The 144,179-nt window shown below is 48.2% G+C and overlaps 1 long non-coding RNA gene across 1 annotated transcript; it reads right to left on the bottom strand.

Moving 5' to 3' along the window:
- Positions 1 to 80,279: 80,279 nt before the first annotated feature.
- LOC144137737 (uncharacterized) lies at positions 80,280 to 143,331 on the bottom strand. The gene is made up of 4 exons (XR_013315722.1): positions 143,240 to 143,331; positions 114,597 to 114,629; positions 97,714 to 97,746; positions 80,280 to 80,324 (listed from the first exon to the last, which is right to left on the bottom strand). It is a non-coding gene; the product is annotated as an uncharacterized LOC144137737 (long non-coding RNA).
- Between the last annotated feature and the right edge of the window lie 848 nt (positions 143,332 to 144,179).

Genomic DNA, 144,179 nt, shown 5'->3' with positions numbered 1-144,179 from the left:
AAAATGCGTTTTATAATATCTCGCTCAAGTCATTTTTTTAAATCTCATCTCGTACCACTTGTAACTTTTGGATCCCTCAGCATTAAGGAAGCTACTCAGGGTTATGCACCTATCACGGTCCCCTTCATCCGCCACTATGACCATCTTCATATTTTAAAAATGAGGGCCCCTTATTAAGCTGTTTTGGTAATAGTATCATACTCATACCATACGCCTTTTGGACACTAAAACGACAGCAATGCACCTCTAAATCCATCTTGGCGCTCTTTGGCCTTCGCTGCCCTTGCGCCATCAACACCCACATACTACTACAATCTCTCCTACTCACTTTCCATATCTGACGACGAATCCCACCTAGCCGGCCCTTCTACATACACAATGCCACGCCGACTCCTCCGTTGTTGTTGCAACGTGGTTTCACCGGCTCCTCCTCTGAAGTCATGCCAGATGGTGCGGCGAGTGGCGCTGCCACCTGCGGCGTCGCTAGGCGACCGCTCAGCTCCCGGCAAGGCCACTGGCCACACCGAAACGGCAAAAATACGGTCATTGTAGCTATCGCTACAAAATATGTCAAGTGCTATTCTGTGGTCATTTCTTCCTGGTATGGAGAGTCCCACTGGGCGTTTATATGTTCCATAGAAATATGACTGTCTCAAGATGCGCATCACTCCCACAAGTACTTATGAGCTGCTGCAATGCTTTTATAAAGGCGATAGTCTTTGTTGGGCTACATAAACCCAGAAATTTTGGTCTGCCTGTCTGTCTGTCTGTGACTCGATTCAGCCAACCGGCCAAAGTAAAATGGATACTGCGCAATAGTCTTATATACTTACAGCCGAATGTAAGCGTCTAAGCCCGGTTTAAATGTTCATACTTGTCAACTTTGTTGAACAAGAACAAGACATTACGCAAATTTAAGACAGAAATTAGTACAAAAGGGCTATTTATGGTGTTTCTTTATTTACAAATTTATGCATGTTTGGTTTTTCGATGATATTCTACATCTAATGCAGAAAACCGGTGCCTGCTGTTTCCCGCTCCACCTCATGGCGGCATATGAAAAATCACACGGCAACAGCATCGAAAGGTTCCACTAGCTAGGTTCCACGTTGTGCTGGGAACGCACGTGGAGCACGGGAACGCAGTTTTATAAACCTTAAAGTTGGCCGCCTCAACTCACGCGCGTCTCCGCCGTACTGCAGCGCTGGCATCGAGAAACCCAGCCTGTAGCAGTGGAATGCGGTAAATTCAAAACGGCTTGAGCAAACCTTTAGTGTGTTTACCTTGGCATGAGCGCGACGGAACAGGAACAGCATGAGTTGTGAGCGGGAAAGCAAAGGAAGGCGTTTCTTTGGCAAATATCTACAAAGACTGTCGTCTTTTGACGACATTTGCAACGAAAGAAGCAGATACGCGGTCAATTTTGTTTTCACTGCAAAGCAGTATACCGCTAACAAGCGAAGGACATTTTTGTTTCCGCGTCAGCAGAAAACTCCCAGGCTACTACTGGCTACACAAGCATACATGCCAGGCTACTACGGGCTACTGGCTACATCCTGGCTACACAAATAAACTGCTGGCACCCCCAGGGATCGAACCTTTGCCCGCGTAGACAGGAGGAGCGAAAGCTCATCGCGTTGCCGACTGAGCTGCGCCCAGACGAGTAAAAGAAGACGGATGGCTGCTTGGATTCAGTGTCTAGGGAGGGAGAGGGCGCTCTTTGGCGGCGGTGCATGAAACAATAGTGAGGGGAAGCAGTGAGAGATATGACGCCAAAGACCCGGTGTCGCCCTTTTCTTCACCCTTCGAAAGACGCTAAAAGTGGCCGCTAGAAACGCTGCTGAACAATCTGCGTAGTAAAGTGCCGGCAAGTGCGACATGAAGGGTAGCAAAAAACAGAACACAACTCCAGCTCTAGCGGTTCAAGCAGTGTGCGCGCGAGCACTGCGAAGTCGATAAATAGTGATTACATTTGGCAAATATCCCTTCAATTCATCAAGAGGAGGGAGACAGGAAGGCGAAGTGCGTGATGGGTGGTAGCAGTGAGCAGGTGCCACATGTTGAATTCAAGTGACGCCGCATGGGTAATAGTTGTGGGTGTTGTTTACAGCTTCGCAGTCCAACCACGTTCTCAGCGTGCATTTGAGAGAATTGTTGTCTGTTATTTTATTATGTAGGCATAAGAAATATTCCACTTCCTTTTCTACCCAATGGCCACCGCCCGGCTCTATAAGGAATAAACATGTCAAGCAAAAATAATAGCAGCTGCACTTTATTCTGGCACAGAAGGATGTGAAAAGGCATGTAGTTATTGTGTGAACTTCATGCTAGCAATAAAGCAGCTATCAAATGGAACCAGATGCCCCACTACAATCATGCAATCACATTTGCTGGTGGTAACTTTTGTTGGTGGCTCGCAACTTCACCTAGTCACTGTGGTGTTCCGAACAGAGAACGAAAGAGTAGCTGGCAAGCCTCCTCTCTTTAATCTAAATTATTATCTAGTTTCATAAAAGACTTTTTTTTTGAACATGACGATTCTCTTTAAAGACCTTAAAACATCATCTTGGGGAGCCGCGTAGCTATACTTCAGTCGCAACACATACCTGATCGTGCAACGTGGATGCCACACAACCTCATAGCATGATGTTATTCCATTGACGACTTAAACGCATATCCTTCGATTAGTTAATGTAGCCATCTTCGATGAGTACAGAATTGGCAATGTTCCATGGTAGCAGTGTTTGACATTGAGTTCGAGAGCCTTTTGTTGTAACGAGTCTTTTGCAAGGCTCTCCATGAAATGACCTGCCATAAGATACAATAAATGCACGACCACGTATGCTAATAATTGCACAGGAGCATTTCTAGTCAAAATGCTTGAATCTGCAGTGCAACCTCAGACCTATTCTTTGTCGCCATTAGTTTTTAACGCTAAAACGCTGAGTAGTCAACACCCTCCTTCATGTGTCGTGTTTTCATTCCTTTTGGCACCTTGCCAAGCACCGTGCCCCAACAAGGGCAGATTCATCTTATCTTGGACACTATCAAAAGGCCAACTTTGCAAATTTACTGGCTCCACATTGCAAATGCTATAAGCAGTTATTGCTTGGCATCAACGGAAAATTTTTGCGGTATCACAAATTGGACTCCTTAAACATTCATGGTTCAGCACTGTCTGCTGTTGGATGGTACTTTTAACAAAGCTGATGTTGATGAATACTGAAACACAATGCTCCCGTTCTGCAGTAATAATGGAGCAAGTAAAATTACTTTTGGGTGTTACAGAATGCCCACGCATACATGTCTTCTCCCTGACAGTGCAGTCGGCTTTCAGAAATTTGTTGTCGCCTAACTGGAATTTTTGGTTAATTGGAAGTGTTGTGCTGGTCCCGTCAATATTATGTGCAATTCAACAGACGAAACTGCTTGATAATTTGGGTCTGAGTCCTCAGGATGACTGCCATAGAATTCAACATGTAACAACTGGCTCAGATTCTCCCTATTTCATGTTGACAAGGGCATCTCACTCATTGAATGCTAAATCATTGGTGTTAAATATCCTGCTCTTTATTATGTTCCAAACGTTAACGAGGAACAGCATGACATACGAGTCTTAGACCAATTAAAGATGTCGTTTCTTACCTTCCTACCTTGTTTTATAATTTGTATATTACAATTTTGTATGTTTACTACTTAGCTGTTCATGGAAATGTTAAGGTCGAAGACATGGGGCTTCATATAATTGAGTGGTTGCAGTTGTGAAAACATGTATCATTCACAAAAAAAAAACTATGACGAAAGTGGAGTAAGTTTAATGGAACGATCAAGGTGCACAAATGCTGTTTAATTGTGTATTGTATAAGTGCTGGAAGCTTTCGTCCAACTGTGTGCAGCTGAGCTGCCGTGAAGCATAACAAAAGCCAAATACATAAAAGGTTTACAGTCATGCAGCAGCAGCTCGAAGCAGTATATGTACGCATATATTCCAGGATACCGATCTGTTTGAACTCAAACCAACTGCCACTTTCTAATCTGACTCTTTGGAATCGCTTCTATTGAACATAGGAAATAAAAAAAAATGTAAATTTGCTTCATTAAGATATATAAATTACTGGGGTAACTAAATTAGCCAGCTTTGTGTGAGCCGGGCAATTTCTGAAGCTCACATGCACAAAATTAAGGAGCCAGACATCATCACGTATTCCCAAGAAAAATTCATCTGCTGGGACCACTTAAAACTAAACTATAGTTCCAATTTAGCCCCACGTCGTTTGGAGTCTTGTTTCGATGACGTAGTGCCTGGAATCACAGTTGGCGTCACTTTTAGATTATGGGAGTGCCGGTGACTTCTAAATAGTTTCGACATCGAAATAACCGAGGACAGGGACAGAGTTGGTAGCATAGAAAAACCAATTGCTCCCATTGATTTCCATAAAGTCGGCTTTACGTCTAAACACCAACGCACTGCGCGGAAGACATTCCTTTTTCGCCATGGGCAACATAATTCTTGCGTGAACAATATTGGACACAGAAAGGAAACAACACAAGTGGTGACCAACAATGGCATTTTTTTATTACACAGTGGAAACGTACATAAAAAGGGTTCCCACTTAGCTGCCATGACGTATACATCATATTTGCACAAAACAATCACAGGCTCAAAAATTCTACAGATAACTGTAAACTTGCAAAGTGGTTTATATAAGCCACTTCGCAATCCAGTAACTAACACAGTCGTCAGAATTCTTTTAGCTAAAAAGGTTTAAAAAAATTCTTTCGCCCGCGTGTCCCTAATTGTGTGACATAAGGTATTAAACTTTATAACGAGCTGCAGTGTTTGCCAAACCACGAGAGATAGAATACAGGGCAATAAATTACACGAGTATAGATGTGATGGGCTGTGGGAAGCAATCGATCCAATAAACTGTGAAAGAATGCCGCAACGCGCATGAAATAACAATGACACTGGAGCCGCCCCCCTCCACCCCTCCCTTGACTGAACGTCATGCAATGCAAGCTTTTCGGATGATCGAGTTTTTCCAGTATCATGCAGCCGCAAAGTTCATTACTTTGTTCAGTTTAAACTTCCCTGACTTAGTTTGGAGCCCATGATAACAATTCCGTACCTTTACTTGTAAGCGCACCTCAATGTAGAGAGATGTGAACGGCGTACAGAATACCGCCTTCATTCCTGGCTCTTAGGGGACGGCGTAAACTATCGCTTCATATATTTCGTCAGGTACGGGAGGCGCTAAATAAACACACGGGCTTTAAGCCTAACGCATAAATGAGTAATACCATGGTCGTTTCTGCAAACAGCCCACCTCAAGGGAGCGTCAAGCGTGCTCTGCACATCGTGTTCTAAGTTTTGAAGCTCCCTATGAGCTGACCCGGTGCTTTTCATCGGCATTTCTGACTTTGCTAACAAGCACGCCAACACGTTGTTGCTAGCGCAACAACGCTTTTCACCCGCATTTCCGACTTTGCGTTTGCTAACGCCAGCACGCTGTTTGGTAACAAGCACGGAGCATGCACGTGCTTTATTTGTAATTTTTTCGTTGCATTTATTCCATGGCCTCAGAAAAAGAACCCGCAGGTGTGCCTAATTCTTTTATTTTAGGGTTAAAGGTGAGCCTCTACTGCCGACCACTGTTAAAACGTGGTAAAGGGCCGGATAAGAAAACATCCGCATTTCAAAACATACGTGTGTTATCACATAACACGTATAGGCATGGTGGCGTATATATTCCTTAAAATCATGATGCTTTTATACCACAATGATGCACATAGTGCGACTTAAGTGCACCAAAAACAACTGCAGAACAACAAAGAACATTCCAAAATCTTCTACAGAGATAAAAAGAAAATGTGAATGCTAAAGCGTAAGACCCTAAAGATACCTAGCTTGCATTTAGTGGTATGTTCAAAGATGTATGGATTAATTAGGAAGCTACAACTTAAAAATCATGCCATATATGGTGGTCTCAAGACATTTCGCAAGAAGTTTCAGTTTCAGACAAAATCAATCTGCCTTGTGGATGTGGAAGTAATTGTCGTCTCATTCTGTTTATCCCACTGATGTCAGCAAAAGGTTATTCTATATACATACGATAAACAACGTAAACAATTTATGACAAGAACGTCTACATAAAAGTTTTTGTAGGAAAAGTTTTATTAGAAGCAGTAAGATGCAATTCACTGCTTCTAATGGACAAGGACAAGGGTAGCTACGTGCAAACGCTCTTGCAGCATCGGGGGAACCCCTACATCCTGGTTCTCTCCCCTTAGCAAATCGATCACTGTCACATTGGATGTGAAGTCACCTTGGATGTCACCTTGGACACTTTAGATGTGAGTGAAAACAAGTGTTAAGGGGAAGGCAGACCTAGAGGCACCAAACCCAGTGTGTTAAAACAAGTCATGTAATAACAAAAACCGCTTCACAGGGAAGTCATACAGGTGCTTTGGGCCACAAAAGCTGCCACCCTCACATTTAAACACTACTACAGTTATCGCAATATTATATTTTTATTTAGAGATTTATTTATTTGGACACAATGTAGTGCAGGTAAGACATGAATACTTGTTCACGAATGACATGAAGTATCGAGCAATATGTACAAAACTGTGATCGCAGTCTTGTGATCAAACTAAGGCAGTTTTCGCACTAACCCTGGGCACAGGCTGTGAGGTATGTTACAGTAAAGGGCTAGAGATATCGCTGTCTTGGATGACAACATTAATGTGAGCAATGATGCGTTGACTATGTCTTTGCTATACTGGGTCGCACTTTTTTGGCTGAGGTTTTAACGATTACTTTCAGTTAATCCAAAAACCGAGCAATAAATGGAACAAAAACTCAAGGGTTCACTGCCTTGAACGTTACGCCGCGAGCCATGCATTTTGTTTCTTTGTTTATGCTTTTTCCGACCAGCTGCGCCGGGGTGTGTTATCTCTGTTATGGGTGGGCCACCTGAAGTGCGCGTTTCATTCTTTATGCTGCAAGTGTTACCTACTTTGATAGGGAGAGTGTATCGAGCTAACGTCACTGGCCTAGAATAATCTTCTTTGATCTGGAATGTTGTGGATGTAAATGGACTGTTCCAGAAACACTCGCGCCGAAAGATAAAAGCCTGCAGAGCATACGCCATGGGATTCGACTCGCGGACGCTCGCCTACGCACGTCACTTTGTTGACTGCTGCTTCGCCGCCTGTGTATTCTTTGAGTTGTTAGGGGATCACAAGTTCGCTCCAATAAACTTGTTTTCCTTGAAGACAACTGCGTCGTCTTTTGCTTCGTGACATCGGGTAGAGGTGCGGGGTACGCACTTTTTATGCTCCCGTCGCCTTCCGGAAGCTGACAAGCCAGCCCAAGCCGAGCCAGCCGGAGACTGCAAGATTTACCGGCCGAGTTTGGTCTCCTACCAGAACGATCCAAAAGATAGACCGCTGCAACCGACAACATCGTGCAACAAGCCACTCCTCCCACCATCCTGCAACAGCACCGTGAACCACCATTGTTCCGCGAATCCCCCGGAGAAGACACTAAGGACTCGTTGGAGAAAGTGGAGCACGTCCGCATCTTAAACAGGTGGGATGACGAACAAATTTTCCGCCATGTTTTCATCTAGTTAGAAGATACGGCCCGAACGGGGTTTCAGAACCATGAAATCTCCCTAATCGACTGTACTCTCTTTAAGAGCGAGTTCCTAAAAACATTCGCCACCGTCGTCCGGTAAGAACGAGCCGCCCTTTTGTTGGAAACGCGCACTCAACACCCCAACGAAGGGTATTGGATCTTCGTTGAGGAGACGAAGCAACTATTTCGCCGCGCGGACGCCGAAATGATAGAAGACGCCGAACTGTTTGCTGGACGTGTCCGCAACCCACCCAAAACCGTCGCAAAATTTGTGACCGAAGCCAGCCCAATTGAGAAGGTCCTCAAAGTGCGTGCTAAGCAGTATGACCGCATTACTGCTGGCGCGGCTAATGCGAACTTTTATTTATTTATTTATTTAAAACTACTTACAGGCTCTATTACGGAGCATGGGGTAAGGAGGGTACATAGGAAACTAGGCTAGTGGGTGAAACTTCTGCCACATTACAAAGTAACACACTGGAACTAATAACAATGGTTCACAAATCACAAGGAGGGGTTTCCGGCAACAACAAAAATTTAACAGTCGCAAAAAAACACAATGAACAAAAACAGAACTGAAGGAGGTTATACAATGCTATCGAGATAGATGTATCAATAATTGCTCGCGAAAATTTTTATTAGTCATATTGAGAGAGAGAGAGAGAGAGAGAGAGAGAGAGAGAGAGAGAGAGAGAGAGAGAGAGAGAGAGACGTTTATTTGAGCTTTCTGAAATGGGAGTGGTTCCCTACTCCGGAAATACATGAGGTGAGCAGAGGGCCTTCGCTCTGGATGCCAGGAGTTGCTGTACATCCTGATGGCCGCTCGCAACCAGGTTCTCCCACAGCTCATGGGTGGGAAGAGGAGATCTGAGAGGTGGAAGTTTGGGATTGCGCCCACACTGTATTATAATATGAAGTAGAGTTCCGGGTTGTGACCAAAATTGGCAATCAGCTGAGTATCGATTTTGAAATATACGAGGCAGGCGAACTGGATGAGGAAAGGTATTACCCAGGCGGCACAGAAAGTGTGCCCCAAGACCGGCCCGTCTATGGCCGCTTTCTGGCATGTCCGGCCAGCATCCAGGTTCTGACAGCCACTGATCATGCGTTGAACGGCCAACATTCAGCAACCAGCGCTTCGGTATTTTTCCGTCCGCCCGTGTCCGGACGCACAACGGCAGCTAACCGGCTGCCAGATATTCAGTTCTCTTACGGCTGCCGATGTTGAGAAAGAGAACGGCCGAAGTACGGCCTCAGGGCATCCGTTTTTTCTTCGGAAAGCGGTAATCGGCCGAAGCACAGAATATGCGTATTCTTGCGGCAGTTGGTGTTCGAAAGGAGACCGGCTGGAGCGCGGCTGCCGTGCATTCGTTGTTTGAACGGTGAACCGCGCGTCCCGCGGTATAATATTCGTTTTATTCGGGCAACCAGTGTTATGAAGGATACCGGCCGACGTACAGCCCAAGAATATACGTTTTTCATTCAGTTAGCTGTCCTCGGCCGAATTACGGCAAGCGAATGGCCACAGAATATTTGGCAACCGGTGTTCAAGAGAAGACCGGCCTACGTAAGGTATCTGGTTATACGTCGTTTTTTCGGCAAACGGCATACAGCCGAACAACGGCACGCGCCTGGGCGCCGAGAATTCATGCACAGACGTGCTTGGAAGGAGACCGACCGGTTTATTCCTGGGGGAAGAAAAAGCCGTTAGGGAGCCGAACAACGGGGACGCGTTTTTCATCCGCTCCGTGTTTCTACGTTTTAAATGAACGAACATCGTTTTTCAAACAGTAATGAGTGTTCTCGGTGAACGGGCAAGGTGCAAGGACTCACTGGACATTAGCAGAGAACCTTTTAGGCCATCGAAATGTCATTTATTGCCACAGAAGACTGTGCCACACCGACGGGTGAGCTAAGCCTCGCCAGTCATCGCCGCTACCACGCCTCTGCCGCCGGCTTCGTCGACGCATCAGCTCCAGGCTATTCGCCCCCTCAAGAAATTGAGAGCACTGGAGACATCGACCCGCAAGAGATGTCCGATCCGGGATGGAGATGGTTCACCAAAATAACTGACCTTCAAGGGCGTCGAGCAAGCGGCCACCACGCAGGAGCTAAACCGCCACCATGTCAAGGACTCCCCACCAAAGAAAGGCAAGTGCGAGCAAAAGCGCAAGTTATTCTGCTTACAATTAATTTGCGACAAGCAATGTTGCACTATGTTGTTGGTGATATACGTGGAAGAGACTCGCTCGTGCATTGGTGGGATATACTTCATGCCTTGCACTATGTTACTTCATGGGATTTTACCACTGCCTATTTAGAAAAAAAAATATTTTAAATTTGCGATAACAACAGAGCCTTGTCACTGACGAAGCCTAGCTGTTAATTTAGTTCCGATGTTTGAAGGTGAGCTTAGCTACTCTTGGGATATGACTCATTTGGTTAAACATAATCGCCAGCATTCGATAGCAAACACGGATTTTGTCAGGATTTTCTTGCTCAATGCAGATTGTTCAGTTCACGCACGATTTGGCTCTTGCAATAGATTAGCTTAAAGTGGTTGACTGTATATTCTTGGACTGCAAAAAAGAAAATGATGGTGTTCCATATCACCTTCTGCGTAGTACATTTCATCCTATGAACTGAATGAATCGGTTTTTGCATTGTTATTACTATTGGCCCTATAGCTTTGTTCAAAAGTACTGTGTAGTTTACTGGACTATAGCGAATGAACGTGATTCCGTATACGTGCAGCTTTATTCGAATTTAATAATATCCTGGTGTGCTGATTTAGAAAAGTTTTTGGATGTTAAACAGTGTGTTAACGGCACCTTTACAAGAAAACCTTCATTCCAATTGAATACGTATACCGTAAATTATGCTGCTGTGACAACGGCCGAGGAATATAGATACCTAGGAGTTTATTTAGGAAGTGGTTAGAGGTTAAATAGGCAGGTTCACACCATAAAAGTTAGGCTGCATATGTTTTTTTCTTTCTGAGACGAAATTTCAGTGAACCTCCATCTAACTGAAAAGAACAAGCGTATTTCACTCATGTGCGCTAAGTCTTGGAGTACGCATGGGTTTTCATGGATCCCTACACAAAAGAGCTGGTTGATACGCTCGAAAACATACAAAATATGTCAGTGCGATTCGTATTAGGTAATTGGCACGCTCAACTTACCATGAGAGAAAGTAAAAGTAAACTGAAATGGCAGGACGTGAAAGATCACAGACGAAACCACAGGTTGAACGTTTTTCGTAATATCTATCATTCGAAAAGTGGAGTAGAAGGGGAGAAGTATGGCCAAGCGCCATTCTACATATCGCAAAGTGGGACCGCTAGCCTAAAGCAAATTAATAACTTTCCTTTAAAGGTGACGCCTTGCGCGATTCATTTTATTTCACATCAATACTGCAGTGTAATTATCTTCCACTTATGATTGCATTAACTGTTTATACTGAAGATTTTCAGCGCGCTTTGTAGAATTATTTTGTCATTTTGTCTCATATTTAATGCTTAGTGTTATGTATTTCCCTTCTGTATTGCATGCAAGGGCAAGCAGGCATCAAATAAATAAATAAATAAATAAATAAATAAATAAATAGATAGATAAATAAATAAATAAATAAATAAATAAATAAATAAATAAATAAATAAATAAATAAATAAATAAATAAATAAATAAAACAATGAATAAATAAATGAATAAAAATAAATAAGTAAACAAATAAATAAATAAATAATCTTCCAGAGGTGCAAGTTTGCCTCCGACGGGTTGAGAACCCTACGCATTCAACCTTGACCAATAAAATATTTATTGCCCTATTCGTTGCAGTATGCAAGGTTTCCTGTATGCATGCTACCATTGCTGGGTTATTGGTTTGAAACAAATTATGTAACTCTAATTTTACGCCTTTACAGAGGGATACAACTGCAGCCATCTGAAGCCGGGCGTCATTCGCAACGCGTCTAGAATTTTTTGAACGTAGTATGACATTAGAAGAAAATTAAGTTCTTTTGGACTATTAAGTGGTGTGGACGTATACTCATGAAAACAACATTAAAATAGATTGAAAATTAAAGTACCTGTTTGCTACTTCTTAGGATCAGCCCTGCGTAAGATCATCAGAAAAGTTGATCGAGTAGAAAATGTCTTTGCAAGAAAAATGGGCAAAAACTGGACATACTTTTTTGTGAAGGAGTTATATTAAATGCTCCTGAGTGTTTTGTTGAGAACCAAAACGCTTCGTAAAGGAATTCACGCCGGTTTTATATACATCAAAATTAGTCAAGCAACTGTTATAAAAATAGTTTATGTAGTCATAGCATGAAAGTGTTCCGGAATATTGCCCTAAAAGAAATTGGCTAAAAGCGGCGCAATTTATCTGTCTGAAATTCAACCCACTAAAGTATGCGCCCTCCGCCGCCCCCCCCCCCCCCCTCCTCTTTCCCCGTTCATTACAGGTAAGCCGTCCCACAGAGGATATTAGGACCTGGACAATACATCTATTCAAGCTCTACAAAGAACTGAATATTTTCTGTGTTGGGCAGTAAAAGAGGCACAGCAATTAAAGGAACCACAATTTGTGAGCATTGTTTAATAAATGAATTTTGCTGTCAACTGAGGCTGGTAATTAAGCAAGGCTGCGCTGAAAGCTTGACGGCTGGTGGTTGCGCGCGAGCTCACTTTGATGTGGCTGCATTGGACCCAAAATGCTTGGTTTGTGCTGCTTGTGCACTGCGCGAATGAGTCATCTGCTTGCGCGACATGCAGTGACCGGCCTCAGTACAGTTAACGTACTGTGGCTGAACTCCAATGCCCGTAGCACGGCCGTATTTCCGGTAGCTTTAGTCCGGCTAGAGTCAGACGACCTAAGGTCCCCAAAATTACTAAGGTAGCACCAACTGCTCCCTCCTTCTCCGCTGCCCTCCTCTTTTTTCTCTCCCCTCACCCGCGGCGCCGCGGTCCCTTTAACTCCGCGGCGGGGCCGCCATTTTTGTTGGCTTCCTCAGAGCAGACGCCCTCGCAACGCTTCGGGCCGCTCGCAGTTTTTCGTGCAGTTTACTCTTGTTTTCACGCCGCAATCGCTCTTTGGTAGCATTAATAGTATTTCTAGAGCCCCGTTTTACCAACACGCATGTGAGGCTGTTTTGTTGTATATTTTTGTATAGAAGGGGATATTTGCAGGGTGGATGCCGCGGGCGCATCCGGACAGCGCGCTGTTTACGTGTGCGGCATGCTCAGAATAGTTCGTGAACGCGAAAGGATCGAACGTGGACGTTTCAAACTGCTCTGTTACATAGTATTTCTAGGGCCCCGTAGTACCAACACGCCCTAAGTGAGGCTGTTTTGTTGTATATTTTTGTGTAGAAGGGGATATTTGCGGGATGGATGCCGCTGGCGCATACGGACAGCCCGGTGTTCGCTTACGTGTGCGGCAGGATCAGGATAGTTCGTGAACGCGAAAGGATCGAACGTGGACGTTTCAAATTGCTCTGTTACAGTAATTGCGTACTTGCATTTGCGTGATTAAGTTGTGGTCGTGCAAGCGCTGCACAGAGGGCTTGCGCATGGTTCGCGGTGACCTTGGTTCGCGGCAGTTCGAGCGCTGCGCTGGCTTTTTTGAGTTCGCGTTTTTTGCGTTAGTTGTAGATCATTAGGCAGCGCTCAGTATGCGTCCCGTATTAGCTACTGACATTCATGCCACCTTTATTCCGTGCACTTTCCGGTGCTTTGACGCTGTTGCAAAATATATGTCACCTTGACGTCGTTATAGGCTGCTGTCAAGGTCAAATTCTCGCGTCTCCTCGTTGGCCTCGCCCAAGACGGCTGTACTTTTGGCAGTGCGTCCGTGGCATAGCAATGTTCTTGCGATTGGCGTTCACAATTACTTCGAGTAAGGCCCTGTCGGGCATATCTGGAACAGGCTCGCACAAAGAACGCGCAGTTAAAGAATGCGCTCAGCTTACAATTAGCTGTAGTGCCCAGTTCTATATTAACTACCGCATCCCAAGGCCAGAAGCGCGCTAACAAGCGCAATTGTGAATCCTTTGTATGCTGTACAGCTAACATTGATTCATGTGTGGGCTTTGATAAGTTACAACTTGCTACAGCCGAGCTGGCCGCGACTGCACTGACCTTATTCGAGCAGCCGAAGGCACAACAACTCGGCATCGCGAAGCTACATAAAGTGACGCCGACGCAACACTTGTTTGAAACGAGCAGCTGACTCTTCGGTTGTTATACGCTGGCGGCTTCGATAAGGCCTGCTCCGAGGCAGCTGAGCCTAAAATGGCGAATTTAAATGGCCAGTGGCGGCGAAGAGAAGAAAAAAACAAACAACGCGGGGACGAGGTACTACGACACTGGCCGTTCCCCAATGGCGCGCGGCGTTCGCCGGAGAAAAAGAAAATGGCAAAAAACGAAGGAGGAAAGGAGCGCGGGCGAGGGCGAAAGGCGGCGAGATCTAAAGATGGCGCTACCTTAGTAATTTCAGGGACCTTACGACGACCGCATCTCGGCTGTCCTCCGGCGGCCGTACTTCGGCCGTACACGGGTGGCTTTGGAATGGCCGGAGCCCTACGGCTGGAATCTGGCCGTATGACCGTAAGCCGGTCGACTGGCTGACGGACACTGGCCGTTGGACAGCCATGGGAGTACGGCCGTATACGGCCAAAAGGCCCACATTTGGACATGGGCCGAACATGGCTGCCGGAAAACGGCCGGACAGAAAATCACCGGCCAAAGTACACCGGCCTGTTTTAGGCCGAACAGTCCTGTGCTGCCTGGAAGTCGGCGGAGCACCGATTCTTCTTCCTTGGAGAGTGCAGCGTGTGGGGGAGGCAAGTGTTGTCTTTCGGACCGGTAATATTGCGCTATATCTTGTTATGTTACAAGCGGGATTGACTATGTGGTCCCCTGGGAAGCCTGGAGAGAGAGGGCGCAGGCTTGCTGATGAGCAAAATTGTTGCCCGTCAGTGAGGAATGGCCAGGAATCCAGATGATAGTAACTTTACGGCGGGGTTGATGTGGCGAAAGTATCTTCAAGGTTGAAGACGCCATCCTCCCGGCCAAGGAGCTTCTGCAGGCAACTTGGGAATGCGTGATAATGAATGGGTACTTTGTATGTATCAGGGCTAGGGTGATAGCCAACTCTTTGGCAACCCATGTTGACGATGTCTTGATTGATGCACAAGTGATGAGGGCGTCCTTTGTGGTAACTGTGGCTACTTTGTCTTGACCATTAGGGTAGGTACTGGCATCCGTATATGCGACCTCTGTTCGTTTTCTATAAATATTGATTGATTTGATTGATTGTAGGGTTTAACGCGCCGACGCAGCGCGCCGTAGTGGAGGGCTCCGGATTAATTTTGACCACCTGGGGATCTTTAACGTGCGCCGACATCTCGTACACACGGGCGTTTTTGCTTTTCGCCTCCATCAGAAAAGCGGCCGCCGCGGCCGAGAATCGAACCCACGACCTCGTGCTCAGCAGCGCAACGCCTTAGCCACTGAGCCACCGCGGCGGGTTCTATAAATATTCTCGTGCGCTTGGCTTCGGGCTTGTCGGCGGCCGGGATGGAGGTCAGTGTGCATATTTAATGTAAAGGGCGAACCCAGATGTGACTTCTCCAATGGTCCGGGAGAGGCTGACAGACAGTAGATTGCGGGCATGCGATATGGAGACTGTTTAGGAGGGCTAGCCTTGCAGGTGTTTGTGCTAAACGGAGCCGTTGGCTTGATAGGTGGCCTTCGATAAGCTCGGATACCGTATTGTGCAGACCAAGTTGTAGGAGGCGGGCCGTTGTTGTATTCATAGGTAGATCTAATACTTGTTTAAAAGCTTTCCACATTAATCTATCAATGGTTTCCGTGTCACTTTTGGTTAGGAGGTAAGGTGTTACATACGTTACTCGTGGAATCAGGACAGCCTGCACCAGTTGGATGAGATCTTTTTCCTTCATGTCCCGGCAGCAGTTCGAAACGCATCGAACCATGTTGAAGACTTGGTGAAACGCCTTTGAGATTTTCGATAAAGTTTGGTCATTACGTGTGTCGGCTGGATGATAAGGCCTAAAATCTGAAGTGAGGAGCGGGGTCATATGCTATAGCCGTCGAAGTAGATACAGATAGGTTTCACTTGTGAAGCAGGGGGATGTTTACGAACGCGATAAGTTCCGATTTTTCAGGTGAGCATTCAAGCCCGACTGATGAGGCATATAGGTTAACGACATGCGCAGAATGTTGAAGTGAGTCTTGGATGTTTCCCATCGAGTCAGTATCTGTCCATATTGTGGTGTCATCCGCTTAAAGCGCGTGATGAGCGTGCGGGATGGCGTCGAGTTTATGGAATAAGTCCAGGAGGGCCAGATTGAAAAGTAGGGGAGAGAGGACGGAACCTTGAAGCGTGCGCCGATCACCGAGTACAATAGGCTGAGATTGAACATCTCCTACCGGGATAATAGCGTTAAATTGACAATGACGTTGGGCAGGTCATTCCAGAGTGCTATGTCACGAGGTAACACCGATGAAGAGTGAATTTGTTTTTCCAAAGATGCGTGTGATGCTTCGTTGATTGTGTAGTCGTTTAGACATGCACAAACAATGGTGCTGTTAGTGGGAAGGATGGCGGCCTGAATTCGTGAATATATTTTTGCAGCAGAGACAGGAGGGCAACTGTGCGCCATATATCTAGCTGCTGTAATGAAAGGTCGTGTTTTATTTGTGTGATGCGCGACGGGCGACTGTAAATGCGTGAGATGAACCGTGACGCTCCGTTTTGCACAGCTTCTAGCTGTGTAATGAGGTAGGCTTGGAAGGGGAACCGAATGGGTGATGCAAATTCCAGCTGCGGGCGAACAAAGGTAAGCTTGTTTGCGGGCGTTATCTGACGCGTTTCGTAGGTTTCAACGTAAGTATCCTAGTGTTCTTGATGTGTTTGCAGATAGGTAGGTTACATGTGCCGCCCAAGTAAGATTATAGGGGATATGGACGCCGAGAGAGAGAGAGAGAGAGAATAACCTTCATTTAATGAGAGGAGTCAAGCGGGTGGTTTCCTCAGTTCAGGACCCCATCGGAGCGCCCAGCTGCCTCAGCCCGCTGGATCAGCCGTAGCTGCTCTTCGAGGCTAGAGCTGGCCAGCACTTCCTCCCTCTGGTCAATCGAGTGGAACGTCCAGCCGCCTCAGCCGGGTGGATCAGCCGAAGCTGCTCTTCGAGGCCAGAGATGGCCAGCACGTCCTCCCACTGCTCAATCGAGGGATTGGATATCGGGGAAAGTGAGGGGTTAAGCTGACACTCCCACACCATGTGATACAGGGTGCAGGGCGCGTTGCAGAATTGGCACTGTGAGTAGTATATTGTTGGCCAGAATCAGTGGAGTTTGGTCGGGTGGGGGAACGTGTTGGTTTGGAGGAGACGCCAGGAGCGCTCCTCGGCCTTGCTGAGGGAGGGGTGGCCAGCGGGGAGGATAAGCCTGGTGAGCCTGTAGAATTGGGTCACCTCCTGGTATGAAGTTACGGGGATCGCTGTCTCTAGCCAACTTTCTCGCGGCGCTCGGCTGGTTAGACATCGAGCAGTCTCATGGGCATAGAAATTACTGCAGAAGGAAGCGTGAGCTGGTGTCCACACAATCGACACCCTTTTCTTCGGAGGGTTCCGGACGAGGATCTTCATGGCGATGCAAGAGAGGCGGCTTTGGAAGTAGCTCCTACACGTTTACTGTGAATCCGTGATTATCACTTCCGCTGGGGTCTGCGTTATTGCCAGCGCAATAGCTACCTCTTCGGCCTGTAGCGTCTAGACTTTGTTGAGAGTGAAGCTCGTGGCGTGGCTATCCTTCTTCGTCACAGTCGCTACCATGGCTCCTAGTCTTGCATAATCGGCGGAGTGAGTATAATAAACCATATCATTTGATCCGCAGTTTTCTTCAGGGCTCTAACTCGCGCCTCTCTCCGACCCTCGTGGAACTGCGGGTGCATGTTTCTGGGCAACGGGGCCACTCTGATGTTTCGGCGTAGTTCGTAGGGATGTCTGCTGTGGTTTCAAGAGGGCGATCAGGGATGTTTATGCCCAGTCTTAGGAGAAGGGCCCTGCCTGCATCCCTCCCTGCTAGCCGGTAGCGCTGACTGAGCAGGTGGCCCTCAATCAGCTCGTCCACAGTATTATGCACCCCAAGCTTCGGGAGACGATCCGTGGAGGTGTAGGGGGGCAGACTCAGGGCTTGTTTATACGCCTTTCGCAAGGGCGTATCTAACTTGTTCTTCTATGTCTTGTTTAGTAGTGCATAGGGCGTCTCATAGCAGATTCTCGACACGACGAACGCTTTATGAGCGTGACACGTTGGAATTATTTATGTAGTGAACAAATGCAACAGTTAATGTTTTTCGATTAAAGGATATTACTTTAATTTAGATAAATTTATAGTCCTTTGCCGTGCACCACACCAGTTCTTAATGAGATTAAGGTCTTTCTGAAGGGCAAGGTGGACATCGGTACTAGTTATAGAACAGTTTAGAATGCTATCATCAGCAAAAAGCCGTAAAGAAGAAGAAATATTAATTAGAAGATCATTAATGTAGATTAGAAAAAGTAGTGCCCCAAGACGCTACCCTGAGGCACTCCGGAGGTTACGTCGGAAATTGAAGAGAAAGAGCTATTAACCACAGTGACTTCCTGCCGAAAAGACAAACGGTTATGGATTCACGATAACATTAGCGAATCTAAATGAAATTTTGAAATCAGACGTGAATGAGGTACGCGGTCGAATGTTTTGAAAAGTCCAGAAAAATGCAGTCAGTTTGTAAATTATTATCCATATTGAAGTAAAGATCAGTGGTAAATTCGAATAACTGGGTGTCTCATGAAAAACCTCGTCTAAATCCATGCTGATTCTCAAAAAAAGTTATTGGTTTCTAAATGACAATAAATGTGCGAAGAAATTCTACGCTCAAGTTTTTTGCAGCAGGCATTTTAGTAATATGGGGCGATAATTTTCTGGTGAATATCTGTTGCCACTTCTAAATAAGGGAACTACTTTACCTATTTTCCAATCAGCCGGCAGTTGTCCTGTTGATAAAAATTGCATGAAGATACGGTACAGGATTTCACTTAAGAAGGATGACGTGTTTTGAGCACTTAAGAATTTATTTTATCAGTGTCTCAAGAAGTTGATAATTTCGGTTTGCGAATAAGATTCGCATCCCTTCAGCGCTGACGGCAATAGGTTGTATGAATGTATAATCAAATTCGGGAACTTCGGGCACTCTGGAATGATCCTCGCACGTGAACACACATGAAAAAATTGAGTTCAAAACTGCAGCGCTTTCTACATCTCATAGAGGCATATGGTTAGCACCTTGTATACTGACAGATTTGGTGGCATTGTGAGGGGAAATTACTTGCCAGATTTTTTCGGATTACTATTTAACATGGATGCCAAGTCGTGCGTAAAATATTTAGATTTCGCTTTGCTTATTTCGAAGCAGTACTCTTTCAAGGAATCCTGGTTTTTTGTTTCAATTTGAAGGGCTCGAAGTGCGCTTTGCATTTGTGTAGAGTCGCTTCTTCTTTGATCTATAGGACTTAAGTGTTTTGTTAAACCAGGGGTTTTAATTGTCCTTAGAGATAGAAATTAGGGGAATATATTTATCAACCAAAGTAATGAGTTTGTTTCTGAAGAAAACCCAGTTTTCGTTGACTGATCGGTGCGGGAAAGATGGAAGAAAAACCTGATCGTAAGAAACTTCCAATTCATCATTCATACCTTCGTAATTACCTTTGTTGCATTCCCGAATTTTTTAAACAGTACTGCGTAATCCGTGGGTTGGAACGCTAAGTGTTAGTTGAAGTAGCTAATGGTCACTGAAACCATCTAGGTGCAGAATATCACTAATAGTCTCAGAAGCGTTAGTTAAAATTAAGTTTAAAATGTTTCTACCCCAAGTTGGTTCCTTAAAACTTGAAATAGGTTATAATCCAGGGTTACATTTACAAATTCTATTGCTTTGTGGCAGGGGAAAGTTAAGAGGGACCAATTAATCCGGGGAAATTAAAGTCGCTGAGTAAGTATATATTATCATGAGAGCATTGGTGAATCGCTGAATCAACGCTTTTGCGCAGCTCTTCTACAAACAAGTTATCCGAGTCGGAAGGGCGATAGCATACTCCTACCAATATCTTTGTTTCTGATGTGATGCATGCGGTCCATAGGATTTCAATAGTGGAGTCAGTATTAACGCAAAAGGATGAGAGTGTTTTTTTAATAGCTAGTAGAACGCCACGACCTCTTTTATCATCGCGGTCATGTCTAAATATATTGTAGGTGTTGTTATCGGGGAGAAGTTCGTGATAGGGTACATCAGAATAAAGCCAAGTCTCTGTTATTAGCACACGCTACAACCCTCGGCCACCGGATTCGCGAACTTGGCGTCTGTAGCGCGAACTCACCTGAACTGGCGAGCAGAGCAGCACGCGAGAGATCAAGCCACGAGCTCTGGGCAGAGTGTTTTCGAAGGTCGAGCTGGCCGACACCGGGCGCTCCACAGGAAGCGCACGCTCACGTGCGCTCGGAATTTTTTTTTATTATTTTCGCGAGTTCTTCCCGTGGCGCAAGCCCACGCGCAAGCCTGTGCGACGCCCGGCGCTCCTCCCAATGTGTACGCTCACGAGCGCTCGGGTGGGCTAAGGTTTCTGGTAACGCTCGATGGAGGAAGTAATGGCTTATACAGCTCTGCTGTTAATAGCGATCATCGACAATCTTAGGAAAAACCCCTAACCAATATATTCGTATTAGACGTCCAGGGACTTTCGATAACGTATTCTACGATACCATACTCCGATGCCATACTGCAACTGCGACCCCGTGACGTACACCCTTTGTCAACATTTACTAGTCTAGTCTTAAGCCTCAAACATAATTCAACGAATAAGCTTTACCTACATATATGAGAAAAATATTGTATGACCGTAAGAAAAAAAATGTTTTCTCTAGCTTTTCGGGAAAAAAAAACGTTTCAGCCTCGCTCGGGACGTAAGCTTGTACGTTGAAGTTCTTGCGGCCTGAGCACTTTCGACTTGGCTTAGAAAATTTTTCAAGGACTTCCACCTTTGTTCGCGCTTCGCTCGAAATTCAACAAATTTCGGGTGTCCGTAACATGTAAAGACTCTCTGCTTAAAATGCCATGTCACAAACCTAAAACATTAACGGGTACGTCACCTCCCGATTCTTGACCCCGTACCGAGAATTAATCATGATGATGATTGTACGGTTTAACGCGCCTACGCAACGAAGGCGATGAGGCGCGCCGTAGTGGAGTGGTACGGTTTAATCTTGACCATCTTGACCACCTGGGGATGTTTAACGTGCACCGAAATCACCCAGAATGAATGAAGTCGAAAAAAATGGTGAGTCGCAGCACGACTTCTGGGAAGTGTTCGTACCATTGTTTAAAATTGCGTGTCGCTTTAGCTTCGGTGGCCACCCATCTTTACAGAGTAGCCTGGCGCATGATTTTTTTTTTTCTGAAGCGTTCGCTACTTTAAAAAATCAATAGGCATTATTAAAATGTTTCCTGGAGCGATATACAACGTATGAAACCTTGTTTGTAAGGGCGCACGACGTCACCAACAAGATTATACAAGGTTTTGCTACGATTCCAATAGCACCATTTCGATTCACAATGTAGCTTAGTGTGAATAATGTGACGCAAAGTTCAAACAGGCACTGAATTCACCCATGCTGTCAGCGTTGTTGTAGTCTTCATGATTCAATTCCAGTATTTTGACTAAGGGTATATGCGAATTCAAATATTTCACTTACATGAAGGTACAAAGATGTCGTCGATAGCGCTGTCATATTATGTTGTGACTGCCTCTCTTGTGTCTGTGTCACTTTGAAGACCTGCTTCAGGCGCTGTTGCTTCTGACTGTCAGCCTTCGCAGTATATCAGCTACGCCGTTCGGCTACACGACGTGGTTTAATTTTCAAGAGCTCACGACGCAGGCTTCGCTTTTTTTCGCCATGGAATATCGTTTTGCAATTATGTGCCGCAAGAGACTTCTTGAGTGGGCGCATTCTCTCCACTGAAAAAATCCCGAAGAGGACATACTACCGCATCTCCGGACCGCCACAGTTGCGCAGTGAAAAGGCGTTGCACTGATAATTCCAAGGGCGCGGGTTCGAACTCGCCCGCAGCAGCCGCATATCAGATAGAAGCGCAAAGCGAAAATACCTGTGTCTCGTGATTTCGCAGCAGGTTAAAATATCTCCACGTTGTAAAGGTAATCCGCAGCTGTCCGCTACAGCACGCATCGTAGTATAGGTGTAGCGTTGGCACGTTATAACGCCACATTTCGAATTTAAACCACCGATTTTCCGTGTGCACATCAGGCGTGTTTAGATAGATGTTAAGAGGCCAGACAGGTCGCCTTAGCGAAGAAATGCTTCGCATTGCAATTCGCATTGCATATATTAACCCAACAAACTTGTAAATTATGCGCCCTTGTTTATACACAAGTCTTAAAGGCATAAGAAACCATGCTGCGCTCTAAGCGTTATAGAAACACCGACGAGATAACGAACCAATAGAAAAAAGCTCTATTCTACTTTATCTTCGATAGTGAGAGTTCCAACAAATATTTAAGCCGTATACACCCATCATCAAAGAAAACTATTACTATAATACTAAATTAAAATTCGAAGGATCAACTAACGCGAAATCGTTATACAAGATTAAAAAAAAAAACAAATTTATTTTTGCGAAAAATTTCAGCTCTTGCATAGGACGTTCACAATACAGAGGTGTATCAAATGTCGGTGGAAAGTTTAATAACTTTCCTCACAAGACACACGAGAGGCATTTTGAGGTGTAATACCCCGCCTTTTAAAATTATCTCCCACAGGGTGTGGAAACAAATCAACTCTTCCGTTACCGAAATTTGAGATGAAGCTTTCCCAAGAATAGTTTCATGCGAACATGAAAAACGGCACTTTCGTTGTTCGTTAATTGTGCGCAGAGAACCGATACCTGCGTAAACATATTGCTGACTTTTTTTGTCCTTTTGTTCGTTCCACTAGAAAAGCACATTCGAAGCGTTCTCTTGAGCTTCGACTGAGCTTATTTTTAGGCGCCCTGTGTACGCGGTTACATTGTTTACTTTCCAAGAAATGTAATGACGAGTTTTCTCTGTCTTTCAAGAAAGCCGTATTGTTCGATTCGCTCTCAGGAAGAACGGCCTGGTAACGTTACTCAGGGGCTTGTCGGTGTTCTTAGAGAACTAATTAGTGCAGTGCTCAGAGAGAACTAAAATAAAAACTAGAAGGGAATCGGGAGGGCATATTACACTGATGTTCAAGAAATGTTTCGGAGTTGCAGACCATTAGGCTCCAAGTGGACAGCTACGAAATATGAGAGTTCGCTTTATATAGAGGCGCCATGTGTACAAAAAGCGCCGGTAGTTTGCAGAAAGTCATAAAGCAACTAAACGCGCCGTGGAATTCCTATTTCTAAAAATTCCTCAACTGCCATGGAAGGCAGGCGGAAAAGATGCATTACCTTTGTTCATTGCAGCTTTCGGAAAGACGAAGCACCTGCTCTCGAAAGCCTGACAACTACAGTATATAAGAAAACTATATACTGGGCAGAATAAAACTTTCGAGTCAATTAGGTGCTTCCACGATTGGCGCCCGGACAGATCCCCTGAGGGGTTAGTGATGCTTTTGAATAACTTTCTACATGCATGTTTACGGTCCTGTCGCGACGCGGTGGGGGAAGCACGAAAAATGCTTACTCACTCTCTTGAAAAAACTGCGATGGGGCAGTACAACAAATTAGCGTGAGCCGTAATTTTCGCGTGTTCCAACTTTAAGCATCGAACTGGGGGCATCATAATCAACAACGCGACGGCCCCTGTACACACCGGTGTTATTTTCGTGGTTCTGCAGCGGGGAGTGAAGCCGGCACAAATTACAGCTGGCGAAAGGCGAGGATGTGAGCTCCAGCTTTCCATCCTACGGGAGATTCGAACCTGGTTTTCCGGAGCAGGAGCCATGTGCCATATCATTGCGTTAACAGAAAACCGCTCTAGAATGAGAACAAAACCAAGCCTGGGGCGTCCGCGTGACCGTTGAACATGACGGCACGTCAGTAGAATAGATGTACTCGGATAAGAGCTCTTATTGGGGTAACTGCCATGTGAACCACGACAAGTTCCTTCCGCAGTAAAGCACGCCAAAAGACGAAGAAGTGAATGCGGCCAAGGACGAAAAGGAGATGTAGCAAAAAATAGGTCCTTGATAAGGACGCACAATGTCAAGTGGTTCCATCATTCCAGGGACTTTCCACTTCGCGCCTTCACTGTTTGACCGACGTGGCAGGATCGGCAATAGTGAAAAATGTCTCGCTTCGTGCCGGGCCAGAGTCATGGAGCGACTCACTTTACCAAAAAGTTTGGAGCCGCCTAAATGACCGGCCAATGGTTCGCCATGAGCGTCGCGCAGCAGCGCACGCCTCAGACTTTGGGGGTTACCACATTGAATGTGCCAGTTTCGTTATCTTCGGTGGTTACATACTTCAACATGAGTACTTCACCGTCCAGACAGAAATGAGTCCCCCGGAGCGTCGGCGACACACGCTGGCTGCAGGCCCCTGCGCCTGCTACAACACAAGTAGCAACACAAGTAGCATCTTGTCGCATGCCCTCCGCACTACAATCTACGTCTCGATGTCTAATAAATAAAACAAAATAAATTGTTCCTCAGAGACCGTCACAAACCCGGCGACAAAACAGGTCATTCTGCTGGATGGCTAATAGCTCTTTCAAGTGGAATGCGCCTGTCGTGAAGCGCGTCATCGTTTCCCCCTACTTTTACAACCGAAGCACGTCCGCTTTCCGGCGGCACATAGTTTGCGAGAACCTCCTGCCACCCTCCGCTGTGCGGGGTGTACTCACGGCTTTTCTCAACTCTGGGCCCACTCCCTCCACTCAACGGCTGTGTTGATTTCGCCTACTTCGCGGGCTTTTGCTTTGGTGTAGTTGGCTAAAGTCACACGTGGACGATGAAGCTCGGTTGGATGGAGGTCGGTGGGCAACGGGGCACGAGATAACGCGTCAGCTACCACGTTCGTGCTCTACCCTAAGAGGCCTACAAATAGCTCACATCTCGCGTACTCTGCTCCGCGTGGCGCATGTGGCCTTTCTCCTGGAATACGTCTACGGCCGCTCCATTAATGCACGATCGCACCGTCGTACTCCGCGGTGGGGTTGCGTTTAGGAATATGCACGTAGACTTCATTACGGAAGGGGCAGTCACTCCGTCACGCCAACTCATCACCGCCTTTGTTGGGCAAGTGGAGTAGGGGGCGAAAAAGGAATATACCCAAGGTACGGAAAGACGACGTTCATTCTACGCCAACCTCCCAGTTAAATCGGTAACATGTACGTACGTCCCTTTACATGGAAGGGACGACAGGGCGCACTACGCAGGTGTGCGCATCATCGCAGCGCTGACCCAGTGGCCTCAGTATTCGGGGCAAAATCAGGGGTGCGGCGCACCGTTGTGCGTGCCAATCGCAACGCTGGCCAGATCGGCTCGCAGCAGCGACACAGACGTGGTCTGTCCGCTCCCAGGGGCGTACCGTAGGGCGTGATGATCAGTTATTAGGTGCGGCTTATGTGTAAGCGTTGGGACAACAGGAGCAACCTAAGGCACGGTCCGGCAGCCGCAAGAGCTGGCGGACTTTCGCCGGCGCAACAGAGTTGCTGCCGGATGGTAGGGAAGGCGTCACATACCTTCGACGTTTTGGGAAGCGTGTCCCGAACCATCCCCCGCGCAGGGCGCGAGTTGTGCGTCCCGGCGACAAGGGGTTCGGACCGCGTTTCAAAATATGACATGAGGTGAGTTTGATTACCAACCGGGGAGGAGCGGCAGTCGCGTTAAGTGTTTTATCGCGCAACGGTCGTGGGTGCCTTCACCCCGGGCAAGAATTTGAAAGTTTTGGTTCGGTCCAACGCGGTGTCGTATGGGCGAGCTGGCCCAGAGAGAAGAGATGGAGAAAACGCCGTACAAACCGAGCAATCGCCCCATGACAGCGGCGCCAGGATCCCAATAACCTTCACGACCATCAGGATTACAGCCGATTTTTTAAATGCAGAGCATTTCAGTTACTCACGATGTCACCCGCGTTGACGTCCGTAGTCCACACCGCACCCCTCCCTACTATATAAAAAAGAAAATACTATCCCGCGCCTGGTTTCAATCCCTCGACCCTGCGGGCGGAACGCAATGTACATGGTGCTCTACCCACTGCGCCACAAAGCCAACACAGATTGGGAGGCTATGAACGCGCCTTATATCCTTGACTCATTCAAATTACTGCTGACGAGCGCTCTCTCGTCAGCAGTTGCCACAAGTGCAACAACATTAACGTAACGCAAACTACTTAACGTCGTGCGCCCCCGGAAATGCTCTGCATTTGATCGTGCCCCTCGCGAGGGGGATGTTTCACTGCGTCTTCTCTCGGTCGCGGGACCCGTGGCGCTATCTGGCGGAGGAGCGGCACAACTCGTAGCACTTTCTTTGAAAAATCGCCTCGAAAGCGCGGCAAATATGAAATAGGGATGACGCGCTTTCGAGGCAATCCGCCGACGCGGCTGCTCTTCGCTGCCGCATACAAATTTACTGCATCATTGAACGTCGCCTCAGAGTGGCGTACGCTTCGGCGTGTCTTTCTCGTACCGAGCAAGTGTTGCCACGATTACAGTGAACGCCGGAGTCTGTCTAGATCAGAGGAAGTGTTGCAACGTCTACGGCGAAGGCTAAAGTTTTTTGGACAATCTTGGTCAATCTCCCTAAGTGGGCATGCTTGGCTTGACAAACGTGCGCTAGGGACGCTGGGCGGTCGTCGGGGTACGCACAAACGAGCGCTTGGCATTTTCCATTGGTTTTGTTAACAGCCGGGCGGTCGCCGCAGTCTTGGCCAATCGGCCTAAGCGGGTGTTCTTGGCTTCACAAACGTGCGGAGGGAACGCTGCGGGTGGTCGCGAGGCATGCACAGACGCGCGCGCACTCGGCAATTTCTTCTTATTTTTAACTGCGGACACGAAAAAAATTACGATTCGCTAAACAGCTTCGCTGTAAAAAGAAATCTCCGTGGAAAAAAACACAACAAAAAACGCCGATAAGTTGGCATGCAAGATACTATAGGCAGTAGTACCCTTTCAAGGGAGTAGTACCCTTTCAGAAGTTCAGGTAGAACAAATTCTCCACAGTGGGCTTTAAGTACAAAAAAAAAGAAAAACGGTGGGAAATAAACAATCAGGAAAGTGTTCACAAAGATGCCATTTTAAACTATAGTTTTTGGGCCCACGAACGTGTTAAGATAAAGCCCAGTTATTGTGTGCACCACTACCAATTCTGCATAAATACGAAAATAAAGCAGCCTCTTTGAATTTTTTTTCCCGTGAGACACAGTTGCAGATTTCTTGGTCATACAAAGATCAATGTGGTTTGTCAAAGGTTTTTCTTTTCTTTTGGTTTTCTTTTCATTTTGGTTTTGACTTGTAGGTTCTGTATTTGCCCTTCCCACCTCCTTGTGAGGCTTCGTCGGGCTTCCCGTAGGGGGAGTAGTTTTAGGTCCCCATAAATTATGCTGTAAGAGGGAGCTAAGAGGTGTGCTGTAAGAGGTAGTCTGAGTGTGTGCTTGGGCATCTCGAAGCGCCGCTTCCCTCAGTTCTTCATAGAATAGTTCTTAATCTAGGTTTCGTGAGAGCATCTCCTCCGGAAACCTTCCCAATTGGGGGAGCGGGCTGAGAGAATACGGGCCTTGTAAGTTTTAAAGTGAAGTTTTAGTGTCCTCAATGAAGCCGTTATAAGCCAATATTACAGTTGTCTTGCCACGCAGGAGAGACAACTTTCTCTGAGGATGGCGATCAATGATCGTGGGTGAAGTGAAAAAAGAAACGCTTCCAGTAGCCCGAATTCAATCTGGGTCCCTCGCCTTATCAAGCCGACGTCGACCCCATTGCTCCATTTCGACATGGTAGAAGCGAACGCCAAGCAGGTCGTACCGGTTCGGGATGTATACCCCGAATCCAAACGTCTGGCCTAAGGGAGTGCACACCCGAGAGTTGCTGTGGGTATTCTTGAAAAGTGGTGTGTACCCCCATAGTAGTATGTACTCGAAGTGTGGGATTGGTCATCCAAAGATTCCATCACATGAAAGTTGCGCGGTCTACCATCGTCGTCATAGACGGAATGCTGCATGATTGTCCTTGGTTAACAAAGTGATTGTGTTATGTTAAGGTCTGTGGTTTTCTTGCGTATTAGTCCAGGTAATATCGAGATCTCCGGCTAACAAGGTAAGGGCGGGACTCGTATCTATCGATACGCTGGTGCCTTCTTGTGTAGGTGGGTCGGGGTCACTGAGCAGCGCTAGATATCTTGCTCGATGGATCATACCATAGCTTCCCTCTTTTGAGAGTTATAAGTGTACCCCGAAAATTGGTCTGGGGGGATAAAACCTCTCATGAATATGATGGGCGAGTTACCTGCTAATAATAGGGCTTGCAGGCCAAATTCCCGTGTTCATGGTTGTGTGTGCGATGTCCGACACTACATATTGAGCATAAAAAGGGTGGATTTCTCGTTACTTCTCTAGGATAAAATTTCGATGAGTGTTTCCGAGTAGTCTTTTCGTGGAGTAAGTTCTTGAGTCGCGGCAATGCTACATTTGACCAGAATCGCCGTAGACCTCCCTGTCGGATTGGGCTACGTGGTCTACACTGGCAGACAGGGGTTACGAGGTTTCCCCAGCTGCTCGCTTCAACGTCTTCACTTCCAATACAGTCAAATCTCGTTACAACAAATTTCAAGGGACCGCTAAAAATAGTTCGTTATTTTGAATAATCGTTTTAGCGAAAAAAAGGAAATGCACCGTAAAAATTGTGAACGTAAAAAAAGCATACACCTAGCTTCACTGGGAACACGTGCACAATCGCGTTAGCCTCTAACGCGGGTATGGATGCACGTTTTTTTTTTTGAAGAAATCGGTGATCTTTGCCCGAGGTGGGCCACTGAACTGCTGCAAGACGAATAATTCGAAGCTGGCCACGTTCTTGCGCACTGCCGCGGCTGCATTGGTGCACCTGCTGAGGAAAGTGCGCATTTTTACTACGCACTGCAAAAAATCGGCGTTAGACACGGCTTCTTCGCCTTGGCTTGCGAGCCCGGTATCGGAGTTGTCCCCACTCTCCGCGTCCTCGTCGCTGGTTCCGTCATCGCGAAGAACGGTGTTGACGATGTCTTGAGTCGTCAGTTCAGCAGACGTGCATGCTTCATCGTCGCACTGCACGTAACCTTCAAATGTGACTGCAGCGTCCACGGCGAACAAGAAGGTGACAGAGGCTAGCATGGCGGCGAGACCTCCCAAGCTCAGGCGATGGCTATTCGCCCCGAGCGCGAACAGAGTCGGCCCCTGGCGGCGGCGGGACGAACCGCTCCTAGTGTGGATGGCGCTCTCGCGTCGTCTGCTTTTTCACGTTGCGTGCGGCGCAAGACGCGTGCTGCACACGACAAAACAACCAATATGTGTGCTCGTTTGGCAGTAAGCAATGACATAGTTACCTCTGCTTGCGCATTTCCTCTAGAAACGCAATAATCAGCGGCCGTTGTGGGTTAATGCGCTGGTTTAATTCCACGAAACATCTTCGCCGTGGTCACCGCTTGAGTGTGAACATTGCTTCCACACATTGCACTTTTCCTATTGTTGAGTGCAGTCGTCTGCCGTTTCGGGAACGTCGAAGGGTGCTTTTTGAAGGTGGCGTGGTGATTATTTAAAGCATAAAAGTTTAGTACGCGAAACGGGTAAGAAGCGACAAGACCTGCGTACGCGTGCAAATTCCACACCCTTGTAAAACTGCGCTGTGTCCTTATAGAAAGAAGAAACAAACAAAAACATTTACACTGCACACGACCCCTGAGCTATCGCCCATACATTACCGGACACGTATTTTACACCAGCAAGCGCCTGTGTGATCGTGTCCTTCCCGTATATTTCTAAAATAAATACCATTTTTGGACAGTCGTTGTTTATACTCAGGAGGAGGAATAAACATTTATTCAGCTGTGTTGAGTTGCTAATTTTACGTATTATTTAAAATACGTTTCTATGGATGCGCAAGATTATTTAGGGGGGATTTTTCGGTAAAATTAAGCAGTTGTGAGTTTGCGTCTGTCATGTGGCATTTCGTGTGTCATTTTCATATATTTCAAATCCGACATGAATCACCTTGTCCAGAAACGTGTCTCACTCAGCATAACCAAATGCCTAATATGGTAACGTCTTAACCTCTTAAGGTGGACCTAAGTTTAAAGAAAGAGGAGAAAACGCGTAATATAATGCACGTTGTTGCCCACATGTGTGAGGGGCGTGTGTGCCTTCACTCGCTGATTTTTTTTTTAATTTTTTCCCACAATGCTTGCTTTCAATACATTTTTGAAAAAGGCGAGCCACAATTCCTGGACAATCTCGGATCAAAGGGGGGTTAATTAATTTTGAAAATACGTGTTAAAGTACTGCTTTTTCACCGCTACAGAACACAACGCCTAGTGTAGTTTCGATTGTAAGTAATACTGATAACCACAGTTTGGCTTTTCGCGTTGCGTGCGTTCTGTTCTCTCTGCTCTTGCACCGTTGGCAGGACCTCCCCCCTCTTCACGAAAAAAAAAAGGAAATGCACAGAATTTCATTTTTTAACCAATCCTCAAGAAATAAAAGACAAAGGCGATATTCAGTTTACAAAACAAAGTAGTTACCGGGAACCCGTTGCGCTGATTCGCAACGAGAAATAAAAAGGAAATGTTTTACTACATCTGCAACAGCGCAACTTCATTTATTGCCATCTTTAGGGTTCGTAAACGACCTTATACGCAAGAATGCAAACACATCTCAGTGTTGCAGGCACCTGTTAGATTTTAAAAGGAACGCAATTGGTCAACAGAGCAGCCGTAACAGAAAATTTGTGCTCACTGTGAGGTCCCAGAAGCTTGATTTGCACACTGTAAACCTGCTTGTCACTTTGCTAAAACCTAGCTAAACATGAGATGTTGATTGTACTGCGTGTGTTGACAATTCAATTCGCAAGTTCACTTGCGACGAAAGCCGTAAATAAGTGATCCGAAACCGTTATTCATCAAACCTTCCTTCAGAGTCGCTAAAATTTCATTTAAAAGACCCGTTAGAGCGGTTACATTTATATCTCTGCGCTGATCAAAATTCAGTAATTTTATGTTGCCTTTTGAACACACAAAAAATATCGTAAGCTCTTAGAAAGAATTTTGGTGCAGTTAAGTAGTGTTACCATTTCAGGGCATCCCACAAATGCAAGAATGCGTCATGCTACCAGTGAAAGCGATTGAGATTGCCGTTGTAAACTGAATTTCAAAGATCGAGGCTTCCTGATTTGTTTCTATTTATGCTGTTATTGAAGGCTCAAAGCCATAGTCGGGAAAGATCGAGCTTGCTACGAGCCACAGCGTACAAGTTCATTGTCACAATTACGGCCATTCTGAGATTCCCGATGAGCCGTCGCTTTTTTTCGCGTAGTAATAAAAACTGACTGCCGCTTCCATGCTATACATTGAACGTTGAGGAACCGAACTACAGCATACCACTCTTGTTTGTACCTTTCGTGCGCTCATACTGCGAGAAAAAAGCACGAAGCGCGCCCACAGTGTGCATTCCCACGGGCCGCTCTGCGGAGCATCCACACTAGCAGCGCGACGGTGTCGCCGCCTACATGTCGAGCTCGCGGCGAATAGAGCTAACGCGTATTTATAAATGATGATAGTGATAGTTGTATATGCCCACCATTATCGTCGTTCACACCAACACGAGCAATTTCGTACACTCGGAATTCGTTATTTTGAAGTGTTGTTTAATATGAGGATAATAAAATTCTACACGTTATTCTGAAATAATCGGTGTTTTTAAATTCGTAGAAGTGAAATATTTTTACATGGGAATTAATGGGGATTTGTAGGGGATTTTCAAAGTGTCGGTTAATCCGAAAAGAAATTGTTAATCTGAGGTTCGCAATGGCGGGATTTGACTCTATTGGGTGTGGTCCACTGAGTCTGTCTTTCGATGATGATAATAATGCCGTGGCATTACTTCCCGCCCCTCTCGGAAACGGCATCGGCCCGCTGCCGGATGGTTTCTCCGGGGGTATTACAGCAGAACCAGTGTTGAAAGCGTAGTAGCTGAAAAACGTCGTGTCAACGTGCAAATAACTGAAGGCAACCATATACGTTCACTCAGGCTGGGATTGGACAAAACAGGTGTAATAGGGCCCCATGCGTGCCACATGTACGATCTGGGGTAAGCCGGCGTCTTGATGAGCATGCTGCGGTGATCTGCTGTGCTTTTTTGATGCTCGCAGTTAGTTAGCCTAAGGACATTTTTCGTGAAGGAAGCAGTGAATGCGGTGCCCTGATCCCGAATGACAGCGGTAGGTGCGCCGTCCCGCAGAACAATGTTCTCTACGAAGAATTTGGCGAATTCTGCGGCGGTACCTTGAGAAAGAGCCTTCGCCTCTGAATGTCGCGTTAAGTAGTCAGTAGCTTCAATATTCCATTTGTTTCCCATAGACGATGTTGGGTATGGCCCACGAAGATCCATTCCAATCTGCCTGAATGGCATTTCCTAAGGATCAACTGGGTGAAGCAATGCGGGTGCATGTCTTCCTGCGCTGGCAATAGCGACTCGTCCTCACGCAATGTCTAACCGATTGAGGAAGGTTGGGACAAAAATACATCTGGTGGATTAGCGCAAAATGTGCGACTCACGCTGAGGTGGCCGTATGAAGGCTCATCGTGACAGGCTTGCAGCATTTCCGCCCGTAGCACAGTTGGTACGATAAGGAGCACTTTTTCCTGGCTATCATAGCTCCCGTTTATGCAGCACATTGTTGCGCAAGCAGTAAGCGGCTATATTTATAAGGAAGGGACGCGAAACGGTGGCTTTCCTACCGCGCAGGTGCTCGATGAGTGGCCGTAGCTCGGCAACCTGCAGCTGGAAATCAGTCATGTCAGTTCTGTAAAGCATTACGAGAAACGGGATATCCTCTTCCGATTAAGATGAGTCGGATGGAATCGGTGGCCGCGACAAACAGTCTGCGTCGGTATGTTTCCTTCCCGGCGTGAATATAACCGTAATGTCGTGCTCTTGCAGCCGTAGGCACAGACGCAGCCACCTATCCCGGGAAGAGAGCTATGACTGCTGTTGTGACTACAGCTCAAGCCCTCCTCACAAGTGTATCAATTCTTAGCACCCATGCCCAACAGGCAGAAGAAGTGGTCATAGCCCTAGCAATTGCTCAAACCCCTGCAAAGATCATCATTACGGACTGCCAACAAGCATGCAGAACTTTCTCCAGCGGCTTCGTCTCATCCCCCGCCACACAAATTCTGCTGCAGAATCCTCCACAACACCGCGTAAGGATTATTTGGGCTCCCGCCCATGCCGACGTGCCTGGAAACGAAGCTGCCCATCAGCATGCCCGCGATCTGACACACCGGGCTTGTCAGGAGTTCGGCGAGCAGCGGCGTGACTATCCCCTCTTGTCCTACAAGGAAATCACGCAGCACTACCGCCTGCAGCGAACCATGTACCCTCCTCCACACAAAAACCTAACAAAAGAACAAGAACGCCACCTTCTAGCTATCCAAACCAATACCTTTCCCCACCCAACTAGAGCTCACATTCTGGCTCCCACCCTGTACTCCTCGCAATGCCGCTTCTTTGAGGCTCCGGGCATGCTTTACCACATTGTGTGGGGCTGTGATAAAACCCCTAACCTACCCCCTCTGCCTTTCCCCTCCCCTGAGCACTGGGAGAGAGCACTGTCCAGCTCGGACCCTGATGACCAGCTTTGGCTGGTGAAGAGAGCCCAAGAAACTGGACGGTCTCAAGGGGTCCTGGAATAAGGACTCTTCCCCAAGGCGAACTTCTTCATAGGGACGTTTATTCCTCCTCCTCCTCCACCGAGAGAGTTGTACAGATGGTTCCTTGAGGTTCGCCAGCCAGCGTAAAGAGTGATGATCGCTTACCGCCCTGAAAGGGTGGCCGTACAGGTATGGGCAGAATTTGGTTATAGCCCAGATCACCGCCCGACATTCCTTTTCCGTAGCAGAGTACTTTGTTTCGGCTTTTGAAAGCGTGCGACTGCCGTATGCGATGACTTTTTCTGTCTGTTGCTGCCATTGAACCATACAGAATAGCGCCAATTCCAAGAGTACTGGCATCAGTTCAGATATCAGTCTCGCTAGAGTCATCTATGTGGTAAAAGATGCGCTCTGAAGGCTCCTGCGGAGCTCATCAAATGCCACATGCTGCTACTCTTGAATGGCAGATCGTTTTTAATGAGGCGCGTTAATGGTTCGGCAATCTTGGGGAATCTTTCCATGATCGTCTGTAATAAGCGCAAAGGCCTAAGAAGCATCGTATAGCCTTCTTGTCGGTGAGCAGTCACGCCACCCTGTAGGTTGCTGGCGTACTGGCATGACATTCATCCATGAAGACGCGATGCTTCACGATGGGTGTCTGACGCACTTTAGATGACGTGGCAAAGCATTGGGGAAATTCTTTCACGAGTGACCTTAAGGCCGCCTGCATTTTACCAGCGAAAAACACACCAGAACGAAGTAGTGTCCTCTAGCGAGTGTCCTGTGTATTTCTTCTTCGTCCGCGTCTGTTTTTCGCTAGCAAAATGCAGTCAGATAACCAACTAGCCCAACTTTCTGCCTTAGGCCTCCTTTTGAGCGGTCGATAGTTCAGGGTTGATCTCAACGTGTATGCATGCAGTCACTGCGGTGAATCAGATTGCATCGTTCCAGAGCGCTCACGTGCGTTACGTCAGCGATCTCGTCAATAAACCCGATGGCGGCGCCTTCGGTGAGGTTCCGACTCTCTTTGGTAAAATTAGTGAGCCAGACAGGCGTACCTCGGTCTTGTAGCCTCACAAGTCCCCTTGCTATGCAGATGCCTTTTCTCTATGAGCAACTGGATGTTACCTTGGGCAATAGCTGCGCAACCCTGAAATGCATCGCTTTTAACGTTCACGAGCACGCTAGTGCGAGCTGGTAGCGTGACATCGTCGTCAACGATGAGCAACGCCTTGTCACGCTTGTCTTCCACATGACTGGCAATGACTAGTTTGATAGGAAAGGTAATTTTATATTTCTCTAAGTCGATAACTTCCCAGTTGGTCAGCAGGACGTCTATGCCTAGAATTAGGTCTCTAGAACCCTCTGCGAGCACAATGAATGGATAGGTGAAGCCGTGAATCATAATTTGGCCAGTGCACCTACCAGCGGGAGTGATCAAGTGACCTCCAACTGTACGAAATTGCAGGCCAGTCCAGTTGGTCAGAACTTTGTTTACAATAGCGGGGAGAGTTTGACTTATAACAGAATGGTCTGAAGCAGGGTCAGCAAAGGCAGTCGTATCGCGGCCGTCTATGTCCACACGTACGTCACACGATACCGGTTCGCCGTAACAGCAGCTGGGACTAAGCTGACCATTTTCTTGGCGTCGCCGTGGTTATCGCAGTGGAGGATGTTGGCGGTGAGCGACGTCAGAGGCCTCAGTTTTTCCGGTTCTCGGGGCTACCAGAGCGGCGGTTGGTAGAACCTGGAACGACACGTAGACTCGGGGATCTGCATCGGGTGGGAAAATACGGTGACCGAGACTCAGAACGTATGGACGCAAACATGTTCTCGCATCCAGCGATGTACTCCTCGATCTTCCGTGTTTGCTCTCCATATTTTGGGTGCGTTGCGCAAGTTCGCCGCAAGTCCCCGTAAACCAGCCCGACGTTAAACACAGGCGCGGTAGACTGCCCCACAGTGGAAGCAGAGAGCCCTGCGGTCAGGGGTAGGCCATACGTCGTTCTTCCGGGTTGCTACCACAATCTGGTAGGGCACGTCACGGGGTCCCAAATTTGGCTTCGGCTGCGGCGAGACGGGGGGCAATTGCAAGCGGAGAGCAGTAGGCGGGTTCCTCAAAGCTGCAGGGAACGAAATTCTTGGCTCTTCTTGTCGCGCCATGTCTGCTCGCTCTGATGACCACACAGCTTGGCTGAGTTCTTCCCTGACGATTTCAGCGACGGACACCGAAGCAGCTGATACTTTCCCCAGATGAAGGCGTTGCAGCTCCTCCCCGACTATTGCCTCACGCTCTCGTGTAGCCCAGGAATTTCGAGCTGAGCCGCGTTTGACACGGTGGCTCCTTGGCGGTGGTACTGCCGGGCCCTTTGTTTTAGCGCCCTCTCGATCACCTTAGCCTTATTAATAAATTCGGAAACGGACATTGGGGGACTTCGTACTAGGCAGGCGAAGATTTCTTTCTTGACTCGTCGCATGAGGTGTCGCACCTTCTTCTCCTCATGGCGGGGTCTGCCGGCCTGAAAAAACAAGACATGTCTTCGGCGTACATACACTGTAAACGCAAACTAGCCGGAAATGGAGTTTTAATCAAGTAATGTGCCCTGAAAAGTACCTATAGCAAAAAATGTACTCCCTAGGCATGATCTAAAGAAGTGGACGAACCTCCATGGTAGTACCGTTGCCCATCCGGGTAGCAAAAGGGAGGATTTAGAACGACTTAACACCATTTGTGAGATGGCGTTCCGTTCCTTGTATACTACCACGTCCACAATAAACGCCCTATCTGAGGTAATCATCTCAAGCGGGCGGTCGCCATGTTAGTCTTCTGTTGTCTCCGTGCACCAGCACTTCAACCGTGGCCTAATGCTAATTAGAACGAGTAAGCAGGACGCGACGGTTGCACGCAGCTACAAAACCAATACCGTACGTATACCCGTATAGATGCTTCAACCAGCGCGATCACAGGCAGAGAGCGCGGTCGTGTTGTCTCAATCTGTTTATTTTGGCGATAGGTGTTGTCAAACTCTGCTGGTAACGAAGATACAGTTCTCGCCGTTGCAAACAATTGCAATGTTCATCTGCTTCGCTTGCTTGCGCATACATAGACGATTTAAATTCTCGTGCCAGCGCGCCAACGCACCCGACTGCAGCGACTCAACTTGCCCTGGCGGCACGACTGGCTGCCCGGATGTAAACAACTATCAACGCAGCGCGGCCGGTGACTCGGCGCGGCCGGAGCTTCAAGCCTCGCCTTGGGCCGTCGGTTTTTCTTATTTGTGAAGGACTAGTAGTGCCATTTGGTGGAAAGATTTTCATTTGCCCCTGTCACACGAGGAACGGCCGCAAACAGCATTTGGATACGGCGACAGGTGTGGACAGCTCGCTGGAAAGTGGTCTTTCATCAGTCGATGCGTTTGTCAAACGTTTGGATAGGGTTAACAGCGAAGTACCCGGGTACCCGTGCCGCTCACAGCTCGTACACGCACGGGCAAAGAAAAAAGCGCACACTCGTATTATTTTACTTGTTTGTGGGTTTTGGGGTATGTGTTCGCATTCTTTTGTAGGCCGGTTTGTAACCGGGCATTCGAGATAAAATCGTTTGTCGCGCGGCGTCGTTTCAAAGCAACGTGACGGTTACTTCGTGCTGGCGAAAATCAGCGCAGTCAGACGGAAGCGGGAAGGAAGGTAGAGAGATCGGGAAAGAGGGCGCTAATATATAAAAGAAAGCGTAATGCAAGACGATAAATATAACACAACCCGCCTGCATTTCTCCGAACTTCAGGACTGAGCCGCACACGGGTACGTTGTCACAAACTCGAGCGTACGACGTCTAAAAGTACCGTATTTTTTTTTTTTTTTCATTTTTCAACGTGACCTGAGCCACTTATCTTCTCATTGCCGCGCATGGAGACCTGATTGTGTCCCTGTGTTTGAGCGCACAGCCATCCTTTTGCGACATAAAAACCAGCGAACGCGAGAAATTGTAGAAGCCCGCCACATCAGAAAAGCTGGTTCCGTATGTATCAGTCATCCCTCTATCGCCCTGCTTAATCGAGAAGTCGCATATTTAGACGCACATTGAGCGCTATTTCGGTGCTTCTTCTGGGAATGCGTGTTGGGGGTGGGAGGGGGGTCTTAATCCATGTATGATGCGGTTATCTTTGCTGATTTTTCGCCTTTCCTGCGCCTCAAAGTTCGTTTTGTGGTTTTGTTGTTACGGTTTTTTAGTATTTTCAGCTGAGTGCGCCGAGAACTGTGACGCATTGGGGGCGCGGCAATTGGGCGCTTGGGCATATAAAGCTTTGAATTGTGCAATAATAAACTAGTTGCGAGTGTGCGCTTGTGCCGTCTTCATGTGTTCTTGTCCTCGTTAATTTGCGCGCAGTTTATTTTTCGCAATGCATAATTACCAACTCGCCCAACTCGCAACCCTTTTACAGATCCTATACTCCGTAAAAATGAGTTGCCTGTCCTTTTAGGTACGGCAAAATCTCGCGCAGCGCATCATTCTGCCAGGGGGCCATATCCTAATGTCAATGCACACACTATGAAAGCAGCTTGCACTTAATGCGTCACATTGTCTGCTGATAAGCATTTTAGATTCGCCCCTCTCATCATCATTCACTTCGTGGAGATGGCGGGATTTTCTTTCATAGCTTGTTGTCACTGCAGTAATTAATAGCAGAATCAGTCCTACAAATCACAGAAACGGTTCGTTTCACGTTGAAAATACTCACAGTAGCACACTTTGCACCACACGGAGGAACAATCGGTTGCAGTGATGAGGCATAAGGGTAACTTGTTGTTAAAGGGTCATTGAAGACAACCAGCAAGTTGATTTCAAACGGAAGTCGGACCTCCGCATAGCCATTTCAGCATTGATTTAGTGCCAAGATGCCTTAAGTGCTGAGAAATCGCTGTTCAACTGCTCATCAAACGTGACGCGAACACGACTGCAGTCGCTGTTTGCATCAGGATAAACCGGAAGCAAGTGAAGCAGCGGTGATTAATAGCAGTATTCAAGCAACTGAATACAACATTACCACGTACCAAGCAGTTTGGTCAGTTCCGGTCAAATCGCTCATGCTTCCCCAAACTCCCCTGTCATTTGCCGTTCGAGACCACTAAGCAAAATGTTTCTCCATTGGACCTGTGATCAGTATTTACGCTTCACTGAAGAAAAACATTGGCCTTTTGAGGCCCCGCAAGTTTTGGCGTCGAACGATTTTCTCATGCGTAGCTCGCATGCTCCCTTGGAAAGCGGTACTGCCACCCCAAGTATGGACGAGTAGCACCATCCAGCGGCAGCCAAGAAAGAAGTTGTGCGCGTCAGGCCACTTAAGCCCTTCCGGTGAAAACGTGTTTTTGCTAGTTTCAACCTTATTTAAAAAAAAAATACCAGGTGTAAGAGGGGTATCATAGTGTTCTCCGTGAGCTAATCTATCAACCTAGAGAGACTTGCATTTTAACCTCACTGTCATTTAAAGTTGTGCTCGAGTATATTGTGCGGAAGTAATATCTTTTTTATTGCTGCAAAAGCCACGATGGTTAATGTACTGGCACTTGGTTTTATGAAGCCTTTGCATTCCTAATTTAAGTACTGAATCTTCGCAGGGAACCTGGCATAACAATTTTATTACTGTACCGAATTATTAAGTTCATTTAACCATAGTGTCTGTTTTGAATTTTACATGTGGGTCATTTTTTTTTCTTTTTTGCTTTTTCAGGTAGATGTTCCTTTGACTCCCTGCCTGCATTCCGCGAACGGGGAAATTAGCCTCCGCATCGATGGCCAGAGTGTCTTGACTGCATCATCTTTACTGGGAAGACTGTGTAGTCTGTTTGCATCGTTCTGGGTTTTCAACATTCAATATCCCAAGAAGGCACACAGAGCTCTAACGTTTGTGGAACATGCCTTTTTGGACCTTGCCAGCACCAAACCACGTGTGAAGGATTTAGAACTAATTAACTTTTATCGCATCAATATCCCTCACCAATATTTTATTTGTTTTCAATCCTGTAATCATTGGATAGTAGTTTAAAGAATTTCGTATTATGTTTCTGACGTTTTCTTTTTTTTTTTTACTGAACAGGGGATATTTGATAGGTCCTTCTGTATGCTGATAATACAGCGATCTTTTAGTGAGCAATAATATTAGCCAACTATAACTTGAAACAATTATCTAAATAATGTTGGCAACTGGTGCCAAATGAATCAACTTAAAATTATCGGAAAAACACGAATTACATGGCTTTTTCTTCTCACTCTGAAGAAGCTGTCGCAAAACCACGCATTCTGTTCTATACCCTTGCAATTAACTCCTCAGACTGGGTCACTTTTCTTGGCGCATTTGTGTCTTTGTCAAAACGCACTGGTATTTTCCGCAGCATATTTCTCGTTCTTTATATTACTCATTTATCCGTAGCCATCTCATTGCTGTATGTCTCCTACATCATTTATCTCTTGTGCCTTTACCATCTACAAAATGCTCGTTACCTTTCAATATCAAATCGTTACACAGCTCTCGCTCATTTCACCACCAATTGAAAAAATTTTTTGTTGTTGTAAACCACTGCAACCATTTTTTTCACTTTGTCTACTGAGTACTGATGCGCACTGATAAGTACTCACGCGTTCTCAATCCTCTAGTATTATATAATGATGTCACTTTCCATGCCGTTGTGTTTGTGCCTATATGTTTTTCGCGTATTTCCAGTTCTTGTAGTAATATTGTTTCTACAGTTTGTTCAACTAGCACACAGATCGCTCATTTCACCATCAACTGAAATTTTTTTGTTGTTGTAAACCACTGCAACCATTTTTTTTCACTTTCTGTACTGAGTGCTGATGCGTTCTGATAAGTTCTGATAAGTACTGACGCGTTCCCGACCCGCTATTATTATATAATGATTTCACTTACGATGTGGTTGTGTTTGCGCCTATCTTTGTTTTTCTCGTATTTCCAGTTCTTGTAGTAATATTAATTCTACGGTTTGTTCAACTAGCATTCTATTGCTGTCTTCCATTCCTAACTGGCGTGTTTTTAGCAATTTACCATTTTTGCTTTCTTATAGGAGGTCGCCCAAAGTTTTTTATTTCGGAGCCTCCTTGTGTACACCATGTACCATGTGAACTTGTATGCGAAAGTTCGTTTGAAATAAACCTGAAACCGAGAAAAACCGTGTGAAATCAGTACTCCCGCAGGGAACTAGAAACTCTCCCTTGTGGCCTTGAAAAAACTCCTTTCGGAAGGCCTACAAAACCGCCCCAACTTTGCAAAACTCCATTCAAAAGAAATATATGCTTCCCTTGAACCTCCTAAAAACTCCCTCGCGAGGCCTACAAAACGTAAAACTCCATGCAAAAGAAGTAAATGCTTCCCTTGAACCTCCTCAAAACGCCCCTAAAATAACATAAGTACTTCCCAAGGGAGCCATAATAGGCTCCTATTCAACCGCCTAAAAAGTCCATAAACATCACTTAAAAACGCCTTGAGGAAGTAAAGAATACTCCATTTTGATCTCCTTAAATTCTCCCTAACATTTCTTAACACTCCCTAACTACCTCCTTTCTATCACCTAAAAACACCCTGTTTTGAGGAGGTAAACAAAACCTCCCTGTTCCATGTAGTAAAAAAACTCCTACAAGGAGGATCACTAGAGGACAGGCGAAAAAGAACCTCTAGGGAGTATATGGGTGGAAAAAAAGTTTAGAGTGTAGTGACGCTCTCGTTACGACGATGACTCCTGGCTTGAAGCGCAGCCTGCGGTCTATCTTTGCGGTCGCCGCTCACGTAAGTCGCGAGTAACCGTCGGCGAAACTGCTCCAAGGACGTGATCCTGTGATCACGTCCTTGGAGCAGGGGTTCTCGAACCTCGTCCGTGAGGCTTCCTCCAGAGCGAAGTACACATTAGCTTACGCTCCTCTTTTCATTCGTTGAATGCGGCGACGCGCATGAACTGGTCCCGCCGGCCTTCCACGTCTTTAAAGATCTCCCCACGAAAATCTTCGGAGTACGTGGCTGATGAGCCACGGGACGTCGTAGGAGCAGGAGGAGCGTCCACGACGCCGGTGTCTCGCCCTGTCATCTTCGGTTTCCGGTCAGACAAGGGCCGCACTCCGCAGGCAATCCGCGTAGGTGTCGGCTGCTCCGCTGGTGAACTGATGTAATTTCGATACCTGGCGGCGCTGTAGTCGGTGTTCTGGTAGGACCGGGTATCATGTACCCGCACCTCTAACACTTGTAACGGTGAAAGCAAGTGCTTGGGCTTGTAGCAACGGAAAAAACTGTTTATTTAGAGGGCAAACTTGTGCCGGCAATTCTGCTGTCAGCGCTATACTCGGTTACAACTCAAGAACGGCACCACCTCATGTAGTGTATCACTCCGCCAAAGCGCCGGACCCGTGACGTCATTGCGCGCGCGTTTTGAAAGGGGTTTGCTATGAATGCGTAATATCGTCTGCCTTGTCTCACGCAGTTTGTTTGTCGTCACTGGAGTCGTTTATAAGCAAAGTCCAAAAAATCACGAAAACGGCTCACGCCATGTTCAAAATATTCCCAGTAACGCCCTACTTGCGCCGCGCGGAAAAACATCCGGCTACGGTGATAAGGCACAGCGGCAACTTCTGGTGCCGTTCTTAAGTTGTCACCAAGTATAGATACATCATACACAAAACGGCTGCTTCATCTTGCTCTTCGTCTTGCCCCAGTTGCTCACTTCAACGTCTTCACTTTCAATATTGGGTGTGGAAGGCTGTGTCTGTGTGGCGATCATGATATAATGCCGTGGTAATATTTTATTTTAAAATAAGCCCAGCATTAACGTTGACGCCGTGCGCTAGCGGTAAACACTGTCCATTGCATAAAATGCATGCCCTGATATCTTGAAATATAGAGATACATAACTGCCGAAGTTTCCAGATGCACTTTAATAACAACGTGTTTAGTTCAGTCTAAAGCACCCTTTCAGGCCCACAAACACTACGTAATTTGTATGCAGTGGCACGTAAGTGTCTACCCGTGCCGCAAACAATGAAACGTATTTGCTGTAGTTAAACGTAGCAGTGAATGATGAAAAATGAAGTGTCATGGGCGGAGGAAGTTTAAGACTGCACGAGTGAGCAAGTTAGGCTGGGTATTTTTATTTTATTTTCCCTTCCGTTATGCGAGCGGAACAAAATGCAGTGAATAAAACATTGGCAATGCAAGAACGCAAGAGTGCGACGTAACACCGTGTCGATAGACGCCATAGAAATCTACCCTAAACATTCGCACAGACTTTTATGGTGGAAAGCCCGAGAAAGGAGGAGCACTTACTCGTGTCGGCCGGGTTCTGAACGTCTACAACTGAAGGCCTGCAGGCAATACGTTGACGAACTACCGGCGACTGGCTGGGAAAATAGACACCGAGATTTTCCCCATGAAATGCAGCTCGGTAAACCACTGTACTGCGTACGCTGGGGTGCGCCCTTAGGCAGCATAACTGCTCTTTGACAGCTGAGCTTTATTAACGCGATGAAACGTGATGGTGTCGGTTGACGCACTGCATGACACTCCTGCTTCCTATTCTGCTTCTGCTTCCTTTGGCTTCCTATTGCATATTGATTTCATTTTTCCTTAAAGGGCCTAAAACAGCGGTTTACGTGGATCGTGTTCGTTTCCACTGATCTTTGTGGCCAAGTGCACCGCTGTATCCAAGAGCCCAAGTTAATTAGAGCACTTGGCGCCGACAGTCCATTGGCGAGAGACTTCACGGTACGTGTGCAGCCTCTCAGAGAAACAGTCGTAAGAGCTGATGAGCGTAGAGCACTGCCGTTGTAGGCCCAAACTGGTGGGAAGTACCAGCAGCGACTACGTAACAGCGCCTTTGCAGAGAGCGAAATTCGTTATCAGCTTATCGCTGGGTGTCGGACTTGGCGTTGGTCACCATAAAGGGCGGTACACAAGCCGAAAAGGAGGCGTTTGCGCACTCATCTTACGCTCCTAGAACCGGTTTGACCACCAAAAGGCCCTAGCATCGGTTACTCCCGCGTGCGTCCAACCTGCCAGACATTTTGTCGCACTGCGTTCGAAACCGAAATCCTAGGTCGCAAGTCTGTCTGCCGCTTAATAAGTACTACCATCGCAAACGGCAGTAGACGTGCTCTTTGCAACCTGCCCGTTATGTGTTTACACATTTATTGCCCTTGATGTTTCTTAACGTAACATGACTTCAGTTGTGCAATAAAGAGCGTGACACCGAAATTATTAGTGAAATTTGTTGTTTATTAGAGAACACTTTCCATCTTTAATGAACTGATATGTTGTTGCTTGGTGCATCGACCTTAACGCAGACACCGATTCCAATATAATCTGGATTAAAATACGGTTTGCAGACGCACGATTCGGAACCATTTTTAAACGCCGGACATGAGTTATTGCGATTTACATCACACTGAAACGAAGGGAAGTGAAACTTTGAGTAAATAGATTAACACAATGACTATTAATCTAACATTGGGAAAAAAGGTCGTACTCGAATGTTTGGCGTTGCATTCATCGTACAGTGGCAGTATACATATACATGTGGGAATATTCATAGAGCCTTATTTGAATGTTATGGGTGCGGACATACTCAATTGAAGGTAAATGTACCCTCTGTTTTCCCAAATGTTTTAGCTTTTAAGTGCTGTTTCAGATTAGAAATGAGGAGTATGCTTTTTTTTAATACTTATTGCTCTAAAAAAATTTCCACTACCTGCTTCTGGTAACTGATTTCCAGTTTTGTTTCCTTCTTATTTAGTGTTACTATTCGTCAAAACCAGACGGAAAGGTGAGGCTCTACCGAAACCGGCAGATCCATGCATTAGAGACTAGGACTATCGATTCCGCTTCAACACCCAACACCTCAAGTCACGGACATTTCGCATGATATCAGGAGACACATTAAAGTATCTGTACTTTCGCGAAACAATGCACCCAGTGCGTCACGCCGACCGGAGAGGAGGAAGATCCCGTGCTATCTTAAAGCAGTACGAAAACCACCCTGCCGTGGGATACACGGACGCGGCCCAGTATCCCAGAAGGTGGGCCTCAGTAGCGACAGTTATCATTAGCCAAGAGCACCGCACCAGCGTATCACAAGACCGAGCCCACCCCCTACTCGTCGAGGAATCGCCCGTTGGCTTGGCGCGTACCCAAACTCAAGTTGAGACCGTAATTAGCGACTCTAAACAGGCCTGCCGCCACTCTTCCTGCGGCCGTATACACAAGCCTACACTTAAAATGTTGCAATAAAATCCACTAGCGAGACCCGTCAAGGTAATCTGGGTGCCTGAGCACATTGGAGTCGCCCATCTCACAGCTCGAGAGTTGACCGGCCGAGAACCTGAAGACGAAGATGTGCGTCCGCTTCCTCTAGTCTCGTATCAAGAGATTACAGTGCACTATAGGCTGCAAGAACAAGCGTACGCCCCACCGCACAAACAACTACCCACGGGCTATGACAGAATACTTCGCGCCCTGCAAACTAATACTTACCTCCATGAGCAGAAACCACTACATGTCCTCCACCCTGTATCCCCGTTTGTGCGGCTTCTGTGAGGAATACGGTATATGTTTTCATATGGTCGTCTGCTGTAGAGAAAGTCTTGACCAACCCAATCCCTTCCACACTTGTGAGCTTTGGAAGAGCGCCTTAGCCAGCTCTTCCCTCGACGTCCAGCGCAAGTTGGTGCAGAGGGAAGAAGACGCGGCCCGTGCCAATGGACTCCTGGATTGAAAAGGCCACCCTAGAAACTCTTTATTAGGAAACCGTAAGTATGTTTAGTCTCTCTCTGTATTTTTCTGGATGATTTTTCTTTTTCTCTCAACATTGCAATGTTGACAGAATCTTGGTACACGCCTTATTCTAGATTGAGCTTACGCCACGGCTACCACACTCTTTTCTTAATTCGAAGCAGCAATAGAGGTGGTCTTGTTCTTCTCACAAAATTAACACTGAGACTGTTGCGTACTCTCTGAGGTCTCCTTTATTTCCGCTCACACCGAGTTTTTGACTCTGACAACGAATGATTGGGTTTATTCAGTCATGCAGCGAGCACCTGACTCAACCTAAAGAATTTCATTCATCATTTCGACAGACTACTGAATTACGTTAATGACAGTAATCTAAAATTAATTTTTCGTGGTGAGTTCAATATCAACCTTGTAAGACATTGCCAAACTGAAACGGTGCTTGTTTCGACGATTGAATAAAATGGCCATGTTATCGTAGTTGAATCAGCCCCACGCGTGACACTGAACTGGGCAACGCTCATTGATGTGTTTGTCATCAATATAAACACAAACGGTCTATCAGCTGATGTGTTATGAAATGACAGTAGTAAGCTCTTGCCGATTCGGGTTGTTATTGTCGCCGCCATCAAAATATTCTGACCCGCAACACGACAGAATGTCACGCCCCTAACGTTGAGAGAATTCTATTCCAGCCTCTCGAACATGAACTGGAATGCCGTATACATTTCTAAAACTGCTGACGGAGCCTACAACACATTTATGGCTATACTCAAACGCGTTTACCTGGACCATTTCAAGGAAACCATTTTTGAAAGAGACCGCAATGGCCGCAAACAATCGAGTTACCGAGATTGCACAATAACGATCAAAAGAAAACAAAACTGTTTAACAGTTTTCAAGGATTAAAGACTCTTCTCATTTAGCTGCTTTCAAGCAGCATCGCAACAAATTAAATTATTTCCTAAAGTCTGAAGAACAAAGGCATCTGCACAATTAATTTAGCTGTCATCGCTGCCCGAGATGGCCTGAGTATGGACAACGCTTAAGTTTTTCCAGAATAGAGAGCATAGTGCACATGTGACCAATGAAATGAACATCGAAGGGCGCGTGATGAAGGCCTTTGAACACGAGAACTAATTTAAGCAATTCTCTAAAGAAACTGTGCAGATTTCACCCAATTCAAATTACACCGCACAAAAGGTCCCCTCGAAACATCACAACATATTTTAAGCAGCCTACCGATCAACATAAAGTTTGTTTAATTTTTTCGACTCTTAAACACAGTACGGTAAGTGATGTGGACAGCATTCAAATCGTACCTATTGAACAGCTTATCAGTTTTATAGCTCCCGTGCATGCATGCAAAGATAACTTGGCTTCAAGTGGACTCCTCCCAAAAATATCGCAAAATTCTATAGTGAAGGTATTGAACAAAAAAAAGGAATAAAAAGAAAATGAATAATTACCGACCCATTTTATTACCACCCTTGTTTTCAAAATGGTTAGAAAACGTAATCTACAAACGACTATCGAAGTTTTGTTCTAAATTTAATAATATAACTTAATAGAAGGATATAACTTATAGTAAGGAGGATATAACTTAATATCCTCCTTCCAGTATGGTTTCCTCCTAGGTAGATCCCCTGAGACAGCACTGCTCGCTCAAAAGGAAGTCGTTCTTCACTGCTTTGGAATACAGAATTGTGCATTGGTGTTTTCGTGGATTTCTCTAACCGCCTCAGCCACGACACGTTTTTTGAGAACCTTGACCTTGAACTATATGGAATTTGGGGCACCCCACTTCTTATCAAATCATAAGGTACATAAACGACATCATCATGATTAATGATAAGCCCATTTACATTATGCACGCTGATGACAGAAGCATATTTTTTTAGTGGTAGCAACCTACAGAGCCTAATTCCACTTGTGAACAGTACACTACGTGGCCTGAAAGCCCGCAGTGAAGTAAACTTTCTTCTTTAAAATACGAACAAGACAAATTTGGTTCTGTTTCATCCGTGGCAACTTGCGATTTCTTTCGACTGTCCGTTATATTTGGGCAACAATGCTTTTGCGCTTGCGGATTGTGTATAAACCCTTGGATTGTATTTCCATAAGAATATGACAAGGGATATTCATGTAGATTCTATTCTAAGCAACCTTTCTAAACGGGTCGGTGTGTTCCCCAAAATGCGCTTTTTCCTTGCAGTGTCGATCAAACTACTAATTTACAACGCACTGTTAGTGCCGCATCTGAATTATTGTTTTTTGGTGTGAGAAAGTACCCCAAATACCAACCTCTAAAAACTTTATATGTGTCAGAAAAAAGCAATTACTCTATTGCAAATGTTGATTACTTTGCGCCCACTGATTAACTGTTTGCTCGTTTTGAAATAGTACCACACTACACATTTTTCACCGTTACATGGCCCTCCTTTACAAACTAGCTGTTTATAAATACAATGAACGTTTTAGGGCATATTTCATCGAAAAAAAACTGTTTCTGTTCATAATATTCAGAAAGAAGAGAACTGGGCCACTCTTTTCTGCCGAAAAGATTTTGGTCGGTCGGCGAATACTTCGTTATACTGTCCCACATACACTTAATAAACTACGTGACAACCTAATTACCGTAAAGCACCATACTATAAACGCAATTCCCCAAGCCCTGCTATAGAACGTGAAATTTAGGAAGGGAAAGCTGCTTGCTGCTTTCGATGAATGACTTCTTTTTTTGTTTTTCTGAGGGTAAAACCATGTCACCTTTCTTCATCCAATGAACGTTCACGTGGTGCAGCTCTAAATATGTCTAAGATTGTATGAAGGCCTTCGCTGTGTATCCGTACTTCTTGTAGGGTTTCTTTATCTTTTTTTCCGGGAGATTTTTTTTTGTGAATGTGTCCCAAATGTTTATTCTATCCGATGTACCAAAGTTTGTCATCGAGGTCTTGCTGTTTGCAATCTAAGAGGAATGTTCAGGTTCCCTGATGTGCCAGGAAGTCACTTTTTAACGGGCCTACGCTCGTCTTTGGTGATGAAAACAAGTAACATAATTGAAACTCAATTGAAACTTAGGCCCCAGCACAATGAACGAGGATAAAAATAATTACTGCTCCTGGTGTGACCGCGTAACCTAGTTGTAATGGCGAAGTGCGCTGGTTGGCTTTACCGTATGGCACTACTCTGTAATATCGTTATTGCGGTGAGCTCAGTATGTATAAATCCAAGATTCCAAAATTGATGAATCCTCGAGAGCAAAAGAGGAGTTTTTCTCCGAAATGAGCCAAATCGAGACACCCAAACAAAATCACATAAGCCTGTAGTGACAAAAAAAAGTTCGGCAACTTTCCCGTAGGAATCAGGTTGCAACAAAATAGGTGAAATATCGTAAGGCCTACGTAGATCGCATTTCGTATCGAAAATGAGCCAGGTCCTATTGCGCCACAGATCCAAATGAGCCAAACCCGTTCTCCCGACGGCAACATGCTTTTAGTTTGATTTCATATAACCAGCATAGTAGCCTCCTTCACAGTTCCCGCCTGTCAGCTCAGACTACCAGGCGGGGTGAATTAATTATTTAGAATATTAATAAATTGCCAACTAAAATTATTAACTAATAATTCTTTGTTACTAATGTTTTATTACTTGCGACCGGAAATTTCCACTGGCTGACATGTAAAACAAAAAAATGTCAGCATTGCATTTAAGTCCCGTAGCAGAGTATCGCTGTTTTCTTAAATGCTGCTTCGGTGGATTTGACTCATGGCAAAAATAAATGCCTCAAAAGATAGCAGAGCCTGGAAGAGGCAGGAGAAATTCGACTTCATTACTATGCAACACCAAGGGGTGTTGGACGTGCGAAAAGTGGCTACGTTGCGCCAGCGGATGCGCAGCCCCCGCAGCCTGTTTTCCCTCTCCTTTCTTTTCTTCTCCTAATGCAACAGCCGTAAATGTCACACTTAGCGAGAGGGCCAGTGCCCGGCGTCTGTAGCAACCAAATGGTCTTAAATCCCAAGTAAATATGGCCAACAGCCCCAAGAGAATTGAAAAAGAAAGATTAAAGCCGTTCCACTTAATGTGACAGCTGTCGAAAGTGCGGAGCAGTGATCCGCTCCGTTATCCGCTCACTGCTACCCCCCCCCCCCCCCCATGCAATTCAAATTTCCCGCCTTCGCAGTGCTCGCGCGCCCCCAGCCTCAATGTGCGCCAGCAGGTATTCTGTTCTTTTCGGGTTTGGTTTAATTTCGTATGCTGGAGCTGTTTTGCGTCATGTCAAAAGCGCATTTTTTTTCTTGCGCGGAGGAATTTCGAAAACGCCATTTTTTTCTTGCGCGGCTGGAGCCTTTCTGCGTCACTTCAAACCCGCCATTTTTTTCTTGCGCGGCCGCTTTTTTCGCTACTATCAAAACCAACCCAACGAGCCTCCCTAACTAAATGAACGCAGGGGGTGCCGGTTATACACACATATTTTGCCTGAAATTCACCAGCAGTTTTCGTTATCAAGCGCCAGCGGTTCACGAGGTTCGAAAGGTTAAGACTATGTAAACCGCGTGGTTTTCGAAGCCTCAGCGTGACCTCCTGACGACAGTAAAGAAGGCTCCACTTAGGTCCGTTATCTCGCTGCGCCGCCTGATTCATGCAGTCTCATCGACAGTTAGAGAGCTGCGAAGAAAAGGCGAGCCCATAAACTTCTCTGTACTTAAAAGTCCAAGTCTGTACTTGTGCTGTATGACAGGTCATTGCTATAATTTTAAAATTTTCTTGATCTCTCTTTCATAGGAATCGGTAACACAGGAAAGTGAAAGGTTGTCTTCGCTAGAACCGGGGAATGTTAATCGTACCTTGATACCAACTTGCACATCGCTATTCTATTTTGTCGGTATGGCACCGTGATACGCATCAACATTAGACACTGGATTACAGGAGCCGGAGCATTGCGTAAATTCGATTGAAACCCCAGGCGCTCGCTAACCGTGTGAACGAAGTCGAACGGCTTGCCAGCAATCCTTTGGTGAAGTCACGGTCTGCTACAGCGAAAGCAGCATAATTTGCGGGTCAGCAGCTGTCTTGTGGGTGTGCTTGGCCAGCGACGTTATGCTGGCGGGTCGCTTCGGTGAAGGTTCGACCACTTCGCTCCTGCTCCGTGACGTGTACGGCATAAGCTTGCCTTGCGAAGAGCTCAGCTTGTGGAACGCGAGAGGCAGAGTTCGTCGCTTCGACCGTGAAAGCCGCAACGCGTTCCGCTTCCCGCTGGCATGTCTCTCGTCACACCAAAGCAGTCAGGAGTGCGACATTCGCCAGTCGGCGTCGTTTCCTTTCTGCCTTAGCGAAAAAGTTTTCTTACATGAGGCCACGGAGGAATAACTTCTTCCACCGTATTCCGCCACTGTGTACGGGGTCATCACACCTGCAGCATGAACACCACAGCTTACGCTGATATACGCTGCCCTACCGATGTGCCAACTGTCGTCGCTCATTAGCGCCATGACGCACTACTTCGCTTCACCTCTCCTAGACGGCCGTATCACCTGAATGGAGAATGTTGTAGGGAATAATATAAGACGTGTTTGTACTGATGTTCAAGCTTAAGTTAATAGCCCAGCTGGCAGAGTGCTTCGCAGCTGCCGTTGCGGCCACAGTGATAGTGGGCTCGAATCGTAGGGCAGCCGCGTCAATGAAACTTTCTCTGGTGATGCCATATCCGTGACGGGTATGACGTCAGGAAGTCTTACTGTACCCCAGCGTTAAACACATTCCTGTTAAAACAACCTAGGTGATAAGCCTTATCTCTGGGGGACAACGGATTTAACATTACAAATGTGTGAGTCGGGAGAGTTAGCGGAAGTATCGTATACGTATCGTTTTAGGAAATGTTCACTCCAAGAAGTAAGTGTTGCCAAGAGTTGATAATTTACAAAGCAAATGATTGTGTAAGGGCATGATTGCAGGCCTTCTAGAAGTGGAGGGAAATTGCGTCAATTTGTAGATGATCGTTCGTGTGTTGTAAATTATGGGGGGTGAATTCTGAGAGTTGCGTTTCTCATGATAATAGTTTTACTAAACCATGCTGTTGTGGATAAAAACGTCCGCTGTTCCAAGTTAGATAAGTAAATTGGTTGCTGTGATGTGTTCCAGTAGTTTGGACTTAATGAAATTGGACGATTATGTGCTTATGATCGATCACCAGACCTATAGACGGGAAAGATCTGAGCCTATTTTTCCAATTGTGGGGAACTTCCCCGGAACGCGCTGAGAGTTGGAAAATTAAGCTTTATTGCGCTCCATAGGGAAGTAGTGTATTTATGGAATTTGCTGCAGATTCGGTCGCAACCGCCCGACAACTATTATTTCAGATAGTTTATCAGCTTAGTCATTCCATCAGCTATATTATGGATATTGGGCGTTATGGTCAGCGATTTTAATTCGGTATAACTAAAGTATATTGCAGGCGAAAATACTTATGGTAAGAAATTGTTTTAATACGTAGCCCATTTCTCAGTTTCGATTAGTTCGATTACATCGTTGTCGCCGTCTGAGAGCTAGAGCTGCGTTTGGTGATTTGTTAGGGAGATAATTTGTAAGAATTTACCATGGTTAGAATGGATAACTGATAAGAGTTCAGTTGTAAATGCGTCTTCCTGGGCTTTCACCTCCACTATGTCTTAGGTAGCACTGAATTGATGCTGATGTCAAGCTCTGGAGTAAATATTGAGCACGGATTTTTCTTATTAGGTAGACATTTCAGGCATTGCGTAAACCACTGGTTATTATCAGTATTTACAAGGATCGCAGAACTATGTTTTACCATTTCGTTTTAGTATAATTCTCAGCTGGCGTTAGTCAGCCAGTTGACCCTGACAATCGGAAATTTTCGTTCAAGAGCGCGAGCTCGCAGATAAATGCGTCAAAGTTAGCTGGTCAACAGCAGAGCTATTGAAGCTTTTACTTCCTCTGTCGGCCGTTACCAGAAAACTCGGCCCCTCCCAGCGCAAGTGAACGTGCGTCTCGAGGGGAGTACCCGCCGTCGTCCAGACTTGCAAATGGGTTTACTCCACCAGGGGCTTGCAATAAATACCAAGAGAAAATTCCGAGCCCACCGAAGCGTCCTCCTCGTGAGGAGCGCACGCTGTCGGCCGATTCGGCATTCGGGAACACTCTGCCCAGCGTTTGTGGCATAATATCTTTTCCTCGCCAGTTCCGTACGTTCACGACTGAAGTGGGGAGCACAGACGCCGAGTTCGCGCTACAAACGCGGAGTTCGTGAAGCTGGTTGCCGCCGTTTCTATAGCGCCTGCTAACGCGGTCCACTAATGGGGAGGTATGAAAGCTGGCGAACAAAACGATCCAGGCCCGCCATACATGGAGAAAAGTCAGCGGCAAGTTCAGAAATCTGTGTAAGGTGCAGCAGCCAGATCTCCGACGAAGGGAGAGGGGCCGCAAGCTCTGCTATTTTTCCAGCCTTGCACCACTAGTGCAAGCTGTTCCGTTATTTTTCTCAATCTGGGATTACTTTTTACGTGGAGGATGTTTTTTTTATAGGCAATGAAATCCCGATATGATGTAGCCTGTGGTCGCCAAAGCGCGGGAGAAAAGTCACACCTTAATGCGTAGCATTCATTTCCTGTGTAACGCCCTGAATTTCTACAAAAACGCAAAGTCGGCAGCCGTTATAGCTTTAACCGTTATTACAGATTAAATGGTAATATTCCGTCGGAGAGAACTTTTGAAAACCAAAAATAAGAAATAGACTCATAAATAAGATTTTATCAAAAGTGATGAGACAAAATCAAAAATATTCGTTTATACCTCTCTTTCAAAAATAGAAAAATAAAAGAATAAACGAAAAATATCCAGAAGGCAGCGCTCAAAATATGAAAACGAATGGCGATACTGGAAACCGTGTAAACACACCGCATTTCCCCCAAAATGTAGATTTACCAGAAGTTCCACCTTTAATCGTTATAATAGCGTAAATGGAGAGAAATGGTCGTACAGAATTTTGAAAAACTAAAGTCTAATAAAAATAGAGAAAGTCGTACTGTAACAAAATTGTCCCGACAAAATGAAAAATATGCATCTTATACATCTCCCCCAAAACCGAAGCATAAAACGAAAAGTCTGCAGAAGAATGATAAAATTATGAAATAAAAAATGGCCATGCGGCGAGAACCACTGAAACTCAGTGCATTTCCACAAAAAATGCAAATTTATTGGAAGTCCCACGTTCTGTCGTATATTAGCTTAAACTAAGATAATTGGTCGGACGGAATTTTGAAAAACCAAAATTAAGAAAAAAAAACGTACATAGAATTTTTCAAAAATAACCTGTAAAAATCAAAAATATGCAACTTACACATGTCCGCCCCAAAATGAAGAATAAACAAAAACAGTCCCCAAAACAACGTTCAAAATAGGAATAAAAAGTAGCGAGAATGGTGAACCATGAACGCCTGCCTTTCCACAACAATGCACATTTGACGGAAAATAAAACTTCAATCTTTGCAATAGCGTAAGTTGGGGTACTGGTCGGACATAATTTTGAAAAACCAAAATATAATCCTTATTTTGTCAAGAGAGCGGTGGCGGCAACCGCTCTGTTATCAGCTGTAAATAAATCTTGCCCACATCAGATGATCGCCAGCTTCGAAAAACAGGCGGACAGCCTAAGGTATACTGGGTACCCGAAGGGCCAGCTGAGGCCTGTGTGCGTAACACTACTGCAGAAAACCAAAGGAAAAGGGCAAAAAGGGCCACGCAAACTACCCGAAAAGAGCAGGAAAGGCTTACCAGTGTTGCCGTACGTGGATGGGTTTCGGTTGATTTGATTGTGCGGTTTAACCCGCTCACGCTACGCAGACAATGAGGTACGTCATAGTTGACGGCTCCGGATTAATTTTGACCACCTGTGGATCTTGAAAATGCGCCGAGCATAAATGGGTTTTCCCACCCTTTGAAAAAAAGAGTGGGGAAACATGACGTCACGGTTGTTTTCAGCGCCCAGCAAGGCCTACGCCATGTGCCGACGAGTTAGCAATCGTGCTCCCCTTAGTTTGCGACAGAGAAACACCGCACCAGGTGCGCTGATTGCTGCAAGCATGTTGTTTATCGAGTTCCTTTAAAGCGTTCGAGCGTTTACATCGGCCAAGGCGGTCGAGGCGAGTATGCGCGGTGTTCCGAATCGGCCCGGCGCCGTACTCTTCCGCATCACTCCACGGCTGTGCGGCGAAGCCAAGTTGTTGCAACCATGTAATCCCAGCGCTGACACCAGTTGTTGCGACCGGGTGGGCCGACCCGAGCCGAGCTCTGTCGCCTCCGGCATACGTGTGGTAGCGTGGTGTGACGACCAGCCAGCCGCTGTTGCAGCCGTGAAGAAGTCCAGAAGCCGTAGGCTAACGTAACTGCTTCTGCAGCAGCTCGCTTTGACGTATACATGCACGAGACATACAGTGACCGAACCAATGTATACACTGATGCTCGGTAACATCGTCGGGTTCTGCCGGAGCTGTTGTTATACCACGACTGTCACTGTGCAGCAAATTCAAGATAGCCAATCTTACAACATCCACGGCTACAGAACTTACGGCCATCCGTAGCGCTCTTCACACCATCGAGCAAAGTTCGTGCCGCAGATGGGCTATCTTCTGTGATTCGAAGCCTGCACTTCAGTCACTCCAGTCAGCGCTGTGCCGGGGACCTCACGAACAGCTCCTGACAGAAATAAGAATGGTGTACGACCGTGCCGCCCAGGCGGGTCATGATGTCACCCTACAGTGGCTTCCTAGTCACTGCGGCATTGTCGGCAACGAAAGTGCGGACGCTGCCGCTCGGCTGGCGCATCAAACAGCGGCAACTGTACTCATCCCATTTTATAGGACGGACGCAGCTAGGGCCCTCCGCATTCTTGCCCGGGAAACAGCTATTTCCTAATGGTCTCCAGAAAATTTCACATGTGCACGCATTGGTGCCTTTAACCCGCAGCTGCAACGTCCCCTTCCACTAGGCCTCCCACGGTCTGACGCAACTCTTCTTTGCCGTCTCTGGCTGGGGGTGGCATTCACAAATGCTTACTCGTACTTAATAGGAATGGCAGCAAGGGCGGAGTGCGAAACGTGTGGCACATCGGAGACGATACGCCACGTTTTATGCGAGTGCCCACGCTACTCGCCTGCAAGGAAGAAGCTGTCATCAGCACTGAGGAACTTAGACTCTCTGAGGCCATTTTCGGAGGAGAAGATTCTGTGCACTGGCATTCTCAGTCATCCGCTCAGAAGGCGACTAAGGAACTATTACGTTTTCGACGGGCGACGAACTTGAACACCAGGCTATAGACTGAGAGCCTCCAGTGTCAATCACTGTTAGTGCCTCAGTGCTGGGCATACGTGTCTGGTCCAACTTTTTCTCTTTTTTTCCTCTCTCTTTTTTGCCCCTTTCCCCTTTCCCACGTGCAGGATAGCAAACTAGGCTCTAGCCAGGTTAACTTTCCTGCCTTTCTTATACATTCTTCCTTCCTTCGTACTTCTTAGCGAGAGGTGAGCCGAAGCCAAAGAACAATGCCTCGACGGGAGAGGTAACAGTACAGAGCTGTTACGAATCGGCCCGCCGCCGTACTTTCCCGCATCACCCCTCGGCTGTGCGGCGAAACCAATGCGTGCGCCTTTCAGGCAGCCACCGCCCTTGTCAGTGATTCATGTTTTGGTGCCGGGACAAGCCTGGGTCTCCGTTTCAAAACTTCGGAGGCTGCCAGCGAGGCTCGTCTCAAGGCTCTTCAAGGACACAGAGGGCCCGCGATCGCTGCGGAGTCCTCCTCTCTCCCCTCTCTCGGAATCAGCGTGCGCCGCTGCTACTAACTGCTTACGAACTCCGGAAAGAGTGTTGTGTGTGTCTGTGACATTCGTGGCGTGTTTCGGCTTGTTGTCGTTTTGACCGTTACCGCTTTTGGGTATAAATAGAGCTGCCCAAGCGCTGTAACCCATTCCTGTTTCAGCAGTGAATCCATACTGTCACTCTGCTCGAGTCCTATACTGTTACCTCACCCATCGGGGCATTTTTTTTGGCTTCGGCTCACCTCTCGCTAAGAAGTAAACAGTTACGTTAGCCTACGGCTTCTGGACTTCTTCACGGCTGCCTCCGGCCCCCTGCCTACACGATGTCGTGATTGCCGTGATTCCATGTGCTAAGCTTCCATGCCTGACATTACCGTGATCGACAAGAACAATAACACACACGCGTGTGAGATCACCGAAGCCTCCGGGATAGAGGGTGCGGAGGCTCATGCATCAGCGTTCCGTCCCTGGCTTTGCCAGATTGAAAAACAGTTCCTCTGAAGAGCAAACTTATAATCCCTATGAGCAACCTTTCGCCAATCGAAGAGTGTGTATGTATATATCTGTGTTCTCTTTCGTAAAAATTCAGTTGTTCGTCAGCGGCATGTCCTCTGTTTTCTTGTACCTCTCCTTGGTTCAAGTTCGAGCTGGTTTTCGTGAAGAATGTACTATCTTGATCACAGTTAGTGGGAACACGAGAGCGCGTGTCACTCCATACGCGGGAGCATCTTTTCGGCGTTCCGGGTAAATTCGCACGCATGAGCGAATTTGCAACGAGGCTGTGCTCATCGCTCACATCCCGTCCCCAAGACTCTTGCCTGTCGTTTGCTATGCTGATTGTGGTCTGCTCTCTGCTCTTTGGTTGCGTGAGCAAAGCAGCCTGCTGCACTGTGAAACTATTGGTAGTGGGCTGGTTTGAACGGCTCGCTCGTTTCATTTTAATAAGCAGGTCAGCACATTCAGAGCAATAACCAAAATCTCATTCACTTTTAGTACCAGTGTTATGTCGATTTCTTTCGACGAAAAGGCTAAAATAAATTGTATTGCTTGCAAAACAACATTTCTAGCGTCTTATTTTCAACACCAATTCAACCTCCTATATACCACCCCCCTTTCTCCAAAGGGCCGGTTCTTTCTTTCGGGGAAAGGTGGCAACCCTACTGGTATTCCGCAGGTACCGCAACAGCTCATCCTATGCCTCGGCCTTTTGGGGATCCTGGCTCCCGAGCCATTGCGCGATCGCTACGTCTGTGCCGTGGTGACGCGCTTTTCCCCTGTCTACCCGAAATACCGGCTCGTCTCGGCGCCACTGTGTACAGCCGAGCCGTCTTCTCAAACTCCTGCCGTAGGTGAAGGCTGCAGCGACCGTTGCGGCGATAAAACACTGTCGCGCAGCAAGCGTTCCGCCCTGGTAGTGGAGCTAACCTCCCCTCATTGGGCCGTTTGAACGATTCCTGAACTGCCCCTCTCGCCGGGACGTGAACACGTGCCCTGCGCGGGGGTCCGTTCGGTAAGTTGCTTCCAGGACGCCGAATGCATTGGCCGAAGGTATGTGACGCTTTCTTTACCAACCGGCTGAAACTTGTTGCGCCGGCGAAAGCCCACCAGCCGGGACCCGGCGGCCGGCCCTGTTGTCCCTACGGCTGCTGCTGTTGTCCCTACGCTTGCATATAGTAAGGCCGTGTAAACCTACCACTCGATGATCACGCCGTGCGGTACGCGCCTGTGAGCGAATGGGTCGCGTCTCCCTAGCTGCTGCGAGCCAAGGCCAGCACGGCGGTGCGCGCACACAACGGGCGCCGCACCCCGGATTTTGCCCTGACTGAAGAGCCCACTGGCTCTGCGCCGACAACGCCCACACTTTCGCGTGGCGCCCCATCGCCCCGTTCACCTCAAGGGAAGTACGTACTTGTACTGCAAATCATCTAATTGGGACGTTGGTGTAAAATAAACGTCTTGCCTCTGTACCCAAGGCATATTCCTTTGTCGCCCCTACTCCACCTGCCCAATAGAGGCGGGGTTGAGTTGGCGCGACGGCGTTTCAGTATCGTGAGCGTGCTCAACTAGCTCGAACCCACGGTAGTTCCTCGCAGTGTGCATGAGTGCATGCATTGTGCAATGCCCGGGTTGTGCATATTGTGAGGTAGAGAGACCACAGCTTCAAGGGATAATGACTTTGTGACTCGTAATTTGCTCGCACGGGCGAGCCAGTGCGTCAACAGAACTTCGGATTGTTTCGCTGACATACGTTCTTGCCGTCCGCTCAGTTCACGCACCTCAAACACATCCGCCGACGCTCAAACGCTCCACTTCCCGCATTTCTTCTGGCACCTCGTAGCCACACCAGCCAGACCACGAGTTTTTCTGTTGTTGGGTACCTTGGCGTCGCTTGGTCGTTCGTAAACGCGGCACACGTGACGGCGGGCAACAAGAGACGACCGTGGGATCGCCACGCGGTCAGTCGACGTAGGGAAATGCAAGATAACGGGGGGAGGACGAATCGCTGGTCTACACATGAATGCGGCGCACCGCACCTGTGCGAGGTGCTCTTCCGAGCTGGCGTCTCCTACGAGTGCGGATGATGCATCCACATCTGCTCCTACTCGGCCTCCGCGTTACACCCTGGAAAGCGAATTCTAAGCGTCCTCCAAGTTTATGTGTTCATGGTTGTGCAAAAGTAGATGTCGCAGCGGAAGACGAATCAAAGGGGCGCAGAAGCACCTGCATCATTTGCGTCTGCAGTCGAGAAAGCGCGTCCCGAGGAAGGGTGGGCAAAGTGCGCAACTTATAGGCAGAGAAACACTGTGGCGGCCTGTGGCTTTTGTACTAGCGCCAGCACCTTAAAGCTTTGGCGTCATAAACAGCCAAACCATAGCGATGGAATATTTCCAGAAGAAACGCCGTTCCCGCTTCCCTTCCTTCGTAAACCTAACGAGTTACCGTTACAGTTCCACCGACCCGTAACGGGGCAGTGGCGTTCCTCTGTTTGTTCTCAGAGGACGTGTTCCAGGAACGCCGTTACGTGCAATATTGACTGCCGCAAGGTCGAAATGGAGCAATAGGAGAGACGCCGGCTTGACAACGGGAGAGATCCAAACTCAATACCGGCCACTGGTAGCGCATTTTCTTTCACTTCAACCGCGGTCATCATCTTCAGGAAACGTTGGCTTTCCTGCAGGGCGTATTGGCATACAACGACAGCAGTGAGGGCACTAAAGATTCGCTTTAAAAACAGTGTAACGCCCTGAATTTTATCAAAAATGCAGATTCGGCGGCACTGCCACCTTTAATCATTATAATAGCGTAAATGGATGTAAGTCGTAGGACAGAATTTCGAAAAACCGAAAAATAGAAAAACCAAGTTTTAACAAAAATGACCTCACAAAATCAAAAATATGCATCTTATACATCTCCCGCAAAAACCGAACAATAAGCAAAAAAATTAAAGCCGTTCCGCTCAATGTGAAAGCTGTCGGCAGTGCAGAGCAGTGATTCGCCATAATGGGCTGTAGCGCCGTTATCAGTTCACTGCTACCACCCAATGCAAACCAAATTTCCCGCTTCACAGTGCTCGCGCGCCCGTTGCCTGAAACTGCTCCAGCGGAAGTTCTGCTCTTTTGGTGTTTTCTTTTCCTTCCGCACGTGCCGGTGTTGCACTGCCACTTTTTTTCGCTTACTATCGTAAAAACCAACCCAAATAGCATTTCTAACTAAATCAACGCGGGCGCTGCCGTTTAATTACGCATATGTTGCCTAAAATGTACCTGCAGTTTTCTTTCTGCTAAACAACGGGGAGATGTTTCACGAGCCGCAGCGGTTCACGAGTTTCGAACTCTTATGACTATATAAACCGCTTCTCTTACGAAGCTTCTGGGTTACGCCGCGACGACCTCCGCTACGACATAACGCCCTGTGGCTCTGCTTGGGTCCAGCAAGTGAGCTACGACGACAAGGCGAGCCCCTAAAGTGCTCTGCACTTAAAATATCAGCAATGTAACGTTCCACATACGTAATAGGCAGTTCGGAAAAAGCGACAAGCCTTGTATTGACCTGCATTTCCACAAAAATGCAGATTTGGAAGAAGGTTCACTTTTAATCAATAGTTCGCATACGTGGAGATATATGGTGAGACAGAATTTAAAAAAAGCCATACGATAAAAAATAGAAAAAAAATTTTAACAAAAATTATTATAGCGTCCATGGGGACAATAGGTTGAACGGAATTTTGAAAAAAAAACAAAAAATGAGATTGGAACATTGTAAAATTTTAGCAACGGTAATATCACAAAATCAAAAATATGCATCTTATACCGCTCCCCCTAAATTGAAGAATAAGAAAAGTCCGCAATATTATGGTTGAAATATGAATAAAAATACCGTAAACCAAACAACTCTGCAGTACACCTTCCATATTCGAAAAAAAGCACAGTGAAGTAAAGGTACTTCATTGCCATAATGTATAAGTTTACATCATTGGCGAAAAGAAACAAAATGAAAGTTAAGCACACAATATTACAACTACTACGCTACTCATAACCATATTCAGTTGTAAAGAACTTACACTCCAGATAAGCGGCATAGGAAGGCTACACATTAGTGGACAATTGCCTGAATTTAGCAGCGTTTTGTGTTTTCTGCGCTAGATGTCAACGCAAGATATAGAGTGTTCTCGCTCGAGTTGGGCATGTTATTGCTTGCTGTAGGATAAAGTCTAGAGTTAATTCACGAAACGTTTGTGTTCGTTATATGATGTTTTGTGGGGTAGTGAAAGTAGTGGCCAAATAATGCTGGAAATAATGCGCCATCACAGTACTACGTGCTTTACGTTCGAGGATTATGGATTTTTGTTGAAATAAAAGGTGCCACACGATTTCTTACTTCATTTTTTCGGTTTATGGTTGTCGCGACCGGCGCAGTGACAACCAGCCACGAAAGCGTTTGGGCTCGAACTGATTTTTTATTCCTCCAGCACGAGCGCACGTGAGCGTGCGCCTCGTGGTTCCGCCTTCGTCGTCGTCGTCGTCGTCGTCGTCTCGGTGCGGCGGACAAGCGCCTCTACAGGGCTCCCCCCCCCCCTTCCCCCCCCCGTAGAGCCGGAGGCCGTTGTTGAAGACCACGTGACAGCTTTCGACGGTTGATGGTGCAAAGTTCTGGGCATGGTTGTTGAGACGGGGAAGGTCTGGCTGGGTCGGAGAGAGACGAGGTATGCAGGCTTTACCCGGTCAGCGGCGACGACGTCTTGGCGGCCGTTGATGTCGAAGGTGAAAGTCTTCGGGTGCCGCTCGATGACGCGGTATGGGCCATCGAAAGCGGGAGTCAGGGGTCGACGGGCAACGTCGCGGCGCACGAACACGTGAGTGCAGGATGACAGGTCCTGACTCACGAAGACGGAGTCGTCACTGCGCTGTCGAGGATGCACGGGCCGCGTATTCCCAAACCGTATCCAGTAGGGGCCCAGGCCGACCACACCCCCTAGGCAGGGGCGCAGCCAATGAGGTTAAAAAATTGCATTTTTAACCTCCTTGGACGCAGCGCAGTGACGTCACTACCTGTATGAGCGTGACTTCATGCGAGATGGATTTTTTCTTTTTTCCCCCTCCCCTCGGTTCGGCTGTTTTGAGGGCGGCCGATGGTTTCGCTCCATGGCGGGGCAGGCCTACGGCGCTGGGGAAGCTGACGCACATGTGGTAGAAGTTAACCTTTTTGTGCATGAGCCCCTGATCTCTCCGCGCTCTTCTTGCGCGCCTTCAAGTTGACGCTGACCTCCGGTCGTGTTCCTAGATAAGCGCTCGGCTCGGTGCTCGAAGTGCGCGCGCGCGGATGGACGCTTTCACGTGCATGTGGCCATTATACAAGTTCCGGAAAGCAAAAACTCTCATAAAAAAAAGCCAAAAATTTGTTTTGATCATTTGTGATCGCGCTGCTTCGCGGCGGCCGATGGTTTTGCTCCTAGCGATTGCCTGGCGTACGCGCTGCGAAGATGAAGCTCGCTCTCCACGCTCTCTTGTGCGCCGTCAGTCGCTCGTCTCCCATGTTGTTCCTAGTTAAGCTAGCGCTCGGCGCGTTGCTCAAAGTGCGCGAGCAGATGGATGCTTTTGCACGTACATATGTAGTTATTGTTTACGTTCCGGAAAGCAAGCACTCCCAATAAAGTGAAGGCAAAAATGCTTTTTTTTTTTTGGTCTTGGGTGGTCCTTTGGACTCCCTACCGAAGCGCAGAACGTTTGCTCTCATTCGGTCCAAAGCACACGCGTACGTCGGTCGCTCGTCTGCTGCGAACATCAGCGAGCGTGTTATTCGCCATACTCGTCTGTGCCTCGCACTGGCGCAGAACTGCCCATCACAAGGTCCGTTCTTATAATTGTGTGTGCCACGCGCGTCCCCGCGTCCCCCGCGCATTCACGCGATGGTCGCGAAGCTTATAACTTCTGCTTCATGGATAAGCACAAGCAGCTTCTCGAGGTCGTCAGGGATGACCTCGCGTCAACAAATCATGAGTCTGTGTTCCGCGCTAACCAGCCTGACGAAGTAGCAGTCAACGCCTTCATGGGCACGTGGAGCGGGTGCACCAACAGAACCTGGGTTGTCCAAAAGGTTCAGAAACGGGGTGAAAGGTATGTTTTTTTATACGAAGCGTTGTAGTACGCGAGGCGGCGTTTTGCCACTTGTGTTGTACTATTTATGTTTTCATTGTTGCTCTTTCTTGTTTATACATTCGTACACTTTTTTGCGTGTGTGTGGCTTACAGTTGAGGCGCGAGCTGTGACACAATGCGCGCGAATTAAAAGGCCAGACACTACAGAAATCTATATATGTGGTAGCTAACAATCCGTCGCAGGAAACAGACACCAACTGCTCGTCTATACCCACCAGTGGATCTCGAAAAGTGACAATTTTGTGGCGCTATTTGGACTCCCAGATCACTATCGCAAAAATAGTGCGCCAAGAAGATAACTTTTTTTACTTAGTTTTATCTCTGCTGCGACTACCGTGACTTCAAGCTCACGCGCAACTACTCATTAGTCCCAGCGAAAAGAATATACGTATCTGAGTGAGTGTAACACTTTATTAAATTAGAGGCCATGGGGCCCTGGGGGAGCAAGGATGAGGGGAAAAAGGGAAGGTCACAACTCGCACCATGAACACAGTTGCAGTCGTGGGGTCCTCGCAAAAGGAACACATTAAAGTCAGTCAGTGGCAGCAAAACGCACAGTTCACACTTAAATGTACAGTTCACACTGTAGACAACGTGGTTCACACTGAAAACAGTGCGCGCTGCAGACAGTTCACATTTTAGACCGAACGGGGAAGTCGGCCAGGCTGCTACAACAATTTGTAGAGTCCGTTTTCAAGGGCGTACTCGGTAATTGCTTCTAGTGCGGTGGGATCGTCGTGGACCCGGCTGACATGTTCCTGTTCAGTCGCAGGGCCCGGACCTAGAGTTAAAAGCTGGTGGCGATTACGGTCCAATAATGGACAGAGCCAAATTAAGTGGTAACGATTTGGTGTGCCTTCCCGATTACATGGGGGCATCAGCGCCATTCGGATCCTGCTGGAGCTGTGTATTTATAAATAACGTATCTTATGCACCAAAATTTCTGTGTGCATGAAGCACAAATTGTTAAAAATAACTAATCGGCCTTGGCAACAGTGTGAGTGGTAGCACGCATGATTAGTGATATCAAACTGCGCCCTGATGGCTTCAGTGAACAGACTGTGGTCAATAGCCCTGTACAGAAGACATATCAAACTCCTCGAGTACTTCAGTACCTGTACAGTCCAAGTATTATTTAGCCGTTGGTTGGTATATATTTTCGATATTGTTTCCCTAAATTGGTATGACCAGCAGTGCAAATTATACAGCATTCATGACCGAGTTGTACGTTTGAGCTGATGTCTTTCTTATCAGCGTATCACCCTTGAAAGAACGATTCACACCTTCCATTGCTGTTAACAAAATGTAAATGTTTTCCTTGGTGGCAGTGTTCCTGATAAAGAATTATGCAATGAAGTCAATGTTAACGAAATTCAATGCAATAGTGCCTATGTAAGTGCCAAAATATAGCAGCTCATGCAGCTGTAATATTTCGCAAGGGTAGGACAGTTTGTAAATGTAGTCATGGGTAATTGGCTGCCTTTCTTGTAATCCTTACCTGCAGCACCGAATCGTGTTTTGAGGTGTGAATATAGTGAAAGAGCACCCAACTCAATGGTATGCTCTTCTGTGTGTTGTAGTATGAATTTTCAATGAGGGTGTTTGCTTTCCAGAACGTGTATAATTGCCACGTGCGCGTGGAAGCTTCCATCCGCGCGCGCGCACTTCCAGCACTGATCTGAGCGCTTATCTAGGAACACGATCGGAGGTCAGCGTCAACTTGCAGGCGCGCAAGAAGAGCGCGGAGACATCAGGGGCTCAGGTACAAAAGGTTAACTTCTACCGCATGTGCGTCAGCTTCCCCAGCACCGCAGGCCAGCCCCGCCCACGGAGCGAAACCATCGGCCGCCCGCAAACCAGCCGAAACGAGGGGAGGGGAAAAAAGCAAAAAATCCACCTCGCATGAACCGCGCACATATAGGTAGTGACGTCACTGTGCTGCGTCCAAGGATGTTAAAAAATGCAATTTTTTTAACCTCATTGGCTGCGCCGTTGCTTAGGGGGTGTGGTCGGCCTGGGCCCCTACGGGATATGGTTTGGGAATACGCGCACGGGCCGGATTTGCTCGAAAAGGCGACGAAGGTCAGCCACGTAACCGGCGGGGTCCGCAGGACCATCGGCAGGCGGAGGTGTGAGGAAGTCGCCCGGGAGACGAAGAGGGCAGCCATACACCAGTTCGGCAGATGTGCAACGCAGGTCTGCCTTAAAGGCCTAGCGTAGTCCAAGCAAGACGAGAGGAAGGTGGTCTGCCCAGTGTTCTCTTGGCTCGTAGGTGGTGAGAGCTGCCTTGAGTTGGCGGTGTAAACGTTCCACTATCCCGTTGGCGGACGGATAGTAGGAGATGGTGTGTATGTGGCGTACTCCCAAGATGCCAGCGACAGCGTTGAAGAGGGCGGATTGGAATTGACGCCCGCGATCAGTAGTGACCACAGCAAGGAAGCCGAAACGGGACACCCAACCACCAACAAACGCTTTGGCGACTGTTTCTGCCGTGATATCAGGGATAGGGATTGCCTCTGGCCAGCGCGTGAAGTGGTCCACGCATGTCAACAAGTAGGTGACGCATCGCGACGGCGGCAGGGGGCCGACCAGGTCAATGTGTACGTGCGCGAAACGGCTGTCCGGTGGATGGAATGCCGAGGCAGGAGTGACTGTGTGCCTGGTTACCTTGACAAGTTGGCATTGGAGGCAGGTGCGTGCCCACCGGCGGACATCTGCATTCATGGAGGGCCAGAACCACCGAGCGGTGACGAGGTGTTGAGTTGCTCGGATGCCGGGGTGAGAGAGAGAGAGAGAGAAACTTTATTTGAGTCCCATGGGGCTAGTCTCGGTGGCGGGTGACCGGCGGTGGTAACCGGCCGGTGACCATTGCAGCTCGCTGAATGACCTTAGCTTGGACCTCACGGTCCGACCTGCACAACGCCTTCGCCCAGTGCTCTCCGTCTGTGAAAGGGGAGAATGGGTTTTGGGGGCACTGCCACAGGCAGTGGTCTTGGGTATCGAGGGACCCGCAGTCGGGGCACAAAGGGGTGGGGTACAAAGAAGGGTAGATTAGGTGAAGTCGATATCGGCAGGGGAGTACGTGTGTCTGGGTGAGTCGCCATAGGCGTTCTTCTTCGTTGGAGAAGGTCGGAGCGGCTGGGGGTAGTTGGCGGCGGGAGAGGCGGTAGTGCGAGGATATGTCATTGAAGGTAACAAGTCTGTCGCGGGCTGATAGGGCTCCGTGGAAGGGCTCAAGGCCAGGACCAGCTCGGACGGTGAGCTCTCGAGCGGCCCTGTGTGCTGCCTCGTTCCCCCCCACACCCGTATGGGCCGGAGTCCATACCAGCTCGACTGGGCTGGTGGGAGAATTTTGAAGAAGGATTTTGAGGGCCAAAGGCGAGATCATTCCTTTGGCGAAATTTTGAACGGCCGTTTTGGAATCGGAGATAACGATGGAGGGGGGCGGCCTGAGGGTGAGGGCTGATTGATTGATTGATTGTAAGGTTTAACGCGCCGATGCAACGCAGGCGATGAGGCGCGCCGTAGTGGAGGGCGCCGGATTAATTTCGACCACCTGGGGATCTTTAACGTGCGCCAAAATCTCGTACACACGGGCGTTTTGGCTTTTCGCCTCCATCAGAAAAGCGACCGCCGCGGCCGGTAATCGAACCCACGACCTCGTGCTCAGCAGCGCAACGCCTTAGCCAATGAGCCACCACGGCGGGTAGGGTGAAGGCTAGGGCTACTGCCGCCTCTTCCGCGGTCACCGGGGAGTTAGTGCACAGAGTAAGCGAAGCAAGCGGAGGGGCGTCAGGACCATTAATGACCGCTACCGCATAAGCTTCGCGGGTCCTGTATCTCGCAGCGTCGACGTAGACGGCGGAGTGGGTGATTGGGTACCGCTTGGTTAACGTCCTCGCCCTGTGCTCCCTGCACGCTCGATGAAACGTCGGGTGCATATTGCGCGGTATGGGTCTCACCGTTATTAGCTCATGAACGTGGCGACTCTTGCCGTGCAGGGCGTCGAAAACGGCTCGACGAAACGGCGGTGGAACGTAAGGTCGGGAGATGCCGGTTGATGTCTCGCATGTGATTGTGCCTTCGGTAAACGGCAACGGCACATCTGTGGAAGTCAGCGTGGAGGTGTCAGAGCGGCGGTGCTGAAGCTCAGGGTCTTGTTGCTGTGCAGAAGCAAGCTCTTCCATGCAAATCGGTTGGGGTGAAGTCGAAAGGGCTTCGACGGGAGACAGCGCGTCAGCAGCAGTGTTGGTCGGGCCGCTGACATGGCGGAGATCGACAGTAAACTCTGAGACGAAGGAGAGGTGTCGGATTTCACGCGACGAGTACGAGCTGTGGTTACGCTGGAAGGCGAACCTCAGGGGCTTGTGATCCGTAAGGACGTAGAAGTCCCTGCCTTCCAGGAAATACCCGAAATGTTTGATGGCAAGGTAGACCGCCAGTAGCTCGCGCCCGAAGGTGCTGTACCTTGCCTCAGCAGATTTCAGTTTCTGGGAGTAGAAAGCAAGAGGCTGCCAACCGGAGACGAACTACTGAACGACAGCACCTACAGCCACGCTGGAGGCGTCGGTGATAAGGCGAAGTTGAGCATCAGCCACGGGGTGTATAAGCATGGCAGCGTCGGATAGGGCCTTCTTCACAGCAGAAAAGGCGGACGCCGCTTGCTCGCTCCACCCGAAGTGCTCTGCAGGTCCTGTCTTGGTGGCCAGCAGATCAGTGAGGGGCTGGACTAGTTCGGCACAGTTGGGAATGAACCGCCGATAGAAGTTCAGCAGGCCCAAGAATTCTCTCAGCTTCTTAATTGAGGTGGGCTGTGGAAAGTCCTGGATGGCCTTCACCTTGGTGTCGAGAGGTCTGATGCCCTGTGGAGTAACTAAGTGGCCCAGGAACTCGATGGTTTGCACGCCCAAGACACACTTTTGGGGGTTGATGACGAAACCATATTCGTCAAGCCGAGTGAAAAGGGCTTGCAAGTGCATTTCGTGCTCGGTTGGTGATGAGCTTGCGATCAAGAGGTCGTCGAGGTAGGCAAAGACAAAGTCTAAACCGCGGGTAACCTCGTCGATGGCACGTTGAAAGGTCTGAGCGGCGTTACGCAGGCCGAAGGGCATGCGGACATATTCGAAGAGACCAAATGGTGTAATGATGGCAGTCTTCGGTATATCTGCTTGCTCCACATGTATCCGGTGATAAGCTTTGATGAAGTCCACCTTGCTGAATATCTTGCATCCTGCCAGATTCGCGGTGAAGTCCTGCAAATGAGGGAGCGGGTACCGGTCCGGCACGGTGATCGCAATGAGGGCACGATAGTCACCGCATGGCCTACAGTCACCGGGGTCCTTTTTGGGTACCATATGCAGGGCTGACGCGTAGTTGCTCGAGGATGGACGGACAACTCCCAGTTCCAGCATGTGCTCGAACTCCCGACGAGCAATGGCATAACGCGATCCGGCGAGACGACGCGCTCGAGCGAAGACAGGGGGTCCCTTCGTGACGATGTGGTGGGTGATGGTGTGCCTCACCGGGGACTCTCCGTGTGGGGTCTTGTGATCGAGGGAAAATCTGCAAGTATCTTCTCGTACACGGAAGATGGCACAAAGACTCGAAGTCCGATCGCCGTGGCAGAGGAGAGAACGCCATGAACCGAAAGGCTCGTCGTCATGTCCACGAGGTGTCGAGAGTGCACGTCCACGGCCAGATTGTAGAAAGCCAGGAAATCAGCACCGAGAACCAAATCATGTCGCGACCGCCGCAGTGACAACCAGCCACGACAGCGTTTGGGCTCGAACTGATTTTTTATTCCTCCAGCACGTGCGCACGTGAGCATGCACCTCGTGGTTCCGCCTTCGTCGTCGTCGTCGTCTCGGCGCGACGGACACGCGCCGCTACATGGTATTGTGGTTTATTTTTAAATGCAGAGCATTTCTTTAACTCACGATGTTATGCGTCCGTAACTCGGCGTCCGCAGCCAGCCAGCACGTGCGCCCCTCCCCCGCTCCTCCTCGCTCTCAACAACAGGTGCGGGCGCGCATGCGCGTGCTCCGGCGCAGAAAGAGGCGTTGCAGCAGCAGGTGCTACCTCCTCTCCCTCTACTGCACGCGCTACGAATATACTCGTTGCCCGAGCGAAGGATCCGCAGCCCGACGTTGCCGTTTGGCCGCGGCTTCTCGTGCACGAAGTTCGGCGTCGGCAGCGCGCCGTCTCGCCGCCTTGTCTTCTGCCGCCGTCGATGAAGAGGATGGCACGATGTCTTGAACTGGTACTGCAACGCTGACGTTTGCTCGCGTCGCGGTACTGGTTGAAGGTGTTGCTTCCATCGCTTATGAACTTCGACGATGGCGCACTGCCCTCCCGAGAGGGATAATAAGAAAGTAAAGAAAAGAAAAGAATAATAATAAAGATCCAACCGATTGCCCCGCAGAGAGGGTGGGGTGCAAACGATGGCAATGAATAACACGTTACGTACTTACGTCTCTCGTCTCTCTCTCTCTCTCGTCTCGCAACTCAACTACCCAACCCCTACGACAACAACAACTACAACTACCACCGCCAACTACCACAACCTACGCCACGTGACCACCCCCAATGCTCTGCATTTACTCGTGTCCCTCGCGCGGGGGCATGCCACGGAGGTTTTTTTAAATGCGGAGCATTTCTTAGGCTGGCGATGTCACTCGTCGATGTTGTCGGCGCCGTCCACACGCTCACTGCGCATGCGCGTCGCGTCGAGGCGCAGGTGCGCGTCTCTCCCCCGTACCCTCCTCGCTCTGAACAACAGGTGCGGCGGTGCGGGAGGAGCGCGTGTACCCCGTGCGCTCCGTCGCTCTCAACAACAGCTGCGGCGGTGCGGGGGGAGCGCGTCTGTACGCGCATGCGTCGTAGCTACCCGTGCGCTGCGTCCCGTTTAACAGTAACGGCGGCAGGGCGTGTACACATGATAACGGCGTGGTGGGTGCGTGGAAAGTTCGCGCGCTTGTGTACGGAAGTGTGCGCATGGGCGTCTCTCCCCCGTACTCCTTTCCCTCGAACGCGGGCGGTGTGTATATAAGCGGCGGAGCGCGCGTTCGGAATTCAGTCAAGGGCGTCTTTGCTTGGCTTTCGCTTGACTTGACGCTTTGCTTGACGGCACCAAGCAATAAAGACAGACTTTAACTTTACACTCCTTGCCTTCGCTTCTCCTTCATTCAATAAATAAGAATAATAAAGACGAAATAACAATTAAGCATTCCCAAACCATACCCAATTACGCAACATTCACGCGATACCCCTACCACTCTGCGACGCATTTACTCGAGTTCCCCCCGTGGGAAGATGCTGGCGGGTTTTTTCCCCGAGTTGTGACAACGGTGCATAACGTTCCTTCTAAATGTTTCTAAAATTTATTTGTTCTTTTCGCGGGTTTTTATAGGACCCTTGGGATAAGTACGTCTGTTGAACGATTATACCAATTACATGTGTTAGTCTACTATTTAAACTATTTGGGGAAATGAAGGCCGTTACATGATTGGTGCTTTTTCGCGATTTTTATTTTACGTTTTGGTTTGTGTCTTCGTCTTCTGAGGACGAGGGATGAGATACCTATTTTTGCTTTCGGGAGTTCACATTCAGTATTATTTACTTTTCATTTGTTCGTTTTTTTTAAATATGCTTCTAAAAATTAACAAAAATTTCTCTTGTACAACGATTAAGTGTGTTATAGTAGACAAGTACGCATTTTCGAGAAAATGGGGGGAGTTGCATGGTTGGGCTGTGAGGTGCTCAGAAAAGAAAGGTCATACATTATAACTTTGTGTTCTTTCTAATGCTGACCAACTTTAGAACCAGCGCCCTCACAAACGGAGCACTTTGTTTTTAGTTTTAAACGTAAGAAGAACTTAGTAAGCGGATTTTGTACTTACAGGGGCTAGGCAGCCTTTGTGGTAATATGAATCTCCATAGAATACGGCTTCAAATTTATAATTATGGCGTTTAGGTCCGTAAAGCACAGTTGTTTGTCGTGCGTTACAATTTTTAATTTCTCTCACTAATGTCGAATTAATTTCGTACCCAGATCTAAAATAAATGTGTTTTCGTAAAAAATCTTTCGTTATCTCCATTCATCCAGGTTTGCCAAAATCAAATTTCACCAAAACACCCGAATACCGCCAACATACATTCGCCCATCCATTTAACGAGCCATACAAGCGCGGAAACCTGTTTTTTTTTTTTCACTCGTTGCACACTTTGTACTGATCCTATTTTTGCGCGCTCTCTACTGATTTCTTTTGTTTAAGAATGTTATAACACGACACAAAGAACGACGACGTGTTCTTTCAGTATATAACTATTGGAGCGAACTTGTGCTCCGAAACAAACCAGAAGGAAGACTGTTGCATAGTCAAAATGTGCAGAGCGCGTACCGTGTCAGCGAGCTTGGTTGGTAACGCCACGCGCCAGCTCGGGCGAATACACATAACCTTTCACCGATTTATAACGACGCAGGGATCGTTCAGTAAACAAGGTTTATTTAGCGATCTTGTTCTCCGCAACAAACAAAAAGTAAACACAAGCGGTGAACAATTAGTCAAGAAAACGACAAGCGCAGTCTGGCATCCGTGAATGCATTTATCTTTCAGCCTGCTCACTCTAAGAAATCAGGGGATAATTTGAACAGTTCGACAGTTATTGTCCTCTTGTGAGCGTTGGCGCACTGTGCACTCGAAAGCTCCGGGGAGTACGATGCAATCTTCGCTACACATGAGGAGGAGTAGTAAAATTAACAGAGCAATCTTCTCGTGTGGGCAGGAGTCCAGTCGTTCCACTCCTGCACCAGGGAAGAGTAACCCTACGCATCGTCTTCCTCTCTCCAGTAGGAAGAATAAAATTGCAATTTCATTATTGTTCAGTGTGGGAGTAAGCATGGAGGTGCACTCCTGCCATTCACGTACACAAATTCATCAGCGAAGTTTTATTTGTATACGTATGTATTACATAATTCAGTTGTAGAAAACAGCGCCCAATTACGTCCGTTGCGCATTGTAAACGTGCAAGCATATGAGATTGTCCAACGATTTCACACGGCGTTCCGTGGCAAGAAAAGAGGCAGCTTGAGAAAACGCAAAACGCATGACTCAGTTGTGCTTTTTTTTTTTCTCTGCCATGGGTTCGTTATCGACATTTAAGAAGATGGCAGACAATGCATCATAAAAGGCCCGCACCGATTTCAGCGCAGTTGCGGGCAATTTCGACTCACGTTGCGCGCTGAACCATGCACGCCAAACATGCATGCGTGCGCAATACGTCGGCGGCGATCGGCACGATATCTCGCGCCTACGGAGAAAACCGACACAAACCGTGTACGCACCGAGACCGGGAGGGCGATTGACTGACCGCGCGAGACTATGATGTCCCGCCAACGCGGTATACAGGGCTGCACTTTAAAAAAAAATGTGCTACGCACGAGGAGGGGTGAAATAGTCGCTTCATGCAACGTGGGAAGTTGGACCCGCCCTTATCATTATACTTGCTGCGACACTGTACGACGCGTGCTCACTAACTACTTGCATGCCTGAGCGTCAGCGCTAGATCACGAACACGCGAGAAAGCCGAGAGACAGTTTTAGTTTCACGTACGTAGAACTTTCACGTGTGGCCAGAGTACATGCTCGAAACGCAAAGGGCCTACGTGAGTGACACCATCACCTCCTGTAATACAAGAGGCGATGGTATCAAGGACGTAGTTGACATTCGAAATTTTACGTTTTGCTTCCGTACCTAGAGTTGACCAACATGGTGGCGCCCTGCCCTCCCACTTCGCAGCGAAAACAGCTTCCTCGCTAATCCCTCAGTGCGATATCTTGTTATAGGCTGTGTTGATTTCGCGTTCAATTTGCTCATTCTTACCCTTACATAAAGTTCAAATCGTCAAACAGCTTTGGTTTTTCAGAAAGAATACCGATTTTTCAGCTGTTAAGCCTGACGAAGTAGCGTTTGTCGTCGTCATACCAACGGGCTCCCGAGATCACCAGCAGTATCTGTGTCTGCGAGTAGATGGCCCTGGGAGTAACACGAGGCTGTGGGCGTAGAGCGCGTGCATCCAAAGGCCCTGCGCGTGGGGTGCGTCCCATACGTGTACCTGAAAGGGTTTCGAACTGCATGTGCGTTCGCTGCGTATACTTTTCACGTTTGCGTACGTGAAACTTGTAAACTAGAAACGTGGAACCAGAAATGTGGAACTAGTATTTCTTTCGTACGAACATGAGGTCCCCGGTGGCGCGAACGCCGAAACAGGCCATAGAGTTAATACTAAAACAGGCACTACATGCACTGTGAAGGGATGCGCGCGCAACTTCACAGTGCATGTGCAGTTGCGCGCGCATGTGCATGGGAAGGTAAGTGCATGTGAAGTGCATGTGAAATTAAGGCGCCATTCGCGCCTTAAACTTCGGATCTCTCGCTGCTGTGACGACCCTGGATTTGTCTACCGGATGAAGAAAGGCTGCCGACAGTAAAGGTAAGTGAGCGGTTAACCTGGTCATCTTGTCTGATGGATTTAACGAAGCAGAGTTGCTTTCTGACTTCGGTAGGGGCCAGTGGGGATTTCGGTCATCAGGGATTTAGTTCTTAGACTGCAAGGGGGGGGGGGGGGGAATATGACAACGTAAATCGAGAACGCCTGTGGAGGGTGCTGAAGTTCCGGGGCTTGGATGTCGAGTTAATACAGTTCCTTATAGCAATATATCAAGGTAATAGAGTGAACCTGACATTGGAAGGGTAGGAATGGCATAGCAGGTCAACGCCCTTTGAGGGCTGAAACAGGGGTGCCCTTTGACCCCAATACTATGCTGTACATGTTAAGGTTAGAAAATAAACTGGGAGAAAGCCAATTACGCCTCCACCTAACGCCTATGTAGCAAGTCGAGGTGGTGCTATTTCAGGAATGTTTCAGGAATGTTACGCAGATTTACAGCGTATTTCAGGAATGTTACGCAGACGACATTGTTATTTTAGCTGATAACGAGAGCGATATTGAACGGTTCATAAATAATCGAAGCCAGGAGGCTTCAGACCTCGGTTTAAATTGTACCGCTAAAAACTTGGGAATAATAGTTTTCAATGACACTAGCACGGACGCAGTGTCAATTTAGCATTGCGGATTACCCATAGTCAAGGAATATAAATGTTTGGAGGTGTTGATAGACGAAGAGGACAACTACTTAACAACTTATGAGGAGCAACTTAAGCATAAAGGAAAGCGAAACGCCACTACAAAAAAGCATTGAGCTATGTGGGGGATTACAAATATGAAGTAGGGAGAGGAATATGGAAAGGTGCAATGGTGCCGGGGCTCACATTCACGAACGCAGTAGTCTGCTTAAACTCAGACTCTCTATCATGCCTTGATATCAACAAATACCAAAAGGCCATTTGGCTAAGGAGGGCATGGTAAAACAACTGACGAAGCAGTGCAGGGAGGCATGCGCTGGGCGTCGTTTGAAGTTCGAGAAAATCAGAGTAAAATTTGTTTTGGAGAGAGGTTTAGAGCAATGGATCAAAGTAGCTGGACACCTAAAGATTTTTCTACCTATACATTAAAAGCGTGTACACGCGGTGGCTAAGGAAGGCTGAAGGATAACGATGAAATACGGGCAGAGCAGTGGAGAGTCAAAGAGATCCAAGCTAACCGAAAAAGTAGCAAGGCAGATCAAAACAAATAAATACATAGAAGAAATGGAACCTAATGCGTCGTTAGAGATGTTCAGGGCACATAATATACACCAGAAAGAAAAATTTCAAGCAGAATTCCAAGAGCAGTTTTTGCTTTTCGAGGCTACAGCATGTTGCTTGTGAACTCATAACTTTGTGGCGAACTATACATAAAATGATGGGGTATGGGTGGTCTGCCGGAAAGAAACACGAACTATGCGGCAGGCTGTGTTGGAATGTGAGTTTATCTATCCAAATCTACATGACAGAAATATTGGGTTTCCAAAAACCCTTGGATTTATGGGTAGGACAGATAGAGTTAACTTCAAGGCTGTCGAGACGACTAAAACAAGATTCGAATGCTGGTGGACGAAAAGCAGAGAGGGGATGTAAGGTTTTAAGGCGCCAGCGACGCAGTAAGGTCGAACACGTGGGAAGCCGCGGTTACCCGAATGCGGAAGGGATGAAGGAATAACTTCATGGCATCCACCCTGCAAGACCAAGCGGCCTCTTGGTCATGGTGCCTGCGGCGAGACAAACTGTATCGAGCCTCAACTAGGTTGTGGCATTGTTTTTAACGTCGTGTTGCAATCGCAGTTCGAGCGTAGGAAAGCGTGAGTCGGATGCTCGATGCGCATTCTGTGGACGTGGCGGCAGTTGCTTAGGGCTGTCTGCGTTTGGGTCTGGCCGGAGGGTCGGCGGTGAAACTAAGTGGTTTGACGCGCCACTGAAAACAGGAGACCCTACAAGTGTCACCTGTGCTTGGACCGTGGAAGGCGATCTATTTATGGCGGTGGTGCTCTCGTTGTTGGCCCTAGCAAACCGTAAGTAGATGCGAAGATCATTGGCGGATCCAGAGGGGGAGGGGGGGGGAGGTGTCCGGTATTGCGACGCCTGCGGCATCCCGGCGTTCTGCGTGGTTTCTGCCGGGGATTGCCTGTTAATGGCGGGCACCCTTGAATGTTCGCCGCGTTCGTTAGGATCAACGGTTTGGGTCACCGGTGGTTTATGCTGGCGATCTGACTTTGGACAAGGCGTTATACGTGTAAATGAGGGCGTGGGAAAGAGCAGCGCCGACCGCGTAAGTAAACGCTTGCCCCGGGCGCTTCCACGTACTCTCGCGGGGTCCTGAGTGTTGCGTTGTACTTATCGCTTTTTGTCTTGTCCTTTTATTTTGTGGTGGGAGAGAGTGACACGTGTTTCAGGGTTCTAGGGGTCGTTGCCCGCTGCAGCTAAAGCACTGACGTGGCCGTGCAACCAATCAGGTCACCATTTGATGATGATTGGCATGGGCGTTATGGGTAGACCCTCAGTGACCGCTTAACACCACGATACGCGAGGTTTCAGGGTCGGATTTTCAGGGTTTAATGGGCTGAGCACGCTCGGTGTAGTGCCGAGCTGGCCACGTTCGGCTAGGGAGGGTCTCGCCACGTTGATAGTCTTAGGCCAAGGTCCGTCGCTGATAGAGGTGCCTCGTGCACAAAGAGACACCTGGCCAAGACTCTCATTTCATCTCTTTCTCGTTACCTCCTACTCCAGTCTGCAAATATTCTGTATATGTGTTTCGTTTAAATATACAGTTTTAAAAAACTGTCTCCAAATAGCGGCGTCGTATCATCAGGGCAGCAGCATCAGGCACCAATACAGATCAACGGGAAAACTTCTACACGCCACAATATCGATGCATCGAAGCAAACAACGAACGAACGAATTTATGGGGAATATTGTCTAGGACAGTTATCACCTGAAACAGAAAATATGTATTTAGGGCCTGCCTTAAGAGAAGCGCTAGAATTTAACGAACAATTTGTTTCTTTGGCAAAATAACAGGTCATTATCTCGTTACAAAGAGGATACGATTAACAATCAATCAATCCAATATTCAATCCAAAGTCAGATGGTCCCTTAAGACTGATCACTGACGCCTGGAGCACTGCCATTGCAGCCTCCCTTATGCCGCTCGTGCGCTAAAACGGGTGCCCATCGCTTTTTGCTGTCTTTTCCGAGAAACGCTCGAGCCCAAGACGCCTCCGTTCTGTGGCAGCTCCGACTAAATGACATCACCTCTTGCAAAGACGGCCTGGCCAGCTTACTACAGAGAGCTTCTTGCAATCTACGAGGCGTTTCAGAGCTTTCGCCACATCGTCGCGGCACAGCGCTGCACCATCTATGCGTACCACAAACCTATCACCTACTCCTCCTCTCGACACCGCGATCAACTCCCACCGGTCCACCACAACCAAATGTCCTTTATCGCCCAGTTTACCACAGACATCCACCGCATCAGCGGAAAAGATAATCGGGTCACCGACGCACTCTCCCGTCTCCGCTGTCGAGTTGGTACCGTGACGACTGACGCCCTCGTCAGCGCTCAGAACGCGAATGTACGATTCGTCTAGTCTTTGAGAAAGGATGTTCTCTTCAGCTTCCAGAAGTTGCTCTCCCTGGGTCGGGAGACATCCTCTACTGCGACATATCCACTGGACAAGGAAGTGCCATGTGCCATCACTAAATTGCCGCAGTCTTTTACACCAGTTACGCAAACTCAGCTGTCCCGAATTCGCGGTTCTACACCCTTCGTGAGTGGCTGCTACGTGTGGCCCGAAATTTAGCGGGACTGCCGCCCTTGGGCGCGCACTTGCACCCAATGCCAACGCGCCAAAATTACCGGGAACGTTGCTTCGCCACCCAGAGTATTCCCCCTGCCGTTAGAACAGTACACACGCCCACATCGACATTATTCGCCAGTTTCCATTAGCCCCACCCCCATTGGTCGTACTGCGTGGCCTGACGTATGGTCTCTCGACAGGATTACCGAAGAAGAAGTCACCTCGGCTTGTTCGCCAGGTGCATATCCCGCTTCAGCACTCCTCTTTGGGTCACAGCCGATCCAAGACGGCAGTTTGAATCTCAACTCTTCAGGCTCTCGGGATCCCCACCTGGTTATAACGTTTGCTGATCACCAGTTGCCTCCTTCTGCGCCAACAGATTGGTCGAGCGCTTCCACCGACAGTGAAGCCACCGTTTAGAGACACCGTAAGCCAATTTTGCTCGAGGCCCTCCCGGTCGTCGATCTCAGTCTTCCTGCCACCTTCAAACCGTACATTAAGGCCACGCCCACAAAGCTGTCTACGGGAAGCCGCTTTGCCTGCGTAGGGAATTTATCTCCGATCAAACTTCCGACATCACTGTAGGATGCTGCTACTGCTAATGATGCAACCACCAGGTCTCCAACGAGCTGTGCTGTTTCTCCAGCCTGGTACCACTAATGCACGCTGCGCCAATCTTCAACAAAGCGTCCATGTTTAAGTCCCAGTTTGTACTTAAAGCCTCCTGGAAGATTTTCGTGAACTAATCACGGTCATGTCATTATGCCTTAAGGGCCTACAGTGAATGTCTTTAAGCACTCTTTCATTGTCAAAACATCTGTTGAAAGGAACAACTTGAACCCATGTGTATTTCCTGTCAACAATATGGTTGACGCTTCTGTAAAAAATTTGAATGCCTTGTTTGTGTGAACCTTGCATTGCATTCCCACCCTGTAACAGCCTGGAAGGGCTCACAGCATTGAAAATAAATAAATAAATAAATAAATAAATAAATAAATAAATAAATAAATAAATAAATAAATAAATAAATAAATAAAAAAATATAAATAAATAAATAAATTACTTCCATGACGGAACATGTTACTTAGTGGTCCGGAGCTACAAATGAATTGAGAGTTCTGGAAAGCGACTGCGTGGTAGAGTTGTATTCCGTTGGTTCTATACTGCTATAAATCCCCGCTGCCTCGCCTGCTTGCGGTTAATCGTAAGGCAAACAGCGACCGCAGTCTCTGTTTGCGTCACACACCATCATTTTATTAGTGATTAATGACCAATAAAGAATCTTTCCCCACCGAATCAATGCTAAAATGGCTATGGCAAGGTCAAACTTTCATTTTAAATCACCCTGCTGGTTGCCTTCAATGTCCTTTTAAGGATTTGGAAACATTTACACATGCCTTTCTCCGCGACGACACTGTTCGTGCGCCTCTCCAACCACATTACTCAGTGCCATACCAAGTCATTTTTCGTGACGGCAAAACTTTCACCCTACGAACCAACAGGAACAACGCCGGCGTCCCTATCGACCGAGTGAACTCGTCATACATCCTCCCTGTGGAGACACCAAATGCGTGCGCGACTCTCGCAATCCATAACCCTCGAACCCCACACCTGTGCCCTATACACCACCCGCTTAGGACGCCGGGTGCGGTTTACCAACTTTCTTCAACTCTGAGGGCCCTTCTCTGAGGGGAGTGGTGTGCCAACCGCGCCGGTGTTTCTCGAAAGGACCTCCAGTGAAAACAATAACACGATACAGTCGCCGGCTCCGATAACAGGAGCCGCTTGAGCAGCAGTGGGCTTGGAAGAAGTTGACTTCATTATGGAGCACGGCCCGAAAGCGTTCAAGCTCACAAGAGGTAGGTTCGCCGTAAAAAAAGACTGGGGCTTGAAGATGGAGTGACGGCGTGCAAGTGGGTGGGGAGAGGTTCCCGTTTTTTGTTTTGAAGTTCCTTGCTGTTGGAGCTTTCAGTTCCGCCGTTTGGCGTTATCGGAAAACTCAGCCCACCCGAGCGTACGTGAGCGTGCGCCTGGTTCCCGAGCGCCCGGCGTCATCCAAGCTTGCGCATGAGCTTCCGCCAAGTGAGGAGATCGCAACATAAATACAAAAAAAAATACCGAGCACACGTGAACATGCGGCTCGTGAGGAGCGCCCGGTATGGTCCAGCTCGACTTTCGAAAAAACTCTGCCCAGTGTTCGTGGCGTCATCTTTCGCATGCTGTTCTTATCTACAGTTCTTATCTATTATTTCGCATGCTGTTCTCATCTATCGCATGCTGTTCTTATCTACAGTTCGCGTTCGTTCGTGCCTGAAGTGGGGAGCACAGACGCCGATTCACGCTACAGACGACGAATTCGCGAAGCCGGTTGCCGCGTGTTCTAGCGCGTGCTAACATGGTCCACTTTGAGAAACATGTGAGATACCACTTTGAGAAACATGTGAAAACGATCGGGATTTGCAAGTCACGAAGAGCGTTCAGCGGCAAGTTCGGAAATACATGCGAGGTGCAACAGTAGGGTCAACCGCGAAGAGAGCTGGGCCGCAGCCCTGCTGGTTCTCCTGCTTTGCATCATAGTGCAAGCTGCCACAATTTTTTAATAGGGCAGACTACCATTTATCCCCATGGGTAGGCCCCTTTAAAATTCTCCGTGCACATATCAAGGGACGGCTATGGGTCAAGAAACCATCATCCCCTTTTGTGGCCCCGATATGGTGATACAGTTTTTCTCTGCGCAGTTCATGCACTTGTATTCACTTTTCTTTCTCATAGCAATATCTCCCTTGGTAGCAGCCAGTAAAGTTTATGTGCATGTATTTTTCACTCTACAATAAAAATAAACTGCGCCGGCTACAGGAGATTTATTCCAGTTGATTAGAATATTACAGATATCTTTTTATTTGCCACAATTACACATGGTGACACCTTCTCTGAAGACACTACGAAGAGTGATTTCGACTGAATAATTCGTGATACTTACGCCATCGTCTAGTCACCTGTACTTTTTTGAATAACAGCCTGATTAAGTACTTCGGAAAATGTTCACACGAAGGAAGCGTTCAATAGTTTACTGAAGTTTTTTATCAGATATAAGCATATAAAAGTACTACAAGAGAATATAAAACACCACACCCTACCTCCAAGGACGAGGACGTGGATGTCCAGATCCTGAGGATTTAAAACTGCAAGAAAAAAATTGCATAGGTCAATTTGCTTGCAAGGAACAAAGAACTGCTCGGGTTAATTCGCATAAATAGTGGTAATGGCGCAATAACGAAAGCCAGGACGTAGTAATGGCTGATTGTGGGGGAGAATATCGCAACCTGGTCGTGGGCGATTTAGTCGCCGGTCAAATATAAAGCAAAAAAAAAACGGAAGAACAAATGGCCCCAACCTACTCTGTGAAGGTAGTTGGGCTGCGAAGCTGTAAATGACACCCACAACGATTACCCATGCGGCATCACTTCAAATCACAGATGTGGCTCTACAAAGTGTGAGATCAGAGACTCTGCGAGGCACTACTTGGGATTAGGGGGTGGGGCGGCATCTCGAACGCAGCAGGGTAGGCAGAAAGAACACGGAGAGGAGCGTCTTTCGAAGGGTGATTAGGAGGGCGGGACGTGCGGCTATGGAGTCATATTTCTCACTGCCTCCCCCTAACTCTTGTTTCATGTGTCACCTCGAAAAACCGCCCTCCCTCTCCCCAGACACTGAATCCAAACCACCGCCGGTCTCCCCGTGCCCACGTGTGGCCGTAGCTTAGTCGGCAAGACGACGGGCTCTTCCTCCGTTTCTCTGTGCCTGCCCATGTTCGATCCCTGACGGGGCAGTAGTTTTTGTAGCCTGGGTGTAGCCAGTAGCCGGGAGTAGCCTTGGAGTTTTCTGCTGACGCGGGCACAAAAGTTTTCTTGGGTGGTTAGAGGTATACTTCGTCACAGTAAAAACGGGTGCAGCTGTTGCGATCGACATGCTGTTTGCCTTGCCATATACAAAGAAAAATGGGGGTGGTGGGGGGGGGGGGGGGTGGCAGATCATCCTAAGCTACACCTTGGTTGCCAATCGCGCTGTTGTAAATACCTCTGCAGTTTATGTTCAATGCATACCGAAATACCAAACGACCGGAGTTTTTGTTTTCCATCTCCACCAAAAAGGAAAATCCGCTTCGGTGCTGACATCGAACCCGTGTCGTTTGGACATGCAGTACATCGCATTAGCCAGTATGCCAGAATGGCATGTTTTACACTATAAAGCTGTACGGACTCAGCTGATAAAGCTAGACGGTGAATGCTGAACACAAACCATTAGCTTAGCTCCGTGTACGTCACACACTACACCATTCACTCTAACAAAATTCTCAAACTGAACCACACCGCCTCGGTTATCACAAGCAGACTAGCAGGCCCCCTTATCCGCACACCAACTTTCGAGCAGACGAGTGCTGCGTGTCCAACCCCGACAAGGACCGAGGACAATTTGGGAACCAATCAAGCGGAATGGCAATGACCCACAGGAGGCCTAACCTGAGGGCCCCTTCCGCTTCCATCTGCCCAACGCCTTTTATTAACAATCAATTCTTAATGACCCCCCTGTCCCTCACCACCACCGCCATTTCATCCAGCATTTCCACCATCTTTACAAAGGATGGCGTTGCTTCAAGGGTCGACGACTGCCCAGCTCAACCGCAGCTAAGGGTATGCGTGCCTGAAGTGCATACGCAAATGAATATGCATATGCGCCGCAATACATTCCAATTCAAAATTTGCGGAATTTGATGCGCTGCATGAACTTTAGTCTCGCAGCGAACCTGTTAAAGGGACACTGAAGTGAATTTGTCAAGATCCCGTTTTTGCTTGCACTGCGTAGACTGGCCCAAATTAGCACACTTTTCATCGTTTATCCGGTTGACAAATCGGTAATTATTTTACAAAGCGCGAGAGAAGAAAAACTACCATGCGCGGTTTGCGGCGGCTGCACAAACTAAGGCTGTGACTTTGGCAGGAGGGGGCACCGTGATTGGACGATGCCCAAGGTTAGCAATCAAGTTTCGGTTTCGGTTCTGTAAAACACAACCGATGGCGTTGTTGGATGGGCATTCTCAATATCTCAGTAATCATCGTAACGCGCTTCCGCCATGTTGTCGGCTGTAAAATGCATAAGATAAGCCTCCAGGACGGCTTGGAATCGTAGCATTCACTAGCCGAGGCCTACGCAGTGCATGAACGCTCTCCGTGTCCCCGGAGACGCTCAAATGCCATGCGCGTTTCCCCCATATTTGGAGCTTGCCGCACTCATGCCTGTATCGTAAAAAGCGTGTTCGCACGAGGCCAAGGGTCTTGATTCTGGCCTGTGCCCACTGCCCGCAAGCAGTCGGTGCTTATGGCAACAGCACGCCAACGAGAACTCGCTAGCGCGCCAGTGCCAGCCTGCGCGCGTTCTATAAACTAGTTCGTGGAGCAATGAACATTGCGGCCCAAAAAAAGTTGAACTTAGTACAGAAAACATCAGCGGAAAACGAAACGAAACAAGCACGTACCGGCGGGGATTCGAACTTGTGACTTTCAAAACACTTGCGCTGACATACTTAGCGCTCCAAACCACTCGGCCACGGGCGACTTGGAAATATAAGGTATATAATGTATAACCAGTTTACACTTTTATTTAGTTTTAGTATTCTAAGGAGCTTAGGTGACTATTTGTTGTTTTGCGCTCGTGCAGTAAGCATCCCCCAAGTTTCCACAATATCTCACGTGTAGCAATTGCATTTATTAGACGGAAAAGCGTTCGGAGATGCGTAGTCCTGCTGCTGGCCGCTGTGCTTGTTCGCCCAGCGCAAAAAAGTTCTTCCCGCACCCTAGTTTTACGCTGTACGGCAAAAATATCAGTTGATTTTATTTCTTTAGTACCTATATTGACTTCGCTGACTCTTCTTCCGCCTTCAAGAGGCCTTATATTTTCCTATGTATACTGGCGTACCAGTCAGCGAAGCGTCGCATGTGCGCTTGTGCAGCGCTTGTGTTAAGCGACCTTTACTTGGAGCTAGATACAGTGTACAAACTAACCAAGTGAAGAAAGGCACATTATTCCATTCACAAACGTGTCCTGGCTTCGTTTCAACTGAGCGAACGAATTGCGACGACCCGTCGGCGGCCGGCGGACGAAACGCTGGGCAGACTGACTATGTCTGATGGCCGGGGAGCCGTGCAGCAGCGCAGCCAATTGCGAGCTCAGCTCTTCCCGACGTCACGCGAAAAAGCCACAGAAAATGGGCGAGCGTAAAGAGAGAAGGACAGCATTTTCGAATTAATTTTTCTACTAAATAAAATCGCGTAAACGCGCCCAGAGTGGTCGAAACATGGCCTGGGGACTCCGGACTACAATTTGCGCTAGTAATCCCGCAATGTTTATATATCACTTCATTGTCTCTTTAAGCCTGTTTTCTTCTCCCTTACTCACGCGAAAGCAGGCCCCAATGGAAAATTTTTCGTTTTCCCGAAAATAAGTTATACAGGCAGAGACCTGCCACTAATGGGCCAGCTACGTCGTCAAGTTCCTGAGAAAGCAGTTTTCTCTGTTGGTCCGCCCTTTGTAACAAAAGGAAAATAATGATTGGTTAGAATTGATTTGATTTGAAAAAATGTCGATTTCGCCTCACCAGTGCCTTTATCCTTTGGATTGGGCCCGTTTTGTATTACTTCAAATTGTGTTACTTAATTTGTTTTTTTTGTAACAAATAAGTATTACTTTAAATACATTGAAAGCTCGTTATTTTGAGCTACAATAATTCGAATTCAGTGACAATACCAATTGTACGAGTTGGTCTGGCCATATAGTCATAGAAATCAAGGTATAAAGAAGCACGTTAATTCAAGCTCGAGCAGGCTCTGCCACAGATAATTCATACACGCCATCACGCCGGCGCCTCGGCACCTGGTACACGGCCAAATAAACGCATTCCGTGCCGACCCACCAGGCTGTATAGAATGCAGAACTCAAAATAGGTAAACATCCTTGGGTAATACCAATCTAAGTTCCACATGGTGGGCGTTGTAGAAGAAGCATTTTATGCGAACTCGGTCGATGAGGACGCGAGTACAGTTGCGTGTGTGGAGCGCGAATAGATGAGGGCATCATTTCACAGGTAAGAAGCGCATACCATGCCGCTGCCTGTGACGACAAGGAGGACGAGGACGGAGCATATAGTGCGGCCGTCGGCTCAGAATCACGGTCCGATCAAATGCCGCCCGAAGATGACGATTTTCGCTACATTCATTTGTCGGAGCAAAAGGTGCTGACCGTCGCTTTTAGGGAGAAAAGGCAGGCCGATATATCACTGGCTTTTTCAAAAATCGAAGTGTTGACATGGCATACGGCTTCCCGTTTGTAGTGTACTGTTGTTTTTCTACACTTTCGTTGCATCAATTTTTATAATTTCGAACTGAGATGGCCTGCCCTTGCGATTTGAATAAACAACCTTTTACTGCATAGCCAATGCTGCATGTGCGCTAAACCATGTTCACATGTGGGAGCTCTGCCACCAGTGACAGTTGTTTGAAAGGCTTTTCGGCTCTCAAATGGGAAAGGTTTTTAGTAGGACAAGATTTCTGAAAATGTAAACGTGTAATTATTGCACACACATAACCCAAGTGGTTTCAGGCAGCGCGAAGTAAAATGTTCAGAAATTGGGGTCTGTCCCCCTAAAACAGCACATTACTGGCTGATGAATGCATCGAATTGCTGTGAAAGTTTACAATCGCTCAAGGAACGATGCATGGACATAAAGGACACAAACATCCCCTTGCTTGTGTCGTTTCTGTCCGTCCCTCCTTCCTTGTGCAATTTTAAACTTCCCCGACGTGCCAACTAGTCCAACGTTCGGTGTTGCCTCAGCGAATAGCTGATGATTCATCAATAAAGGGCCAGCAGAAGGATTTCATTTCTTCCCCTTCTCAACACCTGGCGCAGTTTTCATCGCTTTCCGGAGGCGCCATATATGCTCAAAACGGGTAGACATGTGTTCCATAGGCTCCGTCTTCAACCTCTGGTTGTCCCAGATTAGTTAGCCCCTTGAGTGGGCGCTCTAAAGCTTCGCTAAGGGACCAGATCCCCGCTTGTTCTATTCTCCAGAAGATTAGACAGCACGGTTGCGTATTCCTCGCCACTTGAACTGTGCCCGCCAGCTAGCCACTTGGGCTGTGCGGCCGCACTCCTTCGCACGCGCTGGGGCGCTCCGATCGCTCGATCTGTTCGGACGTGCCTCGTATGGGCTCCGCCGAGTTTTATGCGCTGAGCCGAAACTTCCAGGCCCATCCATCTGACTTCAGCATCCAGAGACGTCGGAAGGCGTCAGGACCACCCCAAGTATCCTCTTTGGTGGTTCCCTACACTTCTCGTGCCGAAATTGCCGATCGACCGAAGACCACGCGGGGTTAGGCTTAACGCCTAGGACTCGCCCGGCCTTGCCTCGCCGAGCCTCAGCGCAACGCTACCAACATGGAGGCAATCGCCGTCGATGGTGAGCCAATCAACGCGGAAGAACTCCTTCACGAGGATTGGAAAACTGTGCGCAACAGACAACGAAATCTTCATCAACCTGCAAAGAATTCTACCGTAGAAAATCGCCGCTTGCAGAAGCCGCCACGCCGTGGCCCTCCGGCCGCGCCGCTGCCGCCCGACGACATCAAGATAGTGCTCCGACCACGGGGAGGACTGGATCTTCGCAAAGTTACGCCGGCAGCACTAGCGGACACGGTGCTTCAAGCAGCCCAAATAGCCCAAAATCCTCAAGATCAGCTACGTATCCGACCTACACCGAACTATGTAATCGTCAGCACTCCCTCAGAAGAACGAGCTCAACGCTACGCCGACATCAAAGCCATTCAGGTAGGCGGCAACACCTTCATGATTGCTGCGCATGTGGCGGCTCCTTCGAACACCACGGCAGGGATAATTTTCAATATCCCCGAAACGGATACCCATGAAGAAATCCAAAGCAGCATTTTCAACTACAACCCAGAACTCCCCATTTTGGCCGTGAAGAGACTCGGAACATCGAATATGGCACAAATCTTATTTAATGGAAACCGAGTCCCTTATTGGGTGCGGTACAGATCGACGACCTACCGCTGTAAGCCATATCGACGTAAAACTGAAGCATGCCTCGCCTGCTGGCAAGTCGGTCACAGACAGGATGTTTGTCCTAACCAGAAACCCTCAAGCCGCTGCAGTATCTGCGGAACACCAAATCCCACCGAAGACCACACGTGCACACCAAACTGCATTGTGTGCGAAGGAAACCACCCGACAGGTACGACGGACTGCCCGCAACGTTTTCAACCACGCCGACGCATAACATATGCTCAAGTGCTCAAGGACTCGCCCTCAAACCCCTCATCGAACAGTGTCAGCCAACCCTCCAATGACAGCGGGACCAAAAGGACAATGAATAACCAAGCAAGCAACACCCAACGAACAGCAAGCAGACCTAACGGCGAACCGACGGTGAGCCACACAGTTGCTTCTTTCCACTGCTCAGCCCTCAAAGTTACATCCCCACCACCCTCGCAACCCCCACCACCACCACCAGCCGCGATACCCCCTGAGTTCCTCCAAGAACTTAAGGCCATGCGCCAGGAAATACAGGCACTCCGTGCAGAAAATCAAGCCCTAAGAAATGAAATAACAACTCTTAAAGCTACAAACGATCAACCAGACGCACAAATGGACACAGATCTCCCTCCCGCGCAAAAACGCAAAGCGGCGGATCCACTCCCTAACGAACCCGAACCGTCACTTGACCATCGAATTACCGTTGTTGAGAAGAGCTTAAGCAACATCCGCAAAACACTGCACGAGCAGAAGGTAGAATTTAAATCAACCTGCAGCAACTTTAGTGCCAGCCTTGACGCACTCCGAAACGAACTACACGAAGGCATTAAACGAGTACTCGAAACCGTCCAACCAGTAATGGGCCAAGATCACATGTCATTCCCTGCTCTTAATGGCCAACCCTAAAAAGAGTATAACGCTATGGCAATGGAATTGCCGAGGATACTCTAAAAAAAGCAGAGCCTACAGTTACTCATCCAAGCTCAGCAATCTCCTCCCCAAATTATAACGCTACAGGAAACAGGCAAGACGGTCTCGCTCCCTGGGTACAGAGCATTTCAAAACAGGAACAGTCCACTCACAGCAATACTGGTACACCGCAACATCCCAGCAGTAAGGGAACAGTTTGAAAACACCGACGTCAAACACGACTTTGTTACAATTCATCCCACCCAAAAACAAGAAGACACGCTCCACATACTCAACGTATACAGCCCCCCAAAAGCGCACCGCCAAAATTTTAAGAACCTCTTCACACTAGCTAAAAATAGAGCGGGGTCACAACCTCTAATTATAACAGGCGACTACAACGCACCACATCGAGCCTGGGGTTAGCCCACAGACACAGCAAAAGGGAGAAACCTATGGGAATCGATACAACAACTACATTTTACACTTGAAAATGACCCCCAGACACCCACCAGAATAGGAAACAGCGTACAGAGAGACACTACACCCGATCTCACCTTAACCCATCGCATAAAACAAGCAACGTGGCAAGTTACAGAACACACACTAAATAGTGACCACTACACAATACAAATAACAATACCCATAGGTAATAAGCTAAGACAACTACGCAAATCACCAAACATAATAGACTGGCCAAAATTCAGACTTCATAGACAAAACCAACAGGAATCACAAGAAACGACATCTCTAGAGAGATGGACACAGCAATTACTAGAGGATGTCAAGCTACATACGAAAACGCCAGATGAAACTCTCCCGGATGAAATAATGGACCCCCATCTCCTACACCTTAGAGAAGCATATCACAGCATCCAAAAAAGATGGCGGAAAAATAAACTCAACCATCGCCTACGCAGGAAACTAGCAGAGCTTGGCGAAGCAATACAAAAGTACACAGCTCAACTAGCACAAACCCAATGGGATGACATATGCAACAAAATGCAAGGAAACCTGGGCATGAAAAGAACATGGCAGTTATTGAAACACCTCATTGACCCCAACAACACTAAATCAGAAACAACAAACCGAATAACACACCTAGTACAAAGCCATAAAGGAGGACAGGAAGATCTCATCAGCCAAATCAAAGATACATACTTCCCAGAAACATCACCGGACCCAATCCACCCTTACCGAGGAGAAGTGAACCACGAACTAGACAAAGAAATAACTGAATCAGAACTAAGAGGAGCCTTGCACAAACTACGCACACAGTCCGCACCAGGACCAGACAAAATCACTGATAAAATCCTCAGAAACCTAGACGACACTTCAATAACAACCCTCACAGCCCTTTTTAACGCATATTGGACCACAGAAACACTACCCCAAGAATGGAAACATGCAAAGGTCACGTTTATACCAAAACCGGGAAAATCCCTCAAAATCGAGAATCTAAGACCAATATCTCTAACGTCATGCCTGGGCAAGCTATTAGAGCACATAATACATGCGAGATTGACACAGCACTTAAGCAGACTCCAAATCATACCACCGACCATGATAGGTTTTCAAGCGGGACTCTCCACACAAGATATACTACTGCAACTTAAACAAGAAATAATCACCCCAGCAAATCACTTTGACACAGCAGCAATCCTAGCCCTAGACCTCCACAAAGCGTTCAACAACGTTAAACACTCAGCTATTCTAAACAACTTACAAGCAACAAACCCCGGACAAAGAACTTACAGATACATCCAAAATTTCCTCTCAAATAGAACAGCAACAATATCAGTAGGAGATGTGCAGTCAGACACCATAACACTACCAGCTAAGGGTACCCCACAAGGGGCTGTGCTGTCACCTCTCATCTTTAACTTAGCAATACTAAACATCCCAAAAGAATTAAACAAAATACCCACATTGAAATATACTTTATACGCGGATGATATTACATTGTGGATACATGGAGGCAGCGACGCTCACATAGAACACACCCTTCAAAAAGGAGTAGAGGCAGTCTCAAAAGCTGCAAACGAAGCAGGATTAACCTGCTCACCTTACAAGTCAGAATTACTCTTGCTCCCACCCAAAAGAAAGAAAGAGAAAACACCTCCACAGATTTCACTCCACATTCAACAACATCAGATACCCGTAGTTAAAACAATCAGAATACTAGGATTGCACATACAAGCGAATCGCTCAAACACAATCCACATCAAGAATCTCTCAACCCACGTAAATCAAACCATATGCCTCATGAAAAGAATCACCAATCGAATAGCAGGACTTAGGGAGCGAGACCGTATTCGCCTGATTCAAGCATTTGTAATCAGCCGAATTACCTACTCCATCCCCTACCTCCATCTAAGCGCCCAAGAAATGAAAGCAATAAATACACTAATTAGAAAAGCATACAAAGCAGCATTACGAATACCTTTAAGTACATCTAACGCTAGACTCGATGAGCTAGGCATATACAACAATTGCGAGGAATTAATAGAAGCGCATCTAACTAATCAATCAGTCCGTCTGACCAAAACTACCACAGGTCGACATATACTAAAACAGCTCAGAATCAACCCCCCGCAATAATAGCTGAGAAAGAGCCCATCCCATTAGAAATAAGAAACAACCTAATCATAAAACCACTGCCGAAGCATATGCACCCAACACATCACCAATACAGACGAGAACTTAGGGCACAATACCTACAAAAAAGATACCCTCCAGGTCAAAACACCCTCTTTGTGGATGCCGCCGAATACCGACATAAAACAGCATTCGCCATTGTCGTAACGAAAGGCACAGACGAACCACCAGTGCATGCAATAACCATCCGCACGAGAAACCCAGCAGAGGCGGAAGAGGCAGCAATAGCCGTAGCATTGACGCAACGCCCCACGCCCCCCACAATTATCTCAGATTCTAAAACCGCTATTCAAAATTTCGCCCAGGGCAACATTTCATCCCTGGCGCTCAAAATTCTTCAGAAGAATCCCCCCCTCACCCCAGTAGACATAATCTGGACACCGGCCCACGCGGGACAGGAAGGGAACGAAACCGCACACTCTCAGGCTCGAGATCTTACCTTCCGAGCTGGAGTGGCGCCCGACCCATCCCACGGGGCAAGGTCATCCAGAGACAGTCTCCTTAACTATACCGATATTACGGAACATTACCGCCTCTGCCGCCGAAAGCTAGCACCCCCGCACCCGGAACTCACAACAGCCCAAGAGCAAGACTGGAGGCTCATACAAACAAACACATACCCACACCCAACCCGCCTGCACCTAATCCACCCAACACAAGTCCCATCCCCGAACTGCACCCTCTGCACAGCCCCAGCCACCCTACCCCACATTCTGTGGGCCTGCCCCCAAAGCCCCTATCCCCGAATCACCACAGCTGAGCAGTGGAGAGAAGCACTGGCATCCCACGACAGGGAGGTACAGACCTCCCTGATCGCAAGGGCCGCCTCGGTCGTCGTTGGGCTGATAACAACGACCACCAACTTCTCACGCTAAAGACAAGCTCAGTTTAATAAAGTTTTGTCTCTCTCTCTCTCGCACGCGCTCGGACACCTCGTGCTTGGTGCTCCTGCTTGCTCGCCAAAGATGTCGGCGGCGGCAAAACCGACTACCTCAGAGCTTCCACGACTTCTGACAGAAGCGAAGCATGCTCCCAGGGGTACCTTGCTGTCCCCCATTCAACTGGTCCTAGCTTCTTCGCTGATGGCACTCTCACAAGCAATAACCTCCATCCTTGCAGCTAGGATTCCTAAAGACATGGATGGTCAAGTGATGGAATAATACAGTAGCAGTGGTAATACAGTGATAATGACAGCCCCTGGGACATCTAAACTCAAGTCAAGAACAATCGGTAGACCGCAATCACTCGCCTAGACAGGGTAAGGAGGCCCCAAGCACTTTTCTTCATGAGACCACTCACAAAAATCAGTGTGTACCCCAAAACGACGTCGCACAACTAGTAGGCAATCTTTCCACCCCTTCCAAAATGGCTGAACTTGCTACGCACCGCTACGATATTGATGCTAACTACACTCAGGTTACCTTTTAGGGCGATGAGCACTCAAACCGCCTCCTTGCAACTACCAGTCTCTGCTTCCAGCGTAATAACCACATGGTCACCCTTCCCATTTGAAATCAATCACATCCAAATGGAGCCAACACTTCACTTGGAATCATCACAGTGGAGCCTCAAGATTTATTGTCAACACAGCGCGAAAAAGACCAGGGGCGAACGAAGACGACAAACAAGCGCTGACTTCCAAGTAAAATATCATGAAAAGAAACGCACACATAAATATACATTCTATCACAAAGGAATGGCAGATACCAAGCTGAAACAAAACCACGTGCGCAAAACAGATCAATACCCGCTGACACATACATCGCTACCTAATCATCTAAAGGAAAGTTCACAATTGGTTGCCCAAGTAAGTGCTCTCATTTTTTGACAACCGAATGGACGGGGCACTTATGCACTTATCTCCTTCACTTATTATCACCGCTGCCTCAATAATCTCTCGGGTAAGTGCATGGCCATGACGGCTAACAACAAGACACTCATCAAACAGTGGCGTACAACCTTTCTTTTCACACGAACGACAGGTTGTACGCCACTGTTTGATGAGTGTCTTGTTGTTAGCCGTCCTTTGTGATAGAATGTATATTTATGTGTGCGTTCTTTTCATTAAATTTTAGTTGAAAGTGAGCGCTTGTTTGTCGTCTTCGTTCGTCCCTGGTCTTTTTCGCGCTGTGTTGACAATGAATTAGACACTAGCCGGAAACCTTACGCTCAAGATTTAAATGAAACAATTTTGAATAGGATCTGCTCCGACCAAGCGTACGTCTTTACGGCGCAACAGATAGGCAAAACAAATCAAGCAGTTCTAACTTTCGACTCTCCTACCAGCCCACACTGGGTAAATATTACATGGCTATAGTCCATCGAAAGCGAATGGTCTGCTTGGCATGCCACCGCATTGGGCACAAGGCGAAGTGCCGCCCGCACCAACCCGTGTGTCGCAAGTGGGGCGCGAACATTCTGCAGCAAGCCAAGCAAGCGCATACTTTATTGGGTGGCTTCTAAAAAGATTGCCATCTGCCGCTTGACACCACGTGTCCTGCACCACTGCCTCCTCCTCCCCCCGCGTACATATTACAAAGTGCAAGGTGGAGTATACTGGGAGGATCGTGTACGTCTTCATGGCACCTCGACCGCCCACACCACCGATGCTGTCCCTCCACCGACTAGCGCTACAGTAGATCCCCCCCCCCCTTCGCTTTCGCCAACAAGTGATTCGATTCTTCAAACGGTATTATCCCAACTTGATAGCCTTCGTACTGAACACCACCAGCTTCGTGAAGAGAATGTGCAGCTGAAGGCTGCACATTCTCTTCCTTTCTTCCTTCTTTCCCAATTCCTTCTTTCCCAATACAATTAACGATTGTAACGTGCTCCCGAATGTAATTGTGCGCTCACCGAATGTTTTGACTGCTCTTGAAAGTGTTTCCTGAATGCTAACATTTGATTTACTGGTTTTGACCGCCGTATATTGTTGCTATGTTCTGAATTATGCTCTGTTGCTATGTTCTGCTGTGTTCTGATTACCGAGAAAAACCTGTATTCCCATTATATAGCTTGCATTTCTATGATTACTTGTGGTTTTTGTGATTAATAATTAACCCCCCTACAAAAATTCCCAACGGGCGCTGTAGGTATTTGGAATAAATAAATAAATAAATAAATAAATAAATAAATAAATAAATAAATAAACAAATAAATAAATAAATAAATAAATAAATAAACATGTAGCATACATGCAAGGGACTCATACCGTGCCCACCCAAACAGCTCCGTCTAGCGTGACCGCACCTGGAAAATCAGAGATTGGTAATCAACCCCCAATGTGCCCACGACTAGCTTTTGAAAGTCGGCCCTCCGGAACCCCCTTGCCCCGATGTCGGAGCAACGAAACAGCCTTAGTACTAGCATCAATCTTACCGCTACCTCGCAAAGGGGTACAGAAACAAGCGGTATTATAGAAGTGTTGAAATTTATTTGTGCTGGCATCCAGCTAGAACGCCGCGCTCGGTTGGCTGACATAAACAAGCTGCGGACCTCCGCATAACAATATGCTCAGGAAACTACACCCAATATGAACTTCCCCCAAACCCTTCAAGGTGTGCCAAATGAAGCAGACAGACCGCCAAGAGCGATTACTCCGCACGGTACCCTTGCAAAATGAAGCGGTCACTGCATTTTACAATGAAGCTGTCGCAGTTTTGGTCAATAGGCTCCCATCTTTCAAGTCGAGTAGCGCGAATTTCACTTGTCCTTATACTTCTTCAGGAAACCAGATCCGTGCTGAAAATTAAAGGCTACACAACTAATTTGGAAAAGTTAATATCTCGTCAAGGCGAAGTCCCAACTTCCGCCCAACCATGAGTTGGGGCACAGGCGGCTGTTTTAGTGCAATCAGACTTTGCTGAGAGGTGTCTTTTCCGGGCCAATTCTCCAAGAAACAGGAAGTGGTTGCAGTGCATGTACGCCGAAGTAATGGGAAACCACTACTCGCAGCGCCTGTGTATTGCCGCCCAGTCACCATCTCTCAGAAATATGTCAACAATAATTGGTTACGCCACCCTGTTTTGCAGTATCCCCACACTCCTGTTATAATAGGTGGGTACATTAATGTGAAAGTGCTACGTGGGGCTATGACTCTGCAGATAGACGAGGCTTGTGCCTTAAGGCTGCCCTTGACGATTGGTGTTTCTCTCTTCTTAATAACCCAATTTAAGCCACCGGCGTGGGTCTTCATCCCAGGGAGAAAATATTTCGTTTGAACTAACCATTGCCTCTACGGGAGGAATTAGAACCTGGAGCCCCTGTACCACCCCTTTGGGTAGTGATCATTACCCTATTGTCCTCACTCTCCGAGGCAAGCGCTTTCACATTCGCCAATGTCTTTCGCACATTGATTGGCGAACTTTTCGAACCGTCGTCTGTATCCCTCAGAATGCAACCCTATTGCAATTCACTCCTGCCCAACACTCTGCAAAAGCACACGCTACAGAGGAAATCTTATGCGACTCTTCAACACCTGCACTGGACTCTCATTTTACCAACCTCTGAAACCCCATGCAAACCATTGCCACACGCTATCTAAACAACGGCAAACATCAGCGAGACCTGATCTCGATTCGTCACCACTATCAAATCATCCGACAATACAAATGGTGTCCATTCAACGATCATTGCCATTGTCTTTGTGCCAAGCTTGGTGAAGAACCATGACTTTCCAAACTGTGGAGCGCGTTTAGGAACTTTTGGGGCAGGCGTAAGAGCAAACCTACAGTATTCGCTTCCCTCACTCTCCGGGACCCTCCAGCGCACGTAGAACATCATCTGATACTTACTTTTTCCTTAATGCCACACGCAGACCCCCTTCGCTGCCTGTCACCACGGTTCCCGAAATAGATACAAAGCTGGACGTCCCATTCACCATGGGCGAGTTTACGGAAGCTCTTCAGCAGTGCAAACCTCGCTCTACCATTGGCCATGGTGGCATGACATGGCAGCACCTATGTAATTTACATGTGTCTGCGCGCTTAGTACTACGAGACATGATTAACACGTACTGGGCCTCTGGCAGCGTTCCCGACGACCTCAAACTGACAATGGTTCACCCAATACTGAATCCGAACAAAGAGCCTTCGCTGCAGACTAACCTCCGGCCTATTTCTTTTAAACCCCCCATATGTAAACTCATTGCACGCCTGATCAACAACCGCCTTCAGTGTTATTTGTAATATGTACGGCCGTAGTTCCATCCGTCCCTAACTGGCATCCGCTCTCACCTCGGCACTCACGATAGCTTTTGGCTACTGCTACGAGTTCTGAGTAGGTAATTCAGATTATGTACTCACCTTTGACGAGCGAAAAGCCTTTGACAATATTAGTCAGACAGCGATCCTTGAAAAGCGCGCTTAGCCTTCGCAAGCCAAAGAACCGGAAACTGCATTCGCAATTTTATAGAAAATAACGGATTAGACTTCACAGCATGCACCCAGGATGGAATCCCAGAACCTTCTATCTCGATAGGGGTGTTACTAAGAGGTCTGTCCTTGGACCTATACTTTTTAATTTGGCTATGGCACACGTCGCCCGCAACCTAGAACTGGACAGTGGGGCTCGTTTTGCTATCTACGCTGACGATCTCACAGTATGTGTTGAGGCTGCGACTACCATTGCTTACAGGACATGGCAACGGAATCACAGGCGGCGGTGAACAGTCTTTCCACTCTTCTTCCGGTTCTTGGCCTTGAAGTAGCACTAGAGAAGACCGAGTTTCTCCTGGTCCACACTTTGCAGCAACCACCCAGTAGCATGCATCATACCATCTGCGTCGCCGACACACCCATTTCATCCCACTGTGGTCATAGTCGCTTGCTCGACGCCACCCTCGCAGACTATGGTTGCTATCGACAGTGCATAACTCAACTGCGGAACAATTGGAAGCCTATGGTACACTTAACCTGTCGCCTCTCAAAAAAAAGTTTGGCGGTGCTCACCAATCGGCGTGCCTGCTGCTCTGTCGGGCAGTAGCGGTTGGTCGTCTCACTTATGGCGTTCCAGCCTATAACCTATTCTCGACTCACAAGAAACACGTAGCGTCCTTTATCGGGCCATGCTCCGCACCATCACTGGCCTTACCAGGCATAACCGCATCAATGCTTTTGAACTGGCTGCTCCTATGCCTCCCATGGAAGAGCTTTTCACGGAAGCCCTCAGCCAACATGACCTTCGGTGCACGTTAACGCCACAGGGAGCGGCACTCTTCGCTTGAGACTTCGTACTCTACCACCAATTCCATGGGCCTCACCTAACCACCCCCTTGGGCACTCCCGCCTGTCACAGTGGCCCACCAACGAACCGGTATCCCCCGTTCCCGACCTGTTGCCCGTGAGAAAGCACTTGGGCGTGCTCTCGCGACGAAAGGGCCAGTTGAAAGGCCCATTTACATGGACGCTAGCCTTTCATCTTCTCACATGGGCCTGGCCTGGCGCTGCCCAGCTGGGCCGGACCTTCACGGCTCTCTCACTTGGTCAGGTCCCCACTCGTCCCCCTGGGAAGTAGACATCCGGACCATCCACAGCGCAATGGATCACTGAGCTTACAATATTCTAACCTCGCCCCCTCCACGTTTTCGGATTCTCACGGACTCGCACCAGGCACTTCAAGAACTCCGCAAGCCCTACTGCAGTAATATCCCAACTTTATTCAAAATACAGCACATAATCACCATTCTGGCTCGAAATGACACCGCTACCCGTCTGGCATGGGTGCCGGGTCACAGGGACTCGAATGGGGGCAACCAGGATGTACCCGATGCAGCACCGGAGTGCCTGGCTAGTACCTCTCCTCGGGACGACGACATGTCACGTCCCTTCTCTGACCTTCGTTTTCAACTTGACCACGCACTCCAGGACCGGAAGATTTGTCTTGCTTTCGTTACTCCCTCTGGCTAGCTCGCCCTAGCTACCGCGATGCCTTTCTTTGCTGAAATCTTCATAAACAAAACTATTGCCAAGGGAGCCGTCACACCCCATATAAGGAGAAATTGGATTCACCCAGCAAGATCTCCACCTCCTTGCCACCCCAACTGCCAAACGTCAGTGTTCGCCACCCTCAACCTCTTAATCTGGCGCTGCGCCACATTTTCTTTTCACCGCCCTAGACTCATCGATGCTATGGCAGATGATGCCACTCAAGCCGACCCCGCTTTGAGCAGCCTAATTTCCTCGCAGCCCTCGGGGTGTTCGGCCTAGAGAGTGGTTATCAAAATTAGAGTAAACGGGGTCTACCCTTGTCGTTAAACTATACCTGACTTGTGTCATATGGTCACAGCCGTAGCCCGCCTCTGCCCACTGTAGTGATATCTTCTATCGCCTCCATGGACCCACCATTTGTGCTACTCGGCTACTCCTCCCTGGGTGTTCTCCTCCTTCCCTTATTTTGGTCGCATGGCCTTCCCTTTGAACTAAAGATTTACGACAACAACATTGCTTTCCGGAAAACATTGCTGCCTTAAGTAAAACGGCAATGAAATATATACTTGCGTTTTAGTAGAAAACATAGCATTTCCGAGCTACTGCACAATTCCAGTGACGTCAATACAATGGAAAGGCGTTTGTGCATTGACCAGAAGCTCATGCGATGGCTACCTCTGCAAAATTTGTGCGAAGCCTGATGCGGCCCAGTCGCACCAACCTTTATTCCTGTCTTCACCAGAGGTTTGCGGCTGTAGCAACAATTTTCCCGATAGCAGCCATGCTTAAGTACATGAAAACAATTTCGAAACAAAAAATTGGTCAATAAAACTGACTATTAACTTTTTTTGCGTATAAGAAAATAACAGCACTCACAATAGCGTAAAATCTTAACATATGAAAATGAAACTTTAGCATAGACGACGCATTAAACAACACCATAAATAGCACAAACATAATACAATAGCATTACCTTTTTAGTGTCGGATATTTCTCTCCCAAAGCTCTGTAAGAATAAAGAAGAACATCAGTGCCCTTGTCTTCAAACTCAAATCAAATTACTGAGTGCATGATGGTTATACAGTGACGCTATCATCCATGAAACCTAAGTCGAAGTCAGCGTCCAAAATCCAAACTGCTTCGACCATGTCGGAGTGACCCAATGAGACAGGCGTCGGCCTTTTAAAGCGAGAGACCTAGGTTCGATTCCAACCACTGAAAACGCTTGCTGCGCCTTCGCTTAACATCATCATCCTTTTGTGAAACGCTCAGAACGTGGGCTTTCCTGCAGTAGGTGCTGGGTAGACATCGAAGGCCATTAGCAAGACAAAGAAATCTTCGCTTTAATGATTAGGTTAGTCTGCGGAAATACCGCAACGTAGCAGTAACAAATGCCTTGACGAAACGGCGTTCGTTTAATTGGAGAACATAAGTTTAGTGGACCGTTTTAGAGGGTCCAAGGAGATTAGGCATTTAAAAATCCCAACCTCATGGGGCATTTCCATTCACGGAGGACGTTGGGGAAAGTGATGCAGCTGTTAGCATATTTCTCGTTACGCCTACCCCAAAGAAGTGACCCCAGAGTGTAAGATACATCAGCACCGACCAAGCTTATAAGAGGGCCATACTAGGGCTATGCCACACAGCTTATTCACGATTTGTAACTTGGATACAGACGCTGCGAGTTTCTCCAACATTGATAGCTACAGCCATGTGGCCTGCAGCCGCTGCATTCGCTGCTGTCTCGTGGCTGCTGTGAGTTTCCAAGAAAAGTTAAGGCACTCCGCCGGGCGGTCTAACTTCGGCTTCTTAAAACGTATTGCTGCGGATATTGCTTTGACTTGTCTACGAGTCTCGCGCTTTTATTTCATGGAGTAAGCAAACATGACACACTTTCTCCTGTGACCAGTATTACGTAGAGACATCAGCCATACACCACCCGCATGTATGTGTTTACCAGCAAGACGGGGTAAAAATAATAGGAGCAGTTGTATTTGTGGAACTCTTTTCATGTCAAAGTTTTTCACAGAATTTGAAATATTTCGTTGCCTTCCGTTTGAGAAAATGTTATTAAAATGAGGGAGCTCACAAACTGACGCGCAGTAATTAGCTCTACGACCGAATGTATTTTAGCTGCATGCAAGGAATACAAAACATGCAAGAAATACAAAACGCAAACATTACAAACTCCGTAAATATTACCCTTAAAACAAGGCGAAAACTTGATACGCTCAGTACGTACTAACAACGCGAAAGGGCCTTTAGAGCGAAAGATGCACTGGTCAAAAAATATTCAGCACGCCTGACCTAGAGACTCATACACGTCAGCACACCACCGAAAATGAGTCAAAATACTATATCGATCTCATCCTCTACTATGATTCGCCTCATTGTTCAGCCGATGCATAACATGTTTGGTGGAGGTCACAGCGTTATCACCATCTTAGCCACACCTTCACACCATCTCGGCCTCGGCAGAGTCATGGGACGCAATAATTTAGCCTTTATTGTAGAGTTCTCTGAACATCATTTTAAGTCGTCGATGATGGTACCACATTGGAACAATAAACGTCCTTCTTCGGTTGGTATAGGATCAACTGCACTGCGGGCAATATTGTGCTCAGCTTGGGGGCATTTGTATATAATTTAGTGCCAGAATAGAATTGGCCGCGAGCGCCACCACTGGATAGGACGGCGCTGCGATCGTTTTGACGTCACTTGTAGGATCCCCGTTCCTACCTTGCTGCGTAGTTGGCTTGCAGCGCGTGACATTTCGTTTAGGACGCGCCTTCTAAGTGTATTTTCGTGCTGATTTTCGGTCTCTTGAGATAATTACCAGTGCATGAAGCAAAGTTTGACCTCATGGGGACTTTATAACCGTGGCAGGCTGCCCGCAAACGACTTGGGCTTGGTGGCGTATGCGGACGTATGCGCCCGAACCTGGTGTAAGCGTAAGCTGCGGCTCGTTTGCCCGATCAAGATTTAGCTCGGCTACTACAATCACCGAGCTAAATTTGTAGATTTCGGCTGTCGTTCTCAAGAAATAAGTGAAGCAAGAAATCATGAAGCGTTTACGGCTCGCATAAACGCTCCTCACACACGTTCGCTGTGCCAGACCGGCGGCGGATCGAACCGACGTAGGTCGCGACTGCAACACATTGTTGCCGCTTTTTAAAATCACACTGATTGAGGAACGGGAGTTCCACATTCCCCAAAAGTGGATGTTAGTGTAGTGAAAAATTGTGCTACGTAGTGTCATCAGCTGTGATTTTCAAGGCGATGCTCAAATATCTGCCGCGATCTACGCCGACCAGCCGCGGATGTCGGGTCCCGCGCCGCCGGCCCGTTCGCGCATGGTGCGGCGAGCGGCCGAAGGGTGGCGATACCTCCGCGCAAAAATCGGCCGAGGCCGTGGCAGGTATCTTGATCATCGGTCGCTTAAATGGCAGTCACCACGGATAGAAACTTACACATCCGGGAAAGGAGGTGACAGTGCGGTGAAAAGTTGTGTTAGAGAATGTCATTCGCGACTGTAACGGTAGCGGAGATGAAATATCTGCCGCGACGCTAAGCCTAAAGTTCCCAACGTCGGACTCCGCGCATCCGAAACCGGCGGCGAGCTAGCTGTCGGAGAAGACCCTCTTTTAAAACTCGCCGCTCGCAAGCGTGTTGCTTTGGGCTCCCCGAACTTCTCGGGGGCCTCCAACGCCTGGTTTCCCTATTCTTGAACTCCCCATTACCCCACGACGTATTTAGTGTCATACGCAACCGCGCCTTCTGGGAGCAATCGTGATTCTCGAACTTGATGCTAGAGAAAGGCACAGGCTCATTGTGAACAGACAAAAGCCCGTGTTACAAAGGTCTTAATTAAAAATAAACATAGCCACGTCTAAACCCGCCAGAAGGCGTTAAAAACTCACGTTAATACCATTCGTACATTGCGGACAAGTTGTCGCGAAAATTAAACATATCAGCACTACAGAGCACGTCGTGGTACAGAGTACTAGTGATCGTTAATCAAATCAGGGCATAGATATAAAAAAAAACATTGGAGGGGAAATAGGCACTGCTTAAGCCAAAGTGCAGATCGTACCAGCACTTATAAGCCTGTGCGGCGAAGCAATCCTCTCACCGGTCTCAGGTAGTCGTTCACTTACCAGGCAATGCGCGCAGTACGCATGGAGATATCACAACTGAGCGGCACGTTTATATAGCTGTTGCAAGGTCTATGTTCTTGCACACACAGTCGCGTACATGTCACGTCGCAAGTATCTCATAATGAATTAACAGCGTACTTTTCTCGGCACCAATTGTATCGTCTTTGGCGTTAGCTGGCTCCGTACGAGCTGTAGGTGGCGATGGTAGCAACTGCCCATGCATGCGCGGCGGTGTCGTCGGGAACAATCGAGCCGGTGATTGCTTGCCAGGATTATTTGGTCTGTAGACAACTTTCTATTTGCATCAAAGCCGCGAGGAGGGGGCACACAATGGCCACAACGCAAAAACATGCTGTCGCATAAGCACAGGAAATGTGTTCTAGCAGACGACAGCATAACCCGGCGTCCTACAAGTGACGTCACTCGTAGGTGGCGCCACGGTATGTCCTCGGGGCCGATATAAAAGGAAATAGAATGGAGTAGGGCGTAAACGTACGGGTTTTTGGAAGAAAGAGAGAGGGGAGAACTCTGAAGAGGGAAGCTCTGAACTCTGACGAGAGTGTCCACAACTTAGTAATCCCTCTGGGGATGGTGGAATGTCGAAGGTGAAAGGTTAAATAACAAAAAAACTATAAAGTAACAACCAACTTTTAAGTTGTAATGAGGCTGCAGCTCTGTTAACGGCGAATCACACAATGAAGGAAAGACGGGGAAAAGTGTTTTCGGGACCCGCATAGCCCGCGCACTTGAACAGTTTTACGCCCCGTGCCGTGGTGCGGGTCGCCCGCAAATTCTTCACATCGAAAGTACAGAAAACTTTTACTCCGCATTTTAGACGAAACCAGCCCGTTCGCGATCGGTTTTGAGGCAAAGACGTCGCACTTCTCACAGCGCCTCTCGTCGACGTAGCTTGGTGGCCTGCAGCGGTACGGCTGCAGAGAGAGAGAGAGAGAGAGAGAGAGAGAGAGAGATGAAGTAAGAGAACCGCTTTTTTGTGAAAGTTTGCTCTGCAGTAGAAACGATGAGGGCGAAGGAGACTAAATGTACAGAAACAAAAAATTTTAATTCAGCAACTCTAAACGGCTACGGTGATACGGACCAAGAGCCAGCATCTGTAGTCGGGCGGCCGACCTGGTTTGAGTCCCACCTATTCAATACTTGCTGTCGGGAACGTTGGGGACCACAGCAAGTCCGCACAAGATGGTCTGAATATCAGCGGTCGATGCGGACGTGGAGCAAAATGGACATGTCCGACGAAGTCGAGCCCGTGGATCCGGGGGCCAGGTGTGGCTGACAGCGGTGTGAGAGCAGCCACGACGCGAATCCTTCGTAGCGCCACCTCCTCACGGCGGGTTAGGCCACCTGGGGGGTTTGATCGACACGGAGAAATAAGTTCCCGTATAGAGCGCCGAAGGTTTTCTTCGTCGGTGACGAACTTTGAAATTGCGTCAACTGGAAATAAGGGCAGTGGATGCGTTGTAGGAGGTACACGAGTCGCGACATCCGCCTGTTGCTGTCAAGGGGTCAATGTCCTCACTGGCCCAAGTTATCTTAACCTTGAAGCTAAGCGTCGTAGACTTCGCGTGGATGGTTTGGGATATGGGTACTTTGTAAGTACATTCCGGAGGTGTCGAACTGCTTCCATTGAGTCAGTAAAATTTATGACAGAATCTGATTGTTCTTCCCTAAGCAGCTCTATAGTAGCCAAGCCGTCGAAAATCGCTTTGACCTCGGCAACTGTTCACGGGACCCTCTGAGTGGCTTAGTAAGCGCAGGTTTGACAAAACTGCGTAACTGGATTTACGACAGAAGTGGTAATAACGCTTCCTGAAACACTGTCGTAGACGTAAAACACATGTTGGTCAGTTATGGGTGCGAGTTGCGGCGCAACACGGCTTTACCGACCCAGAGGCATGCAATCAGTAATTAATATTCGAGTCCAAGGGGGGGGGGAGGGTTCTGGAGAGGGGCCTTTCGGCGTGTTAGTTTCGAGGCTCATATACCCCCTTAAAGGGGCCCTGAAAGAGGTTCTACCGATACATCAGTGTTCACATTTTCTGGTAAAGCAATGGCCTATTAATCAGTTGCTTCAAGAATTTCGTTACAGTGACGAGTATTAGTAAAGTTAGTGAAAATCAAAACATCGAATTTTAGCCCGCGCCCCGATTCTCCGTCGTTCCGTTGACCTCCTCGCACCGCTTTCGTGTGACTAAATGATGCCTCACCTCGCAGGGTCGTCCGCAAGAGCATCCTGCGGCGCGGTTCGTCTGATTCTGCTATATTCTGCGCCTCAGCATGGCTTCTGGGACGGGGCCGTCTGACTTTCTGCGTTCAGTGTGGGGCGTTTTTTTATAATTTTGCTGATGAATCCTGCACTCCCACCACGGCTAGAAAATCTGAACTTGTAGGCGTTCCTAATGATGTCGGTTTATATATTGCTAAATTGGCCGTCTGTTCGCGCCAATGTCGAGCTTGCTCGCGTTGTGGTGGCGCCATGCACGCGCGTGCACAGGTAGTTGAAGTATTCCATTCCGTTATTACAATCGGTTCTAAACATTTCTCAAACGTTTATTGGGCCATCGCCGCGCTCCGGTCTAGAAGGCTGGCCTGGACTCGGACCGACGGAACACGAAACTCTTTTGAACTCCCGAGCGCTCGGTATGCCCGTTTACACCGGACACCCAGATCCCATGAAACCGGCCGCTAGCGAAGCCTCCTTCAGAATAGAAAAGCGCCGTTTCAAATATTGAGCAAAAGCTGCTACCTGACTAGGCCGACGTAGAAAAGCTTGGCTAGGCGTCGCTGAGGTGGACGCCTTCATGTGATGCCACCTGGCGATCTCCTCGAGCTCATATTCTCTTCTCTCACCCCAACCTAGCGTGGAATATACACTTGCTTTCCGGCACCCGGCTCAAGTAGTCATGGCCGAAATTCGGAGCAGCCAAGTTCAGAATTGGTCGGATAACCACCCGCAGTAATTGCCCTAACCTTTCACTGGCGATATGGTCCGAAAAAAGCTCGGGCACGATTTAGCGATAGCAAAATCCTCGCGCAAAGAACAGATTATAAGCTCAAGCCGGTCGCTTAACCACTGCAGCATTTTTTACCTTTTACCGCTTCCTGTCGGAGTAATTCCTTGCAGAAGCTCGGGTGTTCACGGTGGCAGGTTATAGACCGCTAATTGCGCAACAATGCTGTTCAAAAACTAAACTGAAATAATTATGGCCCGATGACTGTTCGGCTGATCGGTATTGTCGGCGTCTTCGGTCAGCGAGATAGTCACACAACACGGATTTTCGATCTGCCGACGTGTTCGTGTCGCTGTCGACGTCGCGTGACAAGGCGCTCTGCCATTTCGGGAGCCGGCGTCGTGTCGGCCTAGCCAACGCGCCTTAACAAGAAGCGTGGTAATACAGTAACAAAGTAAATATGGACGAACACGATAGCGTTAAGCGTGCTGGAAGAAGCTCTAATTAACCACAGGCGCCGCCGCGAGCCGTAGACGCTGAGGAAACGACGCTTCGCTCCGCCGGAAGTTCAAGAAAAAGCCGTCCTATTGCAAGATTTCTACTGCGTGACGCGCATGGAAGAATCAATTATGTACACGCGAGAAGATGGTGGAGCCCAAAAGCACGCAGGAAAGGGTGGGAACGCGGCAAGAAATTTTTCAAAGAAAATGTGAGATTTCCGCTGCGCGTGACAAAGTTATACTTGGCACAGATGACGTTGACCACCCACCCTAACGATCCTGCTGGTTCATTTAGTGCGGTAAAAACGCCTTTGAGGGCCCCTTGAAAACAGCCATAGATGAGTAAACGTGCGCCTCAGGAGGTCGTGGCTGTCGCCTCTGGTTAGCGAACTCATCTATCGTGTTAAGGCCAGCTTCTTCCTGTAGTGTATAGATGGGTGTTAAGCGACGAAGGCAGGTAATCCTTGTCATCGCTTCTCTATGAATGCCCTCTAGATAATCCCACTCCGCCCTTGTTATGTACTGTTATGTACTGAGCCTGGTACGTGATACGTGGCTGCAGATTTGCACGTACCAGAAGCCGATCCATCTTTGTGCGAGCTCCTCACGATTTCATGGAACTCTGGCCAACTAGATGTAACACATCAAGGGGGCGCCGGCGAGCTTCCGGGAGCCATTGCATACCTGAGCCAGAGGACGAAACGTGAAGGCCAAGGATTCCGTGACACGTGACATCAATATTTACTAAACTGCGTCATTTTCGCAGTTTTTCTTGAGTCTTTCAAGTGCTGACGACAAGTAGCAAGGTCTTAGCGGGGAATAGCACGAGCTTAACACGTGTGCACCATGGTTCAACCGTATTTAATGCACTGTGAAGAGCTTGTTCTTGCTCCGCAATGCCTAGAAGTGACGACCAGAGGGTAATGTGATCCGCATAGACGAGGAACTTTATATGTTTCAAAGGACCTACCGTGGAACCGAGCGGAAGAAGTGCAAGGTTGAACAGTATCAATGCCACGACCAAATCTTGTGGTACACCACGGCATGTTGAAAAAAGCCAACCGCCTGTCCTCAAACTCTAATTGAAAATGTGTGGTGTGTTACAAACGATTCGATGAAGGACACCAGAGGCGTCAAGCACCCAGGCCAGCGTAGCATCTGTAGGATAGATTGATGGCTGACATTGTCGTACACTTTCTCGTACACTTTCTTCACATCTAAGGGAAGAATGAAAGAAAATACAATTGCGTCCCCCAATGAGTACGGAAGTAGAGAATACTTCAAGGCCATTCTCTGCGCCGGGGCGGAAGGCCGATCTGAGAGGGTTAGTACCAACCCATGCCCTCAAGCCACCATGTGAGCCTTGATGCTAGCTAGCATACGCTCAGCCAATTTGCATGGGGTACATGTCAGGGCAATCGGCCGTACATTCCTTAGCGTATCCGGTGGGTTTCCTGCTTTCGGGACGCTTGTGGTTTCTGCATGCTTCCTGAAAGTGGGTACGCCTCGAGTGCTCCAAGCTTTGTTTATGGTTGTCAGTACGACCTGAAGGGACCTCTCTGTGCTGTTCTTCTACACTTCGTATTGGATGCCATCGGTACCCGGTGCATTAGGTGTTCTTGCTGCGTCGATACCTACCAACTATTCACCATGCACAAAAAAGAAACGGGACCAGCTGCCCCTTCTTAGTAAGGAGCAGGCCTGCCTCAGGGGGAAGAGATGAAGGTTCACCAAATGTCGGACGAGGCGCATCATAACTAAGCCTTCATTGCCTCCTCCGCAAATTCATGCAAGGAGAGACCCGATGCAACATAGGCATTTCTTCAAGGGATTCTGCGCTTGCGGCCTCGTTCTATTGACTGAAATGTGCGCGATATACCGGCTGTATTCGTTGAGGGACCGAGTGAGGCACACCAGCTCATACAGCGAGTCCTGGAAAGGCGTCATTTATGTCGCCGCGCTTGGGCTGTCTGGTGATTAAGAGGGATCTTGGCACTCTCAGATGAAGGTTGGCGGGCTACAGTCAGTTACGTGCGACGACGGGCGGCCCATAACCGGAGCAGGCCAAGGTCAGGGGAAGTTCGGGCTTCGTCTACTCAAGGAATTTTATTTGAAGTTTGCAGTGCGCTTTCAATGATAGAAATTGGGTCATCAGTCTTTCTTTCGAGTGGGGAATGTTGGGATCTGAACTCATCCGATTCGATGACCTAGCAGCGTCGACGAAGCAGCGGCACCAGTTCTGCAGCAGGCCTAATATAAGTGGTATGGGGATCCCTCGTCCAGCAATCGAGCTCCAATGGCCATGAGGGGGCACCGTGCTCAAACCACCAAGTGAGGTCCGGAGAAGACGGTGTGCAAGGACGTGTTTTCTGACAAGTAGCCCCAAAAACATCATTTAGGAGTTAAAAGTTCTCTGCCCTAATTATGTCCAACCAGCCCACCTCTGGAACTGTTCCCAGTTCCGGATATGCCTTCTGAATATGCCTTGTGTATTAAAGGGGTCGTAAAGAGAAAATGCATTTGTCTTTACTTAATTTTGCCTCCTTTAACGACCTTTTAAGAACATAAATCCCAAATATTTTCACAATTCATTGCTTCTGGAATTTAGGAGGCGGCTTTGAAATTCTCGGTTTGAGGCGCATCGCAAGCGACCATGCGCGCGTCGTCGATAGGCAGTGCTGCTAGAGTGACGTCACGTCAAGTACATTCGAGAGTTCAATGCATTCAACGTTCTTTGGGTATATTGTTCTGCAAAGCTGCAAACCCGATGTTTTAAGAATAATGCATCCTTTATTCGTTGCCTAAAATAGTTTTCTATCCACGTGAGCGGTGTCGTGGCCGCTTCAGTTGTCTGGCAGCCATTGCAGCAGAACTCAGACGTCTTCGCTGTTTGTACAGTTTGTAGCCAGTTTTCCTGCTGAATTTCACGTTCTTTTGCCGAAATCTCTTTGGAATTAATATCGGCTTGCAAAACGACAGTTTAGACGCGCGCGAAACAGCGTAAACAGTTTAAGAATGCTCAGTTTAGATTAACCATGGTTACTTCTGCCTGCGCCACTCACCCGCGTTCTTGACTGAAATTTCGACGATGTTGATCAATCGTATCAGAGATCAGACATCTCCCGTTCAGTTGCAGGGCGAGTTCCATCATGCGCCGATGTTGTACCTTTATATGACCCTTTGCAAGCCCGCTCTATGCCGACATATTGTGCAGACTAGGGAGAACTATGATTGGCTTCTTACTCACTTACTGAAACGTCACTTCACGAGTTGAGGAGGAAAGCCTCGGTGAAACCGTAACTGCATTTTTTTTCCTATTTGCCGATATCGGGCAACGAAACGGGCATGCACTGTTCGTTTATCAAGATTCCACGCTTATAACTATAGGCGCACAGAGAACACAATTGTTTTTTAAATCTCTTCACGACCCCTTTAATTTTGTCTTATATTTGCGTAATGTCTTGTTCTTTTTTTTTTTTTTTTTTTTTTTTTTGCGAGAGTTTGCCTTACGGCATAACATAATGTCTTGTTCTTGTTCAACAATGTTGACAAGTATGAACATATAAACCGGACTTAGACGTTTAGATTTGGCTGTGAGCATATAAGACCATTGCGCAGACTTCGTGTCACTTTGGCCGGGTGGCTGAATCGAGTCACAGACAGACACACATACAGACAGACCAAAATTTTGGGGTTTAAGTAAACCAAGAAAGACTATCGTCTTTAAAAATTTAATGGGAGCCGGCGATGTTAGCCGAGCCGTCACGCTGGCTTGCTTCACCAGTCGATGAAAAAATGCGAAAAAGGGACAATAATTAAAGCCGTTCCACTCAATGAGAATGCGGTCGGAATCGCAGAATAGTGGTTCGCCATAATGGATGGTGGCGCCGTTATCCGCTCACTGCTACCACCCATCACGCTCTTCGCCAGCCTCTCTCACTCCTTTCTTGATGAATATGCAATACAAATTTCCTGCCTTCGCAGTTCTCGCGCGCCCCCTGCCTGAAACTGCGCCAGCGGGAGTTATGGTCTTTTTGTGCTTGCTTTAATTTCCTATGATGGAGCTGTTTTGGGTCATTTCGAATGCCTAATTTTTTTTATTTCGCGGTGGAGCCTATATGCGTCATTTCAAACGCGCGATTTTTTTCTCCGAGGCCGCTTTTTTCGTTGACTGTCTTAAAAACCAACCCAACGAGCGCTCCTAACTAAAGGAACGCGTAAGCTGCCGGTTATGTATACAGATTTTGCCTGAAATATACCAGAAGCTTACTTTGGGCTAACTAACGAGCAGATGTATATGGCAAAGCCAGCGGTTCACGGGGTTCGAGCCGTTATGACTATTTATTAAAGCGCGTGGTTTTCGAAGCCTCAGCGTGACTTCCTGACACTGGTACATCAGGCTCTTCTTCGTTCCGTTATCTCGCTGCCCCGCCTGATTCCGGCATTCGCTTGACATCGACCGTTAGCGAAGTGCTCTGCACTTAAAAACTGAGATCGCCCATGCGTTGGCGAGAGACAAGGAAATCATCTTGTCTTACCCATCGTACCTGATTTCTTAGCACCGCGCGATCCTGGCCCTGCGAAAGGTAAAGCCGCTACCTTGCAACTGGGTTGGGCAAAGTTTGGCGCCTCAACGCCTCAAAACCACATCGATGCCCACATTGAACTTCAGGCTCTTCCCGGCACGTACGGCTTGTTTGAACTTTAAAACCCACAACGAGGCATTTCTCGCATTTCCCTTGCACCCAGTGACAACCGCACCTTGGCCTTCTACCATTAAGCATTCACGCTTGCTCGCTTTACCAGCGACACTGAATGCTAGTCGCACATTTTACATAAAGCTGTACACTTCTACCACACAATATTTTCATCTTCGTGGGCAAGAACTATCTCCGTGTGCAAAAACGGCAAGGCGGGAAGGCCTAAGACGCCGAACCCATGCGTCAGGCTAGTCAGGCATGTTGGAGAGTCATGTCTTCGTCGTGTTCAAGCACTTTTAAGACTTCAACGCTTTTTTGGCCGGTGAGTCCTCTTCAATGGGTCTGCTTCATCGATACGGGTCTTCAATGGTGTAATCCTTCCATCCTGGTCACGGCACCAAATTGTTGAAGACATCGAAGCCACAGCACGGTCAGCGCGGCTCGTGACATCATCATCATTTTCATCAATCGAACTAGGCTAGCCACTAGAAGGTAGCCAATAAAGCGGTGCTCTTCTAACCGCGTGTGCTTCCTGGTCTTCAAAAATTTGGTGCCGTGACCAGGATGGAAGGATTACACCGTTGAAGACCCCTACCGATGTAGCAGATCCATTGAAGAGGACTCACCGGCCAAGAACGACGCATTGCCCCAGCACCTGCTAGCGCGGCATCTCCACGTACCGGGTACCATCATGGACCGTCTCAAAAGGAAGCGTGGTGCTCTGCGTGCCTGAACTACACAGATCATCAATGAAATGAAGGCCACAATGGAGGCTACCCCGCTACCGACGGGTGAGCTGGCGGAACAGCTAAATATGCTCAAGTTGAAACAGACTCCTTTAAACAATGTTGACACAAAAATAGAGGGTCACGTCCCCGATGAGGAATTAGACGATGAGTTGGAAGCCGTAGAACATTACCGTGACTCTATCGCACACATAATTTTCCGTGCTGAAAAGCATCTTGTAGACGCGTGCCCTTTAATGGCGAGTAGTGCAATACAAGCTCCGACCTCACACCAAGAACGAGTTCATGTTAGACTGCCCAAGCTTGAAATCCAGCCTTTTCATGGAGAATTTATTCAGTGGCCTGCATTTTGGGACCAGTTCGAATAGACAATACATAAGAACTCATCGCTAGTCAACGTTGACAAACTGAAGTACCTGCGCAGTTATTTGAAGGGGAACGCGGAAGGCGTAATCAGCGGATTACCAACAACTAACGAGAGCTACCCTATTGGCCTTCAAACTGCTGCAGCAGCGTTTTGGAGACACAAGCCTTAATTAACGATCACCTTAGCAGATTGCTGAACTTCCCGAAAGTGACCTCCTACGACGACGAAGACCCTCAGTGAACGTGTACACACTAGCGTTAGATCACTGAAGAACTTGGGTGTACACAGTGGGTCGTAAAGAGTCATGCTTAAGACTGCGCTATTACAGAGCTTACCCTATAAGCTCGTGCTCAAGTTCAACCAAATAAGGTTAAAGGAAACACCAGCAGGAAAAACGGGAGGAGAAAGGCCCGATAAACTCTCTATGTTACTTGACCTGCTGAACCTAGAAGTGCGCAGTCGGGAAATTACTTCCACGATGACTGCAGCAGAAACGGAAACGCCGATTAAAACGCAGTCACTCAAGCGGGAAATCAACGACAGCGTTCAAAGTTCTGCTTCTACGCTGACAGTAAGGTTGTCTTTTCTGTGACTCCAATGAACACAGCACGAACGACTGTACGTCTCAACTTTCTTTACAAGAAAAGAAAGCTACGTTGAAAAAACTGGGTTGTTGCTTTCGCTGCGCGAGGCCCTATCACCGCCCAAAGGAGTGCAAGAATGAAAGACGACTATCATGTAAAAATTGCAAGAGGCGCCAAATCACTCCCTTGTGCGACCCAAAACTGGAAGTGCCCATCACAGTAAGATATCACGGCTGTGTATAGTACGACGATTGAGTCCATGACACCACAGAGAACTGTTCTTCTCCAGACGGCACAAGTATGGGCCAAGGGAACAGCTAGCAAACATCCGATGAGACTGTTGTTTGACGGAGGTAGTCAGAGTATCTTCATAACGGAAACGCTGTCTAGGAAGTTACGAATAAAGGTACTGGCCGAGGAGCAGATGACGATTTCTGGCTTGGGGAACTCGTCGTTTCATAGCAAGAAGTACAAAAGAGTGCAACAGACGCTCTACAGCCAGTACGAACATCGTAGCTTTCAAATTAAGGCTGTTGAAGTTCCCGCGATTTGCAGCGACCTACCGCGGTTGACGGAACCAATGACTCTGCAAGAACTTGAAGCCAACGCGACGGCCTTCGCCGATGCCTCCAGCTTCAATGTTCACCCAGAACCAGGCATCAGCCTACTTATCGGAACGGGCTGCTATTGGAAAATCGAGACAGGATGCATTCATCGCCTTAACCAAAAGCTCACTGCTGTGGAAACAGTCTTCGGATGGACAGTGCAAGGCGATGCGACATCCATCTCGCCGACCGTCGATTCAGGAAAAGTGCAAAGCTTTCACGTGACAACGGAAGACCCCGTATTCGTACAGAAGAATGCCTTTCCGGGAGTTGGCCACCTAGGAATTAGACGCACGGGAGAACTCTCCCAAGAAAACGTTGAAGTCTTAAAAGTGTTTCAACACGACGAAGATATTGACAACTCTGTCGGGGAAATTGAGTCTACATTCAAAAACGCAAACCTTTGTTGCGGTGGTGCTGAAATCGACTTCTGAAGATCACACAACCATGTCACACGATTGACCGCTTGGCAGAAGACGTTCACTGATTGCTGTAGGAAACCGAAACCTAAATGCGATGGCTATCTCAAGACAAAAGCAGCACGAATATTTGAAGAGAATTAGATCGCATGGACGCAAGAAATGCAAACTTGTTTTCTGAACACTCCGGACCCTTGAACTTCATAGATGCGCAAGCTCCCTGGTGGGGAGGGTCTTTGAAAAAAGGCATACAGCATAGAGCTCGGAATTTGTTTAAAGAAACCACAAAACAAGCTTCGAAATCGCATTATGGACGATAAGGAGCCTGTGAACAATGTGTTCCTGGTAAAGATTATAATTGCACAGTATCATTGCTGTCAAGTTTTGTACAACTGCTTGGATCAATATCTCGAGCGTATTGTTAAAACTTCCCATGTGGTTTCTTAAGTGAAACAATAGTGCCATTTTTGGTTTTGTGCTTACGTTTTGCGGATGCTACCATGGCGTTGTCATATTCGTATGTATGAGCCTTGGCACTAGCGGCAGTGGTTTGGAAATATTTGCCTGTGTATACTTTGCCTTCTCGCATACACGGAACTGTTTTTTAGCGAAAGCTACACTACGCAACCTCGCTAAGTTTTCGCGGGGTGTCCAGTTTTGACATTGAGAGCTAGAGGACAGGACAAACCCCACTCTCTTCCGCACACCCCTGGCACGCAGCAACGGCCCGATGGCGGAGAGAGATAGGCGGCAGGGGAGAGATAAGCGAGGAGGGAACGGAGACGTGCGAGGGACCCGTGTCGCCACCTGGCGGAGAAAGGTGAGGATGCCGCCGCCGCAGCGATAAGCCCGTGGCACGAAGGAAGGCCAGGAAACCACGTGGGCTGCAGAGCTTCTCTTCCGCAAGCGCCCGGCACGGAGCATAGGTGCGATGGCGGGAGAGATATGCGTCCGGTAAGAGAAAGGCGAGGAGGCAACAGAAACGTGCAGGGAAGCCGTGTTGCCACCTTGCGAGAAGTGATAAATAAACAGTGTATTCATAGTAAACATGGCTGTATATCATTGCGAAACCACACCTCGACCACACCTCGATGACGGGCCTAGCCATGGCAGTGAAGCTTTCCCTATTAACTAGGGTTATAGCCAAAGCTAAACCGGAGATATTTTTCTTCATCTACATCAAGACATTTGTAAACGTTATCGTCCACGTACTAGCACATATATGATTCCACCAAACGTTTGTTAGCTGCCAACTAATGCTACCAATAAAACATAGTTTTTCAAGTAAAAACTCACTTTATATAGGCAGTGCTATACTGACTATATTTACCCTACCGATTCACAGTTCGGGCGCATTATTCGGTTTAATTGCGCTATGAATTTGAAAAAAATTACACCCATCTCCCCGAAGGGAACCATGAGTAGGATGCGGAGCGTCATGGGGGTTCCGTTTGCGTTTCCGTTATGTTTGTTAGCCAAATTTGGTGGAAATGTAGTGGACCCCGTAATGCTCATATATCCTACTCATGGTTCCCTTCGGGGAGATGGGTGTAATTTTCCTTATTGTATGCGTATATACGCGAGTGCGACGAGGTTGAAGTGGTATCTGAAGGTCTTTATTTAGGTTTGCACGTCTTCTTACTTTGAGTATGACGGCCTTGTGGTCGCTGAAGTGCACAGTCAGTGGATCTCGAAGCAGCGGTTGTATGCAGTCGTCGCCGTTGCAGTTGGTAAATACGAGATCGATACACGTTCCGTAGATTGTAGTTGGGTGTAATTGCTGTTAGTGTTTGCGCTGATGCTCTCACTTAATTGCGTCAGCACACTCACTGACGGGGCTGTTGCTTCCATCCTATTTCATCTGAAGAATCACGGAGTCAAGCGCAAGCACAACCGGAGTTGTTGTTGTTGTTCCTCTTCTATGGCACGTACCCAGGTGGGGGATTGGCCAAGAAACGGTGGTGTGCGGATGCCGGACCACCGCCGACGCCGCGGGACATACCCCCGAGCATAAGACGCTCCGCATCTAATATAAACTGAAATGTCAAAAAACTGCTTTTTCGCTCTCCCGGTGGAATCAGTAACGCATTTGCCAGCGCCATTCCAGCTTTGCAATGACATCCACAGAATATGTACGGCCATTATTCTACTAGGCACGTGACCCTAAGAGTTATTTCCTAGTTTTGTTTCTGGGTTTATACGGTGTGCGCACTTGTAGCCATACTTCTTTTACTAACAGACCTCCCTCGGTAATTCAGCCCATTCTTGGATCATGAAAACGCTCAAGAACATATTATTAATTCTCATTCCGCCTCTAAGGCAATGACATAGCGCTGTGACGTTCGGACATTGATACCGGCAGCCGCCGGCAACCTCGGAAACTCGGAAGAACCCATGCGCTCACCGGCCCCGCGTTCTAGAGATCACCACGCACCGGCGGAGGATATAAGAAGGCCCGAACGCCTCTCCATTACTCTCTCGCCACCCACCGCCGTCGGAGACGCCGTAGAAGACACTCAAAAGCGCTTCCGCATGCCGGCCGAGATCGAGACGGCGGTAACCCCTCGTACCCATCTACGCAGACCATGCGAGCCCGCAGCAGCACTTTGAGTTCGCCCCATGGCCCTGCAGCGTGCCTGAATACCACCGTAAACCGGAACGGCAGTCGCGACCTTCCCGTGCCAAAAGAGCAAGCGCACTGCGGCCACCGAGCGGGGGCTCCGTCTCCTAGGTCCTGTGCCAGCTGCCTTCCTGACCCGCTCCTAAGAGTTACATAATCTCGCAAAACAACATAAACTCAAAATATTACCTGTCGATAACCGTCTGGTTTTCGCCGTGAGATCTGTAAAAATAAAAAAAAGGATATCAGTCAGTTTCTCATAATGTAAACATGCATTTTTCGTTTATTCCGCTGAATGTGTGTAACGTTTTGATACAGCTAGAGAACCATATTGAAGTAATTGTTAGGTTACGAAATTTAAAACAGGCTAGTGACGCATTCTGCATGCGCCCAACCAGCTCGTCAAAACAAAGCAAGAAGAAACCGATGTAGTTGTTTTGGTCACTTTTTTTCGCCTCCGCATATATTAAGTGCCGATGGAGTTTATTGTACAGGAGCACCGACTCAGCGGATACGAGCGCATGACTAGGGCTTTGCCACAGAGCAGTTTCGTTCCTAGTACCCCATAGGAAGCAGGCGCTACGTGTTACTCGACGATTGGGAGCTGATGCGCACGGCTGAAGCAATGGGGGCTGCAGCCGACCATACATTGCTACCTCTCGCTTCAAATTCAAGCACAAATGTGCGCGCGTTGAGCCAATCTATAAAATGTCCGCCTTACTTTTCATCGCGATAGTGGTGCTTTCATTTCTCAGCGATTGCTCCGGTTTTAATTTATTGGCGACGTATAGTCGATTTAGTGTCTTGTTAACACACTCTACCGCACCAGCACTGCGCGCGACCGACATACATGTACTTAACAGCAAAACGCAGGGAAGTACCGTATTTGCACGATTCTTAGGCGCGTTCTTCATTTCTTTTTTTGCTAAAAGTAACCTTCAAATATCTGTGCGCATTACAATCGGGTGCAGAACGGAAATTGGCTTCAAAGCGCCCAGCGGCGTCTCCGTGGACATCAACGCCTTCCAAAATACAACCGAAACATCAAGCGAGTAAATTTCGTCGTACCCATTCATGGATGGGCATACCTTAACCAGGTACTGTAAATATTCATTTTTAAAATATTTTCAAGATTGAGTAATTTTTTTCAAACTTTCATGAGAAAACGTACCTGCGGGTTGCACTATGGGACGCGTTAGCAAGCACAAATACGGTAAAAAACACTCGTGATAGTTACCAAAAAGCCATTCTTATCACAAATTGTTCGCCTAAATCTAAAGACCTCATTCGCTTGCCTTTGATGAATTGTAAATTCAAAAATGTCGTTAATGAATCCACGCCAAGCCTTTTGTTCTGCGTCCCCACGTATATTATAGGCAGCCAAACGTACAACCTTTTCAGCAGTGTTGTACACGTTCCTCTAAAACAGGAACGAAATCTCGTTCCTCGTTCCATCCCAATTTTGGAACGAGTTCCAGTTAGAAATTCCTTTATTACGAAAAGAAACACGTTGAAGTTACACTTTCAACATAGGAACTTGTCTTTACATTAACATTGCGTTTGAGTTTTTAATTATGATATAGTGTCGGATAATTCCAAGAAGAAATAAAGCGAGCAATTAAAGCTCCCAGTGAAATACAAATATTATGCGAATATCAACACCGCCGGAAGCAGATTATGTGGACATAAAAAGACTCAAAAGAAACGCTCCTAGGCGAATTTTTTCGGGGAGCACCAAACATACTGCAGTCTAACTCCGACTTTGGTTCTCATTCATTACAAGCCCAGCACACGTGGCACTTTCCACTTCTATCTTCAAAGTCGCAGTCAGGATACTGCGCTTCAAATATGTCTATAGAAAGTTAGTCACATGCGCCAAAATAACTAAATTTCTTGCACAAGAAACTGCTTCGTAAAGAACAATAAATAGCTGTTTAATGAATACAGATACAATATTGAGGAATGAGCGGACGAAAAAAGCCCAGAATACATATTCGCAGCTTAATAGAGTTCTTTGTGTGAACTCAGCAGGGGTTACATCTCGATGTTGGAGGGGGAGAGACAAACCCGTGTTTTTGTACAAACTTCGTTGGAAATGTTGAAGAGCCATTCCAGCGAAGCGCTTGACGGTACTGCCGTGTTGTACTTGAGGAAAAGTTGGTTCAGTACCTCTAAATTCTTCATCTGCAAGTGCGGGTAACCAAATGGTACCAGCAGGTCCCGCGATAGCTCATTATGTGCCTCGGCTGGAAGGGTTCCGGGCCGAGCGAGAAGAAATCTTCGGGCGCGGACGAGGCGGGAAAATCGGCGCTGGCTGTCTTGGCCTCCGCAGCCTGCTCTGTTGATGGTCGTCTGCTCTCGCGTAGAATTGTCTGTAATCCATCATAGCTTAAACCTTGGGATTAAGCAAGTTGCGACAACCAGCTTGCGCTTTCCTTTAGGTGTCCATACCTGCAATTCCGAACAATTTATTAGAAAATAGTATTCAGTGACAGAATTATAAAGCTGCCCCATGGACAATCCTCAGTGCAATCTTTCACCGCGCAGTCATCCCCTTTCACGCATTTGTCGACTGATTTTCAGCAACAGTCCGGCTCTTGCCGGCGGCGACAACGTTTAGCTGCTGTGGTATGTGCCGCTCCGTGCTTGCTCCTTGCCCCTCGTGCAGGCAGGTGCTTGCGGGTTGTTGTTGTTAAATCTTTTATTCAAAAAGGGAAGGCCGGAGGCCTTGGGGGGGAGTTGGGAGGGGAGGATTTATGGTTGAAGGGGGCTCGTATGAGTTCGTGGTCTTCGGGAGGCTGCATCAGTTTTCCACAGGAAAATTTTTCGGCATTGAATGGTCCATTCACTGGTGTAGGCCATCGCTATATAACTCGCGCTAGACCGCTCTTAGTGGCGAACCGTATTATAAGGTTAAGGGTGTGTTCATCTAATGTGAGGGGATCGATACGGGTTGAGGGATCTGGGTTTGGGGAAGTGAAATTCCGGTATCGAGAGAATTTGGGGCATATCCAGACTAGGTGGTGCAAATCAGCCGTGACGGCTTGCTGACAGTATAGACATTTTGGGTTGATGTGGGGGTAGTACCATTTGCGAATTGTTTCCGGTGAAAATGATGCATCTGTATAGCATTTGTTAATAAATATTTCTTGGGTTCTTGTAAGGGAAGGCCTGTTGGAAACGTGATCCTTCGGCGTAAGTTGCTTGAGTCGGAGTTTCTTTTCGTGTTTGTACCGGTGTATGCGAATGGCGGGGGGTACGCTGATATTTTCGGTCGTGTCCAAGCATTCAGGAAGGTCTGAAGGCTGGGCGACGGCGAGGTCAGCGGAGGATAGGAAAGAGCAAGCCTCCTGCGCACCTTCGTGGGCTGCCTGATTCCCGGGCCGCTTTCGGGAGTCGCGCGCCTACCGTTTCTGCCTGCAGAACACAATCCCTGCTTTTCGCCGTTATTCGTATTTTGTAAACAACGCGCTATATCAACAAACTCAGCTAAATTTGTGTGATATGTGGCGGCGATCGACATTCGTCCCTACAAAGATACGCCCTGCAGGAGTTTCGCTCACTTCCTGGTCGAACCTGGTCGAACCGCCGGAACTATCGTCGGCTTTCCGCAGAGCCGGAAACACTGATTGGATGATGTATTGCATAGAACCCGCTCATTGGCGGTGAGATGTATGAGTGGCACCCCCTGGCTCCCGACGTCATCTTTGGAACCCCAGCCGCTGTTATCTGCTACACTCCGCTTGTGGGGGGCAGCAGTGCCTATGGTAGAAATGGACCGCTTTGATCATTTAGTGCATTAAAATGCGTACCTCCAGTAATACAGTTATTTTGCCAGGCTCTGAGAGCTCTAAATAATTTCAGGCTTTATCCCGCACAGGTCTGCAACACACGAGGAGAGAGAGAACAAGTTCCTTCAGACCATTGACCGGTCAGAGGATCGTGTGTAACTCGTACTTTCCAGCTTATTCGCCTGGCTAAGGGCTTAGAGCTCCTCTATAAGTATTCAAAACGCCCAGGCTTCCAAAATATTTTTGAGATGCCATGATGAAGCCTCCACAGCCTATCTACGCACCAAGCAACGGTCCCCTACACGCGCACCCCACAGCAGGATATAAAACAGCTGCCTTCTATTTCCTTCGTTCCTGTTGACTTGTATCAGATTAATGTTTTTTTTTTGTGCCGAACGCATTAATTTTTCGGCAATGTCACAAACTTCTTTTAGGACGTTGGTGTATTTCTGGAAGCTGGCAAAGTTCGTGTGCATATTTCCTCCAGGCTGTATGGCCTACATTTCATTCTTCACAAATTGACTTTTGTTGTGGCTGCTTGCCAGAAGGGGCGCATCCGCAGCGTTTGTTGTTTATTCACATAGAAATACAATGAGAATGCCTGTTCTACGCCACCATGAAACGGCGCCAACAACTTCGTCCAGAGTACTCGGAAACGGCTTTTGTGCCTTGAATTTCTATCGAAACCATCGTTATCATAACAAACTGACTCTCAAATCTAGCGGTAATGACATGATTACGGCGTTGAAAGCTTGATATAGTCGCTAACAAACACAATAAATGGTATACTTCTCGGTTTCTAGCATGACAAGAATCGAAACCGATGAATATGTCCAAGCAGTTCTTTATTGTTTCGCAACCCTTTGAGGTGTAATGAACACATCCTGGTCAAATATCTCGCTGTTTACCATTTTTTAAATACACCTACATCGCCACACGACGCCTTCGCGTCGCCACGTAACATTCTTGGTGGAGGTTGCGGAATTGGTGTCAACACCTCATCCCGTACAGCTCGCCTGGGCGTGTTCCACCCACCACAGAGCTTCTGAGTGGTCACTCCGTTCATAGTGTAACAATGCGTTTTGATGGAGCGACCGCGTCGACGGCACCCCTCGTCATCATGTCTCATCTCCGGGAGCCTAGCATGTTCACCGAGACAGACTACGTTGATGTGGACGACTGGCTCAGTCTCTTCAAGCGTGCCAGCGCTCACAACAGGTGGGATTCCATCGTCATTCTGGCAGATGTGATCCATTACCTCAAGGACGAAAGTCCTGCACACAAGTGGTTCTAGACGCGTGAGACCAAGTCGACCAGCTGGGACGTGTTCAAAACGAAGCTGAGAGACTTGCTCGAAATGCCACTTGGTTGTCGGTTTGCTGCCCGCAAGGGCATCACGCGCCCAGACGTCGGCCTAATCTTAAGTCGCATACATCCAGCACGTGTTGGCGCTTTGTTCCATGGCTGACGGTACCATCGCGCAGTCCAATAAAGTGGGCACACACTGAAGGTTATTGCGGATGACGCCTTCAACCTTCTTCTTTGCAGACTGCACCACCATGGATTCCATCATTAAGGAATGTCGGTGATTCGAGGAGCTCAAATGTCACCATATAGCCCACAACTTCACGCGACTTTTGCACACAGCAGCGACATCTTCGGGTGAAGTTGCGAGCACACCAGCCCGTATTCCACGCATGCAAGATCCTGTCCCGTGTTCAGCGAATATAACCAAAATCGTGCGCCGCGAACTGGAGGCTATGGCCTCAACTACTGCGGTGCCATACGCCCCCGATCGTAAGGAGCTTCACTCCGTTACCCTCACCCAAGCCGTTGTCCGGGACGAAATACCCAACATGGGCATTCACCCTGTGTGCGCGATTAGCTCTCCCTTCAGCCAAGGGTTGAGGTCACCCGGTCCGCACAATGAACATCCTCCTCCATGATACCCATGCCGTAACCCCACTAGTGGCGTAGCCCGGACAACATACCCATTTGCTACAATTGCTCCGGAGTTGGCCACATTTCCCGGTACTCTCGCCGCCGCAGGATCTCGTTATTTTGAAACGGCTACGCCGACTATAGTCCTCGACGACCCTTCGGCTACTCCGATGACCAGCAGCACCGCTTCGCTTCCCGTACTCAGCCCAACCCGCCCAACGCTAACAGTCCCAACACCAGATTTAACCGATCGCCGTCGACCCAACACCGCCAGTCCCGATCACTGACTACTCTCGGCCTCCTTCGAAAAACATGGCATTGCAGGTCCCGGAGTTGATGCTGTATTGCCGACACGGACCGAAAATACTCTGCTTACTCTCCTGACGAGAAACAACTTTCTGGAAGTTCACATTGACGGTGTACCGGTCACTGCAAGTTGACAATGGGGCACACGTATGCGTAAGGAGTTCTGACCATCACTGCCGTCTACGCCGGATCCTCACGCCGGAGCCGTTACGAGTTGGGCGAGTCGCCGATGGACGGATGCCTGCTGTTGCCGGTTTGTGTACTGCTCGCGTCGGGATTGCTGACCACACGATACCTGTGATGCTTACTGTCATAGACAGGTGCCCCCGTGATGCGATTCTGGGTTTAGATTTCCTCTCTTAACACGCAGCTCTCTTTGACTGTGCAACAGGGGTACTCCTCCTTGAGCTCCATCTCGCTTCAACCACTACGGACGTTCCCCAGCCTCGACTCTGTTGGACTGAGCACGTACACTTGCACCCAAAAACTGTGACCTACGTCCATATGTCTTCCTACTCCGCTGTTCCGGACGGGCACAACGTCGTGTCATCAATCACCCACGTGCTGCTCATGTGATGTGTCACCCTTCCTCACACCGTCGTGACGGTGACCGACAACCACATGCATCTAGCTTTCCTAAACTTCGTCTTTTCTCCCGCAGCTGTTGTCCAGGGAATTTCGTTGGCTGTCCGGTTTTTATCATCGGACTTTAGGGTTTCTTCCCTAACTTCGGACAGCCCGGTAGGTATTGCCACCTCCGTGCTGGAATCCGACGAATTTACGCGCTAGACTTCCCCAGATCTGTTTCTGACACATGCCCAAGAGTTGCATCATTTGGAATCCTACTGTGAGATATCTGATTTCGGCAACTCAGTCTTGGATCAGACAACGACCGTCAAACATCGAATTCACACTGGCGATGGGAGCCCAGTTCACAAGCGACCATACAGCGTTTCTCATGTGGAATTCCGGGCTGTTCAAAAGGAAGTTGACAACATGCTGAGGAAATGCATTACAGGACCTCCCTCCAGTACGTGGCAGTAGCCAGTCGGGCTAGTAAAAAAATGGACGGCACATGGCGCTTTTGTGCTGATTACCACCGTCTGAACAAAATAACCAAGAAGGACGTTAATCCATTACTTCGGACGACGCATTTCTCGTCGATTTATCTGCGCTCAGGGTACTGGGAGATAGCTGTAGACGAGATTGATTGTAAGAAGATGGCTTTCATTACACCCGACGGCCCATACCAATTCAAGGTCATGTCTTTCTGGTTTTTCAACGTTTCTGCCACCTTTTAGCGAATGATGGACTCGTTACTCCTCGCTTCCAAGTGTTCCACGTGTGTATGTTACCAAGATGATGTGATAATTTTCCCTCCCCCTTTGAAACACATCTCCATTGCCTTTGCGGTGTGCTTGGCGTCCTCAGGAAGGCGGAAGTTCAGAAACTCCTCCGCGGGAGTTTCGCGGCGTTCAAACTCCGCGAAATGTCATTTCGACAGCCGCCAACTTACGCTCTTTGGTTACCTTGTCAGCGCTGCTGGTGTACAGCCACATCCCGACAAAATCCGGGCCGTCAGGAACTTTCCTGTTTCGGTCTCGTCTAAAGATCTCCGTGGTTTTGCAGGCACTGCTCTTACTTCCGGTGGTTCACAAAGAATTATTCAACCACAGCCCGCCACGACACGAAATTACTCTGGGCCCCCCTCCCACCCAAGCCGACGTCTTGTCGACGCTTGTCTCCTGCCTTACTACTTCACCCATCCTTGCTAACTTCAAACCACCAGCACAGACTGAAGTTGGAACTGATGCAAGTGGCTACGGCATAGGCGCCATTTTGGGCCAACGGCAAGATTGTCATGACCGAGTAATAGCTCATGCCTGCCGTCTCATGTCCCCGACGGAACGGTAGTACTCATTAACAGAGCGTCAGTGTCTTGTCCTTGTGTGGGCAGTGAGTAAATTCCGCCCTTGCTTACACGGTACGCCATTTAGCTATGTGACTGCATATCGCGCTTTAGGTTGTCTTTCATCACAAAAGGATGCAATCGGATGGCTGGATAGATGTGCGCTGTGCCTCCAAGAGTATACCTTTACGGTCGCCTATAAGGCAGGACGGCTCCACAAAGAAGTGGACTGCTTGCCTCGGCATCCGGCCGATTCACCGACCAATCCCGACGAAACTTCCAACTCATTTGAGCTGGCAGTTTCTGACTTCCGCCACATCGCTGCCGAACAACGCCGCGACACTTCGTTACGCCTGATAATTGATTGTCTCCAGGACCAACCACTTGCAAGTCATCCTACCCACACTACGTTTGTTCTTCAAAATGGCGTGTTATACCATCAAAACTTCCGATCATACGGGCCTCACTGTGTTCTTGCTGTTCCTGAGCACATAAGGTTCGACGTCCTCCATCAACTTCACGGCAAGCCTACAGCTGGTCACCCAGGAGTGGCTCGCACTTACAACTTCGTCTGTCGCCGTTTCTTTTGATTCGGCATTTATGGCACGATTCGTCGCGACGTACCATCTCGCGACTTCTGCCAACGCCGTAAACCACCTCCGGTGTTCCCCACTGGCTTGCTTAAAGGAGCCATGAAGAGAACATACAACTTTGTTTAATTTGAAAGAAGTAGGATTCAGTATCTCACTCACCTGCATTAAAGCCACGAAAGATGTTATTTTAACAAAAAAAACAAGAAGTATTTAAAAACTTTCAGATTCTGCGTCACAGTGACATGTTATGAGCAAGAATGACGTCATACGGACCAACAATAAAACAATTTTCAGTGCGTTAACTGCACGTTAGCATTCAAGTGATTCGGTAAAATGGAACTAGAGGCCCCATTACAGACGTCCAGTCATGTGTCGTCGCGACAGGTCAGTTATTCGGCCGCCAATCGCACAAAGAAGGTTCCGTGACGTCATAGAAAAGTTGCGGGAAATCGGCTTGGGGGTCGCGACTGCTTCACACGTTTTCTTTCATATCTCCGTTATTTGTTCGAAGATAGCAATGATATTGGTATCATTGCTATCGGGACTAAGCAGTCTTTCTAATAAACCCAACTTGTATTTTGTCTTCATGGCTCCTTTAAACCACTGGACATACCATTCGAGCCATTTTTACCGCGTTGGCTTAGACCTTCTTGCTGTCAACATTAGGAAATCGCTGGATTGTAGTCGCTACACGTTACGCGACTTGTCGTGCCATCACACTCGAGTGCCCCCGACTTGGACGTTGCCGGCTTTCGTCTGCACGACGTTATCCTGCATCACGGAGCACTCCGACAGCTGCTTACAGATCGTGGCCGCTTCTGCCTGTTTCGTGTCATCGACGATCTTCTAGGATCCTGTTCTCAAGCACAAAATGACCACCGCCTACTATCCCCAAACCAGTGGACTTACCCAAGGGCTAAGCAGGACTCACCGATATGTTATCGATGCATGTATTGCCGGATCACCGTGACTGGGGCGCTACGCTGCCTTACGTGACATTCGCGTACAATTCTTGGCGGCACAATATTGCACGTTACACGCCGTTTTAGCTTTTATTCAGCCGAGTGCCGAGTTCACCTACGGACACCCTGTTTACCCAGTTAACTGCACTATCCATTGAGTACGCCCGCTTATATCATAGCAAAAGGTGACGTTGCCCGAGAAGTCGCTCGTGGACGGCTTTTTGCATCGAGGCTGTTGAAAAGGTCTGATACGATCACCATCACCGCCCCACCTATTATTCTCCTCGTTTTCTTGTCTTGGTGTGGCACCCCTCACGCCATGTCGGTCTCTCCGAAAAAAAGTAGTAGAACCCAGCCTTGAAGGCGCGCACACGAGGAGACAGCAGAAGAACACACACGATGGTAGTAGCAACCGTTTCATGAAGAAAATTTCGGAGGAAAAACAAGGTCAAGGCATGTGCCGTAAAATTAATATACACGAGAAGGGCGTGTAGGCACCCCCATCTTTGACAAAACTAAAATGATTGGTAGGGGAGCCATAAAGCGCGAGGTGGAGCGAGCTGATTGATGCTTATCAAATGAGGAAGAACGGTTTTCATGAGTGTGTGAGCGTGCCCTCACTAACGCTATCGCGCAAAGGAGCCGAATATTTGAAAAAGAGGCGATATTGAAATGTCTCATCAGCTTATATTTTTATTTTGGTTTTTACGGCGCAAGCGTTGACCTTATTTTTCCTTCAAAATTTTATTAAACTCTTGTCAGTCCAGGCGTGTGCGTTGTCCTGCTCTCTCCTCGTGTACACGTCTTAAGGCTGGGTTCCACCGTTTCTTCAAAGTATGTACCAACAAGTCCAGCACCAAACTCCTCTTCGAAAAGCTCCTCTCTCGATACCGTGGCCCCTATCGCATCGTTCACCGAGTTACGAACGTGACATACGAAGCCATCCCTGTTGTAGCCCCACCTTTTTATATGCACCTGCCGCCTGACATCGTCTACGTCGTACGCCTAAAACCCCACTACTGTGCAACGGCAGAGCCGAACTACACCACATGATATGGTCCTGCCATGAGCTCAAAAAAAAATACCACCGCCTATAATAGCAAATGCGATGTAAATACACTTCCAAGATACGAAATTAAGACTACACAAAAATGAGACTGTTCTGCTCAGCTCCACACCGGAGGCACAACTCACAGTAGTCCGGATGGCCGAAGACGCCGCGAGGATACAAGGAATCCTGGCTCACAGCTGAGGGAGGGAGACCGTCCAAGTCGTCTACCCTTCAGAACCCATCTAGGGCATCACATGAAGTCATGTCTCTCTCTCTCTCTCTCTCTCTCTCTCTCTCTCTCTCTCTCTCACACACACACACACACACACACTCTCGGGAACATACTACAACCGCTCTGCCTGACTGCAGCTTGCACCGAAATGACGCTTCCACTGTCGGAGGAGTCATGTAGCATACCCTTTTTGTAGGAAGCATCGCAGACGACGAGGACAAGAAACCTTGGAGCGCGTGCGGCGATCGCTCGTGACGACGACAAAAAGAACGCTTGGGGCTCGGCTATGCCAGCCGTTTGCTGCGACGCTACCTTTCATCGCTTTACCATTTTGTAAATAGATCTATATCGCCACACGAGTCTTCGCGTCGCCTTGTAACAATGTGCTTCGTGGTCCAACAATGTTACTTTTTACCGTACACGTTTACCGTACAATTTTTACCGTACACGTGACTACCATGCGTGCATGCGTGTGCGTGCGCGTGCGTGCGAGCGTGTGCGTGCATGTATGCTTGTGTGTGTGTGTGTTTGTATGCGCGCGTGGGCTTGTGTGTGTGTGCGTCCGCATGTGTGCGTGCGCGCGTGCCTGCACGTGCGTGTGCAATCACGCCTGTGTGTCTGCGCGTGCGTGTGCGCGCGTACGTGCGTAGTGCGTTATGGCGCGAAATATGTTACGGCTTCACAACTGGAACGTCTGGAAAAGTGAGTTCGAGCTTTTCGTTGATTGATTGTAGGGTTTAACGCGCCGACGCAACGCAGACGATGAGGCGCGCCGTAGTGGAGGGCTCCGGATTAATTTTGACCACCTGGGGATCTTTATCGTGCGCCGAAATCTCGTACACACGGGCGTTTTTGCTTTTCGCCTCCATCAGAAAAGCGGCCGCCGCGGCCGGGAATCGAACCCACGACCTCGTGCTCAGCAGCGCAACGCCTTAGCCACTGAGCCACCGCGGCGGGTTTCGAGCTTTTCGCCACTGCAACCAAACTAAAGGAACAAGAAGCAGATGTAGAAGCGGCAACGTTTCATATGGCAATTGGTGAAGATGGGCGATGCGCTTTTTATACCTTAACCTTCGAATGTGACGATAAAAAAAAATTCTAGAAAGTTTTGATGCAGAAGCTTGAAGATCATTTTAAGCCGGCAACAAACCTAACTTTCAACGAGCTTCGTTTTGGCTCTAGAAATCAGCACGAGGGCGAATCATTTACTGATTGGCTAACCGAGCCAAAAACGCTGGCGAAGAGTTGTGAATTTGTATATCTCGAAGAGCGACTTTTGCGCAGCAGAATAATACTGGTTATTAGGGACGAAGAGATGCAGCAAAGGCTCATCGCGGAAAACCCTTCCTTCGCCAAAACAGTTGAAATATACCGGACCAGAGAGCAGATTAAATTACAAATCACCGAGATTCAAGCCGCAGCGGAACGATCGCCAGTTTCGTCAGAGATACACGCTATAAAAGCAGGTAGCCCACCCTGCTCGAGATGCAGCCTGGAGCAGCACAAAGCTGGAAAATGCCCCGCCTAGGCAGACAGTGCAAAAAGTGTGGTCGCGGAAACCATTTTGCGACGGTGTGTCGCTTTCCGGACGCCAAAACGTGCTCACAAGGGCGCTATGTACACCAAGTGGAAGTGGCTAGCCATGAGGACGAATATTTTCTTGAAACGCTTCCAGTTCACGCACTTTCCAGTCGGGAACAGTGGTCGGAAACCATACTCATCGACGGCACCGCCGTCCAGTGTAAGATAGCAACGCCGCCTGCATAAACATTGCCTAACGCGTGAGCGAAAAATGGCCAAACAGCCGCTCTTCTGTTGCTCTCTCCTACCCTTCCCCGCTCCGTAGCCATAGAGAAAGAATTTTTTTATTTCTCTATGCCGTAGCCTTCCAGCGTGCTTCGTGTCCGCCAGCCAGTGCCGCTTTTCGGAAACTATGCAAAATAGTGGAAAGTTTGTTTAGCGTTCCCGAGGCGGCGCTCCTACGCCTTCTTGTTTCTCACCATGCCTGTCTGTCTTGGTCTGTCACTGATAAAACTTCCTTTGTTACGAAGCAAAATCCCTTGCGCTGCCGCAGGCTGATGCCGGCTTTGCGCGCTTATCTACTCGGATCACAGGCCCTGAAACTTTCTGAGTGGGGCATCCCACCTCTATCCCCTCCGAATTTAGGTATTGTTTTGACCCCGCTGTTCACACTCCGCATCGGTACGCACTTCTAAAATTGAGGACTGTACTGTAGAAGCGCCCGGACAGCGTGGCGGGATCCCATCTGCTTATCCTTTTGTTACCTATAATTTTCTGAATTTTACAAGCACGTGATATTATTGGAAAGTAACCGTAGAAGTGAGCGCCTGAACAAAAAACCTGCAGGCAATTTTATTCTTCTCTAAATACTCCAGTAAGAAAAATATCAGTAAAATAATGGCTGCCCCATCCGAAAATATCGTTTTTCTGTTAGCTATATGTTTGCCCGACAATCAGTATGTTCTTACACTATTTCAGTCCGCCTCCGTCTTTATCTTTGGAAAAAAATTCCCCCGCATTTCCCCGAGGGGGAGAATGTGAAAGTGCGAATGCACGGTTGTCGGCCCGCTTGCGGCGCTTGCGCTCGGCCCCCGCAGCCCACCGCCTCGCCGCCTTCTCTTCCATCTCTTCCATCGGGTTTGTAGTATCACGTGTACACCACGCAGTTATCAAGCCGCTATAACGCCGCTGAGTCGCCAACGCACGCCGCTGACGACGTAGTTTGAATGTGTTAAAGATATAAGGCGCGTCCTAACACTGATATCAGCGTCGCGTCCGTGGCTTGGTCGGTAGAGCGTCGCGCTGCGGCCGCAAAGTCCTCGGATCGAAACCTGGCGCCGGATGCTGTTTCTTTTTTAAATATAGAGGAGCACTGCGGACGCCGACGCCGCCGCCGCCGCTGACGCCGGCGGTGGATGGTTTGGGGTCGCTTATAAAGTGCATTACTTAAAATGGAGCAAGTATGAAGCGAGCGACACGTTGAACGAGATCCCCAGTGCGCCACAGAACTAGCGCCCCGTCGCTGCTAAGATGTAAGCGAAACGGCCCTTGAAGCGCAACAGGCAAGCTGACAGACACACGTCGTAGAAGTGGGTGCAGCGTTCGCGACTCGCGAGCAGTGACGTAAGGCGAGATGTCCGCCGGCGCGCGCCACATAGCGGATCAGTGCCTAAACTAAGCGTCCCTACCCTTCGCATTGAAAAGCGCGCGTCAGGCAATGTTAATACAGGCGGCGTTGGAGATAGATACCGCGGCGAACTGCTGTGTCATGTCAAGCTGTGCTGCGAACCATAACGGCTGCGCGCACGCAGAAATTTTTCGGCACATTGCGCACGTTCTTGGGACACGCAGAACAAGCTGAAAAAAAGTTAAACCTCGCTCTCTCCTACAAAGCACAAAGCAATGAGGCAAGTTTTTTCGTGGTGCGGCATAATGTACAGGTTACCTTGAGCGGAGACGTTGCTCAGCGACTGGGACTGATAACCCGCATAGCTACTCTCAACGCCGAAGATTCTCTAGATTGCACAAAGGGGTTTGAAGACCTCTTTCGGGACCTAGGACAACTTAAAGGCGTCACGTATCATATGCAACTGAAGCCCGACGCTAGACCAACAATGAAGTCGGCCAGAACAATCTCCGTCGCCCTTCAAGAGCCTGTGAAAGCCAAGGTGGACGAGATGGAACTGGACGGCGTCATTGCAAAGGTAACAGAGCCTTCATTATGGTTGTAGTGTGGGTCTGAGACATACTCCGTCGATCTTCCGCACGCGGCTGCCGTGTAGACGGCGCCGGCGTGAGAGGCAGGCAAGATACAAAGGCAACCGACGCCAACCTCCAAGGGGGGGGGGTTTATTCCCAAAACCTCCCTCAGCTGGCCCCGTCTTCTCGGTCATCGACGAGTCCCGCGTTGCTCGAGCGGCCGGAGTCGTTCGACTCCGCCGCAACCGGCGGACGATGGTCGGTCCAGGCTCGAAGGGGAAGACGCCGGGTAGCTCCACCGCTGCCGTACACGGTCTCGTCCTCCTAGGAGCGGCCGCCCGCCGCAGCCGAACTCTACGCTCTCCGCAGCCGCCTTCCCGCCGAAGCGACTCCGAGCTCCCAAGCGCGCTGGTGGCGCCATCTCGCGACGCGCAAGCGAACCCCTCTATTCTTGCCGTCTTGTTGCGAAATCCCGCGCAAGCCGCGCACCGAGTCGGGATCGCGGGCAGCCACAATTCCCACACTCCTCCTCCCTAAATACTCGACGCCACTCGCATTGAAACGACGCCGGGAAGCACAAGAGTCAATCCCAAACCTCAAATTAGGAAATACGCCAACAAACGTCATCCCCATGCCAGTTCACACCCAATGTTCGCCATATGATGCCGTAACCGCGAAGCTCGGCCTGATTAGCGTGCCACGCGTTGCACTGGTCCGAGTCTCTCACGGCTGGGAAGCACAGCAGGTTGGCAGGTCCAGAAGAAGCCAGCAGCAGCAGCCTAAGAATGCGGAGGTCGCTTGCTGACGCGACCTCTGCTCCCAGTGCAAGGCGTTCTCCCCAATGGCGGGTCCCTCGGCCTCCTGGGTTCCGTGGCTGCTTCGGCGCCCGAACGGCTGAATGGTTCCCCGCAGGGCGCTGGCCCGGCGGGGGGGAGCGAAGTAGCAACTGGCGACAGCTCAGCACGCTGCGCTCGGTGCTACCTTCACTGGCCGGCCCCGCCGGGTGGTTCAGCTGGTCCGTCCTCGCTGTCCATGGCGGTGGCGACTGGTAACTGGCGTGACTCCCGTTGCCGTCCGTGTGCCGAGGGCTCCGCTCTCACCCCTCAATGCGAGCGATTCCGACTACCGAGGAAGGCAGCAGCGGATTTCCGCCAACTCCTGTCATTGGCGAGACATCCTACTCGGACGCAGCTCGTCTGACATAACACGGGTGGTGGCTTCGAAATACCCGTTCAAATTTTCTTTGCCCGGGTGCGTTACTCGGCAAAGCTGCGTTAGCGTCAAGCAGGCAGGGCTCCTACAACTCCCTTGCAGCAATATCAGCTGCCAGCGCCAACCGCCATATTAGCAGCTTACAGGCGCGCACTCCCACACGCAATCTCAAACACCCTAGGTCGCAACATTACCAGCTGCACTAGACCCAGCGCCCCCGCAATCTGAGCGGCTTACAGGCGCCCGCACACACACTCACTCATTCGCACAGTAACGCTCGCCCACACACACGGACTATCCCCGATCGCAGCAACAGGCTACCGTAACGCCAGCGCCCACCGCGTTACAAGCGCCTTACGGGCACGGCTCTCCGGTGATGGTCGCCTGAGGTCGGTCTCTTACAAACACTGACAATCGCCTCCCGAAAAGAACGAGCCCCCTGCCGAGCCACGCGAAGCTCTTACTGCCTGAATGCAATCTCGGGCGGTACCTTCTCCACCTTTCCGACAACGAGACGCAAGCACCCACTAGCGTGGAGACGGTTTCGTCTCCCTTCGCACCACCCGTAGCAAAAGGAAAAGACTGACCTTCAACGTCCTCCTCGTTCTTTGTCAATGTCGCATCGGCCAAGTCGAAGCGCCGTAGTCACGGGTTTATGGTGCGCATTTGCGTACTCCCAACCGCTGCATCCTTGTAGGCAGAGTCCGCCGCACCATTCGGTGCTTGGGGGGTCAATCATCGCTGCCGCCGGCGCGTGTGCGCGGGCACGGCGTGGTGGGGGAGCCTAACGCCGCCATATTGACAGTAGGCCTACGTCCCTCCAGCCTCCTCCCGTCGCTCCGCTCGTTGGCGTTGCTTGCCGTCTTGCCTGTATGCGCTTCAACTGCGTGTGCAGTCCAGGCCCCACGTTGGGGCGCCAATTTGTCATGTGGGTCATAGTCCTTCGATCCTCCGCACGCGGCTGCCGTGTAGACGGCGCCGGCGTGAGAGGCAGGCAAGAGACAAAGGCAACCGACGTCAACCTCCAAGTGGGGGTTTATTCCCAAAACCTCCCTCAGCTGGCCCCGTCTTCTCGGTCATCGACGAGTCCCGCGTTGCTCGAGCGGCCGGAGTCGTTAGACTCCGCCGCTACCGGTCGACGATGGTCGGTCCAGGCTCGAAGGGGAAGACGCCGGGTCATTCCACCGCTGCCGCACACGGTCTCGTCCTCCTCGGAGCGGCCGTCCGCCGCAGCCGAGCGCCGCAGCCGAACCAGCCGAACTCTACGCTCTCCGCAGCCGCCTCCCCGCTGAAGCGAGTCCGAGCTCCCAAGCGCCCCGGTAGCGCCATCTCGCGACGCGCAAGCGAACCCCTCTATTCTTGCCGCCTTGTTGCGCAATCCTGCGCAGGCCGCGCACCCAGTCGGGATCGCGGGCAGCCACAATACCCACATGGTCCAGCTACATGGTTGTAGTAGTCAAGAATGGCAAAGTGCGTATATGTTTAGATCCGTCAGATCTGAACAAAGCCATTCTCAGAGAGCACTACCACATGCCTACTTCAGAGGACATGCTTCCACGTTTGCATGGTGCCAAGTACTTTTCCGCGCTGGATGCTTCATCAGGATTCTGGCAGGTGTGTCTTGACGAAGAAGGCTCTTCTTTATGCACCATGAGCACTCCCTATCGACATTACAAGTTTTTGCGCATGCCGTTCGGCATTGCATCGGCCCCAGAAGTTTTTCAGCGTGCTATGGACGAAGTAGTTGATGGTTTGACCGGTGTGGCTGCCGTCATATACGATTTATTAGTCTGGGGGAGCTCCCGGGAAGGACATGACCAAATCTCGCTGCCTTGCTTACACGATGCCGGGAACACAACCTGAAGTTGAACAAGGAAAAGTGTCGTTTTTTGCAGTCCCAAGTGCGCTACATGGGCTACGTACTTTCCCCGCAAGGCCTTCATCTGGATCCCGACAGGGTGGACGACATCATGACAGTACCGCCACCCCAGAACCGTATGAAACTCCTAGTATTTCTCGGCATGATCAACTTTGTTTCACGGTTCATCACAAATATGTCCGTGACAACCGCCCCGCTACGGGAGCTATTAAAGGACACCGCGTGGTTGTGGACAGACGCACAGGAAGAGAGCTTCCAAGCATTGCGCGCTAGACTTGGCGAAGCGCCTGTCCTGGCTTTCTTTGATCAAACAAAACATGTGAAACTCTCGGTGGATGCCAGCCAGTATATTGTAGGGGCCGTTATTTTGCAAGGAGAACACCCAATTGCCTACTAGTCATGTTACTGTCCGAAGCACAACAACGGTGCGCGCAAATCAAGAAAGAAACCTTAGCCATAGTTCATGGCTGCGTCAAATTCCGGTACTACATTCTTGGGCAACCGGAAGTAACGGTGGAATCGGACCACAGGCCGCTGGAAGCAATGTTCCAGCAACCGCTTTGCGAATGTCCTCTCCGACTGCAGCGTATGCGGCTTGTGCTTCAGAAGTTCCCAATCAAAGTGACTTATAAACCAGGCAAGCAGCTTTTGTTAGCGGACGCCTTGTCGCGATTCCCCTACAACGAAGAACTGTCTGAAGAAGCGGAGCAATTCCACGTCAGTGTTGTGTCCTCATTGCCTGTTTCAGACCGGCAGCTACAAAACATCAAGAAAGTGACTATCAATGACGCTACCTTCACCGACATATATCGTTACGTGAACACAGAGTGGCCTGACCCCAAGGACCACCTACCCGACGCGCTTCAGCCGTACTGGAACTTTGGCGACGAGCAACACATCCAAGAGGGTCTGCTGCTTAGGAGCAACAAGCTTGTCATCCCTCCAGCCAAGCGCCGGGAGGTCCTTCTCCTACTCCATGCCGCTCACGGCGGCGAAGAAAAAATGAAGGCCAGGGCCAGACAGGTGCTGTACTGTCCAAACATGAACTCCTAGAGTGCTGCACTCGCAAAGTCGTGCAGCACCTTCGAAAAGTATAAAAACCGAAATGCTGGCTGCCCATGCTGCATCACGAGATACCGAGTCTGCCATGGCAAGTTGTGGGGGCTGACCTTTTGCACCACGAAGGCCATGACTATCTTAGTCTAGTAGATGTTTACTCGTTTTTTTTTTTGAGATTCAGAAACTTTCTCGTACAGCAGCTGATGCATTGATAAATGCCTGCGCACAAGTGTTCGCGACGCATGGAATTCCAGCCACGCTTTGCAGCGATAACGGCCTCCTTTCGACAGTGAAAGCTTCCGAACGTTCATGTCACATTTCCGGATCAGCCATGTCACCTCTAGCCCCTACTACCCGCGCGGTAACGGCATGGCAGAACGAGCTGTCTAGGAAGCAAAAAAGTTGCTAAAGAAATGCCCATTTTCTTCGCTCGCATTTTTCAGCGCCCTGTTGGAGTGGCGAAACACCCCAAGGGACGAGCGACTCAAGTCCCCCGCAGAGAGGTTGATGGGACGCCACACAAGGACGCCACTCCCCGTGAATAACTCTCACTTGGAGCCAAGGACCCGAGGAGGCTCGAAAATGACTCCAGGAAATAGGGCACAAGCAGCGCGTCTACTACAACAGAGGTACCAGATGCTTGCCAGAGCTTGAGAGTGGATCCAGAGTGTCTGTCTACTAGACTCGTTGCAAAACATGGGCCCCGGCCGTCCTCGTCGGCCCTGCGGGTACAGCTCGGCCTTACGTGGTATCTACAGAAAGCGGACAGCAGCTACGTGACACGAGCGAACACCTGAGGACCACTGAAACCGATACGCATGACTCGCAAGTGAAATCGGAGCCTGGGACGCACATCCCAGAAAACAACACAACAAGGACGAGTCTACGAAGAAGCGAACGCGTTTGCCAACAGCCCCGGCGCTACCCAATACCAGAATAACTGAACATCTGCATTGTTAAAAGTGAAAAACGACGTTTCTAGTTGTTCTTGTTTCTTCGAAGAAAACAAAGATGTAACAGAGCGCAAGAATACGCGTCTGCAACACTACTGCGCATGTCCCGGCTACAGCCGGCGCTTATCAGCTCGCATGTATAAATACTTGCGCGTTGTTCAATAAAGCCTCTTTTCCTTCCAGCTGCTTGCCTGAACACAGTACCCACACGACTTGTTCTCGTGAAGCAATGAAACCCACACTCCTGCGAGGCAGTGGCCGCAGCTTCTTCCTCTCCGCAACGAGCTATCACCCCCTGCCTGCGCCGATTTTATTCTTTATTTACAACCGACTCTTTTGCGTTGGTCTACGCGCTTTATAGTGGTCAGGAGCAACATACCGAGCGTTTCCCTAGTGCCGTACTGAGTTCAATATAGTTTATGAACTCTTTCTTTGAACTCTGCTGGACTTTATGTGACTTCATTTGCAGTAGCTTGTTGCCCACGCCAAACATTTTTGCGGAGTGTGTAGAATGACCACGTTACATGAAAACTGATTGGATAATTTTCTGTACTTAGGGCAGCGCTGTTATCACTAGTCGCTGCGCCTTGACATGTGGGTTATAATAAATTGTCTTTACCCCCTCCCCCGCTTAGGACGGCTAAGTAGTGGCCTTACACTTGAGCCTCTGCATAGGGTACCTTAATTCTGTCGTAGTGTACAATGAGGCAGAGATGAATGTTGCCGGAGCGTTTGCATCGTCGGTATTGGAACGGAAAGCAGAGGTAGGGCAACAGTTTATCGCAGGGGTAACTCTTCCGGCTCGCGTGTCGTCACCCCGACGCGCATTAACAAATTATATCGCGTGGGGCAGGAGTCACCAACCTTTTGACGTGGACGGCCAAGTTGCATGGAGCCGACATGGCAGTGCGCCGGACGGCAAATCGGGCGGTGGCGGGGGGCTTCTAGGCAAAGAGAAAAATCATCACCATCATCATCACCAGCCTATCTACGCCAACTGCAGGGCAAAGGCATCTCCCATTAATCTCCAATTACCCCGGTCCTGTGCTAACTGCGATCAATTTACCACCACAAACTTCTTGATCTCATCTGCCCATCTAACTTTCTGCCGCCCCTGCCACTCTTGCCTTCTCTAGGGATCCACTCTGTTACCCTTAATGACGAACGGCTATCTTGCCTTTGCATTACATGCCCTGCCCACGTTAATTTCTTCTTCTTAATTTCTACTAATGTCCTTAACACGCGTTTGTTCCCTAATCCACTCCGCTGTCTTCTTGTCCCTTAATATTACACCTAATATTAATGCTCACGAAGAGAAAAATATTTCACAATTGTCAATATTCTGGACAAGTGTGAAGATGGATGACAATGCCAACTCTAAGTGATCACTTCTATGCTCTTCTCTCCCGCCTAACCCCCTTGGTGGTCAAAACTGGCTTGTCGGCCCTGAGATATAAAGTGATAGGGGGAGGGGCAGGTTCCGCCGGCGTGCTGGGGGCCTCCTAATACTGCCCGGAGGTCGCATGCGTCACGCGGGGCAGGATTATGAGGTGTGAGCTATAATGACGCAGTATTATAAGGCACTATGATGCCGCGGGAAGGCGGTCGGTGGGCCACAGGTTGCCGATCACTGTCGTATGGGCCAACTCGTGCCCACGACACGGGGCGTCATCTGTAGGGTCGTTTAAACATATATGCACGTTCCTTTTCTGTTTTGTTTAGAGGAACTCGGACAGTCTGGTTTTCTGGTATAGAGGTTCCGTTTCTGGCTATCCCGCAGGAGCCGTTTTCTTTCTCTTGTAATTGTTTGGTTTACCTGAAACACACTTCTTTTTATCACGCGTGATATATATTTATCGCATATTTGTGCGTTATAAACAAAATTTGGGATGGTTTTGTCACCCTCTGGCCAGTTTATGCTCTTTTTTTAATTTGTTTTGCCCTTATCAATGGATTGGTCTCTTTTATGTAGATTTTAGTTATTTCTCTTGAATATTTTTGTGCATTAACGTGATTTCATCCGGGGTTCGGTCAGCTTTAGTTCAGAATTTTTTGTAAACTTGAGTGGTTTTGTCCCTTTTAGGGCTTATTAAACTGTCCCGCAGTTAGCTGAGCAAAGGCTAGCTACGGGAAGCAACCAGGCCGTCGGGTCCGAACCCCCCAAGGGCGCTATCCACTCCTAGAGAGAAGATGAAGCAGCAGAAAGGGATTTTAAGATGAGTTGAAAGTGATGGTTGCGACCTAGAGCAGTCCCACAGAACATGCGGCGTATTGCGAAAGGCGGAACACTTAAAGTACCTTGCAAGGCTGCGATGGTAGAAAATTACATCAGAGAGTGGCTGCCCGCCCAGAATTCAAGGGAATAGCAACGTGGCCTGCTGGGCTTCGTCCAGGACGTCATCAGTGGGAGCCTGGATGGAGGCACCCAGACTCCACGGAGCTCCCCGACAGGGTAAACCCCTTGGTTTCACTCAAAATAAAAATTTCTCTGTCTTCGAATCGACGTAGTATGTGGGGGGGGGGGGGGGGGCGGAAGGCTGTCCGTTCGCGCTTGCCGGATGAGACAGGCATCTTCCCGCGGTAACAGGTGAGACGGAGAAGGAAGAGTCCGCTTATCCCTGAGTAATTGTCGCAGAGTCTGGCTTCGACGTAGACGGGCTTGTCGCGACTCAGTGGGGTGGTGGAAAGGCATTGGCCAGGGCGTCTCCGAGTCTCCCGTTTGGGACGGAGCGCCGCAGAGCTGATGGGCCACTTGTTTCCCAAGATGTCTGCGTGACCGGGACCCCAGTCCAGCACCTAGCTAGTACCAGTGTGCTTGGCCCGGGTCACGCCTTCCCTTCTGGATCTGCCACACCCGCTTCGTACAATAACTCTTCGTCGATAGGCAATCACCTCTCCCAGGAGGGTGTCGCATGGGACACTAACGCACCTGCCGTCGTGGCTAGATATAAATATAAAAAAATTGACGCGCCACCTCATGGGTACGCTGCCTTGTATGCCAAAAGATAATTTCTGTCTTATCTGCAAGCAAATGCACCGCCTGCAGTAAAAATCTAAAGCGAGAAGCCGGTCTTTTGGGGGTAAGAAGAACGTTCACCAACCCGAGCCACACGAGAAAGTAATGCTATAAACCACCCCCATTCCATGCTCACAAATTTCTGAATATATTCATCACGGGCATCATTATGCTGTTTTAGGTGAAGCTTATATGTCTATGTTTCACTGTACTTTTCGCATCTACCAACAAGTACTTCCGAGGCAGCGTGTGTCTTAGATCCTGAGGCGTTGCAAAATAAACGTTTCAGTGTACACCCTCTAATTTTTCAAACGACCTACAATTTCGATGGTGACCTTGCCATACAGTTATAGAACAGAGCTCGACGTTTGTTTTCCTCGCGAAGGGAGCTCGGGACCTAGGCACGAGTTCAGTATACGCCGTGAGTGCATCGAAAAAGCCTTTCTTTTGTTTTTAAAGCACAGCTTTATCACTTTCGTCCAGCGGTGTCGCCGCGGATGCGCAAATTCACCTTTGGACCTCAGTCACTCCACCTGCGACACACGCCTTGAATGGCATCGCGTGAGTTGCCGGGTCCTCTTTCGGCGCTGAGCACAAGGGCCCGTTTTCAGTCATTCTCCTCAACTGATCAGCTGAGCGGCGCACGGTTGCGGAAGCTCAGCTGACCGGCTGCCGACCAACCCCACAGCCTGCCACGCATGCGCCGCTGGGTTGTCTCGGGCTACGTGACTCATTCTCTGCTTGGCCAAGGCGGCGTTCTTCTGGCTAAGAGGAACGCCGCGTTCGCCACGAATGGAAGAAAGGCGGGCCTCCTTCTGTGAGCGCTGCACGGGACCGAACAGCGTTCAGCCATGGTCGGCAATACATCTACATCAATGGTTAACCAAGCGAAACCAAGACTCAAGCAGACTAAGAGAACTTTTGCTTTCCGTATCCAAGGTCAGCTAAACTAAGCCGCAGCCATTTTTATTCCACTAAGATGATGAAGTTACCCGAGTGTGGGGCGGGCATAGATTAGGATTAAGAGTATTTGAAAAATGATAGCCTTTCGTGGTCTTCTGAAACGCGAAAATTTGCCTGTCTGTGTTTTTGGTCTGTTTCTTTATTTGTTTTTATTTCTTTTCCCTGTACTCGTGGGATCGGCCAAATTTTTGAAAAACTTTTGGACAACAAGTTTCTACATAAAACATTTCCAAACCAACACAACTGGTAGCATACTTCAAACTTGCAGAACGTTTCAGCAGAAAGAAAACATTAGGTGTATTTGAAGCAAAACATACATGAACAAGTGATACCTGCACTGTTCTTTTAATTGAAAATAAACGAGGAAGTAATTTATCCAATAAAAAACACACACAAAAAAATGTTTTACAAACAATATTTGAGTCACAATATACCAGCTTGCTCTAAACCCTGGACCTCAGAGTTGGAGCGGTAGGCCAAAGTGTAACACAGAGTCCCTACAGTCCCAACACGTGGTGCGCCAGCGGTCCGGACGCGGGAAAATTGAATTAAATTCCGCAAGCCTCTATTGTGTTTATTGTTGAAGTACCGAGACAGGAGGGGAATGGAGTGAGACATGCGTGGGGGAGAGAGAAGAGATAAGGGAGAGTTACGTGGCAGGGGCCCGAAAGACTGTAGTCATTTGGGGAAATTTGCAGCGAAGTTAGTATATACATGCACAATTTTTTTCTGGTTTGCTAAAACGGTTGAAGCAAAGAGACCTTCATCGGTAGTTTTCAGGAGAAAACGGCTGTAACTGCATGTGTCTTCCTTAGGTGTGACCACTGTCAAAGCTCAAGAGAACTAAAGTTTGTGGTGACCCGAACTGTATTTCAAGATTATAGGTAAATATTTTTTCTCTGACAGTTCTACATTATCAAAGCTGCGCGTGTTGCCTATGGATGACGGAGATGCGCGTGCTACTGCGTTTTTTAAAAAGACTACCTAAGAGGTAATTGTTGGTAATTCGAGAATATGTCGTGCCTGCGAGTAATTTGTTTTCTCTATCGTTCTTCATCTTTGTGGCACATGTTTTTTCTATTGAAAGAAAGCGGCTGTATTCCACCAGTGACCAGGATGGTGATCGTATGAATCGGCCGCAGCATGACTGCATGGGTATAAGTTGGGAGAAGAAATCTGCACCAAATTTAGCAGTCGACATAGTCCATCACTAAATTCCTTTTTTAGTTGCGACCGCAAACGATTCCCGTTACAAGGGTATACGTTCTGCGCCAGGCTGTACAAAATGCCATCTGGCCGAATGAGCTACATTTTGGCTAGCTACATCAAGGGGTTAACAGCTCACAAAGACGACGACACACAAGGCCGAAATGACAGGACAAGCGCTGAAGATCAGCGCTTGTCCTGTCATTTTTTCGTTGTGCGTCGTCGTTTTTGTGCGCTGTTAATCCTTGTATAATGTTACACCAAATAGGCCACCAAGCTACCCTTTGGATAGATAATCTGAGGCTGCATGAGTGCGTGGACAGAATAATTAGAACCGCTGAACCGTATGTGAAGATGAAAATCTGAACTGCAGTGAAAAGCTGGACTGTGACGTAAAGGTTCCAAGGCGAAGCTCCTGAGGAGGCTTACTCGGGAGAATAGAGCAAAAATTCAAAAAGCCGGTGTCTTCAAAAGGTTGAACAAACGTGTTTTGTGGAAATACAAAATTCACCGGCGGCACGCCATAAAAAGTTCGGTGGCCGTTCTCGGGGAAAAGTTGAACAGCTGGTGGTCAGCGAAAGTTAAACGGTTCTCCACGACAAAGCTACGCAATCTGACAGGCTGTGGGCCCCTCGGTTATGCAATGGTCGACAAAGAGTAATTGTTTAGTGTGCGGCTGGGAATTGCCAATGCGGGGCCAGGCCGCGCATTTCCAAACGCTTCGCTGCACAGGGCACCCACGTAACATCTCTGTTCGCGCGACGGGGAACGGTAATGTCACGTGGTAATTGGCTGGGCCCCAAGCCTAAAGCGACATAAAAAATACCAATTCACCATTTTTAACAAAAACAGCCCGTAGATTCCGGCTTAGAAAAGAAACGTAAATTTAGAAAAAAATTAACTAACAAAAAAAAAAGAAATAAACCTGCTGCGGCGCAAACCGAACCCGTCAGCGCCAGTACTCAGTATTCTACATCGATGCCACAGATCCGGAACGGTGGGCTAGTTTTATCAGGCGCTCCAAAGAATAGCGCGCGCAGTGACATCACAGATGTGACGTGGGTGCTCTGTGCAGCGAAGCGTTTGGAAACACGCGTCCAGGCCAACAATTCAGCAGGGCATGTGCACTTTCCCGGAAGAACCCGCCGCAGTGGCTCAGTGGCTAAGGCGTTGCGCTGCTGAGCACGAGGTCGCGGGTTCGATTCCCGGCCGCGGCGGCCGCTTTTCTGATGGAGGCGAAAAGCGAAAACGCCCGTGTGTACGAGATTTCGGTGCACGATAAAGATCCCCAGGTGGTCAAAATTAATCCGGAGCCCTCCACTACGGCGCGCCTCATCGCCTGCGTTGCGTCGGCGCGTTGAACCCCACAGTCAATCAATCATCGCTTTCCCGGAAGAAAGGCCGGGCAGAGGTTACTTGACGAGAGTTGTCTGCGCAGAAACTCAGCATCCGCATCAGCACCAGCGTCAGCATCAGCATCTAGCGCAACTTAAATGCTGATACGCAAATTATGTAGAATTGTCGCTATCGCACAGTTTTAAAGCGACAGAAGCCATGCTAATCGATTTCTGTGTCGAAATACTGCCAGACAAAACACGACAAACTAACGTTCATTCTTAATTTTATCCTGGATTGCGACACTTCCAAATAACTTTTACTAATACAGGCCTATTTTCGAAGGCACTTATTAATGTAAGCAATTAATAAAAGCTAACGCTTCATCGTAGTTTTAGCCTGCGCGGAACGACATTTATACCTTGAAAAAATTTTAGAACGTATTTTGAGGAAACAAGAGACAAATATCAACTATGGAGTCTCAACGCATCAGCTCCGCATAAAACGTCATCATTTTTTGCTCTATCCTCACTCACTAAATTGGTGTTACTGAATGAGTAACGAATGACTTTATTTCTCGTGAAATTTACAAGAAAAAACAGTACGGAGAACGACTTGGGAAAAAGTTGGTAACAGGCAACTTGACAACCCCAAACACCCGGTAGAGACACAGGGCAGCAAGACAGCGGGACGGCAAGAAAGAGGAAAAAAAAAATGAAAAGGAAAATCCCCCGAACAATGTAATCAATTTGAAATCATTGTCATTAGAAAAGAAAAGTGCGGCAAGTAAGATATTTCAATCGAACATTTAATAAACATCCAGAAATAGATAGATATAAATACGATCACAGATGCAATGACATAATTTCTGAAGGTAACGTGCCAGTAGGCTCGATTGGGATACGAGAATAACGTTCTGATCAATAAGATAGTCTAACAAGGTTGGTAGTCTGTGGCGTAGCATTTGTTCTCCATAGCTAATTCTTGAATGGGGTATTTGCCAGAAATAAGGAGATAGTGCTTTGTAACAAATATTATCGCGCTCGGGAGAAGATATGTTACAGATACAGTTTAGAATATTTTTTTGTTCCCAGTAGCACAGTAGTGCCAGATGTTAAAAAAACAAGTGTTGAAGTTTCAATACTCTCAGATGAATGGCTTATTTCAATTTATTGGAATTGCTTTTTCTGAAGTAGGAAGAGACGATTTAAATTTGTTGCAGAGGTTATACCCCACACGAGGTGTCAGAAACTTAGTGAACTGAGAAATCGCGCGTTATAGATGGGGAATTTTATTTTGCCAGGAAGCTACCTCAGGCGAAACCGCCTTCTCAAAATTTGGGAAAGTTTGACAGCAAAACAGTGCACGTGATTGCCAAGAGCATATTTTCGCCAACGCCTAATGTCTTCATTAAAATCACGATTTAAAATTTTGAGGAGGACAAGGTTATATCTGCTTCAACTTTGTTTATTGCTTATAATAATACTGCTTAATGGTGCCTGTTTTTATATTCAGCCAATTTTTAACACACCATTAAGGAATGTTTAACAAATAGTATTTCCTTATAGGTTCCTCACATTGCTTGATCAAAATTGCGAAATAGCATTTGCGTAGATATTCTATTGTCACAATGTATATTTGCTCAGTGATTCATTTATATGTTAAAAAAGAGGACCTTATATACTTTCTTGGAAAACTTCAATTTTTACCGATTTTGTATGGGAGAGGGTGTCTAACTGTTGACTGATTGATTTTGAGGTTTAACGCACCGCCGCTAAGGTGTGCCGTAGTAGAGTGCTCCGAATTAATTTTGGCCACTTGAGGATCTTTAACGTGCGCCGAAATCTCGAACATACGGGAGTTTTCGCTTTTCGACTACATGAGAAAAGCGGCATCCGCGGCCGGGAATCCAACCCGCATCCTTGGGCTCAGCAGCACAACGCCATAGTTTTGTGCTGCTGAGGCAATGAGCAGTCGCGGCGGGTGTTTAAATATGATTGAGTGCGGTCTCGACAGCACGCGACGCGCCTCCATACCCACCGATATCTTCCAAGAATGTGTGCATGTCAGGCGTGCTATGTGCTCTTCAATGCTAAGGATTACCTGAGCAGAATTCTAGCCGGCGTAATGACTTCTTAACACAGCGATTTTGGAGCAAGAATTTCATCATGACAAGCACTCTTACAGCCCTGTATATTGATGAATACAGTGCTGGTAACCTTAGGTTGTATGGTATTCCTGAGCCCAAGGACGCAGGTTCGATTCCCGACCACAGCGGACCCTCTTCTAACGGAGGCGAAAAGAGAAAACGCCCGTGTGTTCGAGATTTCGGCATAGGTCACAGATCCCCAGGTGGTCAAAATTAATCCGGAGCCCTCAGCTATGTCGTGCTTCGTCGCCTGTGTAGCGACGGCGCGTTAAACCTCATAATCAATCAGTCAAATGTTGTAGCGAATAAAGGGAAGAAACCTACGAATGCCGTTCCACACCAATGGTGACGTTATTGCATTTGAGATCCCAAAACACATATTTCGTAATCTTCAATACGTAGCTAAGCTTACCTACACCTAAATGGTAAAAAAAGACAGAAAAAATACAAAACATGGAATATCTTGTCCATCTTTCCCCAAAGACGTTGAGCCTTTCATTTAAAAAAGTAATGCTCATATAAGGGAGCTCGTAACCTGAATCTTTTCATACTTACGAATCCGTGAGGAGGGCCAGAAGCCAACAAACTAAAGGAAGCAACAGAGTGGACGGCATGTTCTTGACTTCTTTACAAAACCGTATTTGTCGCCAGCAGCTAATTTGAAGGCACATGTAACAAACTGGGCTTTATACATCTTCAGCCCCCCCCCTTCCCGCCACAGCTTCGTCAACTTTCCACAATCGTCATAAATCATGTACGGAAAGGAGTCGGCGAACGTCTTGTGTCGGTCACCTGAGGTTTTCCCATTTGACCGATTTGTTTCAATTGAAAACGTAAGCGTTTACGCACGCAAACGGTGTGGACACCATACAAAATATAGTTCACAACGTGTTCTGGAAACATTTGCTGCTCTTTGGCCTTCAAAGCCTTTGGCAAGCTTTCGGCACATTTACCATGCAATTCCAGTATTCCGTTGTTGGTCTTGCTGCAAATAAAGATCTGAAAAACTACGACGCCGCTTAAACACTCCCTCCCAGTTGCAACAAAAAAGGTTACAAAACGCATATGCTGCGTATATCCGAGTCGACAAAAATGACTACAAAACGACTCGGAAAAGACGCCCGCCGTTTTGACGACGTCCTATATCTCTGTTAATGGCCGGCTGGCTCAACCTTTACCAGAAGATATAAATCCGTTTTAAGAAATGTCGAGAAAAATCCGGTTTGCAATAGGATAATAACGGACCCGTAAAATACGTTTTGGATGTATTGCTGAATTGTCGTATCAGACGTTTACTACAGTTGCATTTAGGCAGCCTGATAGACGACCCTCCTTTACCTTTTTTTCTCGCTCAACACGCCATTGTCGAATAAAATAACGGAAACTCTGCAGTGTGCGACAAAATACAACGCACCGCACGCCGTGCGCGCTTCACACAATTTTCGGAATAATAGAAAACGCAATCACTGGAAACATTTTATTCATTTCAGTGCAA

The sequence above is a fragment of the Haemaphysalis longicornis genome, unplaced genomic scaffold (assembly GCF_048455015.1).
Source record: "Haemaphysalis longicornis isolate Haplotype H1 unplaced genomic scaffold, Haemaphysalis longicornis Haplotype H1 scaffold_49, whole genome shotgun sequence".
Classification (NCBI taxonomy): Eukaryota; Metazoa; Arthropoda; class Arachnida; order Ixodida; family Ixodidae; genus Haemaphysalis; species Haemaphysalis longicornis.
The sequence above is the reverse complement of the archived record's forward strand: the minus strand, read 5'-3'. Positions and strand labels throughout refer to the sequence as shown.